The 140103-nt window shown below is 41.5% G+C and overlaps 1 protein-coding gene across 1 annotated transcript; it reads left to right on the top strand.

The window, feature by feature from the left end:
- Nucleotides 1–18561: 18561 nt before the first annotated feature.
- HSD17B4 (hydroxysteroid 17-beta dehydrogenase 4) lies at nt 18562–104414 on the top strand. Its single transcript, XM_039244950.1, has 24 exons — nt 18562–18754; nt 23387–23440; nt 32092–32199; nt 34101–34160; nt 35591–35612; nt 35714–35760; nt 38637–38721; nt 40287–40474; nt 49564–49655; nt 53081–53105; nt 54954–55082; nt 58458–58561; nt 60004–60240; nt 63207–63258; nt 65188–65259; nt 68033–68136; nt 70954–71019; nt 79972–80041; nt 81069–81175; nt 82291–82377; nt 86838–86924; nt 87898–88036; nt 97141–97268; nt 102889–104414. The coding sequence occupies exons 1-24, from the start codon at nt 18697–18699 to the stop codon at nt 102976–102978; spliced, it is 2211 nt and encodes a 736-aa protein (XP_039100881.1). The 5' UTR covers nt 18562–18696; the 3' UTR covers nt 102979–104414.
- The last annotated feature ends 35689 nt before the right edge of the window (nt 104415–140103 follow it).

Genomic DNA, 140103 nt, shown 5'->3' with positions numbered 1-140103 from the left:
TGTCCCCACATTTTTCTGCACTCCCAATTCTTTCTCTCAAAATAAAAAAATTAGGGGTGCCTGAGTGGCTTAGTCGGTTGAGCGTCTGACTTTGGCTCAGGACATGATCTCAGGGTTGGTGAGTATGAGCCCTGCATTGGGCTCTGTGCCAAACACTTGCTTAGAGCATGGAACCTGCTTCAGATTCTGTGTCTCCTTTTCTCTCTACCTCTCCCCTGCTCATGTACTGTCTCACTCTGTCTTTCAAAAATAAATAAATGTAAAATAAAATAAAATATAAATTAATTAATTAAAGTCTGTCCTTAAGTATTATGAGAAAACCTTCAAATTATGGTTTATCATATTTAAGCATTTGTGATTAATTCTCTCTCTGTCCCTCCCTCCTTTCCAAAAAGAAATAAACAAACAAATATCTAAGTTATTTTGGAAGGCTTCAGTGTCCTCAGGTGAAGGAAACAAGCTTTGTTGCTGAAGTTTGGGAAAGTGGTTTCATTTCTTTGAGCCAGCGTTTCCTCATCTGTAAAGTGGGTATATCCTACCTCAAATAATCATTTAAGGCACATAAAACACTCAGAACAGAATGTCTGGTACATCTTCAATAAATAGAAGGTATCCCTGTTAATAATACTCTGAAATTTTCCTTTTTGGACTGTGTGATAGATCATATTATATCCCTGAGCCAACATTAAGAGTCAAAATAATGTAAACTAAAGAATGAAATCTTGCCATTTGCAACGACAGACAGAGCTAGAGAGTAAAATGCTAAAGGAAATAAGTCTGTCAGAGAAAGACAATCCCCATATGATTTCACTCGTATGTGGAATTTAAGAAACAAACAAACAAAGGAAAAAAAAAGAGATAGAAATACAAATCAAGAAAGACTCTTGAGAACAAACTGACAGTTACCAGAGGGGAAATGGGTGGGGGGAGGGGATAATAGGTGGCGGGAACTGATGAGGGCACTTGTTGTAACGAGCATGGGGTGATGTATGGAAGTGTTGAATTACTATATTGTATACTTGAAACTAATATAGCACTGTATGTTAATTGACTGGAATTAAATATAAACTGTTTTTAAGGCATAAAAATCAATAATAGCCAAAAAATCCAGAATTTTGCCATTCAGCCTGTCAGGTCACAAAAATGTGAAACAGTAATGTAGGATTCTGATCTAATCTGAGTTGTTAAAGGCAGAATTTTATAACAAGAAATAAGTGATAATATGAAATATTTAAAAAATAGATTTGTAGTGGTAAACATACATGTTTTTAGTCTAATTTGCTAAATCTTCTGATGTGGGGCTCAATTTCTACTTTTTTATGCAACTCTCAACATAATTGAAGAGAATTGGGTCAATCAGAGATTAACTTGAATATTAAACAAAAAGCAAAAGTTTTGTAACTGATACATAAGTGTCAGCATGTGTATATACACAGAAAATATCTGCACACATGAAACAAACACACAGAAAACATAGATTGTGTAACTGTAAATTTACCAAAAGCCATTGCATTGCACACTTAAGACAGGTGAAATTTTTGGTTACGTAAATTATGCATCAATAAAACTGTTAAAAGAAAGAAAAATGAAAACTTTCAACCAAAAAAAAGTTTACGTATATGAGTCACAAAGACAAACATGTTAAATTTTAAAAATAATACCAATAAAAATAATAATTGTCAAAAAATAATGTAAACTAGAAGCATACACTGTATAGAAAGAGGATATTAGGTACCTAAAGCATTCTTTAGGCTGCCTGAGATTTGCTTGCTAGCTCTTTCAGGTTGGTAGCAAAGGGTTGTTTTCCTATTTTCATTGAAGGACCAGGTTACCTTGTCAATTTGTCAATGACAGTCCTTTTCCTGATGGCAGTGAGAGTTCACCCCAAGCTTTATCCCCTGAGTATTTAAAACAACAACAACAACAAAAGAAAAAAACACAGCACAAAAGCCGAATTCAAGCTAATTTAATACTGAGGTCCTGGCTAAACTCAGGGCGCCATCTTGTTTTCCATTACAACCTGAGAAGGTATCAATTCTTTTTTGTTGTTGTTAGATGTTTTTATTTATTTTTGAGAGAGAGCAAGGGAGGGGCAGAGAGACAGAGAGAGAATCCCAAGCACTGACAGTAGAGAGCCTGACTTAGGACTCAAACTCACAAACCATGAGATCATAACCTGAGCTGATACCAAGAGTGAGACACTTGAACAAGTGAGCCAAAGTCGGAGAGATGGTATGAATTCTCATCATCATTTTACAGGGAAGAAAAGTCAGAAAGAAAGGATGGTTGAGGGACACATAGCTGGTAAGTTAAGGAGCTGGGAAGATAGCCCAGGCTGCCTGTTTTAGCCATTGCACACAGGATGCCTTTGCCCATGCACTGTTTTTTTTTTTTTAAATAAGAGTTCAATTATCTATTTATTTGTTTATTATTATTTTAAAATTTAAATCCAGGTAGCATATAGTAATGATTTCAGGAATAGAATTCATCGATTCATCACTTGCATATAACACCCAGTGGTCATTCTAGCAAGTGCCCTCCTTAATGCCCCTTACCCATTTAGCCCATCCCCTCACCCAACACCCCACCAGCAACCCTCAGCTTGTTCTCTGTATTTAAGAGTCTCTTACGTTTGTCTCCCTCTCTGTGTTTATCTTATTTTTGCTTCCCTCCCCCTATGTTCATCTATTCTGTTTCTTAAATTCCACATATGAGTGAAATCCTATGATACTTGCCTTTTCCAGAGTGGCTGCACCAGTTTGCATTCCCACCAGCAGTGCAAAAGGGTTCCTCTCACTCTCTTTCTGTCTCTTTCTCTGCACCCTTGCCAACATCTGTTGTTGCCTGAGTTGTGTTTTTTTTTTTTTTAATTTTTAAATGTTTTATTTATTTTCGAGAGAGAGATAGTTACAGTGTGAGCAGGGGAGGGTCAGAGAGAGTCAAAGAATCTGAAGACAGGCTCCAGGCTCTGACCTAGCTGTCAGCACAGAGCCCGACACAAGGCTTGAACCCACGAACCGTGAGATCATGACCTGAGCCGAAGTTGGATGCTTAACCGACTGAGCCACCCAGGCGCCCCAAGCCCGAGTTGTTAATTTTAGCCATTCTGAACCAGTGTGAGGTGGTATCTCAGTGTGGTTTTGATTTGTAGTTCCCTGAAGATGAGTGACGTTGAGCATCGTTTCATCTGTCTGTTGGCCATCTAGATGTCCTCTTTGGAGAAGTGTCTATTCATGTCTTTTGCCCATTTCTTCACTCGATTATTTATTTTTTGGGTGTTGAGTTTGATAAGTTCTTTATAGATTTTGGATATTAACCCTTTATCTAATGCATCATTTGCAAATATCTTCTTCCATTCTGCTGGTTGCCTTTTAGTGTTGCTGATTGTTTCCTTTGCTGTGCAGAAGCTTTTTTATCTTGATGAGGTCCCAGTAGTTCATATTTGCTTTTATTTCCCCTGCTTCTGGAGATCTGGCAAGTAACAAGCTGCTGTGCCCAAGGCCAAGGAGTTTGTTGCCTGTTTTCTCCTCTAGAATTTTGATGACTTCCTGTCTTACATTTAGGTCCTTCATCCATTTTGAGTTTGTGTTTGGTGTAAGAAAGTGGTCCATGTTCATCCTTCTGCAGCCCATGCACTATTGAGACCAGCAGAATGGTGTCCTGACCTTCCAGTTCCTGAGCCCACATTTGTTCACTGCAGGTCAGAGATCTAGTTCTCAGGAGTCACTGTCCTCAGGATCGTCCCAAAGGCTGATAGTGAGATTTTCCAGTGGCAAGTTACAGATGTTGAGGCAGAATTGAATCACTCTGAGGAAAAAGGACGTCTTCCTGGGAAAAATTGTTATATCTTCTTGTTGCTCTGAAAATTTGGAAAAGATGTCTCCTTGTGGAAGGACAATCACTCCTTCCTAATAACCACTCAATAATTGGTTTGATATCATGTGGTTAATATGGGAACCAGACGTGGGTAAAATTATCTGCTCTTTAAAAAAAAAATTTAACGCTGGTGTTTTTTGAGAGGCAGAGAGAGACAGAGCACAAGCAGGGGCAGGGCAGAGAGAGAGGGAGACACAGAATCCGAAGCAGGCTCCAATCTCTGAGCTGGCAGCACAGAGCCCAATGCAGAGCCTTGAACTCATGAACTGTGATAACATGACCTGAGCTAAAGTCAGACACTTAACCAACTGAGCCATCCAAGTGCCCCTAAAATTATTTTTTAACTTTAGTGCTAAAAGGGAGAAATAGAGATGTACCGGAAAGAAGTGCATTGTTTAATGTGCATTTTGTATAGATAATGTGCCTTGTGCTAAGATGAATTTAAAACAGTGGTAATAGATGCTTTCTACAACCCTGACCATGATGGTTCCTCTCTGAGGTCTTTGTCATTGCTGTCAGAAGTTGTCATTAGCTTAGCTTGTTTCCCTGAGGTGTGTGTGTGTGAGCACACGTAAGTGTGTGTAAGTTGGTGACGAGAGAAATTAACCAAAGATATGAGCAGATACGGAAACGTAGTTAACGATCCTTGTCACATAGCAGTGACCAATATGTTAATAGTCAGGGCCACCATATTGCACAACCCCAACAATTCCATTTGCACTTTCTTCAGACTGCCAATGGAAGGCAAATGGGCCCATCCTGGAGATGATGAAGAAGAAAGGGTGAAAAGGGGTTGAGATGGACATGTGTTGTTTCTTGGCTGCTCATTCATTCTCTTTCTAATACTTTCCACCTGTAACTGGGAACCTACACTTCTCCTATTATCAATGCATGTGGCGTTCATTTCACCCCAACCCTAAAAGTGGCATGTGACCCACTTCTGACCCATCAGTTTCATATTCCCCTAGTTGCACAGATAGATAATGATGAGCTCCCCACCCCCCTCCCCGGGGTTTTCACATTTCTTTGCTGAGGCTTCTGAGATAGACCTTGACATGGTGACTCTCAGCCTGGGTATAAGACTGGTCTACTTCTCAGAAGTTCCTGAGCTTGCAGAGCCTGATTCTGAAATCATACTGATTTGAGCAGATCTAATGCTAGGCCAGAACCCTGACACAAAGGCAGGAATATAAGTTTGTGGTGAATTGGAGGCATAGATTTCCCTATAATAAATAAGCATGGTATTCCAGGGAACCATGTTAATGGCAGAAGGGTGTTAGGAGAGGCGTTTGGGGAATTGCATCATGATATGTTCTGGATCTGAAATCTGTTGGAGGATTCCAAGATTAAAGATGCAGTGTGTCCCCCAAGTTGTGATAAGCTCCCCTCCAGCTTTTGAGATTGATATAGTACGGGGCCTTGGCTGTATTCTGAATCCTTTAGTTCAATGTTTTCACACCAAAAGATCGAGCCATTGCTCTTTCTCTAGGCATCTGGAGTCATCTCCAGTTTTTAAGACATCTTGGTTATTGGTTTTTCCATCTCTCATCTTTTCTCCCACCACTACCAGAGTATTTCCCTCTGACAGTGTCTAAGCTTACATTTTTTTAAAAAAAATATAACACTTTGAACTCTTTGGAGGACAGTTATGATAGAAATACCTAGGAAAAGGGGGTACCTGGGTGGCTCAGTCGGTTAAGCATCTGATTCCTGGTTTCAGCTCAGGTCACAATCTCATGGTTTCGTGCTTTGGAGCCCTGCATCAGGCTCTGCGCTGAGGGCATGGAACCTGCTTGGGATTCTCTCTCTCTCTCTCTCTCTCTCTCTCTCTCCCCCCTTCCCTAACTCTTTCTCTGCCCCTCCCCCACTTCCGCTCACTCTCTTTCTCAAAATAAATAAATAAACTTAAAAAAAAAAAAGAAATACTTAGTGAATGAACTCTTGTAGCAGACTTTTGGTAATTTATTATTTGTTTATTTTTTTTATCATAGCTTGGAAACCTGTTCTGTTGACACTGTGTGCATTAGTAAGCATCAGCCAGACTCAAGGAATCATATTTCTATTGTCACAGCCATTAATTATCTACCATGGTGTTTACTCCTCCCTGGATTTTTGCCTGACTTTCTGCCTGCAGCATCTGACTAACTCATTTGAGGGAAAACTATCTTACTCAGCTCTACTCATTATTCTTTTTCCAGGCTGGGCAAATAATCGGGGAAAAAAATCCCAAAACACCCTGTATGGTAAGGTGCAATAAACCACCACCATTTATGGATCTCAGAGCTTTAGAATTTCCCCAGGCAAAAGGACTCAAGAACAATCGTGGCTCATAATTGGGGATTTCTATTTATGTCATTCCGAGAAAGGTGTGTTTCCCAGGCTCTAATCTGACCTTTCTCTGCTCACAGAGTACTTACTGAAAGACTCTGAAAGTTACTCATTGGTCTCCATACTACCTAGTTGTGTTAGTGCCGTGATGAATTAATTCAAGGACTACTTAAATCACTGACCGTAGCAAGTGTTCTCATAAACCAAGCATTTGGGCTCTGGTAGCAAATCAGAGACCAGAGACAGGCACTGGAGGGTGCAGTCAGCATAGACACAGCAACCCAGCTCTGTGTGAATCAGCGCTGGGTGGCATTCCCTCAGGAAAGTCATCAGCAAGAGAAAGAAGCTGCTCCCAGCGATATATTCCTCATCTTTACAGAGATCTGGAGATATTGGCCCCGCCTTGGCCAGAAGAAGGTCTCTGGGTTATTAGAAAGGGAAAGAATAAGGAGGAAATAGAAACAGGAAAAGTTCTTTTTTTTTAATCCAGAAAGGCAGAGCCTAGCCTTAAGAACAATGAATGAGACGCTTCTGTGGCTCTGTGCCCCCTCTGGTGGCGATGTGGTTCCACTGCTTTCCAAGCCTGGTGGAAGCTCATGTTCCTGCCTGAGGGAGAAATCACCAAGTTGTTTAACATGAGGACAGACTGACATATTTAGGTTGGACGTAACAATCCACTAAGGCAGATAGCAGAGGATCTATGCTACATTTGGGAACATTTCTCAGAGAGTTAAGGAATTCCGCCATTAAAAGTTGTAAATAAGTGTTCTCTCTCTCTTTCCCAAAATAGATAAATAAAACTTAAAAAAAAAAAAATCAGTGGCACCTGGGTGGCTCAGTTGGTTAAGCTTCTGACTCTTGTTTTCAGCTGAGGTCATAATATCACAGTTTCATGGGTTTGAGCCCTCCTTGGGAATTCTCTCTGTCTCCCTCTCTCTGCCCTTCTCCTGCTCATGCTCTTCCTTTCTCTCTCGAAATAAATAAGTAAAAGTTTAAAAAAACCCAAAACACTTGTAAATAAGTATGTCAACTCACTGTTTCCACCAAGAGATGATTTTATACGTTTTCCACTGAATGTTGGGCTAGTATGAAGAGTTTAGGATCTCTAAGAGGAGGAAAGAAAGCACCAGGTTTTCACCCTTGGGTTTCAGCTGAAGGTGAAGAATGGTAATTTTCACAAGAAAAAGTAAGGGGTGCCTGTGTGGCTCAGTCTGTCAGGCATTGGACTTCTGCTCAGGTCATGACCTCCTGGTTTGTGAGTTTGAGCTCCGCATTGGGCTCTGTGCTAGTAGCTCAGAGCCTAGAGCCTGCTTCAGATTCTCTGTCTTCCTCTCTGTCTGTCCCTTCCACGTTTGTGCTCTCTCTCTCTCTTGCTCTCAAAAATAAATAAGAATTAAAAAAAGTAAAATAGTAGGATTTGAAATTATATAAACATTCCAGTGATATTCCAATAATATTTGAAATTATATAAACATTCCAATGATATTCCAATAATATATACAGTGATCCTGGAATTATTTTGTTTATGGGATTTTCTATCGTCTATGGTATACTCTGCAGCACAGACAGGGGTGGAACAATGGCACACTTTAGTGGGAGATCTCTTTTTTGAAAACCTGAAGCAATGGGGCGTCTCGATGGCCTAATTGGTTAAGTGTCTGACTTCGGCTCAGGTCATGATCTTGTGGTTTGCGGGTTCAAGCCCCCCATCAGGCTCTGTGCTGACAGGTAGCTCAGAGCCTGGAGCCTGCTTCAGATTCTGTGTCTCTTTTTTTCTCTGCCCCTCCTCACTCACACTCTGTCTCACTCTCTCTCAAAAATAAATAAATGTAAACAAACAAACAAACAAAACCTGAAGAGAATGGTCAACTGTGCCCCCGAAGTAGATTCTGTTTTTCTAGGAAAATGAGCTTGCAGGAAATTTTAAAGGGTTTAAGCATAATTCTCAATTGGGCCAGGTGCATTCATTCTGTTGCTCATTAGTCTCTGGTCCTTGGGTAAATTGTGTTACATCAAAATAAGCATAGAATCTTTCCAGACATCGATCCTAGAAAAGGCAGTTCTTTAAGTGGCTTGGCTGCTCAGGCACTGTCAAGGTAGCTGTAAACATTTGTCTCCCCACTGTGTGGTAGACAACCTCTATGGTTTCGAGGATCCTCCCGTCTGGGGTGCTCACACCTTTGTGGAATCTCTCCCCTGTGAGGGTGTGGTCTGGATTTACTGGCCTACTTCCAATGCACGGCATGCCATGGAAGTAATGGGATGTGACTTCCAAGATTAGGTTACAAAAACACTACGATTTGCCAAAACGTGGAAGCAACCAAGATGTCCTTCAGTAGGTGACTGGGAAGACAGTCTGCGGTAAATCCAAGCAATGGAATACTGTGCAACACTAAAAGGAAGTGACCTATCAAGTTAGGAGGAAATGTCAATGCATAATACTAAGTGAAAGAAGCCAATCTGAAAAGTCTATATGTCGTATGATTTCTACTCTATGGCATTCTGGAAAAGACAAAATAGCAGAGTCATTAAAAAGATCAGTGGTTGTCAGGAGCTAGGGAGAGGGAGGGATGAATAGGCAGAGCACGGAGGAGTTTTAAGGCAGCGAAACTACTTTTATGTGATACTACAATGGTGAATACATGCATGACATTTTATTTGTCAAAAACAATAAAATGTATAAAACTAAGAGTGAACCACAATGCAAACTATGGACTTTGGGTGATAACGATGTGACAATGTCGTCTCATCAGTTGTAACACAGGTACCACCCTGATGAGGGATGTCAGTAGTGTGGGAGTGTGTGTGTGTGTCTGTGTGCGTCTGTGTGTTTCTGTGTCTGTGTGTGTGTATAGGTAGAGGGTATATGAAAACTCTGTACTCTTTACTCACTGTTGCTCTAAACCTAAAACTGCTCTAAAAGTCTATTTTAAAAAAGGAAAAGACTATGGTTTCTGCCTTGGGTGCCTTCTCTTGCTCTCTCATTTGCCCACTCTGGGGCAAGCCAGTTGCTATGTTGGGAATACCTTTATGGAGAGGCCGATGTTGCAGAGAACTGATGTCTCCAGCCGATAGCCAGCAAAGACCTGAGGTCTGCCAGTGGCCGTAAGGGTGAGCTCACAGTGGATCCTTCCTCACATGCGCCTTGAGGTGATTACAGCCACAGTGGACACTTTGATGAGAGACATTATGAGAGACTCTGAGTTAAAGGTACCCAGCTACACCATGCCCAGATTTTGAAACCCCATAAATAATAATAATAATAACAATAATAATTGAGATTAAGTATCTAGGTTTTACAGTAACTTGTTATATAGCAGTGGGTAACTAATATACCTTTTAAGCCCCCTTGTAGAGGCAAATGTTGAAAAAATTCTTTAATAACAAGAAGTAGATGAGAAGGACTCATAGGTCATACCAGGAATGCCAGCCACGGTTAAATATAAATATATCTAACTGCTTAGGAGTATACAGTTAGAATCACTGTGTTGTTCTAGAATAAAATATCAATCCTTCCTCATAAAATATAGGAAATTAATTTTTACTGTCACTGATGATCTACTAGACCCTTAAATGATCTCTTTTAGGAGGAGATGAGGGTAGTTAAATAATTTATCCAAGGCTACAGAGATAGAAGGGAAAGGAGATAGGATGAAAAGTGAGGTGTCTCTTTCCTATAAAAGTAACATGTATCAGTCTTTCCAGAACCTTCCTTTGGATTTTTTCACTCTATATCGTCCACTAATCCATGACAAAGAGTTTGGGCTTGCCTGTAGTCCACAATAATAGTGGGATAGTTTATGCATATTTTTCTCAGTAACCAATAAAACAAGCAGGAAAAATGTCAGTAAGGGTATACAAGACTTGAATAATGTGATGTGCAAACTTGACCTTATGGCCATATATAGAACCCTGAGCCCTGAATTGCAAAGTACACATTCTTTTTTTTTAATGTTTTTAAGTTTATTTATTTATTACGTTTATTTATTTGTTTCTGAAAGGGAGAGAGAGAGAGTGCGGGAGGGGCAGAGAGAGAGGGAGATAGAGAATCCCAAGTAGGTTCTGTGCTGTTAGTGAGCCTGATGCAGGGCGGAAACCCAGGAAACTGAGAGATCATGACCTGAGCCACAACCAAGAGTTGGATGCATAAATGACTGAGCCAACCAGGTGTCCCTGCAAAATATACAGTCTTAAGAACATACAGTGGGTCCTAAAGCCAACCCCAGTATATTGAAATGGATTGAAATCAGAGTATGTTCTCCGATAATAATGCATTAAGCTCAAAATCAACAGTAACAGGATTACTAGAAAATCCCTTTATGTTTGATATTAAGAAACATACTTGTAAATGGGCATGTAGGTGGCTTAGTCGGTTAAGTGTCTGACTTTGGCTCAGATCATGATCTCATGGCTTGTGAGTTCGAGGCCTGCATCGGGCTCTGTGTTGACAGCTTAGAGTTTGGAGCCTGTTTCAGATTCTGTGTCTCCTTCTCTCTCTGTCCTCCTCTGCTTGCACGCCCTCTCTCTCTCTCAAATAGAAATAAACATTAAATTACAAAAATTAAAAAAAAAAAGAAACATGCTACCTGTAAATAAATAACTACGGTATCAAAAAGAAATAATAATCAAATTAGAAAACATTTTAGGCTGGAAAACCTCAAAGTTTTTGAGGAGTCTGCAGTAGGAGGAAAAGAAACAAGATGGTGGATTGTAATGAGTAACCATGGAGTCTAAGCAAGACAAAAAGGAAAACAGGAAGAGGCTGTCAGCTTTGAGAGCATCACAGGAGTCACGCCCTGGAGGTCATGATGATAGGGAAGAATTCGACAATGGGAACACCTGAGCTGGAAAGGTAGAATGTTTGGACATATTTTTAATAGGTGTTAAGAGGTAATGAACATGTGCAGGATTTAACGATGGGAGAAAATGCCAGCAGTTGATTGGATAGAAAAAGTCACTGGAGGTGAGAGCATTAATAACCAACTAGGAGGTGCTGGACAGATTGTGCCCGTTTCTTTTTTTTTTTTTTTTTAATTAATGTCTTATTTATTTCTGAGAGAGAAAGAGAGAGGCAACGTGAGCAGGGGGAGGGTCAGAGAGAGAGGGAGACACAGAATCCGAAGCAGGCTCTGGGCTCTGAGCTAGCTGTCAGCACAGAGCCCGATGTGGGGCTCGAACCCATGAACCGTGAAATCATGACCTAGTAGAAGTTGGACGCTTAACCAACTAAGCCAACCAGACGCCCCTGTGTCCCTGTTTCTGAAGGCTCCGAGTGGAGTGGAAGAAGGTGAGGTGAACAGTAAGGAAGCCGGAAATAAACTGTGTGATGAATGAGGGTTTTTGAACAGAAAGTTGGATGGTTGAAAGCCTTGAGCTACGAAAGTAGGTGGTAAATCCTAAGTGATTTAAGTGTCCATAGAGCAGGTGTAAGGAGATAAGACAGGGTTACTCCCAGAGCACATTTCATCAGGTGCATTCTATAAAGCAATAGGGAAATAGCAGTAGCTCACCATATACTGAACAGGGTTTTCAACTTTTAATCCAATGCACAGGAGTAGAGGCTGCTTCCCACTGGGAGGAATCTGCCAAGGTCTTATCCCTATTTGGGTTTGCTCAGGCTCTCAGTGCCGCCTCGCTTACCATGCCTCTTCTTCGTATTCTCAACTTCTCCCTACAATGATCTGTTCACTGAGCAGTACACATGATGGCTTATGGTTTCTCTAAAGGAGATGCACATCCTGGAACTCAGGATTGTGTCTAAAGTAGGCTTCACCAGCAGCACAAATACTGTGTTTCTTTAGCATCATGCATCGGCTTGGAACTGAGTGGGTTTTAAGCTACAATTCAGTTTAAGCTACATTCCTTAATCCTACAATTAAGGATTTTTGGAGCTTAAATTGTTCTCATTTTATTTATTTAAAATTTAAAAAAAATATTTATTTATCTTTGAGAGAGAGAGAGAGAAAGTGAGAGAGACACAGAATTGGAAGCAGGGTCCAGGTCCTGAGCTTTCAGCACAGAGGCTGACGTGGGGCTTGAAAGAGCAAACCGCGAGATCATGACCTGAGCTGAAGTCGGGTACTCAACCAACTGAACCACCCAGGTGCCCCAAATGCTTTAACTTTTATACACTAGATGCTTCCACCTTATCTTGTGCATCTTATACTAGAATGTATGGGACTCCTTCAAGACCTGGAGAGTAAGATTGAGCCCACTGCAATCCCTTCACGTGTCTTACTATTCCAAAGAGCACAGGATACATAAGATCCATGTAACAGCAGCCACACTCTCATGTTATTATAAAAACACCAGCGGCAGTTACCACAGGCAAAAATAACACTTCCAGGTCCCAGCATGATCCAGACCTGGATTGCAGTCACCTGCCAATTGATTTAGGATTATCTGGGGAATGGAGAAAAGACAAGAGCTTCTTGTTCGAGCTTGTCAGCTTACTGGTCATATTGTGTAAGTTAGGCGGGGTCTGTGAACCCAAACCCAATTGGGAAAGTCTTACATAAGGAGGTGAATTGTGTTTCACACGCTTCTCTTGCAGACACCTCGCAGAACCCAAGGTTTTCTCCCCCGTCTAGCCCCCACCATCAACATCACGACGGTGTTTCAGAGATCCAGGGAAGGCATGGCTCACATAAACTTTCCTGCTCTGAAAGATGCGCAACCATTTCCTACCTGCAAATATCTTCTTACCACATCAAGTCCAACCTGGGTCATCTACCCCAGGTTAAGAAACAAGAAAAAGGAGGTGGGAAAAAAAACACAAAAAATCCATGAGATTCCTACTTAGTAACCTGAGCTTGAGAAAAAAGCCTCTGAAGTCTGAAGTGCCCCATGGTCTCCTAATAGCCAGGGGTCTGAAGTTCATGCAAAGTACCGCTACGCTAGGGTCCCCCAGAGAGCTCCTGGTGACTCAGAAATTTGCATCTCCATCCAAGACTTGACTCTGACTTATGCAGTCTAAGTTCCTGGAAAGCCTGTGCTGATTCCCAAGTGAATCTATTTTCTTATTAACTCAGCTACTGTGTTGCGAACGAAATGACACAAAGACAGGACACACGCAAAGGACAGACACAGACACAACTCCGGCCGGAGGAACAGTTCTATGCAAGCCCCTCTTGCGGTTTATTTTATACCACGGTAACTGGATACAAACTGAAACCTACAAGATGCATTCCTTTACCAATTAAGGGCAAGTAGCCAAACACATTTCAAGGACAGGGGGGAGCAAAGGGAGGAAGCGACCACAACATGTTTACTAAGAGGCCTGCCCACAACTCCAGCCTTCTTCTTACTTCTAAGGAGGGCATGTTCCCTTGTTTGCGAGCGGACCATTAAACCTGCCTCCTGGCAGAGCATCCTATTTGCAGGCATGCTTTGCCCAGGCAGGGAGCCCACGCTTTCTTGTGGTCACTGTCGGGCTCCCACATACTGAGGCTTCCAAGTGCTAAGTCAGCCTGCACAGTGACAATCTCAAACTAGCTGCAGCTCAGGGACACCTTAAACCAGCTATGGTGAATACAGACGTTTTTAGCTCTCCTTGATTTGTTTTACCTCCAGATGGTGGTTCTTATCTGTGCAGTGTGGACCTCTCCCTATTTCACATTCCAAGCCCTGTAAGCACAGGATTAGAAAAGGGAAGCCCACAGGAGAAAAGGAAAGAAACGGATCACAAAAAAGTGTATGTTTGGCCCAATGTCCAATGCCAGGCAAGCCTTGGCTGGCTGCTCTACGACTCAATGATCATCTGGACCAAGCTGTCATATTGGGAAAGAAAGGGCAGGACGGAGATGACTGAGCTTCTTACCAGCCAGGAAGCAGTTTTGCCTGGCTTGCTGATCTGCACAAAAGAAGAGAGGAAACACAAGAAGGTCCACTGGGTAGGATGTGGATGGGAAATGGGGTTTAGTTATTGCCTGTAGAGTATGGTATCCTCACTGGTGGTAAATGTGGTTCAACACCCATGGCTCCTTGGCCATTCGGTCGGAATAGCCATTCCTCCTTCTTTGGGGAATCCATATTAAGTGGGGCCATATGAAGGAGGGGCTAGATATGTCCTCTTGTTCATTGTTGTTGAAAGTATTCTCCAACAATGGGAAGTGGGTTCAGTCTGGCAGCATAAAGAATACCTTTCACTGCACTATCATATCCCTTTATACTCTACCAGCTCTCTATATCCTGTTAGGACTAAGCCATAAAGCCTGTTAGCGTCTCTCTCAGAAGAGTAACCCCTTAGCAAAGAACATTTATACGATGGGAGCAGAGAGGACAAACTTAGGGGAATTTTGACCAGCAGGAAAGATTAAATAGAATTCTCACAGGGAAAAGGATGGAAAAAGATTAGGAAGGTAGCTGCTAAGGGAGTGTGGTTGGCCTGGGTTCTTCCGGGACCCGGCACCCCTTCTTCCCTCCCTGGGACTTGAGTTTGAAGAAATGAGACAGTGAAAAGGATAATTTTGACTCTGAGTCGTCACTGCCATGCAAGTGACCTTGAATTATCAAAGGGTAACTGCAGCAGCATGGCAGTGGTCTTGTGTGTTTATGGAATGAGCAGGCATTAGTCTCACTCCTGTCTCTTTTGGCTCCTGGCTGGTACAGAAGAGATAGATACATATATATTTCTGGTTTGTTTTAAAATTCTATTTGAATAATTTTTGCATTTGCCTGTATATGTTTATAGGTCTGGACTTAACCAGAAGTTGCCAAAACAGTTCATAGAGTGAAAAAGAACACACAGCAGATTCCAGGAATATCTAAGCCCATGCACTTTATCAGTAGCTGGACGGAAAGCAAAGGCCAGCGTGTCTTTAAGGTCTGTTTACCTTTGCCTCTACCAAACCTTTCCTCTCTGTTAAGGTGGCATTTAGGCTAGAAGGAAGAGGGCAAAATCCTGAAAGGTGGCATTTACCCAAACAGATGGAGTTGTCTTTAACTGGCAAGTTCAAGAGTCCTTTTTTGCCTCCCCTCCCACAAGAATGAGGACTTGAGAGTAAGGTAAGAACACTAGAGAATAATTTACATTTCTGTAGCAGCACTCTGGCCATGTATGAAGTTACACACTTCACTCTGCTTCCAAGCTTCTTTGTCCTTATATCCGCATTGGCTCTCATTCATGTTCAAAGTATATTTATTGAGCACTCACTGAAGACTAGTTGGTGTTTGGTCATCCCTGTTGGCTATGTTCTGGGCCAGGCCAGGGCCCAGTTGTTTGTCTGGGACCTGGAGGACTGTTTCCCCAGCAATGGCCTGGAAATCTACTTCTGCTCCTGTCACAAGCCTTTGGCTGAAAGCACTTCAACGTACGTAACAACTTGGGCGCTTGGGTGGCTCAGTTGGTTGAGCATGATTTCAGCTCAGGTCATGATCTTACTGTTCATTAGTTTGAACCCAAGTGGGGCTCTGTGCTGACAGCTCTGAGCCTGTAGCCTGCTTCAGATCCTGTGTCTCCCTGTCTCTTTGACCACCCCCTGCTCACACTGTCTCTCTCTCTCAAAAAATAAAAAAATAGGGGCGCCTGGGTGGCTTAGTCGGTTAAGCGTCCGACTTTCGTTTAGGTCATGATCTCGCGGTTCGCTGAGTTCGAGCCCCGCGTCGGGCTCTGTGCTGACTGCCAGCTCGGAGCCTGGAGCCTGTTTCAGAGTCTGTGACTCCCTCTCTCTCTGACCCTCCCCTGCTCACGCTGTCTCTCTCTCTCTCCTAGAAATAAATAAAAATATTAAAAAAAAAATAAACTAGCTTATGGGTTCAATCCCTGCATCAGGCTGTGCGCTCTGGAGTCGGCTTCGATTCTGTGTCTCCCTCTCTCTGCCTCTCCTTTGCTCGTGTTCTGTCTGTCTCTCTCTCAAAAATAAACAAACATTTTAAAAAAAGTTACAATTTGGTTGATTTTGCACTTACACTTCTGGAAGTAGGAATAATGAATACAGCTTTTTTTTTTCTTCTAAAAGAAGAACGGAATTATTGGATTAAGCAAGAGATTACAACACTAGGTAGAAACAAATGTCCAGCCATTGCGATCTGGACCTTAAACAAGGGGAGCTTGGTAAAGGGGCCAGTGCTTTCCTGCGGGTTCCAGCTTGAGCACTTTTGCCTGTACTCAGTCGCTGTAATTCCATCCATCTTGGGTAGGGAGTAGAGACGGGGAGGCCAATATTTGCTGAGCTGTCACACAGGCTTACTCTTTAACTTAGGATTCCATTGGCCTTGCCCCGGGCTCACTTGTACAGCGTGATCCTCCAGGCCTTCTTCGTGATCAATAAGCAAAGTTTGCCATTGGCCTGGAACCGAGGAGAGCGTCTGGCAGAGGACCCTTTGGGGCGAGCGGAGGGTGGCCGAGGCGCCTGCCAGGAACCGAGAAGTGAGCTCCGCCTCTAGGCGGCGCGTTCCCATTGGTTGGAGGCGGTGACTGGGCGGGGCGAGGGCCCGCAGGAAGCGCTGGAGGAAAGACTTCTTTAACGCCCAGCCTTGACTTTGTGTCCAGAGCTCTCTGGGCTGGCCTTCCGGGCTTTCAGTGAGCACTAGAATTCAGGGGTCAAACGTCATAAGGCAAATGTAGACAAATGACTAAGACAGCTGCTGATTTAGGCTTGAGTTCAATGGGTACCAAACTTTGAGTGCTCTAGAATGCTTTTTGGGATTTTGGGGAATGTTTCCCAAATGCCGTTTGCCCCAAATCGAAGCTGTGTTCCCTTCAAAAGCTGCTCTCCCCCCCCCACTATTCCTTATTTTGATGAATGGCGCACCATAACCTAGATTCTCAAGCCAGAAATATCGGGGTTCAATCGTTCCTCACACTCATATTTAACTAATCACAAAGAGTTGACCCCATTTCCAAACATGTCTCTGGCTTTTCCCTTTCCAACATTTCCTCTGCCTCACTTTGAATCTCCAAAATTTTTCCCAGTAGGTGACTGCCCCCCTTCTTCACTTCCAATCCTCAATAATGAGGCAGAGTGGGCTTTTCCATGATGTTAATATGTAGTCTGGAGTGATCCTGCTTAAAACCATTTGCAGTAAATTAAACTATCTAAACACGATCTGACCGACTGGTTATTTCTGCAGCTTTACACCCCTTCTCCGCATCTAGCTCGTGTTTCCATTCTCCGTCAAGTTCTTTGTTTGCAGAGCTCAATCTTTAAGGGCCTTTTTGCTTCATCTCTTTTGGAAATTTCCCCTTTTCCCCAGCAGGTATAGGGGCCTTTTATTTTGACACTGTTAGCAGACCTGTATGGATTTGTCACGTTTTACTATTCTGTACTGTTATGAAAGGCTCCTTTCATAACTTTGAAAACCTCTGGAAGTCCTTACCGTTCATCTGTAAACTTGTGTCTGTCGCTGGAAGATACTGAATGCTTGCTAAATGAATGAATCACACTATATGATCTTTCACTTAAAAATTTTTTAATGTTTACTTACTTTTGAGACAGACAGACAGACAGACACACACACACACACACACACACACACAGATTGAGGGGGGGAGGCTGTCAGAAGGAGAAGGGGAGAGAGAGGGAGACACAGAATCCGAAGCAGGCTCCAGACTCTGAGGTGTCAGCACAGAGCCCGATACGGGGCACCAACTCAGGAGCAGTGGGATCATGACCTGGGGCCACAGTTGGCAGCCCAACCCACTATGCCCTCTTTTTTTTTTTTTTTTTAATGTTTTATTTATTTCTGAGAGCGTGCCGGCGGGGGAGGAGCAGAAAGAGAGGAAGACAGGATCAGAAGCTGGCTCTGCCCTGACAGCAGCGAGCCTGATGTGGGGCTAGTACTCACAAACCTTGAGATCTTGACTTGAGTCAAAGTCCGATACTTAACCATCTGAGCAACCCAGGCGCCACCATATGACCTTTCTTAATACACAAAAGCAAAGATCATTTAGGAACACTTGTTAAAAGGTTTTTGGTTTTGCTTTTTTTTTTTTTTTGTCTCCCGAGTTTCTTCTTTGGGAGGTCACTGTGAGGGTACAGGACTCTCCGTTTTTGACAGTTCTCGGATGATTTTCATGCATGAAGTTCAAAGATTACATTCTAAGAAATCTTTACCCATTGGTAAAGGGTGACTTTCTTAGGGGCTATGTCTGAAAGCTATTTGAGGCTAGGGCCTTTGTCCAGAAAACAGTTTTGAGTGAATGACAAAACGACGAGAGCATGGATGTAAGTCTGGTGTCGTGTGACATTTTGCTACACAGGTCCGAGGAGATCCCGTTACCTCTAGCAGCAAAAGTGGCCTTTTCAAGCCAAACCGCTGGAGCAGGCTCTCGCAGTCACGTGAGGCATGCCGGACTACATTTCCCAGAGTGCCAAGGGATTCCCGCGCAGGCGCACTTGGAAAACTGCGGCGTCCCTCTCCTTCCCTGAAACCCGCAGGTCTCTCCCCTCCCGCCCTCGCCACTCCCCCTCCCCTCCGAGCCTCGCAGTCTGAGCTGCAGCATTTCGGCTTGTTTTGGTGTGTGTGCGTGTGTCGCTGCAGGCCGGACTCATGGCCTCGCCGCTGCGATTCGACGGGCGGGTGGTACTGGTCACCGGCGCGGGGGGAGGTGAGCACGCGAAGGCCGGAGGGCGGGCTCCCATCTAGTTCTCGCGTCCTGAGCCCCCCTTTTCGCCTCAGGATACCCGCGCAGCCGCAACTGCATTCCCGACGTCGGGGCGTCGGGCAGTGGTGGGGCGGCGGAGTACAGGCGGCTTGGAGAATCCCTGGACCTGGTGGTCCCGGAGGGAGGACGGGTAACGGCTGTTCTCGGGGCGCCGACACTGCCGAGAGGGCCAGCACTGAGTGGGGAGCAGAAACACGTAGTCACACTGCCGCGTGTGGCCCGCTTCCCCGCCCCATCTTCTTGGGGGCCTCTTCCCAAGGCCCCGGGTCTTGCAAGACGGAGGCCGGGCTGGGCTACGGCTTGCAGAACCGGGGTAAAACATTCCTAATGACCCTCGATCGCGACCTATCCTGCCAGGAGACTCTTAGGCATGTTGTCAAGTGTTTTAAAGGTTGCCGAAAAGCCGGTCGCGGCAGGAACCCCTCCACACTCCCCAGGATTAGAGACGGCAGCCCCTTGCCTTTGACAAGTCATCAGTGTTTCTTTTCCCAGTCGGTCGTTTTAGGGTTCTTGAGAAGTTCTTCTTTGGAGAAAGTCTCCTCGTTGAAGTTTAAGTTTGCATGCTTATCAAGCCTCACATGTCTACGGGAGTGAGGCAGGTGTTAGTGTAGGAGTGCAGGGGGGACCAGCTGGTGAGCAGAGACATTTCTGAAGTAGAACAGATCTTCCTGTATTTCAGGAGAAACAAAATGGAGATTGGTTATGTGAAATAACCCTATTCTTGCAGAAGAAACGAAAACCACTCATACCCATACGGATACTTGGCAGTGTGATTTTACACTGTTTCCCACTAGTGATCAACCTCTATAACCACCACGTGTAGGGATCTTGGCCTTCAGTGCCTTTGATTCCCCACTGGTGGTACCTTACATCTAGAATAGACCTAATGTGGAATTAATTTAAATTGTGTATTGTAACAGCAGTGGAATTCTTCCAGTTAGTTCATTTGTATCTTTCTTTACATTCCATCGATAGAATGGATTCTGATGCTGCGTTTTGGAAAGTGCTTTTAAGATTAATTGGTGGCCAAGTTTCTATTACTAGCTGTATTCATTCAAAAATGGTCATATGACCTTGGGAAAACATTTGGTTTACACTTTGCTTTTGATGGAAATAATTAAGTGATGCACTCATTGTTTTAATGAGCCTCTTTTGACAGTGACTGGTTCACAGCATGAAATACATTTTGCACCAAGATTCAGTGCACATATACATCATTTATATTTGAAACAAGTTCCTGACATGGCACATAGTAAATGAAGTGCATTCTAAGAGTTTCTATTCTATTTCATTAAGTAAATAGAGATTATGAAACCTACTAAATTGATTTTGTGAATCATTAATGAGTTGTGACTAGACAATTATGGACTTAGTACCTCCTGTTTATAAACTGGTTTGTTTTTAAAGAGACTTGCAGGATTTCCCTTGCCTGGATTATGATAGAATCCTTAGCTATTGCCGATAGGAGAGAGGAATACAGTTTTGTAGTCAAGTTACAGATCACCATTGAGGAAGGGAGACAGAGCAGCTGTTCTCGAACAGCAACTGTCATCATTCTGGAAGGGAGATAGAGATCAAATTCCAGTCCTGTCACTGAGACTATTGTCCTTGGGTCTTGGGGTTTTCTCGTTTAGAAATCAAACCTTTAGAATTGAGGCATTGCTGAACATCCCTGGAAGAGATGTCCATGGATGGCTCCTGGGCCTGTGTATGAGAATTTGTCTGACTTCATCCCACTATTCTGTAGATAAAGAGGAATATATGTTCCCTATTCACGTGTTGTTGTTTAGCTTGAAATATAGATTAATGTATTTCAGGAGCAACAAAATGAAGATTTGTTATGTGAAATAACCTGAAAGAGTGGTGTAGAATTGTCCAGGCTTTATGTAGACAGTTTTGGTGGTACAGCAGAGGAATCACAGGGTATCACGGCTGTTTTATTAGCAGACTGAAGTGGTTATTGGGGCTGTAACTGTTGAGAGTGGAAGATTTGCACTGAGGAAGAAGGGAGTCTGGCCATTTTGAATTCAAGATGGTTGTGAGATTAGCAGATGTTGGATTTGGAGATAGTGAGAAGGGTGTGAGCAGGTGGAGATCTTGAAGTCGGGGAGAGAGATTTTGAAGTCATTTGAATTCCTTAGATTGGTAAAGCTAGAAAGTGAAATAGTCTAGGAAGCTATACTCAGCGCCTCTCTTAGAGTGAAGAGGAGTGGAAGCCATCAAAGAGAACACTGCACAAGCAGTTTGAGTTGAGAATCAACTGAGATTTGACAATGCTAAAGAAATTAAGGTCAAAAAAAAAAAAAAGAAAGAAAGAGATGGAGGGGAGAGGGTGGTTGGCAATGTATTTAGGTTTGAGGGAGATATAAGATAAGATTTAGGAGATTAGGACAAAGTGGAGGCTCTTGGATTTAACTTTTTGTGCATTTGGCCCTTAACGCCAAGTTGTGGGGAACGCAGAAGAGTGACATATTCAATCTGAGCCATCAAGAACTTTCTAGTTTAAGTGAGGGAGGCAGACTAATGGATATGAAGTAGTTAAATGATGTTTACTTAAGCACACATGTTAAAATGTAGAAGGACCCTTACCAGTCTGCTCATGGGCTAGTGGTGTTGAAGGAAAAAGAAAGGAGCTGTCATTTTTTACTTTCTATGCAGATTTGTGTATAGTTTGTATGGGCCTTTGTGATAAAAGTACATCACTTACAATGTCTTTGAGAGAGCTGTAAAACTTGATTTTAAGTTGAGATAATTTCTGATTAGGTCACTCTGCTAGAGATCTACCCCATTCCTTTGATCTAATGATTTTCTACTCTGTTACCCAGTAATTTTGCCTTCTGGTCACAAGCCCGTGATTTCTTTAAACACTATGTTTAGAACAAGTGGTCCAGCCTTGCTCGGATAAAATATGAGAAGACTTGAGTTATTGTATTGGCTGAGGGCTCTTATTCATTCAGAGCAGATTAACTTCTAAAAAAATTTTTTAAAAAGAGGCACCTGTGTGGTTCCGTTGGTTGAGCGCCCCTTCTTGATTTTGACTCATGTCATGATCCCAGGGTTGTGGGATCGAGCCCTATGTCAGGTTCTGCACTGAGCATGGAGTCTGCTTGGGATTCATTTTCTTCCTCTCTCTCCCTCTGCTCTTCCTGCTCTCTCTCTCTCTCTCTCTCTCTTTCTCTAAAATAAAAATAGTGAATTAACTTCTAAAATGAATTATTTGGTGATATCTTTCAGTTTTGGAAAACTTTATATTTTGGGTTCTTTGTATATTTCTTGATCCATTTAAATGAAATTTAAGCTGCTAATTACATTTACCAATCAATTTACTTAAAAAAACTATACATGTTAAACTAATTTAAACAATACAAAAGCAAGCCTTCCTCTCTTGGTTGCTAGTCACAAACTTCTGTTTCCCCAGAAGTAACCTCTAACTGCGCATTTCTTCTCTATTCTTCCTGAGATGTTCTATGCCTATTAAACTCATTTAAGCATAAGTATATATATATTTATATAAGTGTACATATATTTGGATGACAAGTTTATGCCTCATACCTTGGAGTCAGAATTAAATATTTTTTGTGTTTGGTGATTGTGTAGGGTTTGGTGTAGGATATAGAAATCCTAGATATTTGGAGCAGGAAAGGATTTCACACAGGCAGTGAGTCTTAGGCACTTCCTCTTGGGTTGACGTGCAGAACAATACGGAACTGGTTCTTTAGGGGAACTAGTACCCCTGCAACTGCTTCTGGAACTGCTGCAGCCCAACCAGCACTGGATACCAAGGGTCTATAGAATGGAAGCTGCTATCAGAGCTTAGGGAGCTAGATTGATAAGTTGCCACTATACCCACTGTTTGTTTCTTTGTTTTCTTTCTTTCTTTCTTTCTTTCTTTCTTTCTTTCTTTCTTTCTTTCTTTCTTTCTTCCTTCCTTCCTTCCTTCCTTCCTTCCTTCCTTCCTTCCTTCCTTCCTTCCTTCCTGTCTTTCTTTCTTATTTATTTTGAGAGAGAGAGAGTGAGCAGGGGAGGGGCGGAGAGAGAGGGAGAAGAAGAATCCCAAGCTGACTCCACACTGTCAGCAGAGAGCTTGATGCGGGGTTCCATTCCACACACCATGAGATCATAACCTTAGCTGAAATCATGAGTCAGAGGCTCAACTGACTGGGCCACCCAGATGCCCCACTCACTGTTTCTTAATATTTGGGAAGCTTCCAGAAATCAGCTTCTTAACCAACAACAACAGCCAGAAGTCACAGTAAGGTACCTTCTGCTTCCTTTCCACCTTCCAGATAGGCAAATACATTTAATGTTGGTGCTCACACCCAGCATCCTAGCAGCTAGGTAGGGGGGTAGGAAATGGTAGGCAGAATAGATAGAACGTACAGTTTGAAGCTTTTGGACCTCTACAGGTTGAAGAAGGTGAGGTAGGTGTTGAGAGTACCAACGAAGACCCTACCATTGTAATATAATATGAGCGGTTTGTCAGTAAACTTTAAAATGGTTGATTTGAGTGGACCAAAAAAATTATGCTAATGTTTACTGTTTGCTCGACTTTCTGATTATTTTGTTTTTCATTAGGACTGGGCCGAGCCTATGCCCTGGCGTTTGCAGAAAGAGGTGCATCAGTTGTTGGTAAGTTTTTTTCTTTTTAATGAGTAGATGGCGTTTACGGTAGAGTCTCCACAAGTGAGCCAGCTTTGCCTTTACATCAAATAATTTTCCAAAGTCACATTTCACCCCTTGTTAATTTCTTCTGCCAGCAAAAATTGTCCTCCTTGAGAATGATTTTATAACTTACTTTTTTTTTAAATAGTTTATTGCCAAGTTGGTTTCCATAAACCACCCAGTGCTCATCCCCACAAATGCCCTCCTCCATGCCCATCACCCCCTTTCCCCTCCCCCCACTCCATCTGCCCTCAGTTTGTTCTCGGCATTCAAGAGTCTCTCGTGGTTTGCCTCCTTCCCTCTCCCCCCCATTTCTCCTCTTCTTCCCCACGGTCCTCCGTTAAGTTCCTCCTAATCCTTCTATACGTGCAAACATATGGTAGCTGTCCTTCTCTGCCTGACTTATTTCGCTCAGCATAACACCCTCAAGGTCCATCCACGTTGCTATACATGGCCAGATTTCATTCTTTCTCATTGCCATGTAGTATTCCATCATATAGATAAACCACATCTTCTTGATCCATTTGTCCGTTGATGGACACTTAGGCTCTTTCCATGTTTTGGCTATTGTTGAGAGTGCTGCTATGAACATTGGGGTATATGTGCCCCTATGCATCAGCACCCTTGTGTCCCTTGGGTAAATTCCTAGCAGTGCTATTGCTGGGTCATAGGGGAGTTCTATTTATAACTTACTTTTTAAAGTAGACTAGCTTCACAGATTTTTCCCCTGAGCAGAACTGACGAAGAAGGTCAGGCACTTACTGTATACAAGGAAGTTCTTGAATTTGGTAAATTACCGAGCTGTGATTTATTGAGCTAGAAGGCTGGTTTGAGGTGAATCCCCGTAAATATAAGTGTATTGATGACAATAAGAAATAAGTGTATTTTGAGAACTAGAAGTTTGGAGTCAGAGAATCCGAAATATGTGGTGGTGGTGGTGGTGGTGTTGTTTTAAACCTCTTTCATCAAAACTTTTCACATGAAGCTTTTTATAAAAGTTTCACTTGGAGAGGCAGTTGCATGAGTTTTATTAAGGCTCATCAGTTAGAAGATGCTGTAGTGAAGAATCCTGAAGGCGGGAGGTCTTAGTAATTTAAAGGTTTTGCACTGACGCAACATGGTGTGCACAGAGGAGTGGGTTTGTCTGCAGCCAAACCTTTGTGGGGAATAAATGAACACTCCTTCATTGTGCGCAGTGCAAGGGAGGTGGGTAAGGCAGAAGATACAGCCCAGTATTTATTAGTATCTTTGCTGGGATAAAATTGTTCACCCACGATGACTTTCTAATGCCCGTTTTTCTCCCTCTTACTAAGGAATACAGAGAGACAGATTGTCTCCAATTTGTTTATGGAGACATGTATAACAAAAGGGTAAGCAAGCAGCCTGGGTTTCTACAGAAGACCCAAACAGGACATTTGATTATACTCTCCTCCCTCACTGTGGACGTGTAGCTTTTGTTTTGGTTTTAAAAAAATTTTTTAATGTCTATTCATTTTTGAGAAAGATTGCAAGCAGGGGAGGGACAGAGAGAGAGAGGGAGACACAGGCTCCACGCTCTGAGCTGTCAGCAAAGAGCCCGAGGGGAACCCAAGCCCTTGAACCGTGAGATCAAGATTGAGCTGAAGTTGGACACTTAACGAAGCCAACCAGGTTCCCCTATGTAGCTTATCTTTACAGAAGGGACACAGAGTCTTTGGATGTTCCTTGATTAAGGTCATGTGCAGTGTCAATTAATCCCATCTACTTCTGGTGGTAAGGACACGTTTCGTTATTGTGGGATATTGAGGTATTTAGCCAGAGGGTATGTAGTTCCAGCCCTCTTTGCCAGATTTTCCCAAGATATTTCATGTTGTTACTGTTAATCTTTTTTTTTTTATCCTATTGCTATCCATTTCTTAATATTTTCAACTTTGAGCTTTTCACGCATTGACATTTCTTACTCACTTCTGTAAGTATAAGGCCCTCGTTTTGTCTTCTCTATCTCCTGAAGGACCTAGAATATTTCCTTGTGCAAAGAAGGTACTTTGTTCTTTGGGGCCTTTTTTGTTATTTGACATAGACTCGTTCTGGAGGAAATGGGGAGGTGGGCCAGGTGGGTCTTTGAGACTGGTTGAATACACTCCTGCTTGTTGTCATGATTACGTATCACCTTAGTTTATAAACCTGATCTGTAGAAAAATTTACAGCAATGCGTGTTTGTGGGTCGGGTTTCATAGATTTTTGTGTTACCACTGAACCATGAGATCATGACCTGAGCCGAAGTCGGGCGCTTAACTGCCTGAGCCACCCAGGCGTCCTTCTTTCAGCTTTTGAAAACTCAGATGCCCTGCTACCAGGTTGCATCACACACACTAATGTTCCTCCTTTGTTAATGTTTGTTCTGCTAGTGTATATTTTACATGAGTAAGAAAAAGTGGAGGAATAAACCTAGGACACCATGACAGCAGAGTGTTTTATTTGTGGGACAGTGATTCCTCCGATAATTTTATGACAAGCTCAGAGTCCAGTAAGAAGTGAGAACAAAGGGATAGAAGTGCTTGTTTCTCATATAAGTCAACATATGTCAGGTTATCTGGGTTAACAAACACATCTCAGTGACGTAAAATAATAAAGGATTATTTCATGTTTTTGGGAGTGTTAGCTTCTGGTAGGCTGTGTCTCTGCTCTAAGTGTCTTCCTTTTTTTTTTTTTTTTTTAAATTTTATAGTTTATTTGTTTTTGAGACCGAGAGAGACAGAGAATGAGTGGAGGAGGAGCAGAAAGAGAGGGAGACACAGAATCTGAAACAGGCTCCAGGCTTTGAGCTGTTGGCCCAGAGCTTGATGCGGGGCTTGAACCCACGAACTGTGAGGTCAGGTCCTGAGCTGAAGTCGGACGCTTAACCGACTGAGCCACCCAGGCGCCCCTCTAAGTGTCTTCCTAATTTCAGGATTCCAGTTAAAGGAGCAGATCTGTCTGGGACATTGCTGGTCTTGGGATGGATGAAAAATATACATGGATTGACTTGGTGGCTCTTAAATCCACTTCCACTCAAATTTCATTGACCAAAGGAAATCACTTGGCCAAGCATCACTTAAGATAGTCTCTAACTTTATATTAATATGATTGCTATTTTTTTTTAAATAAAGGTGTTTCTTTTTTAAGTTTATTTATTTCAAGAGAGAGAGCGAAAATGGGAGGGGCAGAGAGAGAGGGAGAGAGAGAGAATCCCAAGCAGGCTCTGCACTGTCAGCACAGAGCCCGAGGTGGGGCTCCATCTCATGAACTATGAGATCATGATCTGAGCTGAAATCAAGAGTCGGATGCTTAACTGACTGAACCAACCACCCAAGCGCCCCCTGATTACTGTGTTTTATATTCCATAATAAAAAGCCTTAGGGGAGGTTTCAATCTGGGTGTAAGGACTGCTCAGCCTTTGGCTACTAGTTATAATGTTGCGGACGAAATGACACAGAGGACAAGACACACACAAAAGACAGACACAGACACAACTCCGGCCGGAGGAACAATTCTACGCAAGCCCCTCTTGCGGTTTATTTTATACCCCGGTAACTGGATACAAACTGAAACCTACAAGATGCATTCCTTTACCAATTAAGGGCAAGTAGCCAAACACATTTCAAGGACAGGGGGGAGCAAAGGGAGGAAGTGACCACAACATGTTTACTAAGAGGCCTGCTCACAATTCCAGCCTCCTCCTTATTTCTAAGGAGGGCATGTTCCCTGGTATGCGAGCAGACCATTAAACTTGGATATTGTGTGCAGGCCTCCTGGCAGAGCATCCTGTTTGCAGGCATGCTTTGCCCAGGCAGGGAGCCCCGTGTGCAGACACATGCCGGCGTCCCTAACCACGCTTTCCTGTGGTCACTGTCGGGCTCCCACATATAACAAAGAATGTTTGGTTTTCTGTAAATTACAGCTTGCAGGAAAGTGAGCTGCCTTTGTAGTTTAGGTCACGTTTCCAATCCTGGCCATGCTGCCTGATCATGTGACCTCTCTCGCTATTGGTAGCCACTTTGTCTCGCTTCCAGGATTATGGTAGGGGTTCGGTGGCATCAATGGTTAGAGGCCTCTGTGATGGGAAAGAAAGGTGCCCGGAGTCAGGGCTGCCTGCCACGTGCTGGCCCTGTGCTCAGGACTTGGATATATGGCACAACTCGAGGGCATCCCCACCTCTGTATCTAAAACATGTCTCTCTTCTAGATTCTTTAGAGCCAAGGGCCGGCCTTACGTACTGATGCCTTCTCTTCACGGGTGAGCATAGTGCTTCACTTAGTAATCACCCAAGACCTAGGTGTTGATGAAGGGGGTGAGTTATGTGACACACGGGGATCACAAGAAAGCACATGTGGTTCCAGCTTATAATAAATGAGCTACGTATGCAATGCTCACGTCTTCCCCAGATGCGACTGTCACTAACCCAGGTTACGGGCGGCAGCCTTTAAAGATAGCTTTAGAAGAGCTTTTAGCCATTTATCAGTTTAAAACCCCAGTTTTGAGATACTAACAAGAATCCATACAAGCCGTAGCATCATCTGGGCTCGTTTGTTCATCCAGCAGTTATTATTGGGTGCTTGTTCGGTAGCAAGCACCTCTCTGGGAGCCGAGGGCGTGGAGTGGGGACTAAAACTGACAGGAGCCCTGCTTTCACAGAGCTGACATTCCAGGGGTGGGCGGTGGAGAGACAGACCGTGAACGCATGTGGAAATATAGCAGGTCTCAGGTAATGACAGGTGCTGTGGAGAGACAACTGCAGTGCATGGGCTGGAGGAGAGCTCTGAGGAGACACCTGCAGGCAGGGGACCAGATCGGGGGGCCCAGGAGCCTGTGGCAGGGGGCACAGCTGGTGCCTCAGTCTCTAGGCGGGAGCGGGCTCAGTGTGTTCAGGGTCAGCAGAGGGCCTGTGCAGCAAAGTCCTCACGGGGGATCGGAACCGAGGGATAAGGGCAGACAGTTCACAGGAGGCCAGGCTGCATGAGACCGTTTAGTTCTGAGTCAGGACTGGATCCCTCCGCTTGCTGTGTGGAGAATGATTGCAGAGGAGCAAGCATGGAAGTGGGGCCCGAGGATGGGCTCGCCAGGGCTTTTATACTCTTCACTCTCCTTGGACGTTCTTGTGATTATCCGTGAAAAAAGAGAGGGGGTGGGTAAGGAGTGGAGACAGAGAGACCTGCCAAGACATTGCAGTGATCTCTGTAAGACATGGTGGTGATTTAAATAAGTCACAGGCGTGTAGGTGGTACAAAGCGGTTAAGTTCCGGGCATATTTTCAAGGTCGATAAGGCAGGATTTGCTGACTTGCCTGCGTGGGTTGCAAGGGAGGGCAGAGGATAGAGACAGGAGGCCCCGAAGGAGGGCCAGATGGGCAGAGACGAGGGGCTCCTGGCAGACCTTCAGACAGAGATAGTAAGTAGGCAGTGGGGTGCATGACTCTCGAGTGGGGGACGAGTGGGAGCTGTGTGCTTCTGGAGCTTCTCAGTTTGTAGATGGTATTTGAAGCCAGGAGACTGGATCACATTACCAGGTAGTGAGTGTGGGTGAGAAAGAGAAGAGGTCCGAGGACTGAACTCTGGATGATCAGTTTCCCACGTTTCGTTTTTTCTCCCAGTAAACATACCTTTGATGCCATCTTGTTGTTGAAACAGGAGAATCAGTTACAGGAGCCTAACTTAAGGTGCCCCTATCTACGCTACCTCCGCATTTTGTTCTCCTTCAAATATCTAGATACATTGATGGCCATCTGGAGAAGATTCCTGATGAAATAGGGAGACTGTAGCTTTCAAACAACCAGTGAAAATAGTATGGCAACTCCGTGTTGCTCTGTTTTCATTTAGCGGAAAAACATGATAAAAGAAACTTGTTCACAGCATTGGAGGGACGGAGTGGCACTGTCAGTGCGTCCATGCTTTAGTCTGGGTTTTGCCCCTTCATGCAGCCTGGGAGCCTGGGGCAGGTTACCTAACTTGTCTCAACTTTCCTTATCTGTGAACATTGGAACTACTGTTCCCACCACCTTCCTTGTAAGGTCCGTGGAGATCAGATGAAGCAGTGAACACAGTGGCTCTCTGCAAATGCAGAGTTCATGTCTGCCAGTGTAAGGTAGCAGTGGTATTTTATAAACTTATGTATTGTTATTCCCTACCCACACATTTGAGTGGAAACAGTGTCACATAGTATGAATACATGTTTCTTTGCATAATACACTTGCAAAAAAATCTTTTCACATTGTTTCTAATCCCAGCCTTTCAGCGTGTAACCAGAAGTGTGCTTTTCCAGTTCAGGGCGTAGCCATGTGGTTTAGGTCTGGTGATGGTGGCGTGACCAGTGGGGTCAGTTTGAATTTAGTGCACGCTCCTATGAAGACATGTCTCGAGTAAATCTGTCCCCATGCTGTTTCACTGCACGTGATTGACCTCAGTTTATCCAGGCTTCAGCGCTTTACCTGTTTGGTTGTACTTTGAACAGTTTCCACTTGAGGGTGGTGTTCTATTGCACAATAGAGTGATTCTTCCTTTACTTAAATATTGTTTGTCAGTTTGCTTTTGAACTTTCCCTTATGTAGTTAAAAAGGCTCTTAAAAGACTGTTAGCTGCAGGTCTTAAAATCTTGATTTTTTTTTTTACTCGTTGTTTCCTATGATTGGAATAGTTGCACGGAAATGGACATTTAATAGGAATTGAGTCTTGACGGTCTTTTCTTCATCTCTTTCCATTACTTTGTGTCTCCATACCGGTTTTTATTTGTGGTAAGACAATAAGATCATATTGTTAGAAAAATATATCCCAGGCCACATTTTGAGAAACCCATTTCCCTAAAAAAGTTACATGAAACTTTTACAGTTACACCTGACTTAGTGGATTTTCAATACATATAGATCTTGGCTTTTTCATCTCTCTTTTGTTTTTTAAAAATATTTATTTATTTTGGAAAGAGCCCAAGCAAAGGAGGGACAAAGAGAGAGGGGGACAAAGGATCCAAAGCAGGCTCTGTGCTAACAGCATGTGAACTGTGACATCATGACCTGAGCCACAGTCAGGTGCTCAACTGGCTGAGCCGCTCAGTTGTCCGACTTCAGCTTGGCATTGATTTTTTCTCTGCCTCATTCTTTGTCTCTTAACCACCCAAACCCACCAGCCTTGACCCTCATCCAAAGGAAAAAATAAAAAGCCATTCAAAACAAAAAGCCTTTTTTTTTGCATATGTTGTCACCGTCAATTTGGTAATGCTAAAAAAACTTTAAATTTTAGTATATGCTACCATGGCGTTTATTAATTAGTAAAGTTTTTAATCCAAAAATGTTCATCTTGCAATATAAATTATTTCTTTGTCCCAAATGTTTATGTTAAAGTGTGTTTTTCAAGTTCTTTGGTCTTTATCTTTTCATTAGGTTTTGTATACTATTATATAAATTTTACTTTAAATTATTACATAAACTAACTTTGCTATTTGTCCCCATTGCTTAGTTCTGTTGCCCTCTATACAGTTGTTGCTAAAATCTATGCAGGGCGCCTGGGTGGCCCAGTCTGTTAAGTGTCAAACTTCAGCCCAGGTCATGATCTCAGGGTTCATGAGTTCGAGCCCCATGTCGGGCTCTGTGCTGACAGCTCAGAGCCTGGAACCTGCTTCAGATTCTTTATCTCCCTCACTCTCTGCCCCAAACCCGCTCTGTCACTGTCTCTGTCTCTCTCTTTCAAAAATACATAAACATTAATAAAATTTAAAAAAAAGATTGCCTAGTCATCATTAAAAAAAAAAAAGAAATAAAATGTGTGCATTACTGCAATCATCCCATACTTAACTTTCAGTAGATGAGAAAGTCTTTGCGGTCAGGCACCAGTTTTATATATCTTTGTTCCTCTCTGTAGATTTCCTTGCTAATAGTAACAGATTAATGTTTATATCTATATGACTGGATATAGGGAGATGCTATGTAGTGAACATGGTCACTTGTTAAACATGGAATAATGGAGTCATGGTATCAATCAGCAACTGAATGCATGAGTTCTGTATATAGTTTCTGGTCTCTCTTAATAAATAATCTCTATTTCCTTTATTGTAGACCTGGATACAATATGTTTTATGAATGCTTTTCTTCTTTTTGCTGAAATTGGGTTGAGTCACGTTCTTTTTTTTTCACAAAAGGAAAACCATTGCAGAGTTGAACACTTCATGACATGAGCCTGTGTTTAAATATGTTTTCTGCTTCATATCTATATCTAAAAACAAAGACATGTTTGAAAGTGCATAGCTCATGGTGTGTTTGTGTGTTTATTTATTAAAGTATATTTATTTATTTTGAGAGAACGTATACATGTGAGCATGGAAGGGGCAGAGGGTGAGGGAAAGAAAATCCCAAGCAGACTCCACGCCGTCAGCTTAGAGCCCTAGTTAGAGCCCAAACTCGTGAACTATGAGTTTACAGCCTGAACTGAAATCAGGAGTTGGATGCTTAACTGACTGAGCCACCCAGGTGCCCATCATGGCATGTTTAATGAGATGGGAATACTGAAGGAGGGAATTGAGGAGGTGACTGAAGAAATACATTTCATTGTAGGATTTTATTTCCAATTCATATTTGGATCGTCTAGAAATGAATTCTGTGTGTTTTTGCCTTGCAGTGAATGACTTAGGAGGGGACTTCAGAGGACTTGGTAAAGGGTCCTCTGCTGCTGATAAGGTTGTTGAAGAAATAAGAAGTAAAGGTGGGAAAGCCGTGGCCAACTATGGTATGATATTTGCAAGAACTGTATTCTTTCTTTTATTCTCCTTCAACTAATGCTTTTGCTCCCATTAATAATCATTGAGCAAATATCTCAGCATTCCAGTGTGATTAGGAGACTAGTTTTTTTCCCTGAGCCAGCCAAATCTGTTTGGGTATCTAACTTAATATAACATATGAGGTTTTCAAAAACCTTTGATATAGATTGTTTCATGAGTCTAACTTTTAGCATATTGCTTATGTAGTATTTTTATTAATAAGCACATGATAAAATCAGTAAGTTATTAATGATGTGGATATGAATATGCTCTTATTCTCGGAAGACCTATTTTAGCTAAAAGGTTTTATGTATTTTTACAGAGTAACGTGAGATTCTTCTTTTAAAAATTGTTTTAGGACAGGTTGTGAAGTAATATAGCTTGGGAAGTGAAATGCCCCCTTCCTGTACCCAACCACGGTGTTCCATTTTTCATAAGCAGTCATCGCTGTATGTAACTTTCTTCCCTTTATAAAAACTTAAGAGTCAAAGTTAGGTATTAAAATGAAGCCACCAGGAAAACAGTATTTGATATATTGATTGTAATAGTATCCGTAAGGAACCTTCTCAAATAGAAGCACGTACTTACTGACTTTTCTGCAAATTAGATTGTTTTTATTGGCCAGGGATAAAATTAGATTGCCAGTGCCTTCATTTTGAAATTTTAAAGGACAGGAAATAAGAAATGATTGTTTTGAGCATTCCAGGGAATAATGAGACAGACATCCTAACATCATTTCACACTGAGGAGCTAGAAATATGTTTTCAACATATAGAATCACTTTTATAAAGGTAATAATTCCACACCCCCCCACCTCTCCCCACTTTTGTGATGCGACCTGTATCACCCAAGATTCAGTAAGGAAAACAGAAGCCCCTCTAGGTTTCCAAGTGTGAAGGGTTTTATTACAAAGAATTAGAGGCTTGCATCGCCTTTGAAGGACTGGGTAAGTGCATGTCCGGGAAAGTGGGTGACCTTGTCAGCCTGTAGCACATGGGTCTCACGGTTCACCCAGCTGTGCCTGTGAGCTTTCACCTGTACTCTGCTCATGAGATTGACTGGCATCTGCAGGCTTCTCCTACTTTTCCATCCTTTGATGGGTATGTCTTTCTGGCAGATCTAACACAGGACTGTATGAGTCTCAGGGAAGGGAATATATTTCCCGGCTCCTCCCAGTGATTGCAGAGAGAATAGAGAAAGGCAGTATAGAGAAAGGTGGTGTTGAGTTGACACCTGACCATGTGACACACAACTGTGGGCCTATGAGCTCTTCCCCTGGGCCAATGAGCAGAAGATAAGAAAGCCACACTATTTTGTTGGGCTTTACTTTTTGTATTTAATGTTGCAGCGTCTCCATATGTAGTTAATATAGCACTGAACATGATTTTTCAAATTAAACGCATACCTTCTTTCCTCCCTCCTCACATCTAATATATGTCTTTAAGGGGAAGTATCCGTGTGGCTTTTTAAAATTAAATACAAATTAAACAAGATTAAGTACTCAGTTTGCCTGTCATACCAGCCACATTTCAAGGTTAGTAGTTAGTGGCTCCTGTCTTAGTACAGAAATAGGACATTTCCCTCCTCACAGAAAGTTGTATTAGACAGTGCTATTTTAAATAGTGGTTGCCAAATTTCTTATTCTCCCTTTTTTTTTTTTTTTTGGTTTTTTAAAGAATTGTCATAGGGGTTACATTTCTTTTGTAAAATTAGATCATATATATTTTGATATGTATGTAATACACATTTATTTTTGTGGAAATGAATTCTGTTGAGAAGAGTATCTGTCCTGGGCTCTGATCCACAGAATTTAGGAGTCATTTGTGAGGGATATTACTGATGTTTTGCACCTAATTTTCCCTTCCCCCAGATTCAGTAGAAGCGGGAGAGAAAGTTGTGAAGACAGCACTGGACACTTTTGGAAGAATAGGTGATGTTTCTTTCTGTTTATGGTCTTGACTGAGCACTTTCTACCTTCCTGATAAAGTGTTCTTGATTTTACTTTGGTTTATTAAAAAAAACTCCCCCTTTTAAAAAAAAGTTTTTTTAACATTTATTCATTTTTGAAAGACAAAGGATACAGAGTGTCAGCAGGGGAGGGGCAGAGAGAGAGAGGGAGACATGGAATCTGAAGCAGGCTCCAGGCTCCGAGCTGTCAGCACAGAGCCCGATGTGGAGCTCAAACTCTTGAACCATGAGATCATTACCTGAGCCAAAGTCAGACCCTTAACGGACTGAGCCACCCAGGCGTCCCAGAACTCCTTTCTTTATGACTAAGTTTTTAGTTTTGTTTTACAAACTAATTATTTTACATACCCCACCTTATTCTCACAAAGGGCTTGGAGGTGGCATTTTTTTAAATGCAAAAATGTGTCGAGTTTGTTTTATATTTTTCTGGATTTCAAAAATGTTTAAAAAATTAGCATTTTCTAGGTTGCTTATTTATAATAATTTAATTATACCCCAGATATGTCTATAAAATATTTTGGCAATAGAGAACCCAGTGGAATTTTTGGATAATTATGATTTGGATTGAAGTGATTTAATGTTTTGCAAATTAGTTAAGGTGAATTATATGTAGTAGAAATCTATTTTTAAGAAGCACTTTGAATGTATTGTTTAGTTTATCACTCTACATCATCTTCTTCGTTTAGTTACACACATTCTTAGTAAAGGTTATTAGTTACTTGAGGGAAATGTTACCGCTGGGAAGCCCAATGTGTTTACAATCTGGAAAACATTAATTTTTGTAACTTGAATGTGCTCCCTCCACTTTAATTTTTGGCTAGGATGTTTGTTTTTCTAGTTATGTTTCGTGAAACTTTTATGGGACTTGTTCACATATAATTTGACAAACGGATAGAGTCCACAGAGGTGTGAAGTTGCAGGGTGAAAACAGCCACAAGAACCTTAAAAGAAATGGTTCCTTTTTTCTATTTTTTTTTTGACTTTTGAGTGGCAAAAACAAATCTTTTAAAATTTATTTTCTGAGTGAATTCTGAGGTTAATTAAGGGATGGCTTGTGGTTACCAGTGAATGCTAAGAACCGTAAGGCTTGGACAAGAGCTAATTCTACAAATAAGCTAACAGAGTTTTGGCAGAAGGTGGAGGTGGGAAAATGTACATACGTACGTTGAGAGAAAAGGCACTGATAAGGATGCTATACTTGTGCATCAGGTTTTTTGTTTTATTTTGTTTTTACTTTAGGTATTAAAGATTGTTCTGATAGCACTCTTTTCCAATGGTGGGGGACCCCAGTTTTGAAAGATATATGAATTGAAAGCCAATGCAAATTAACACGCTTGCTTTTGTATTTGTGACTTGGATTTAAAAATTAATTTTTTTTTTTTTATGTTATAGATGTTGTGGTCAACAATGCTGGGTGAGTATTTCTTTTTTCATTCTACATAAAATGTGCATGTGAAATCTTTTTTCCAAGTAGATATTTCTTGCCTGTAACCCATATAATATCATTGTTTTTAGAATTCTGAGGGACTGTTCTTTTGCTAGAATAAGTGATGAAGACTGGGGTAAGTTGTTTGTAACATATGTCTCTGTGAGACCTAACCTGTCCATTTAGCATTATAATATTTGAGGAATTTGTATATTTAAGGGAAAACCTACTTCTGCCTACTTTTGCTCCTTTCAATGTAGATGATGAATCTGATGAATAAACTTGACAGCTGAAAATGACAACATCATTTGGAAGTAGCCTGTTTTCTTTTAACATTTGATAAATCAGAAATAAATCAACTGATAAATCAGTTGAAAGAAGTTACCTGAAAGGATTTTGTGCCTTTCAAATCATTGTCCCCTTTTTCTTCTTGAGAAGATGCTAGCATTTCCCAGCTGGATTAACTTTTTTTTTTTAGTTTATTTATTTTTGAGAGAGAGAGAGGAGGGAAGTGGCAGAGAGAGAGAGAGAGAGAGAGAATCCCAAGCAGGCTCCATGTTGTCAGCATAGAGCCCAGTGTGGGGCTCAAACCCACAAACCGAGAGATCATGACCTGATCTGAAATCAAGAGTTGGGGGCTTAACTGACTGAGCCACCTAGGCACCCCTCAGCTGTGTTAACTCTTTGTAACAGTCTTTACCCTGCATACCTGCTTGTGTGATTCTTATTTTAAGAGCCAGAGCAGGATATAGAAGGGGGTCTGAGGCACTGAACATGTTGGAGATCTGAGAACTAGGGAGGGAAAATGCTCAGTGTAATTTCGAAGTTTCTAATGAGTAGGAATGCCACAGCAAGATTGAGCTTATTTATTTTTAAATATACATTTATTTATTTTGATGATGAGGTAGAGGGTGAGCGGGGGAAGGGCAGAGTGAGAGATAGAGAGAGAAAGAGAAAGAGAGAGGGAGACAGAGAATCCGAAGTGTGCAGAGCCCGATGTGGTGCTAGAATTCACTAGCTGTGAGATCATGACGTCAGCTGAAGTCAGATGCTTCACCGACTGAGCCACCCAAGAACCCCAGAAAGGCTGACTTTAGATAACAAACAAGTCACAGTTGCTCCCCACGTCTGCTCTTCATGCCTCTACTTTCATTGGCCATGGGAAGGAAAGTAAACTATGGTGGCTGAGGCCGTGGGAGGTGTGGTAACTGAGGTGAATCATCACATCACCGTCCATAGTGCATGCTTCTGGGGAAAATGGCCAGGGGTTCTTTTGGAAGAATCAAAGTATCTTTGTGATTTAGAGTTAACCAAAGAAGGGCTTTTAATTTCTTCTTTCTGTTTTAACAAACTGGGACAAGAAAAGAAGCCTGAGAAAGTTAGGATTTGATGGCAAAGGGGGATTACCTTGTCGATTTCCTTTCCGCTGCAGTGGGGCCAGGCCACTTCCCTCTCTGCTGTTATCCCAAGCTCAGCACTCCTCACCCCCGAGTCCCCTTCCCTTTCGTCTTTGTCTTTCCTTTCTTAAGTTCCTCCCTTTTCATTATTACCTTATTCTTCTAATAGACACGTGAAAACCTTTGTTGACACTTCAGATCAGAACGAAAAATAAGCTACAGTGGGTAGAACCTTGATAATTAAGAGAACAAAATTAAATCTACAGTTGTTTGTCTATCTGAACCATTCCCCAACTTGTCTGTTCATTGGATTGACATCTCCAAAAGCAGATGGGCTTCTCTCTGTCCACCCTGTGTCCTCCCTCTCTTCCTCCATTTTCTTACCTGCTCTGTCCCAACTCATTTGCAGTTTGGCCTGGTAGAAATAGGGAAATAGGGAGCAGTGTTTTCTCAACAGTGAACTGTGTAGTTTATAATTATGCTTTTTTAAAAACTTTATTTCATTAAATTTTCATTATTAAAGTATAGTTGACATACAATGTTATATCTTTTTCAAATGCATAGCATAGTGATTCAGCAGTTGTATACATTACACTTTAATGTTTGTGATGAATCCCAATTATATTTGTAAAATTCTTGAATATTTGAAGTAGTGGATTTTCTTTTTAATTTTTTTAAATGTTTATTTATTTTTGAGACAGAGAGAGAGCAAGTGCCAGCAGGGCAGGGGCAGAGAGAGAGGGAGACAGAATCTGAAGCAGGCTCCAGGCTTCAGGCTGTCAGCACAGAGCCCAATGCAGGGCTTGAACCCATGGACTGTGAGATCATGACCTGAGCCAGAGTCAGACACTTAACTGACTGAGCCACCCAGGTGTTCCAGTGGATTTTTTTTTAAGTTTATTTATTTTGATTGAGAGAGACAAACTGTGAATGGGGGAGGGGCAGAGAGAGAGAAGAGAGTGAGAATCCCAAGCAAGCCCTACACCAGCAGCTCGGAGCTTGATGAGGGGCTTGAACCCATGAGCTGTGAGATCATGACCTGAACCAAAATCTGATGCTTAACTGACTGAGCCACCCAGGCTCTGTAGTAGTGGATTTTTAAATTAAATTATTTTTAAGTTAAAGAAGGCATCGTGTTCAGATGTACTCAGGGATTATAATAATTTTATCATGAATTATAAGGAGTGTACTAACGAATGAGTGTGAACTATTGATTGTTTACATAATTGGGACAAAAGCAAAAATGGGTACTCAGGGAGTAGTGTGACAGTAGTTGATTTTGAATGCTTGGTTTAAGGGTACCTAGGTGGTTCAGTTGGTTGAGTGTCCAACTCTTGATTTCAGCTCAGGTCACGGTCCCATGGTCGTGGGATCAAGCCCTGCATTGGGTTCTGCACTGAGCATGGAGCCTTCTTAAGGTTCTCTCTCCCTCTGGCCCTCCTCTGCTCATGCTTGCTTGCTCTCTCTCTCTCAAAATAAATAAACGAACTTGAAAAAGTAAAATGAATGTTTAGTATAAAGTGAATGTATAAATAAATCATTGCTTATGTTGATTCTGAGTCATGCCTATCTAATTTTTAACAAAATGTATAATAAAAGTAATTTGTTGTTTTAGATATAATCCACAGAGTCCATATGCGAGGCTCATTCCAAGTGACCCGGGCAGCTTGGCCTCATATGAAGAAGCAGAAGTTTGGGAGGTAGAGTTGAACATGGCTGTTGGGGGACTAGAGACGTGGTGTGTGGGTCCTTGTGTCCAGGGAAAGATAAGTGCTTTGACGTTGACGAAGTTACCTTCAGATCTACGTAGGCTTTTTTTTGTTTTTTAAATTTTCTTTTAAGTTTATTTTGAGACAGAGATTGCACAAGGTGGCTAGGGACAGAGAGAGAGAGAAGGAGAGCGAGAGAATCCCAAGTAGGCTCCGCGCTCTCAGTGCAGAGCCCGACGTGGGGCTCGAACTCACAAACTGTGAGATCATGACCTGAACTGAAGCCAAGAGTTGGATGCTTTAGCAACTGAGCCACCCAGGCACCCCTCCCAGCCTTTTGGATGTAGGGTTGGCATATATCCTCTCATTCAATTGGAGGTCATTTAGCTACAGATTAGCCGAGCTGGCCAACTTTACATTTCTTTTCACCTCCTACTTTTCATTAATAATGGATTTCCTGCTGTTCTCTGATATTTGAGCAGTACAAACATGGAGGATTCAGCTGTACTTTATATGTTAACCAAAGGATTATTTTGTGTCTGCTGACCAAGTGGGGGGAGGTGAGTGTCATGTCCAGTTCTCTGAAACTGGTTGGACAGGTGTTGCTGGCCTTTAGGAATGGTTTGGGAGCTGTAGGACTCGGTGGCTACATCTGTGCCAGTGCCTTGGAACGAGGCGAGCTCGGAGGTGGCTCGGTGCCCTCTGACACGGTTCCTCCTCTTTACCCTGGGTTCACACACATTGGCTAGCAGTAAATTGTGACCCCTGCTCTGGGAGCATTCTAGTTTCTCCTGACCCTCACAGTTTCTGAAAATAAATGATATGAATTGTTTTTCTTGGTCGACCAAATAGAGTGAGTGAGATTGGGTCCCATTTTGGAGATGGTGTTGTTTTAATACGAGGCATTTAATATGATCCACGAAGAGAGGGGCAGTGTAACGAGGGTTAAAGAATTAGCACTGGTGTTTCTGATACTTCTTACCATAACATTAACTCCTATATTGCCACTTTATTTTGTTTATAAATATTTCGTGTTGTTCTCAGTCGATAACGAATATATGTTCTCACACTTGAATTTGTTTGGTCCTGATTGGCGATTCTTTTTAAAACAAGTCAAATTCTGTAGTTAAATTTTGTGAGATTACTTATATTATTACTATTGTTTAACATGTATGAATCATGATTGTAAGAACCTAATGACAGTATACAGAATTGCTTTTTATTTAAAAAAATTTTTTTAACATTTTATTTATTATTGAGAGACAGAGGCAGAGCATGAGCAGGGGATGTGCGGAGAGAGGGGGAGACACAGAATCCAAAGCAGGCTCCAGGCTCCCAGCTGTCAGTGCAGAGCACGACGCGGGGCTCGAACTCACGAATAGTGAGATCATGACCTGCACTGAAGTCAAACACTTAACTGACTGAGCCACCCAGGCGCCCCCAGAGTTGCTTTGGCAGGTGTAATAGTACAGTAAAAGAAAAAAAAAAAAGGTTTGGAATTTGCAGTGTTATCAAAACATAGGAAAGAGATTTTGAGAGATGGATTTTCCTTTTAGGATTATTATGACTTCCTCAGCTTCGGGAATATACGGCAACTTTGGCCAGGCCAATTACAGTGCTGCGAAACTGGGTCTTTTGGGCCTTTCAAACACTATTGCACTTGAAGGCAAGGAAAGCAACATTCATTGTAACACCATTGCCCCTACGGCCGGGTCTCGGATGACCCAGACAGTTTTGTCTGAAGGTAAGTAGCTTAGGTTTTCCAGTGTTTGTAGCTACAAGTCTGTGTGGAGTAAGCTTTGCAGAAGTATTTCATTTTCTGAATACTTAACTGTTATTTATCTTACAGTTTCAAAAGGCGTTAGACATAATTTGTATTCATCATAGGAAATTTAGAAAAGCATACAGGGAAAAAAATGTAAAATGACCCCTAGTTTTACCACGCAGAGATGAACTTTCATTCTTTTTCTCTGTATATTTACACATAAATGCATATATATCTTTGCTTTGTTGTTGTTGCTTTTTACAGGAGTTGCTAATAGCATTCTGTTTCGTAGTAATGATTATGTTTGAATACTAATAGGCTGTATTTTTTAGAATATGTTTCGTAGTAATGATTATGTTTGAATACTAATAGGCTGTATTTTTTAGAATAGTTTGAGGTTTCTGAAAAACTGGGCAGATAATGAAGATACTTTCCATGCAGTTTTTCCTAATACGTGTTAACACCTTGCACTAGTACGCTACCTCTGTTATGACAGATGAACTGATATTGATCCGCTGTTGTTAACTCACGGTCATCGTTTCCACTCTGGCTCTTTGGTTGTATAGTTGTATGGGTTTTCACAAACGCATAATGTTCTATATCCACTGTTATATGCAGAATTCTACTCTATAAAATAGTTGCACTGCCCTGAAAGTCTCCTGTGCTTCACCTCTTCATCTTCCCCTCTCCTTCCCGAATGTCTGGGAGGACTGAAGTTCGTTTCTTTTTGTCAGTGAATAACATTTCTTGATGTGGAGGGACCACAATTTATTAATTCCCCTATTGAGGAACATCTTAGTTGCTTCCAGCTTTTGGCAATTTGAATAAGAGCTGCTGTAAACATTCATGTGCAGTTAAAAAAAAATTTTTTTTAAATGTTTATTTATTTTTGGGGCGCCTGGGTGGCTTAGTCGGTTAAGCGTCCGACTTTCGCTTAGGTCATGATCTCGCGGTTCGTGGGTTCGAGCCCCGCATCGGGCTCTGTGCTGACTGCCAGCTCAGAGCCTGGAGCCTGTTTCAGTCTGTGACTCTCTCTCTGACCCTCCCCTGCTCACGCTGTCTCTCTCTCTCTCTCCTAGAAATAAATAAAACATTAAAAAAAAATTAAAAAAAAACATTTATTTTTGAGAGAGAGAGAGAGACAGAGCATGAACAGGGGAGGGGCAGAGAGAAAGACACACACACACACACACACACACACACACACGCACACACACAGAATCTGAAGGAGGCTCCAGGCTCTGAGCTGTCAGCACAGAGCCCGATGTGGAGTTTGAACCCATGAACTGTGAAATCACGACCTGAGCCAAAATTGGACGCTTAACCAACTGAACCGCCCAGGTACCCCCGCCACCCCCCCCCCATTTTTTAAGTTTCTTCAGTTTGAGAGAGAGAGACAATGAGAGTGTGTGTGCAAGAGTGGGCGAGGGGCAGAGAGAGAAGGAGAGAAAGAATTCCAAGCAAGCTCTGTGTTGTTAGCACAGAGCCCAGGCCAGGGCTTGATCCCACGAACTATGAAACTGTGATCCCATGAACTGTGAATCTGTGAACTGAGCTGAATCAAGAGTCGGACGCTTAACTCACTGAGCCACCCAGGCGCCCCCATGTGCAGGCTTTTGTGTGAACTAAGTTTTCAACTTGTTTGGGTAAATACCAAGGGGTGTAGTTGCTGGATTGTATGTTAAGACTATTTAGCTTTGTAAGAAATTTCCACACTGCCTTCCAGAAGGGGTGTGTCATGCTGTATGCCCACTAGCAGTAAAGGAGAGTTCTCATTGCTCCACATCTTTGCCAGCATGTACTGTTTTCAGTCTTCTGCATTTTAGTCCTTCTCATGGGTCTGTAGTGGTATCTCCTGTTTTAATTTGCAGTTCCCTAATGATGTGTGATGTGCATTTTTTCCTATGCTTATTTGCCTTTTATCTGTCCACTCCTGTGATGTGTCTGTTCACATCTTTTGCTCATTTTTAAATTGGGCTTTTGCTCATTTTTAAATTGGGTGGTTTGTTTTCTTACTGTTGAGTTTTTAGCATTCTTGGTGTATTTTGGAAACAAGTTCTGTTCACATACATATTTTGCAAATTTTTTTCCCCTACTCTATAGCTTTTATTTTTTTTCCCTTAATCTTTTTCTCTTTTGAGGGAGGATTTCACTGATAATGGGGTCTTGGGTTGGTAGTTTTTTTTCTTTCTACACTTAACTACTTCACTCCACCTTCCTCATGCTTCTTACGTGGTTTCCGATTCGGAAAAGAGGTCTGCTGTAATCCTTTCCTTATACATCTGTAGGCAAGGTGTTTTTTCCCCCTCTGTTTTCTTCCCAGATGTTTCTCTTTGTTTCTCTGAAGTTTGAATATAATATGCTTAGGTGGAGATTTTTTGGCAATGTACTGCTTGATAGCCTCTCAATTTTTGGATCTGTGGTTTGGTGTCTGTCATTAATTTTGGAAAACTTTTAGCCACTATTGCTTTAAATATTTTTTCTATTTCTCTCTTCTCCTTCTGGCGTTCCCCTATGGCGCGTTCTCTCTTTTGCAGCTATCTCACAGTTCTTGGATATTCTGTTCCTTTTTTTAAAATTTTTTTTATAGTTTATTTATTTTTGAGACAGAGACAGAGCATGAGTGGGGGAAGGGCAGAGATTGGGGGAGACACAGAATCCGAAACAGGCTCCAGGGTCTGAGCTGTCAGCACAGAGCCTGATGTGGGGCTCAAACCTACCAACCGTGAGATCTGACCTGAGCCGAACTCAGATGCTTAACTGACTGAGCCACCCAGGCGCCCCTATTCTGTTCCTTTTTTAAAATTCTTTTTTCTTTTCGCATTTTAGTTTGGGAAGTTTCTATTGACATATATTTAAGTTCACTGATTTTTCATTTCTGTTATATTGCTTTTGTTTTCTAACATTTCCTTTTGATTTTTTCTTAGAGTTTCACCTTTCTGCTTATTGTAGCTGTATCTATTGCATGCTGTCTGCTTTTTCCATTACAACTCATAGTGTATTAATTATCGTTATTTTATTTATTTTTTTAAAATATTTTTATTTATTTCTAGGAGAGAGAGAGAGAGAGACAGCATGAGCAGGGAGGGCGAGAGAGAGAGGGAGACACAGACTCTGAAACAGGCTCCAGGCTCTGAGCTGGCAGTCAGCATAGAGCCCGATGCGGGGCTCAAACCCACGAACCGCGAGATCATGACCTAAGTGAAAGTCGGACGCTTATCCAACTAAGCCACCCAGGCGCCCCTCGTTATTTTATTTATTCATTTATTTTAAAGATTTTTTTAAAAGTTTATATATTTTGAGAGAGAGAGCACACTCATGTGCATGAGTGCTTTAGGAGCAGAGAGAGAAGGGAACAGAGAATCACAAGCAGGCTCTGACCTGTCCGCACACAGCCTAAGGTGGGACTCGAACCATGAACTACAAGGTCATGACCTGAGCGGAAACCAAAAGTCAGACACTTTACTGACTGAACCACCCAGGCACCCCTAATTATAGTTATTTTAAATTCCCAGTCTGATCATTCTAAAATCTTTATTTTATTTGAATCTAGGTCCGATACATTATCTCTTCAGCCTGTACTTGCCTTTCAGCATGCCTTGAAAGTTTTGTTGAAAGCAGAACATGGTGCATTGGGGTAGTAGAAAGTGAGATAATTAGGTCTTTAGTTGAGGTTTTTTAAGTTTACGTGGTTAGGAGGTGGTAGGCCATGTTCATTGTGTGCTGGAACTATCTGTCAGAGGCTTTTTCCTCTGTGCCCTTGTTTCTGTGCTCCCTGTCATTTTTGGGTTTTACTAAACACCATTTGTTAAATAGAGTGTGTCTTGGAGCTTTGTCACTTATAATCCACTCTTGTTATACTGGAGTCCTGTTGATGTGGCTGTAAGTTATGAGGAAGGGAAATGTTCTTATGATTAAATCTCCTTTTTTTTTTTTTTTAATGAGTCAGAGTCATGGGTTGTGACTTGCAGAAGAGTTTCTTAGCCGTTTTTTCCCCCCTCCCCTTAATTGAGATAGGAAGACTAAAGAGGCCCCAGCCTTCTAAATGCCCTTCCCCTAGGTCACATGCAGCTCTGATAGTCTCCTGTGAGGGGAGCCCTTTGTTAAGGAAAGCACCGTGCTCTGGGTATATTTCAAAATGATTTTTTTTGGTCACCTTCTTCCTTTTTTTCCCCTGTAATATTCCAAAGTAAGTTTTTATATTTCACCTAATAAGTTCTTGGAAGTGTATCTCTAACAGATAAGGATATTAAAACCACAATGCTATCATCACACCAAACAAAATAATTCTTTAACATCACCTTATACCAAATTAATATTAAAATTTACTGACTGTCTTTTAGACAGTTTAAAAAAAAAGGTTTTTTGAGTCGGCTTACTCCACAGGGACCCAGATAAAGTCCACAGGTATTTTGTTACTATAGGTCTTGTTTTATTCAATACAAGCATTTGTTCTTTAAAAAAAGCCATTTATTTGTTGAAGAAACTAGTGCAATTTATTTGTCCTATAAATTAGTACTCATTCTTGGTTTGGGTTGTCTTTGCCCTTTTGTGGAAAATCAGGTGACCGGATAAGGGTGGGTCAGTTTCTGAATTCTGTGTTCTTTCCACTGATCTGTGCGCCTGTCCTTTTATCAATGCCATGAAGTTTTGATTCCTTTAGGTTTTTGTTTGTTTGTTTGTTTGTTTTTGAGAGAGAGAGTACAAGAGGGGGAGGAGCAAAGGGAGAGGGAGAGAGTCTCTTAACCAGGCTCAGCCTGACGTGGGGCTTGATCTCTCACAAACCTTGAGATCATGACCTGAGCCCAAATTAGGAGTTGAACACTTAACCATCTGAGCCACCCAGGTGCCCCTTGATCTTGAGCTCAGGTAATAAGAGTCTTCCAGCTTTGTTCTTTGAAAATGTAAAATTTTAGTGTATGATAAGAGAGCCTATTTTTATACTTATTTGTATAATTGATAGACTACTTAACTAGTGGACATGACAACCTTGTGGGTTTTTTTTTTAATGTTTTTTATTTCTGAGAGAGAAAGAGGCGAGAGCGAGCGCATAAGCAGAGGAGGATCAGAGTGAGAGGGAGATACAGAATCTGAAGCAGGCTCCAGGCTCTGAGCTGTCAGCACAGAGGCTGACGTGGGGCTTGAACCCATGAACTGTGAGATCATGACCTGATCTGAAGTCACACGCTTAACTGACTGAGCCACTCAGGCGTTCCCCCCCCCCCCCGCCCCGCCTTGTGGTTTTTAATACTTCTGTTTTTTTTAACATATTTCTGAAAGGAAATCTTCATAATATTTTATTTAAAAATTTTTTTTAATGTTTATTTTTGAGAGAGACAGAACATGCATGGGGGAGGGACAGAGAGAGAGGGAGACACTGATTCCGAAGCAGGCTCCAAGCCCTGAGCTGTCAGCACAGAGCCCGATGTGGGGCTTGAACTCTTGAACTGTGAGATCATGACCTGAGCCGAAGTCAGATGCTTTAACCAACTGAGCCACCCAGGTGCCCTGAGATCTTCATAATATTTTAAAAGTTGCTTCTTTGAAGTGACTCAAAGCAGTTGATGAGTGAAATTATTTTATTTTATTTATTTTATTTTTTTATTAAAAAAAATTTTTTTTAATGTTTTATTTATTTCTAGGAGAGAGAGAGAGACAGCGTGAGCAGGGGAGGGTCAGAGAGAGAGGGAATGACAGACTCTGGAACAGGCTCCAGGCTCTGAGCTGGCAGTCAGCACAGAGCCCGACGCGGGGCTCAAACCCACGAACCGCGAGATCATGACCTAAGCGAAAGTCGGACGCTTAACCGACTAAGCCACCCAGGCGCCCCGAGTGAAATTATTTTAAAATTAGCTTCTTCATGGAATGTAAATTATTTATTTGTAGTACCCTTTACTTTTCACATTTGAGCTAGAATCCATCTTAGAACTTGGGATTTGTAATTCTAAATATATACTTGCTAGCCTTTGCTAAAGCTGTGCCTAACCAATTCACTTTAATTAGAATAACTGTTTGGACCAGGAATTTAATTTTTTTTTCCTTTGTCTTGTCAGCAAGACCATTTTTAAATTTTTATTTATTTATTTATTTATTTATTTATTTATTTATTTATTTTAGAGAGAGAGAGACAGAGTGTGAGTTGGAAGGGACAGAGAGAGAAGGAGACACAGAATCAGAATCAGGCTCCAGGCCCTGAGCTGGCAGCACAGAGCCCGATGTGGAGCTCAATCTCACGAACAGTGAGACCATGACCTGAACTGAAATCAAGAGTCAGACGCTTAACTGACTGAGCCACCTAGGTGCCCCAAGACCATTTTGAAAAGTCCCTTATTTTAAAAACTCTTTGTTTAGAGAACATTTTAAAATCTCCTCATATTTATATCATGGGAAAGAACCAAATGATATGAAGGACAGATACCATCATCTTTTCCTTTTAGGTAGGCCACTTCATATATGTATGCAAAACAATGTAGGTTACTGGTAAGAAGAAAAGCATAGAAATATAATGAATAGTCATGAACTTGCTGCTCAAACCCAGAATTGGAGCATTACCAATAACTTGCATTCTCATTTTGTATCCTCTATTCTACTCTTCTGTTTCATGCCATGAGATAAACACTATTTAGAATTTTGTGTTTATCATTCTTTTGCTAGATTTCTACCCTAGTCATTTTTTTATTTTGCCATTGGTTCTACACTTTTTGGGAAGCAGTAAATTTTCAAGAAATACTGAGAACTTTAGGTTTTAATGTGTTTTTTGTTGTGAATGTTGCTTCCATTTATTTGAACAGGTCTCTGCCTCTAGGGATGTTAGGTAAATGTGTAAAGTAGTATTCTTTATTCCCACTGTATTCTAGTAAAAGAAGTTGGGAAAGTAAGATCTACTTTAGACAGCTGACTTGATCTTTCTGGACCTGTTTTTAAAGTGAGAGAAATTGTTGATCATTTTTAAAAGAATGTTCAGTTCAGATTTATAGATCATTTTTAAAAGACCTTTCAGATTCTAAATTTTTGCTATTTTTTATTTTGATTTTTGTTACCGTTTTACAGTTGGAGGAATGCTGAAAATTTACTTTGCCCCAGAGTTTTTCTTTTCTTCCTCCTGAATATCCACTTACAAGCTATCAAAAGGAATTATTTGCTAAAGAACCTGATGCTATAAGGAATGTGTGGAGACATTTGCAGTTTCATTTCCCAATTTGAAATATGTGTGATAAATCAAAAGTAATGTATGTAACTTACATGGTTTTTACGAGATAAAAGAATCATCATTATGTAGGCATACATAACTTTTCAAGCTATGTTAGTTATTGTAGTGTAATAAATTATTGCAAGGTTTAATGGATTAAGACAACAGACATTTATTATCTCTGGCAATTTCTGGGGCCAGGAATCTAGAGTGGCTTAGCACAGAAGCTGTGGGTCTCTAATAACGTCTTACTGAAGGTGAAGACATTTGCTGGGGCTCCGGTAACATGAAAGCTTGGCTGGGTTGGGGGCTCCATCTCCAAGCTGATAACACATACATGACAGTTGGCAAGAGGCCTTCATTCTTTCCGAGCTGTTTCCCAGAGGCCTCAGTGTTGCAATGTGTGGGCTTCTCCACAGGACTCCCCTCGATAAGGTAACCGGTTTCCCCAGAGCTAATAATTTGAAAAGAGAGAAACGGCCACCAAGGCAGAAGTTGCATCATCTTTCATAATCCAATTTTAGAAGTGATACAACATCACTTTTCTCTTATCTTACTGGTCACACAGACCAGTTCTGGTACATTGTGGGAGGGGCTGCAAAAAGGGATGAATAAGAGGAGATGGGGATCACTGTGGCCATCTTAAAGACTAGCTGTCATGCAGCCCCCAAGCTAGGGCATTTTAAACTTGCATCCAGTTTTGAAAGAAGTTCTGGTGTGCATAACATGCTGTCAAGCAATATCGTATACTAGAGAGAGATGATTGGTAAAAGGAAGAGTCAAGTGATGGGGCATACGGCATTGTTTTATTTTAAGAAATTGTCGTAGCCACCCCGGCCTTCAGCAGCCACCACCCATTTACATCGAGGGAAGACCCTCATCTAGCTAAAACATTACAACTCTCTGGAAACTCAGATGATGATTAGCATGTGTTAGCAATAAAGTGTTTTATTTTTTTATTATTTTTTAAATATTTATTTTTACAGTGAGAGAGTACATGCAGGGGAGGGGTAGAGAGAGAGAGGGAGAGAATCCCAAGTAGGCTCCATGCTCAGCATGGACCTCGATGCGGAGCTCAGCCTCACAAACCGTGAGATCATGATCTGAGCTGAAATCAAGAGTTGGATTCTTAACCGACTGGGTGGCCACTCAGGTGACCCAGTATTTTAAAATTAAAATATGTACAGTGTTTTTTTAGGCATAATGGTAATGTACATTTTTACTGACGACAGGGTAACATGAACATAGCTTTGATATGTACTGGGGAGCCAGAAGATTCATATGACTAGCTTTATTGGGATATTTGCTTTACTGTGATGGTCTGGAGCCAAACCCACAACATCTCCAAGGTGTGCCAGTTCCTTTCTACTCTGTTAAGTTGCTCAGAGAAAGTGGGCAGTGGGAAAATATTTCTTACACTTTGTTACTCATCAGGGATGGTTGCAAGCTTCATTTCACATCATTATCTTACTGCCATTACAATAATCAAGGCTGTTTTGTATTTTTCTAGCTTCTGGTTAAATTGCTGGGAGAGCCAAATGGTTTTGGAGACAAATGATTACTTCTGTTCCTCATGTTATATACAGTTTTGCTCACCAGTTATTGCCTAGGTAGCTTTAACTTGCTTCTCCTGAATGGTATGTTGCCCCTCTTGGAAAGCTGTATCTGTTGACTACACCTTCAAAATTGGAAGAGATGAAACAGCTCTTTCAAAAGCTTTGAATGTTAGACCGATTAATTTTGTAGATCTGATTCTGTTCCTCCTTTTAAAAAGTCTCTGAGTTACCAAGATTTATAAGTAAGGAGTTTTCAGAAGGCAAAATCGTTGGTTGAATATGTATATATTCTTGTCATAAACATTTTTGGGGATGTGTTTTAGATCTCATGGAAGCTTTGAAGCCTGAATACGTGGCACCCCTGGTCCTTTGGCTTTGCCATGAGAGCTGTGAGGAAAACGGTGGTTTGTTTGAGGTATTCTGCACCTTCCTGCTTTCTCTCAAAGCAATGTTCGTGTGATTAAACATAACAAAAATGATTTAAACAATAATATTTTCCAGTTATTCACATTGGGAAAGATCTGCATCATTTGATACCACTTGTGTATTTTTCTTTAATGATTATTTACTTATTTTGAGAGAGAGAGATAGACAGACAGACAGAGCCAGAGAGAATGTGAATAGGGGAGAGGCAGATAGAGGGAGAGAGAATCCCAAACAGGCTCTGTGGTGTCAGCACAGAGCCTGACACAGGGCTCGATCTCACAAACCATAAGGTCATGACCTGAGCCAAAGTCAAGAGTCGGATACTTAATGGACTGAGCCACCCAGGCGCCCCTCACTTTTGTATTTTTTAAATATTATAGTTGACTAAGGAACAAGTGTTGACCAATGTTCCTTTTTGAGAAAGTAACAGCAACTTGATAAATTCTGTTTCTCTGTGTTTCTTTATTTTTAATATTCTTACCAAATGAAAATGTGGCTGAATGTTAAAGTAGGAGGATGGGGCTAACGGGTTAGAGTCAGCCAGGCTGGGGTTTGAATTCTCTATTCTGACAGATGTTGGCCCGCTGCAATATTGTACAAATTAATGTACCCTAGCATCACTTTTCTTGGGTTTTTGTCATGATCATGGGAAACCCTATTTTTAAACTCTTAGCAGTGGATCCAGTACATAACAGTTACCCTTCAACTGTAACTATTATGTCATTGTAGCAGAAATTTAGCCTGGGTGGGCTAGGTCAGTAAATATAACCTATTATTTATTTTATTTATTGTTTTTTAAAAAATTTGTAATGTTGATTCATTTTTAGAGAGAGAAACAGACAGAGCATGAGCGGGGAAGGGGCAGAGAGAGAGAAGAGACAGAATCCAAAGCAGGCTCCAGGCTCTGAACTGTCAGCATAGAAGCCAATGCGGGGCTCAAACCCACAAACTGTGAGATCATGACCTGAGCCAAAGGTGGAGGCTTTTCCGACTGAGCCACCCAGGCGCCCCACCTATTATTTATTTTAATTTTTAAAAATAAGCATTCCTATTTTTCCATGTTGTAGAGCTTTAAATGTTTATCGTAAAAATAAGCACGCAGAATCCAAACTTCCCGTGAGATCCAGTTTTCACTTCATAATCAAAGTCCTTTTAGATCCCTTTATGCCAATTTATGCGTTTTTGTTTCCTCATTTGCATGTGATCTCTTTCTTTCCCCTAGTACTGTTATATTTTAGATTCCCTGCCCCACCTTTATTTGTTTCTCTGTGGTAATAATGAACTGTTATATGAAGAATACTATGACCTCCAAAAATCTTTCTTGGTAGCACAATTACCTGGCTTAGTTGGAAGTGAATGCTATATTAACCAGATACATTTGAATAAAAAGTTGATAAAATAAAAAATACGCATATCTAAGCAGAGATGTACACCTCCACTTTTTTAATCACAGACATTGAATTCAGATTGTGGAAAATTAGGAGTGAAAATAACTTTTTAAGAACTTTACAGATTTAATAATATCAAACCATCTTGGTTTCAGAATTTGGCCTGCCTGTCTTTTATGTCATTAAGGAATTTTTATTATTAATTCTATAGATAAAAATCCTATTTGATTTTATAGAAGATTTCAAATATACAGGAAAGTCTAGAGAAGAAAATAAAAACCATCCATATTACCTTTATCTGGAGATAACTACTATTAATATTTTTTCTCTATTTTTCCAGTCTTTTATTAGACATGCATCTTTTTAAAACATTTTTTAATGCTTATTTTTGAGGGGGAGAGAGAGACATAGAGCATGCACGGGGGAGGGGCAGAGAAGGAGACAGAATCCAAAACAGGCTCCAGGCTCTAAGCTGTCAGCAATGAGCCCAACGTGGGGCTTGAACCCACGAACCATGAGATCAAGACCTTAGCTAAAGTCCGACACTTAACCAACCGAGCCCCCAGGCGTCCCTAAATGTGTATCATATATGAATAATCTCTTTTCTTAGATAGACATTTTATATGTACAGTGAAACCCATAGAGACAGTAAGGTCATGTTATAGGTACAGTTTTATATGTTGTTCTTTATGTTGTGAACATTTTTAGTGAGGAACATTTGGTATGTGTGATTGATAAAACATAGTGAGAAACATCTATAATATCCAAGCTTAAACCTTGGAAATAAATTTTGCCAAGTTCTGAGACCCACCTAGAGGGTAAGATAGGGATTCTTTGGCTCGTTCAGAGTCCCTGTGTCCAGCACCTGGAGGAGCTCACAGCCTCTTGCGCCACTGCCCACATACGGTAGAATGCGGTATCTGTGTAGTCTGTTACCAGAACCACTGCTGACTTATCTACCCTGCCAGCATCGGGGCCAACTGGTCTGTTGTAAAAGTTATGGGCATATTCACAGGGAGGCATAGCGTGATAAAAAGCCACGCCCTTGACCCGGAGCCACTAACGTGTGCTATCTGATGATACATATTCTCTTGTCCCATGCTTGTGGAATTCTAACACTTGTAGTTGTGGTGCTTGAAGATTTTTTTTTTCCTAACATCACACTTTTTCTGGGGATTCCCTTGTGTGACCTCTAGAAAAGAATTGATCTTTCAATTAATATATTTGGGCATTTGCCTTCTCTCTATATTTTATTAAAACGACTATATGTAGTTGTTTAAGTCACCCCTAATTTTGTTTCTTTCCTTTTATGTTTTTATTCACCATTTTTTTCTAGAAGGATGTGTTATTTCATGCCTGTGTTGTGTGGGGCAATCGTACTGTTTTACATTATTTAACCTTTATGGTTATCTCATGAAGAATATTATTATCCTTATTTTACATAGGGGAAAACTTGGATTTAGGGTTCAAATAATTTGTTGAGGGTCACACAACTAATCATTAGAAGAATGAGTATAAAGCCTTAAAGCCTTAGGGTTTTTTTTTTTAAGTTTTTTTTTTTTTTTATGTTTACTTATATTTGAGAGAGACAGAACATGAGCAGAGAAGGGGCAGAGAGAGAGGGAGACACAGAGTCTAAAACAGGCTCCAGGCTCTGAGCTGTCAGCACAGAGCCCAATGCGAGGCTCAAACTCATGAACAGTGAAATCATGACCTGAGCTGAAGTCGGACACTTAAACGACTGAGCCACCCAGGTGGCCCTAAAGCCTTAGTTTCTGACATAAGTCATGCTTTTCCTCCGTAAGCATTCTCCACCACTTTATGTTGTTTTGTATTTCTGCTCTGATGTCATGAATAAAGCAAAATCATGGAGGCCCACAGACTTTTGTAGAACTGTATTATTTTCACCCATTGTCATGTAGCCTTCTAATACTCTTAGTATGATAGCTGCCTGTTTTTCTAATTTAAAAAGTTCTCTTTGTGATTCACTTTTGATGGTATAACTGTTTTCCCCTCTTTTTGGTAGGTTGGAGGAGGATGGATTGGAAAATGTAAGTCTCTTCTAGTTTTTGATTTGCCATACATTGTTTCTATATTTTTAACCTTGCACATCCAACTGGAGCTGGGTAAAGGTCTTGCCAAATGGCTGCCTGTCGGAGCTCGTGCACGCATCTTCAAACTCAAACATGGTTATACCAACAGGCATTCTAAAATGTGGAAGCCATCCTGAAGGCCTTTGGCATTTTCAAGAAACTGCTGAGGGCTTTTTCCCTGTTGGCAGTCCTTACTCAAGCATTGTCTGGCCTGTGCATAACTGCCTCTTTCTCCAGACAGCACAGTCTGTTTGTCCTCCTATGTCTGGCATCCCACATGATTTTTTTCAGTAAGGTTTATTTATTTTTGAGAGACAGATAAAGAGAGCATGCACACGTGTGCGAGTTGGGGAGTGGCAGAGAGAGAGAGGGAAAGAGAGAATCCCAAGCAGGCTCCACACCATCAGCATGAAGCCCGGTGCTGTGGCTTGAACTCCGGAACCACAGGATCATGACCTGAATCGAAATCAGGAGTTGGACAGACCCATGTGCCCCCACGTGATTGTTCTTGCTGTTCCTGCAGAGAAATGAGTGAGAGAGGGGGCTGTTTTGAAAAGATGGGAAGAGTCCTGGCCTAGACAGCACAGCAGGCAAATTCTCCAATTCTCTCGTTTGATTCTTTTCTTCCTTGGGGCCATGAGAGACATCGGGAGGTGACGGTCAGGACTCACAGCAGATGGTCAAGACTCACAGCGGACTACTTGCCGAGACAGAAATTGCAACTGATGTCTGGCAGTTATTGCCCTCTGGTCCAATAGTAAACTCATTTGGCTTCCACCGTCTCTTTCCCCAGCTCCCCAGTCTTGGGAATTCCACACTGGATAGTTGCTTCATGACATTTAAAAAAACTGAAAAATTCCAGTATCTCAAATCAGAGTTTTCAGTTGGCTGCTGGTATCCGAATTAATGGAATTATCTAAAAGGGTGTCAATACTGGAGGGCATTGATAGAGGATAGAGTATCAGTGTTTTTATCATTAATGACTATTCTCTTTGGTTATTACGGTACTGTATATTACTCAAGCGTTGTTCAGAATAAGTGTCTCAGGATATCCATTTAAGAAAGGAAATCAATTGTTGCAGTAAAACTTTTTTCTGAGACTTGACCAATAAGAAAACTCTAGAAGCATGTATTTCTGTCACTCCCTGAGACAAAGCTTCAATTTAATAATCACCAAAATCTGACCAATATGTTTAAATAAGGTTACTAGTGCTTATTTTATTCCTTGGGCTTTTTGAAAGGCAACAAACAGTCTAAAAATTCTCACAGAACTTCTCCAGCATTAATGATTTTCATGAATCTTCCCTATTCAAGTTGACTTCCTGTGGAGAAGAGCAAGAGCAAAGGGAGGCATGGGGGATTATCTGGGGTTATGTGACATTTTAAGTTGGTTATCCCTCACTTTGCTGTTTAACAAAGATCTCAAAACATATTACCTGAGTGATCTTTGGTCATGAAGTCAGTCTTTTGGTGTGATTACATAGAATTAAATTTTTTCTGATTCAGCATTACGGTCTTCCTTTAGTGCTATCTGACATGGTCAGAGGAGAGCTGTTTTCCTTCAGCTTTAACCGTATTTTTTAAAAAAATTCACATTATCTTCATGGGTTTGTTATCTCAAGAAAAGCACCTTTAAAAGGCTTATAGTACAGCTCTTCAGATGTGAGAATCTTTTTATTCCCCCCTGAATTCCCTTTCTCTTAACATTACAAAAAAAAACCCAAATTCAGGGGCTCAGATAAGTTTTATGTCCTGTGTCCTTTGTAAACTCTGTGCTTAGTGTCTTTGTTTCGTTTCTGTGACCAGTACGCTGGGAGCGGACCCTTGGAGCCATTGTAAGGCAGAAGAATCAGCCCATGACCCCTGAGGCGGTGAAGGCCAATTGGAAGAAGATCTGTGACTTTGAGAGTGCCAGCAAGCCCCAGAGAATTCAAGGTAGAGACCCAGCTCCCTTCACTCCTGGCTGGGAAGCCAGAGGCAACAGAGCATTCTCTCCTCTTACGGACCTGCCTTCTGGTTTTTTGTTTTTTTTTTTAATAGTTTATTGTCAAGTTGGTTTCCATATAACACCCAGTGCTCATCCCCATAAGTGCCCTCCTCCATGCCCATCACCCCCATCTGCCCTCAGTTTGTTCTTGGCATTCAAGAGTCTCTCATGGTTTGCCTCCCTCCCTCTCCTCCACTATTTTTCCCCTTCTTCTCCCCATTGGTTCTCTGTTAAGTTCCTCCTAATCCTCCTATACATGCAAACATATGGTATTTGTCCTTCTCTCCCTGACTTATTTCACTCAGCATAACACCCTCAAGGTCCATCCATGTTGCTCACATGGCCAGATTTCATTCTTTCTCATTGCCATGTAGTATTCCATGGTATAGATAAACCACATCTTCTTGATCCATTCGTCCGTTGATGGACACTTAGGCTCTTTCCATGTTTTGGCTATTGTTGAGAGTGCTGCTATGAACATTGGGGTTCATGTGCTCCTATGCATCAGCACTCCTGTATCCCTTGGGTCAATTGCTAGCAGTGCTATTCCTGGGTCATAGGGGAGTTCTGTTGTTAATTTTTTGAGGAACCTCCACACTGTTTTCCAGAGGGGCTGCACCAGTTTACATTCCCACCAACAGTGTAGGAGGGGGCCCATTTCTCCACATCCTTGCCAGCTTCTAGAGTCCTCTGATTTGCTCATTTTAGCCAGTCTTACTGGCGAGAGGTGGAATCTCAGTGTGGTTTTGATTTTTATTTCCCTGATGACTTGCCTTCTGTTTTTAACTAGTGCCTGGTTTCTGTTCCATGAGCTATTAGAACTCATGATATAAGATATGTATGTCAACCCCCACTGCCAGTTTGTCTGCTGTGTTTTGTAATCCTGTGTTTGGGGTGCACGTCCGGGTGGGGGATGGTATGAGCTCTTCACCCTTTTGTGCTCTGTGCATCTACTCCCTGCCTGACGGTTCATTTCAGAGTCTTCTCTCATCTAACCAGACACTGCTTACCTCAGCTGATTTTTCTCCATTTCCCAAAAAGTTCATGTAGGCCAGTTTTATTTAGTCTTAGTTCTTTTCTGTCCAGTGAGTAGATTTCGTGTTGTTTTAGCCCTTCGTCTTTGCTGCTATGTTTCTGCCCTTCTCCGATCCCCCTTCCTGGGGCCCCTGGGTGGTTCAGTCAGTTAAGCGTCTAGTTCTTGATTTCAGCTCAGGTCATGATCTCACGGTTTTGGGGGTTCCAGCCCCATGTCAGCGGAGAGCTTGAGATTCTCCCTCTCTCTCTGCCCCTCCCCTGCTATCACTCTATTTAAGTGAGAAATAAAAAATGCCCCTTCCAGGGCAGCTGGGTGGCTCAGTCGGTTAAGCATCGGACTTCAGCTCAGGTCATGATCTCACAGTTCTTGGGTTCGAGCGCTGCGTCGGGCTCTGTGCTGTCAGATTCTGTGTCTCCTTCTCTCTCTGACCCTCCCTTGCTCACACTGTTTCTCTCTCTCCCAGAAAAAACAAAACAAACAAAAAAACATTAAAAAAAAAAAAAAGCCCCTTCCTGCCTATATTACCTCTCCTGACCTCAGTGCTTCTCTAGAAATTTAAACTCAGGCCCTGGATGTTCAACCAAACCTCCCCAGATATTTTAGGCTCCACTGATCTCTCTTTTAGCTGGACTCTGACCATAGCATCTGCTCAGAGCTGCTTTTGTGTCGTAAATCTGTGGTTTCTTAACTGAACAGGAAGTTCCTTTGGTGGCAGAGACTGTGTCTTGTAGGTGCTTGTTTTGTATTTGGTGCTCGGTGGGTGCTCAACTCAGGATTCGGCAAATGCTTGTTACCTGGAATTATCCAGTCATCTGTGATTTGCCACAGGAATAGACAACCAGTAAAAGACACATTGTTTTTTCTAGTGTAACTCATATCTGCATATACTATATGAAGTTTATTTTTATTTATTTTTTTAAGTATATGAAGTTTATAGGATTTTTCTGGGAAAGATAATGATTCAGGGATATTTGGTAGACAAACCTTTTTTTTTTCTCTCTTAGTAATTTTATATTCAGTGTTTAGTAGGAGACTATATCTTAAAAAATGACTATTCTTGTATTTTTTCCTTCTTTAATGACACTTTCCTGCCCGCTGGTACCCTCATTGAAATATTCATTATGCTCTCTCTCAACCAGATGATAACATGATTGTTGTTTCATTAATGGTAGCATTTTCTGTATTCCATATTTTTCTGCTTGTGATAAATTCAGCCTGTGAATAATAGTTACCCATCATGGAAAATAAATGAAAGAAAAAAAAGAAATACATTAAAAACTTTCCTCTGATGTCCAAGTTGGACATGAGAAGCTAACTGAATTACATAATTCTAAATGAAAATCTACATTGGAAGTAGAGTTAGAAGAAACATGTCACATTTTCTGTAGAACTGTTCTCGGGTTACCGATGACAGAACTAAATCCCAGAAAAATACCATAACTGGCCCAAGCCTCCTCAGTGTTTGAGCCGCATTAACTCAGGTTGCCTGTGTCTCTGTGTGTCCTTTCAGCACGTAGCAAGGTGACGTTCAGTTAAAAGTCTCCCTCTGGCCGCATTCTTAGTGGGGCGGTGAGGGGAGGATTCAGAAGCAAGAAGCTGGCTGATATCCCTGGTCACATCAGTCTGTGGTTTGCTTATAGATTTTGTCCAAGGTTAGAAGGAGGCCTGTACCTCTAAGGTTTGTTAGGTTCCAGAATGTTTGGAATCTTCTGGCATATTTGGAAGCCCCGGGAGTCTCCTTTATTAACCTTTTAGACCCCAGAACAGCAGCTTCTGAACCCTGTTTTCAGTCTATGTTCATAATGATGGTTTACTCTGGAAGAATTTTTAGTACCGACTTCAGAGCTATCACTTGAAACGTGGCGGGGATTGGGGGATAATCTTGGCCTTGTTCCATCCTGAAGGAGGGGCGATGATGGGGAGAGAAGGGAAGTTTGTTTTTCCTTCACCAAAACTTGCATGTCTCTGGATAAGGATCTCACTTTACAGAGTTGTAAAGTCGATCAAAGACTGCAAAGCTCATGGCCTCCGGGGAATCAAAACCCAGGAAGAGAATGTTGGAATCCCTTGTTTTCCATTGAAAACACCCAGTGATCTTTGGTCTATTTCAGAGTCTTTCATAATTTCTTCCTGTAATAGTCTGACCTCCTATATTCAGTTCATGAGTGCCTGTGAAGGTCCTTTGGCAGGCTTGCTCACTGTTAGAGGAATGATTATCTAGCATGTTGTTGGATTTCTTAGTCACGTCTGTAACAGAAGCATCTTTGCTGTTATTATTATTTTCTAGAATCTGTTGGCAGTATAATTGAAGCTGTAAATAAAATCGATTCAGGTGGAGGAGTTTCAACAAATGATACGAGTCATGCAGCATCAGGAGGAGTATCAACATTTGTAAGTAGGAGAGAAAAGCCTAAACGCTGTGCCTTTTCTTAAGCTTCTCTGTTTTCTTTTTTTTCTTTGTCTTTTCTTTCATACAGAAATATTATTTTCCAAGCTATTAGTTCATTGTTAAATAGGAAAGATAAGTGACAAGAGTTTTCTTAAAATATGTACTAAATATTTAGAGAATTTGAATGAACATGGGGCTAAGATGTAGCCTTATATAACTTTTACTTTCCTTTCTTTAGTATAATTGTACAAGTGTCTTTTCTTTCTTTTGGAGTATTGTTGGTAATCCTCCTGTAGTTACTGTTTTTTCTAACTTTTTAGAAAAGGATATCTATTTAAGTGTCTCTTTTGAGTCTTGTTTTTTTAGGGAAAGCACTGATAGATTGTATTTTGGAACTGTTTCGACATCACTGCAAATAAAGGTCCTCCCACCATGTCAGAAATTCTGATAGAATGGTAGTTATAGCTCATGTGAAGTTTGTTGATTTACTGTCTCCTGTACTTAGGCTTTAACAAAAAATCGTAGCGCATAAATAGAAAAAAGACATTTGACGCATTCAATTTTGGTGTTTCGTGACTCAGGGCAGACATAGTGATAAAGTTAAAAATCTAATTTTAACCCTGAGAATTTGATCGGGTTATCAATATGATTTTACCCTAGAATAGGCATTGGCAAACTTTTCTGGGAAAGGGCCAGATAGCAAATGTTTTTGACTTTGTGGACTACATACTATTCCTGGTCACATATTCTTCCTGTTTTTCTTTTTTTTTAACCACTGTTTAAAAATATAAAAACCATTCTTAGCTTTCAGCCCTTGTTTGACTCCTGTTTCAGAATGAACGTGGTTGACTATTGGACATCATTCCTTTTTAACTTATTATCTACTTCACACATTAGCGGCACACATCCTCACTAAGTAGAAAAATACAATATCGAGTTAGATGAGAGACATTCCTAGTGAGGAACCTAAGGTAAAAAAATCTCATTAAAACCATTCTGAGGCCATTTGCTTATCTGTTTACATTCAGTTTATACAGTAGCTCCTATGGGGCAATTCACTATCTCTATTTATGACCTATTCATTATTATTATTATTTTTTGTATTTTTGAGTTTGTAATACTTGCTGAAATAATAGGTCTTGTCACCATCAGAGACATGAAATTTGAAAATGAGACATACAATTAGTAAGAAGCAAATTATAAAAAAAGTCCTTATCTGTAAATGAAGTTCTTTCCTACACATTTTCTAATTGTATTCTATTAAAATAAAGTCTAATGAAACAATTATGACACTCCATGAAACTCACGAACATGACATTCTATTCACCTGTCTTCAAAAGCAAAAACCAGGTACATAAGCAGTTAATAGGTTTGGAAAAGTTAAAATGCTAAGGATTTGACAAAAATATTAGTGAAAAAATAATTTTCTTTCTCTGTCTCATAGACTAGAGTCATTGGCTATAAATTCCCTCCATTTTCTTCTACTTACACGGAGCTGGAAGCTATTATGTATGCCCTTGGTGTGGGGGCATCAGTGAAGGAGCCAAAAGATATGAAATTTATATATGAAGGAAGCTCTGATTTCTGCTGCTTGCCTACGTTTGGAGTTATTATAGCTCAGAAACCTGTAGTAGGTGGCGGATTAGGAGATATTTCTGAGCTTCCGGTCAGCTTGGAAAAGGTATGTATAATAAGAAACCTTTATTTTGCTTTTCTTTGGTTTCTTCAAATATGATTGATAAATCTCACATTGTGTGCGTATTAATAAAATAGCTTGTGGTGGTTGGCTCAGGAATAAAGATTTAGCATTTCTTTTGATTTTCCTTTTTAAGTACACAAGAGAAGAGACTTAGGTGAAAGGGCAAGAAGAAAGAAGAAAACAGCAGTTAGGTCCAGTCTCACGACCCTGACATGATGGCCTTCATCCTCTCTCTACCATTTACTTGCTGTTTGACCAAGGGTACAGAACTTCCCAAAGCTTGGTTTCCTTATCTATAAGACAGATGTGATAACTCTTGCTTGATGATAGTGGTGAAGGAACAAGCCAGGTAATGAGCTGGGAAGAGTATCTGAGACAGCTAGAACAAGTGTAAAAGGCCCTGAGGCAGGTGCATACTTGGCTTATTTTTAGAGCAGGTAGAGGGCCAGTCTAGCTGCAGGATGAACCAGAGGGGCCGTGGTAGAAGAAGAGGGCCCTGTAGTCATTATGAGGACTTTGGCTTATGCTCTGAGTAACTAACATGGGAGGCTGCTGTAGTGCTTTTAACTGAAGAGTGACATGACCCGGCTGTGTTCACTCACAGGCTCATTTTTGCTGCTGTGTGGAGAATAGATTATATGGGAGCCAAGCAGAAGCAGGCAAACCAGTTAGGAGTCTGTTATGGTAATTTAAACAAAAGGCTGGATGTGAGTCAAAGGAAAGAGGAGTCATAAATGATATTTTTGTTTTTTGTGTTTTTTTGTAACTGGGATGAAATATATGCATATATGTCTCTATACATTATTTGTAATCAATCATATAATGTATTTAGTATGTATAATAGTTACATAGAACATAGTAAGATAGGTATATACAATTACTTTAAGGTGGGGATGGTCAGGAGTTGGCTTTGGACAGATTTGAGATTCTCTTATACAGTCAAGTGGAGACGAAAAATGGGCAGTTGAATATTTGAGTCTTGAGTTTGAGGGGAGAGGCCTCACTAGGGTTCTTAGACTTTAAGTGATATTTGAAGACCCAAGACTAGATGAAATCACGTAACGTGTGAGCGTAAGTAGAGAAGAGACTGGGCTCAGGGACCCTACAAGTGTTGAGAGGTTGAAGACATGAGGAAGAATTGGCAAGGGAGATCGAGAAGGAAAGGCTGGTGAAGTGTGAGCTCTGCCGAATACCAGGAGAATGTGGTATTTTAGAAGCAAAATGAACAAATTGTTTCAAGAAGGAAGGAGTGAACACCTGTGAGAACACCTTTGAGGTGAGGCATGTTTCATTTCTTGGAGTCAAGGTTCAGGTAATGAGTTCAGGGATAGCTGTTGAATCCTAGATCTCTGAGCCAATTTCTGTGCCTTTGGTGATTCGAGGACCCATTGACTGGAGGATCGATTAGCCCATTGCTGCTCTGCATCTGTGAGAACTTTATGTATCTGATGAATTGGGAGGGAGGCAAGAGATATGGACCAGGCATTTTGTTGTTCTAGTAACTGTCCCATGGTATTTGCTGCATACAGTTCTGTTTGGATACATGAAGTGCAAACAGTTAAAGCAGATGTTTCAGAATTCTGCACTGTTCTTGTTCAGAGTCAGGAGTTGGAAAATATGGTGTTCAAGATCTGTGGCCAGAAATAATGGCCCTTTGAATTGAAATCCCTGTCTTCCCAGCCTCGAGTTTCCAGGCCATTAGATACAGTGGGCCATCCTCCATTTGTCCCATTTTTTCCCCCTTCTGGGTCCTGAGGAACATAGAATTAAAGGTGTCCCATAGCAGTGGGGTGTGGTCATTTGAATATGTGGGTCAGGTTTTGTTTTTTCTGTCCTGTTATTTTCCTACAAATATTGGTGTATTCTTGCTTCCATACATTGAGGTCAAATGGCCCTCGGGTTGCACAATGTCCTTAGTATCTACTGATAGATAATTTATAAGATGTGTCTGTGTCTATATCTGTATCTATAGAAAACTTGTAAGACTACACTCAGGAGATATTGACAATGATAGTGCTTTTACTTTGAACATGGTTTTAATACTCTAATGTTTTAGTTGAGTTGTTTGTATTTGGTATATGTGATTTGAAATTCATTTAAAACTTATTTTGTTTTATTTTATTTTTAAATACTTTATTTTTGAGAGAAAGACAGAGACAGATACAGAGCAAGAGCAGGGAAGGGACAGAGATAGAGGGAGACACAGAATCTGAAGCAGGCTCCAGGCTCTGAGCTTTTGGCACAGCGGGGCCCAAACCCACTAACCGTGAGATCATGACCAGAGCCGAAGTTGGAGGCTTAACTGACTGAGCCACCGAGGCGCCCCAACATTTTTTTAACTTGAGAGAGAGAGAGAGACAGAGACAGAGAGAGAAGGAGAACGTGTGTGAGTGAGGGAGAGGGGTGGAGAGAGAGAGAACCTTAAATCTTAAGCAGGCTCCTTGATCAGCACAGAGCTCAATGCAGGGCTCGATCCCATGACTCTGGGATCATGATCTGAACCAAAATCAAGAGTTGGGGTGCTTAACCGACTGAGCCACCCAGGTGCCCCCAATTTATCCATTTTGATTCAACAGATATATGTTAAATACCCACTATGTTCCAGGCACAGTGATAAGCACTGGAAATATAGCCTAGTTTAGTGTTTGCATCAGCAAGTGATCCATAATTAACAGTCAGTAGGGATTTTTGAATGTCAAGAAAGAACACATAGATATCTTTTCTGCTCCTAAAGATCTGACAGTCTTTAAATTGGGAGGCTGATTATTTCTGAATAAGATTGATTATGATTATGATTAAGAAGTAGAAGCCAAACTGAGACCCATAATTAGGGGGAGTAGTGATGTGAGCGTGTGGCCAGTGAAATATCACTTGTGATTAGCAATATTCACAGCAGAGCTTGTGGAACAGGAAAGTCTGCTAATAAAATTTTGTTCACCCTAACATAGGTTCTCCACGGGGAGCATTACTTGGAGTTATATAAACCACTTCCCAGATCAGGTGAGTTCTTGATACACAGATTCCTTAGTCATACCCTGATTTTGTTTCCTGACTGATCTTCCAAACTGTGTCATTGTGTTAAACTGGCCTAGAGTGACTTAAATAAGTCATTTCACAAGGCCTGGATGTGATTGATGGGAAGCATAACCTGTTTCAGTGACCTTAAGCTTTGTCCTTTAATAGTGTTATTTAATAAATTATTTCAGAATACTAATAATGTATCTCCAATGAGGTATGTGTCCTTAACAACTGAAAAGGAGTCTCTGCTGTGATTGTGTGTTCTAAACTGAGTAATTGTATATAAGCAGCTATGATTCCTATGAATGATGGTTTTTGGTTCCTTTCTCAGGTATTTATGTCGGTAGCAATTTTCATAAAGCAAACCACAGTAAAAGAGAATTTTTTGTAATTAACTTTTCCTGTTTTGGAGTAAGTAAAATCAAGTCTGCCTTAATAATGAATTTTCTTTTTTTCAGGAATATCCTACTTGTTCAGTAAAACTGCTTTTCTTATTCTTCCACTATAATTTGATACATTTGTTTCAGCGCTCTAATGTCAGCATACCGTCTAATTAAATACTGACCAAATAAGGTGGTAAAATACAAAAAACATGCCTCTTTATCATTTCACCTTATGTAACGTGAAAGTCAGCAGGTGGCTAGAATAGAATCCTCCATTCCTGTTTTCCCAAGTCTTTTTATTTGACTAAAAAATTTATGAGATCATTATTGTTTAAAGCCAAATAACCTTATTTCAGTGTCACAGCGGACGTTTTCACACAGCTGTTTTTATCTGAAGCCTTCATCACACATCCGCTAGTTTCCTGCCATGTGCAAGGAAGGCAGAGTTTTCAGTCCTAGATATGTTTTCTAACCTGGCTACCTACTGACCCAGCCTGTTATCACGTCATAGGACGTTACCTGTTATTTTAAATAAAACGCGGTGTCTGGATCCCCACCGTGGAGGTTTTGTGTGCACGCATGCGCCGTGTGAGCACGCATGCGCCATGCGCACGCGGTGTGGTGGCGGCGCCGGCGGCCATGGCGGAGGCCTGCAGGCGCCCTCTCTGTGGCCTGTGCTAGCCAGCCTACCATGGGCTCCCTTGGGAACCAGGGTTATAAAGGAAGTAGGAGTGTATAAGGGAGATTCCTGCCCTTAGGGATTTTAAATACGAAGAGAGAGACGCAGGGATGTACCCCAAAACGATTACACCTGGAAAGTGATATGAATAGGTGTGGAAACTGTTTTTCTTAATTTCTCGTACCCCCTTAGCCTCAAATTACGTTTCTCATGAATTATTTTTCTTCAGTAGCTTCTGCACGTTTTCTTTAAGGACTTTTAAAGCTGCCTCTCTAATAAATATGAACATTTCAAAATTTGAGATACTTATGATTTGGAACCTCTTTAGACTGCAGAAAACTAAGGTATGACTGCTATTTATAATCTTCCCATAAAACCCAGCAGGTGATGAGACGCAGGACCATAAGCATCAGGAGACTGATGTCAGCGTCTCTGTGTCTCTCATTGATTTTGTCAGCTTCAGTGTTACTGTCAGAGGCTGAGTGACCCCTCCTGGGTGTAAAAAAAGAAGCATTAGACAGAGAACATGAAACCTAAAAGCATTGTTTTGTGTGCATTGTGAACTAGACCATGATCTAGTTCAGGATATGCTGGTCTCCAGATTTTCTGGGTTTTAAAAGTTTGATCTTCATTATGTGTCTAGGTGATGTTTCAAATGTAGTGACTAAGGTATTCTCTTTCCTTTTAATGTTGAATGACTCAGCAGTACCTTGAAAACTATTTCAAAGCATAATTTTGTAGTTTTGCTGAACTTACAGTGGAAATTTTGTTAAATCTCTCAGGTCTTAATATAATGACCTTATGTTCTTTTTAAAACAGAAGATTGATTAATTTTGCTGTTCATTTCAGGAACCCTAAAATGTGAAGCTGTTGTTGCTGATGTCCTAGATAAAGGATCTGGTTTAGTACTTCTTGTGGATAGTAAGTCACTTTCAATTATTACAATACTATTGTTAGATCTACAGGTCTTGTGTTTGTAACATGATGCTTCACCATAGAAACTGATCAGTAAGTTCACATTCATCTTTCACTTTGTGAGACAGCAAGATAAAGATTAGCGTTCTAAAACTTTATAAGCTCTTAGAAAATAAGTGAGTATTGGGAGAAGGAGCAAGTTGGCGTAGAGGTGGGAAGAGTGGGTCATTTTAGGGGATTTGAGACCACATGACCAGAGCACAGAGCTGCAGACTGGAGCTGGTGGAGAGAACATAGTGGTGCCTGGAGTTCAAACTTGGCAGGAAGCAACACATTGACAGCCATCACTGGATAATTGGGCTGTATTGTAGATACTTAGGTTTTTGTTAGCTCTTTGGAACTTGGAACATATTTGACCTCTCAATCATTTTCATAAATGGTGGCTAAGTACCTAATGTTGTGCATTCAAGCCTGTTGAACCCAAATGTGGTTTAATCACCACAGCTATATTTTATTTGCTGTGGGAGGGAAAAAGATTACAGTAGTTTAATAAAGGTTGACATACTAGTAATTAGACATCAGCTCAAGATACATTGCTTAAAATTTATGTATTCTCAAGTTTAAGAAGAAATAGATCTTGGGGCGCCTGGGTGGCTCAGTCGGTTAAGCATCTGACTCTTGATTTCAGCTCAGGTCATGATCTCATGGTTTGTGAGATTGAGCCCCACATCAAGCTCTGCGCTGACAGCATGGAGCCTGCTTGGGATTCTCTCTCTGCCCCTCCTCTGCTCCTGCTCTCTCTCTCTCAAAATAAATAAATTAACAAAAAAAAATCTTTAAGAAAAAGGAGAAATAGATATCTAGCGTCAAAAATTTTGGAAATAGAGTGGGAAGTTTAGTATTTTCTGATAGTTGGAATGTAGGCTTCATCATCTTTGTTCTAAATATATAGAAGTTATATGTATATATACTGTATATGCTACTTGGGAACTTGCTTTATTTTTACTACATAATATGTTGAGGACATTTTTGATGCTCTTAAATATTCTCCTACTACATTGTTTGTGTTAGCTCACAATATTTCATAGTATGTCTTTTCTTTTCCTCTTGCTGTCTTTCTTGTATTCCTCTTCCTCCTCCTCCCTCGTCTATTTTAGATTTTTGTGTTTTCTTGTCATTCCAGAAGTTGGTCGAGATTTGACTGAACCTATCATAGTTTTCTTTTTTTTTCTTTTTTTATTGTTACTATTTTTAAGTTTATTTATTTTGAGAGAGAGAGAGTGAGAGTGGGGGGAGGGGCAGATAGAGAGAGGGAGAGAGAGAGAGAATCCCAAGCAGGCTCCACGCTGTCAGTGTAGAGCCTGACATGGGGCTCAGTCCCACGAACTGTGAGATCGTGACCCAAGCCGAAACTTAGAGTCAGGTGCTTGATTGACTGAGCCACCCAGGTGCTCCTCTCCCAGTTTTCTTTTACTCTTCTCCCCGAGCTATGGAACGTGTGACATACCACAGAATGAAGTTTCTGCAGTAACCTTAGCTTTCATTTTTATTATTTTCTCTTGACCTGCTTCATTTATTTAACTATAGCTTGGTATTGGGTAATACTGTATTAGAATTTGTAGACAAATTGCAAATGAAATCAGATGTCCAGTTTCATGTTTAATATAGATAAAAATCTTATTTTAAATACAGATTGCCATGACCTTCCTTATTTTTTGTTATAATTAGATTTTTTCTTTAATACGCAGTTCAAAGTCATATTTCTAATTTTCTAGAGCTGGAGATAAAGATAGTACACTCTAACTAGGAAGTTAGTAGCAAGAGGGACAGCTGTCCTACATTCATTCATTATTTGCTTACTTACTCACTAATTCATATCATTTATCATTACTCATTAACTTAATAAATATTGGTTAGGTGCCTTTTCTCTCCCAGGTACTATTCTGATTGCTGGGAATATGATGGTGAGCAACTCACCCATGATTCTGTCCTCCTGAAGCTTATGCCTTGATCCTCACTTATTTCTTTTTTTGTATTTTAGGTTCTTTTTTTTAAGTATTTAAAAAATTTTTTTTAATTAATTTATTTTGAGAGAGAGAGTGAGAGCAGGGGAGGGGCAGAGAGAGGGAGAGAGGGCAAATTCTAAGCAGGCTCCATACTGTCAGCCCAGAGCCTGACTGTGGGGCTCGAACTCATGACTGTGAGATCGTGACCTGAGCCAAAATCAGGAGTCAGATGCTGAACCGACTGAGCCGCCCAGGCGCCTGCCCCCCCCCCTTCTCTCTCTTTCTCTCTCTCTCTCTCTCTCTCTCTTTCTCAGTATTTATTTATTTATTTTGAGAGAGAGAGAGTGCAAGCAGGGGAGGGGTGTCTGAGCCATGCAGACGCCCCTCCAGGCTCTTTTTGAGTCCTTTGGCAGAATGTGTGAACGTTTGAGAGTGTGGATACCTGCACTGTATAGTGGGGTTTTGTGAAATGTTTGAGATGCGAGAGTTGAGATAGGATAGGCAGTTGGGGAGGCTTAAGAAGAGGTGAAAGAAACGGCTATTTCATAGTCAAGGAAGGGTATGTGAAGGTCCTGTGCACTCTGCCTTCTAGACACCGGTAATGAAGGAATTAAAATGATGCTTTTAAACTAAACAGACTCTAACTTATCAGACCTTCTAGTGACTAGATCTTGTCTTTGAAACTTTTAAAGGAATTGCTGATCATGTCTTGGTTAACTGGTCATGTCTTTTGATAATAACTTCCTTTAATTTTTCTTTGATTTGCTTTTCAGTCTATTCTTACTTTGAGAAGGAACTTGTATGCTATAATCAGTTTTCTGTCTTCTTCGTTGACGGTGGAGGCTTTGGTGGAAAACGGACGTCAGGCAAAGTCAAGGTAAGCTATGGCTTTAGAAGCAAAATAATAGGGGTACATAAGTATCCGGGTGTATGTTTTGAACTTCTCATATTACCATATGTGTGATTTAACAGAGTAGATCCTCAGTAATTCACGCTTCTTTGAATCAGAGTATCCTTGAATTAACTGGAAGTGCTACTTATGTTTGAATATTTTAATATATAACACATGGTATATAGATAAGTTTGGCTGACATAAGTATAATGTACCTGAGATAATTATGGGAATGTTTTTACCTTCTTCTACAAACTTTGCATCACCCAGAAATCTTTAGGAAAGCCCAACACATGCGAGTAATCCTTGTGTAAGAAAAAAATCTTCATTCATTAAATGACTTAAGACGATTGTGTTAAGACAATTCTAGTTACTCTTTAGTTTTCAAATTCTGTCTAAAAACACTTTTTTCTAAAAATATGTTTTAACTTGAATGTTACTTTTAATTTAACTTGGCCTTTACTTCTGATTTATTTGAGGTAATGAGATTATAATGTAGCAAATATTCTGGATAAGTGAAGTACGCTTAAAGCAGTATTGAGAAACTGCTTCTGGAATGATGGTGTGAGGAGTCCCCTGGACCCTCTCCCCAGTGAGTCCGTCATAACACCTGACTGAAAACATAAGTCATAACATAACAGGTCTAAGTTAAAACAAAAAGAAAAACATTTAAAGTGGGAATTGTCCTAGGGGCACATAGTAAATTAGGAAGTATTTATTCAAGAAAGTCTTTATCTTGATAAGAACACTGAGATTCTGTGGCATCAGAAGCCACAGTCTTCTCCTTTCTCCCTGGTCACCCCGCTCAGCATAATGGCAGCTCCAGTCTAGGCATGTGCAGCCCAAGCACAGGATCCCTTGTCCTTGCTCCCAGAAAAGGGCCAGGCTGGCTTCCCAGCAGGAGCAGCTCACCGAATTTTCTTACCCCCGCCCCCTGGCTTGTGTTGTTGAAGCTCTGTTCCAGATTGAAGTGGCTAAGAGTTACAGCATTCTCATTCTCTACCCAGCCTCCATGTGCTCCACCCATAGTGGGCTGAGAAGACTCAGGGACCTAATCCCTTTTGCTCCAACTTGCCCACAGGGTGAGGGAAGCTGAGGAGGCCAGAAGCTATTACACCCGCCCAGCCCAACTCCTTGTAGAGTGAGTGGGCCACCATCTTCGTCCCTACGTTTCCTGCAGTGGAGTAGAGGTTATGCCCAGGGGCTGAGGCAGGCTGTAATAACAGAGATCTCTGAAGCTCTTCCCAAGGAAATGGACTCATCTTGGAATAGAGTATTTGGAAATTCAAAGGTAAGGGTGCCCACAGATGCTAGGTTGTAAATAAACAACCTCGAGGAGCCTAGTAGCTCCATGAGAACAATAAGCTAACAACTAGCCCACCAGAAGTTCTCTAGAGAGAACCATGGAAAGAGAGAGCTAAGAAGAGCCTGCATCGGATCATAACAAAGACTGGCCTGACCTTAACTGGATTGGACTGTAGAGTGATTTATGCCCCAGGGCATTATTGAAAGTAATAGAGCAGTCACCTGGCAGTCAGTTGAGCCTAATAGTTGGTTATGATACCACCTGAGGCAGACACTTGAGCAGAGAGGTCCTGGGAGGCAGTCTCTGAGAATGCTGGTAAACCCACGGTCCTCATCCCAGGGTAGCTGACTCTGTTCTTGCCCAAGGCTCTAGCTCTGAGGAGCAACACCAGAAGCTGCTCACTATTGCAGAAACAGACGTAGCTGAAATAATGTAGCCAAGGCACCACACAAACAAACAAATCAATAGTAACCACAAGCCTGCTAGGGGATAGGAGGTCAGTATCCAGAGTTGCTGTAATAGGTTATCTAAAATGTCCAGTCATCAACAAAAAATTATAAGACATGCAAGAAACAGGAGCACATGACCCATAGACAGTAAAATAAAACCAGAACAAAACAGGCAATAGTAACTGCTTTTGAGAGGACTTCATAGACAAAGACTTCAAAGCAGCTCTTGTAAGTGTGTTCACAGAACCAAAGGAAAGCATGCTTAAAGAGGTACCATGGCAGACAGTCATCAAGTAGAGAAAATCAATAAACAGAAATTATGTAGAAGAACCAAATAGAAGTTTTTGGAGCTGAAAGTACAACAAGGGAAATGAAGAATTTTCTAGAGCACTCAGTAGTAGATTTGAACTGGCAAAAGAAAGAATCAAAAAGTTTGAAGATCTTTCTCTCTGTCTGTCTTTCTATTTATCTATCTATCTCCAGAAACAAAAAAGATGAAAAGAAAAAGAATGAGAAGTCTTAGTGAAATGTGGAATACCTTAAGTATAACAATATGCATGTAATGGGAGCACCAGAAGGAGAGGGGAGAGAGAGAGAGAGAGAAAATAATACAAAGGAGTGATGGTTTTGCTGAAGAACATTAATCTACACATCCAAGAATCTCAACCAATTCCAAATAGGATATAGATGGAAAGAGACCCACACCCTTAGTAAAAAGTACATTTAAAGATTAAATCAATATAGGTGGGAATTGTTTGTCTATTTCTTATAGTTATTATCACCTTTTTTACTGGGAAAAGAGTCTTTATCTCTTTCTCTTTGGCGGCTCAGAGACTGGATCTGGTTGTATAATTCCTTTCGTTAAACAGGCTCATTTCAGGGAAATCACAGCATAGATGAGATTTCAAATGTTATCTCCTGAACAGAAATATTTTAAAAACTGGTTTATCTAACTTGCAGATTTTGTTGTTCATCAAATACCAGCTTGAGTAAAGAGAGTACCAGTTACTTTGTTAGTGTTTAGCCTATGATGTTTTTTGATTTCAGGAAGCTGTAGCTGTGCCTGACAGGCCTCCTGATGCTGTGCTTACAGATACCACCTCACTTAATCAGGTAAGATTGTGTCTTTGAAAAGCGATGAAGCCACCTGACCGCTGGCTCTTGAATGTGTAACTCTTGATATCCTGTAGTTTTGTGAATCTAAACATAGAGGCTTTGTCCTTGAACGTCACAGAGATTAATGGCATATTTCCATAGTTGGAATCCGGTCTTTCTACATTTTTGCTCATCACATTTCTTCACCATTTCTTTTTCTTTTTTTTTTTTTTTTTAAATTTTTTAATGTTTTATTTATTTCTAGGAGAGAGAGACAGCGTGAGCAGGGGAGGGTCAGAGAGAGAGGGAGTCACAGANTTTTTAATGTTTTATTTATTTCTAGGAGAGAGAGACAGCGTGAGCAGGGGAGGGTCAGAGAGAGAGGGAGTCACAGACTGAAACAGGCTCCAGGCTCTGAGCTGGCAGTCAGCACAGAGCCCGACGCGGGGCTCGAACCCACGAGCCGTGAGATCATGACCTAAGTGAAAGTCGGACGCTTAACCGACTAAGCCACCCAGGCGCCCTCTTCACCATTTCTTAAAAGAAAATTTAGAATGACTTTTCACGTGTCATTTCAGGAAGCACCCTTCTTTGCTGGCCACTGCCTAACTTAGTAGTGAAGAATTTCATTCCAGCCCTAGTGAGCAGGTTGAGAAGAATTAAAAGGTCACCTTTTCCTCTTTCAGGAAAGAAAGTTGAACTACATTACTTGGGAACAGATTTAAAAAAAAAATTTTTTTTTAATGTTTATTTTAGAGAGAGAGAGAGAAAGCGAGTGAGTGGGGGAGGAGTGGGGGGAGTACTGAGAATCCGAAGCAGGCTCCTGGCTCTGAGCTGTCAGCACAGAGCCCGACAGGCTCGAACTCACAGACGGTGAGATCATGACCTGAGCCAAAGTCGGGTACTTAACTGACCAAGCCACCTAGGTGCCCTGGAAACACATTATTTTATGCCAGCTTTAGTGGACAAGCAAAATAAAGCATCTTAGGAGGGGTAGATGATTTAATGTCTTTTTCTGGGCATAAATGATTTGTTTTCTGATGGAGGAGATAAAATGTCCTATCAGTTGACAAATTCTGTGAGCATGCAGAATCTTTCTTATTTAAGAAACAAAAGGTAACCATAAAGATGAGAAAAGCCACTTTGTGTTTGAGAGTCCCCAGAGATTGTTCCCAGGGTGGCCAGAGGACTAACCACGCAGGTACAGAACGAAAACACAAAGCTCTGAAGATATGCTGTGAGGTATCTCTTGTAATGACAGCAAATTATTTATAAAGTTTACATCATTTTTGATGCTAACTTTGATATGCTTGATATGAGAAGTTCCACAGGATTTCTGTTTGCCAGCAAATACAGATATAATTTCATGAGCCAGAAAGCATTAAGATTTGTACATATTTAATTATATTTTTTTCCTGGGCTTGTATAACCAGGTGACAGAGAGAAGAACACTTTTATCCAGAGATGAATTTTTGCCTCTTTAAATGTTTTGCCCATCCCCATTTCTTATCAGTTTGTTAAGAATGCACTCATATTTGTGTTTAATTAAAGTTTCATAGTAAAATTAATTTTATTAAGGCACTAGAAAGAACAGAAAAGGGCTTCATGGTTTCATGGTTCAGAAAACCCAGCTGTGCTCCCTTATTATGCTGGGGTTACCAAAATGATGAAAGGTACCTGCTGTAGATAAGAGAAGCTGAATAGTTTGCAAAGCTTGAATTTCTACACACAACAAGTAGAGAGATTTTTTCCCCTTTTTTTTCAGAGAAGTAGGACTTTTCGTTCATTTTCAGTGGAGTTCTCCTTTGCTGTGTGACAAAGGGCAGTTTTTAAGTTAACAAATATTTTTTGTATACGTAACGGGCACCTGTCATTTGACAGAGCATTTTGGTCTCATGGAGTCATTTGAAAATCTCATGAAAGCACCTTCTGTTTCTTCAAAAGCCATCTTTCACTAAACTTTGCATAAACTCCAGGGACTTTATGGACTGTTTTAAACTGAATCTGTGCTATAAGAGATACAGATCAAGTGGGAAAACTGTGATCAAGAAGCTGAAAGACACTCAGATACTCAGGATATAAGTGTCAGAATAACTAGGGTACCTCTTCCATGCCGTGAGTGATTAAACACATGCTTTGAATTGCTGAATAAGTGCTGTGGACATTCACAGAAGGGATACCCGCAAGGGAATGGTGTTCAGCAGGCTTTGGTAGGAAAGATGGAACTTAGCTGAACCAAAATGGCGTATAGATAGTCTCTCTTTACCAGAGACGTAGGGCTTGCAGTTTGGCTGGAAAGAGGGTAAGACGTAACGAAAGCTGACTGTAAGAGAAGAGCAGAGCATGGTGGTGTACAAGGAGTAAAAACTGGAGCAGCCACACGACAGAGAAGTGGGAGATGGTCGTGGATGGGTAGATCTTGCAGGAGGAGTGGAAGTAAGGAAAAAATTACACCATTATAGCGTCAGCTGTATCCTAGGCTTTAAATTAAGTCAGTAACTTTTCAATCACTAAGGAAGCTGGCAACCCTATTTTTAGCCCTATCGGTATCACTTCTGGGATAATCTGTTTATCATGTCCTTGGGGGAATTTCTTCATCTTCAAACTGGTATGAAGTAATAAGTGTCCTTTAGAGTCTTTTACAATTAGTAAATAGAAAATTCATTTTTGTAATCTAGAAATGCTAAAGAATAAATAGTATTAGATGTTAGGCTTTACAGTTGGGGGAGGAATGAAAACAAGTGTCTGTAGTTTCCCAGATAGTTACTAAGCCACTTATTAACAGGATTTTAGCTACTCTCATTTTTTAAAAATTATTTATTTATTTATTTATTTATTTATTTATTTATTTTGAGAGAGAGAGAGAGAGGAAGTGGGGAAGGGGCAGAGAGAAGGAGAGACAGAATCCTGGCGCCGAGCTCAAACTCACAGTGAGATCATAACCTAAGCCAAGATCAAGAGTTGGATGCTCAACTAATTGAGCCATCCAGGTGCCCCAGTACTGTCCTTATTAAATAAAGTTAGTTTTTGACATATTTGTAATTAATTAGTATACTATCCTTTAAAATATTTTTTATTAAATTACAAGGTGTATTATAAGTACTACTTTTTTTTTTTTTTTAATGTCTTTCCGGGTTGACTGGGTGTTCCTTCTGCCTTTGCTTATGTAGCTGTTCTCAGATGGTGGCTGGGCAGGGCCAGGAGGCCCAAGACACCATCTTTCCTAAGTTTAGGGGCTTCTTGCTGACTTTCAGCTGGAGTGCCTCTAACTTTCTCCACAAAGCTTCTTCATGTGGTATCTCCTCTCGCAGGGCCTTTCTGTATGGCCCTCAAGGGGACTGATATGTGTTTAGATTTCTGGAGCTCTTTTCTGTGTAGCTTTCTCCTCTTCAGTACGTACACATTCTAGCTGCATAGTCTCCTGGAACTCTGAGCTTTCTCTCTTTAACTCAGGGAGACATTTTTGCTGTGTTTGTGTTTCCTTTCTTGCACTGCAGTCTGAAAAGTGCTGTCAGAGAGCTGTGGCTGTCTTGTTTGTGTCTCTTCTATCAAGAGTCCTAATCTCAAACTGCTTACTGTGTAACATCTAAGAACAGTGCCTTCCTATTGACCTTAACTTTTTTTTTTCCTAGTTGTTGGCAATAGAAAAGTACTCTCTCATGGCCAGAAGTGTGGATCATAAACCTTTTCATATGCCCTTGGTATCTCATTTTCTCACTTATTACCATACGGTTTTTCAGTATTTATTGTTGTCTTGTTTTTTTTACTTGTTTCCTGTATTAAAGTTAAAGAGCCTATTTTATTTTCTTGTTTCTCTCTCCCTTTTTTTCATCTTTTGAGATGCATTAATTTTACTTTTTCAGAGCATTTAGCATTTATGTATTCTTCATCTACTCTGTTCCCCATCTTTGTTTTTGTCATAGATTTGAAACCGATTGTATCTTTCTTTTTTGCCAAACCTTCCCCCATCACCTCCTGTTTGGATAAAGCCCCTCCTGTGGTAGGTGCCCCAAGAAGGGCTCATGTATATAGTGTTCCTTTGGTTCTTGCTTATTTAAAACTGCTTTTCTATACCTTGCATATTTGAAGAACAACTTGGCTGGATATAAGATCTTGAGTTTCTCAAAAATGATGTTCCACTGACCTTGCTTTGCGTGTGGCTTTTGAGCATTGTGAGGCCAGTCCAATTATCTTTCTCCGAGTTACTTGGTCTTTATTCTTGAGGCTCTCAGGATTTTTCTTTATCTGTTTTCTTTACCTTTAAAGTCAAATAGTTTTACTAGGTTATGTCTCAATGTTGCCCATTCCTGGTTAATGACCCCATGTTGCTGGTAGACCTTTTTAATAGGTATATTTATATAGTCTTTTATTTTTAGAAAGTTTTCTAGGATTATAATTAAAATTTTTTTTAAAAAATTTTAAATTTATTTTTGAGAGAGAGAGAGAGAGACAGAGCACAAGCAGAGGGAGGGGCAGAGACAGAGGGAGACACAGAATCTGAAGCAGGCTCTAGGCTCTGAGCTGTCAGCACAGAGCCTGACGTGGAGCTCAAGCCCACGAACCATGAGATCATTACCTGAGCCCAAGTAAGCCACTCAAGCACTCCTAGGATTGTAATTGTAAATAGTAGTTCTCATTCCTTGTTTTGTTTTTCTTCTTCAAGTACTTCAATTATATATGCATTGGATCTTTTTTCTTCCTTGAGCCACTTTATCTCTGACCTTTTTTGCTTCTTTCTTGGTCTCATTTCTTTCATTTCCTTTTCTTTTTTTTAAGTTTATTTATTTATTTTGAAAGAGAGAGAGAACAAGGAGCAGGGGAGGGGCAGAGGGAGAGGGAGAGAGAAAATCCCAAGCAGGCTCCATACTGTCAGTGCAGAACATGATGCAGGGCTCGATCTCATGAACCATGAGATCATGCTCTTAGCTGAAATTAAGAGTTGGACAGTTAACCGACTGAGCCACTCAGGTGCTCCATCTTAGTCTCATATTTGTTCTCTTGGGTTTTTTTTTTTATAATCTCTATTTCTTCTATACCCCTTATTAAATTTGTATTTGAATATGTTTTCCTTTAGGCATCTTACAATTTAGTCTTCATTTCTGATAGGATTTCCCCCTTCCTTTTGTTTCCGGAGTTTAATTGTATCTTATTTCATTCTTTCATGTTTGTTGTCCCTTGATGTTTTTCTTAGTTTTTGAATTTTAAATTCATGGTGTTTGTTTCATGTCCCCAAAAGCTTGAATGTTATGTTAGTTTTCTTCTCTTTGGTAGTTGTTTTGTTTGGGGAGATTTCATTTGTGATAATGTTTTGGTTCTTATTTCCTCTTTTAGTCTTATAGTAGCTTCATAGAGATGGAGATTACCCACTTGTCTGCAGTTTGAGGGGAAGATTGGTAGTTTGTGATGGTTTACAGGATTCTGTTATTAAGGAATTCAAGATTGCCCTCTTCTGTCAGTATGGCGAAGGGCATTTTCTTTGAGAGATGGCTTTTTTGGAGCAGGACATGGTTGGAAACTGTTTTACTGAAAACATTTTATTTGTTCTTTCTGTTGATCTGTGTGCTATTTTCTGGAGCCTGTGAGGATTTGGGAAGCACAAATTCCTGATCTCTTTTATTTAGCATTTAATTTAACTTAAAGATACAATTTTTAAAAATAAAATTAAGAACTAATTTACTCATATGTAGAAGATACTCCCACTCACATATAATACACAAGTAAGACGATTTATAGCTATTTTTCTTAGTTGTGTGTGTGCATATTTGCAAGTCTTAGTGATTTTTTAGCGAGACAGAAGTGAAATAAAACAAGCTTTTAGCTTTCCTTCTGAACTTTAAAATATGAATGTCCCTCAAAATATTCAGAAAGTAAGCCTTGAACACAAGGGTTCCTTATTGTTTGGAAAATGGTTATTTTGCTTTATGATTGAATTTAGTCAAACATGCAATTACTTGACGTTAGTCATGTCTCATGATGGCTCTTTTTTTGTCTTTGCTTTCTCTGCCATCTATAGGAGGCAGTGCTGTCATTGAAAGAGTATGAAAATTCTCAGGGCAGCTGGGTGGCTCATTCGGTTAAGTGTCCTAATTTGACTCAGGTCATGATCTCATGGTTTGTGGGTTCAAGCCCGGTACCAGGCTCTGTGCTGACAGCTCAGAGCCTGGAGCCTGCTTTGGATTCTGTGTCTCCCTCTTTCTCTGCCCCTCTCCTGCTCGTTCTTGCTCTCTCACTCTTGCTCTTTCTCTCACTCTCTCTCAAGAATAAATAAACATTAAAATAAAAGAAGAAAAAAAGAAAAGGTAGAAAAGTTAATAAATGTGGAGTGCTTGGGGAGCCTGAGTGGCTTAGTCAGTTAAGCGTCGACTTCAGCTCAGGTCATGATCTCACAGTTCGTGGGTTCGAGCCCCACATTGGACTCTGCTGACAGCTCAGAGTCTGGAACCTGCTTCAGATTCCGTGTTTCCCTCTCTCTCTGCCCCTCTCCAAATCACGCTCTGTCTCTCTCAAAAATAAGCATTAAAAAAAAAAAGAATATGAAAATTCTCACATTCCTTTAATGGGATTTCTTTAGGAGAATTTTTTTTCCCATTTATAGGAATGATATCTCTGGCATAGGACTACTGGTACTAATCTGAAAACTTGGCCGTCCTACTCTTGTACAAATGCAGTCGGGGACTGACACTGGCCTCCTGGAGCTGTCTCAGGTGACCTCAAGGAGACTTCAAAAGCAGCAAGAGCCAGAGAACTGATTAAACAGAGACATGAAAGCAGTATTTTTAAACAATCAGATATATAGAAACCTAATGTATTTTAAGTTTATTTGTTTTGAGAGAGACAGAGACAGTGAGCGGGAGAGGGGCAGAGAGAGACAGAGACACAGAATCCTAAGCCGACTCCACACCCAGTGGGACTCGAACTCATGAACTGCGAGATCATGATCTGAGCCCAAATCAGGAGTCAGTCACTTAATTGACTGAGCCACCCAGGTGCCCCGAAACCTAACGTATTAAGATGATCTAAGGGTCTGTCTTGTGTCTCTGTGGAATCAGAAAACATTAATTTTTACATTCATAAAACATATACCTTGTGACATTCAAGTATTTGGAGAACTAACTGCTTGCAAGCACACGTTCCCCTCCCCCTGGAGCTAACATGCTGCAGAGGGGACTCAGGGCAAACGGAAAGACTCTTTTCCAGGTTGGAGTCCTCAGTAAAGCAACAAATAAAGCTGCTTTGAGGTCAGCTTTCTTCCAGTCGACATACTATTGCTCATACCTTTTAAAATAATAACAATAGCTCACATTTATTGAGGTATTAATATTTATTATGGGTAATGCTTTCTAAAAGGTTTATCAAGTGAGCAAATTGAAGCTCGGGGTGGTAGGGAAACTTGCTCATTAAAGGAATAGCTGGATTTGAACCCAGCTGGTATCAAAGCCATGATCTATCTATCATGTGTTGGACAATTTGCCCTTCAGACTCTGAAAATGTATCTTTGTTTTCATTTGTATGCAACATAGTGATATATATTTGGCTAATATTTTTATCGTTTGTAAAGAGCTTTTTAAATATTATCATTTAATCCTCCAACATATTATGCAAAATCTTCCAAGTCACCACTGTAAGATAATTGTTGATTTGATTTACTTATTTTTAGAAGGTAATATAAAAGGGATAATATTGAGCAATTGAGGAAATGAATAATTTAGGCAACTATTATATGGGGTGATGGAGAAGAGAAAGAGCTTATTAAAATTGTACAAAGCATATTAAAAAAGAAAGGACATTTTCCTATGCATTATAGAAAACGTTTTCTATAAATAAAATCTACTTAAAAGGAATAATAATTAAAAACAATAAAAACCCAGTAATTAAGAAAGTCAGATATGCTGACATGATTAGTCTTTATGCAACACTTCCATAGTCTTGGAAAGCTTAACATCGCAATCGATGAGAGTGGGCAGAAGTATTGAGGCAGATACAAGGGGATCAAAATTAAATACAAAATTAGATATATTAAATGCTTACTTTTAGCCATTTTGTGACTCTCTCCCCTTCTGAAAAGTACTCTCTAGTTTGAACAATAAATAAGTGAAGTGCAAGGCTCTCTGGTAACTTTTTTCCTATTGTTATCTGTATCTTTCTGCTCATCTTGCCTCATCTACGTGAAGAAGTGATATGAAAATCTGGGCCAAGCAGAAATGTAATCTTCATGGCAGCCTGTCAGTCTCTCTTCTTGCATGATGAGCTAGTGCTCAGGATTTAGGGTACCAGGGGGATGGACGTTTCTGTTAATCTTTGATGTTTATGTGTCTAGTATTGGTTTATGGCTTCAATTGAAAGCACCCCATTAATTGACCTGAATTATGCTTGGTTAGAAGAGGCTGTAAACATCTACCTTATCTTCATTATGGGTTTTTTTTTTAATGTTTATTTGAGAGAGAGAGAGAGAGAGAGAGATTGAGCACGAGTCAGGGAGGAGCAGAAAGAGGGGGAGACACAGAATCCAAAGCAGGCTCCAGGCTCTTAGCTGTCTGCACAGAGCCTGATGTGGGACATGAACTTGTGAACCTTGAGAGCATGACCATGGCCTAAACCAAAGTCAGATACTTAACTGACTTAGCCACCCAGGGGCCCCTTCATTGTGTTTTAATGAGAGTAGATTGACGGATTCCTTTCTGTGACTTGCTCCTTAGGCAGAGGTAACCGTGGTTTTACCCAGGTGTATTTCTTGGCCCCTTCCCATTACCTGCTAGGTTCCCTCCTCCCCAGGTAATTATAGGGGCAGGTGTTATAAAAAGCATTTGATTTACAGTTCATCTGTGTTAGAGATAGTTATTATTTAAGTAGAGCTTCAATTAGGTATATTATGATACATTTCTTATATAAAAACTGAACATATTTCCTGTTTTTCTTTTAACATTCAGAAAGCACTGAGTGTTATTTATTTTTATAATTCTTTCTCTGCAGGCTGCCTTGTACCGCCTCAGTGGCGACTGGAATCCCTTACACATTGATCCTAACTTCTCTGGTCTTGCTGGTGAGTTGCTCATAATATGTACCAATGAAAACTACTAGTTCCAACGTCTAAATAACACTTAGAGACACTGCTACTTAGGACAGGTAATTTGAGTAGTATTTAAAAAATTTTTTGAATGTTTATTTTTTAGAGAGGGGGGTGGGGCAGAGAGCGAGGGAGACAACAGAATCTGAATTAGGCTCCAGGCTCCAGGCTCCGATCTCACAGCACAGAGCCTGATGTGGGCCTCAGACTCATGAACCACAAGATCATGACTTGAGCCCAAGTCGGACCCTTAACCGACTGAGCCACCCAGGCTCCCCAGTAGTATTTTAAAAATAGACTTTTCCTAATGTATTTATGCTAAGGGTAGGAAAGTAGGAAGTAGTGTTCAGGAGGTGGGGTGCTTAGAATTCATAATTCAGATTGTGGAGGAAGGAAGCTCCTGGTGCAGGGTTAGGATCTTCTCATGTAGGTGGGTGTCTGAGTTATCCTGCCAGGCAAGGACATTGGAGGAGACAGCAAGGAACTGAGAGATTAGGAAAGGATCATCTTCATACCTGGATGTTGAAATCAACATGGACGATTTCATTGTTGCGACCACAGCCAAACACAACAATTCTTTGTGTTCCCACATCTCTCACATTCCTTTCTTGTTTCTTCTCTGTTTGTTTCATAGTTTTCTCCCTGGAAGTATTATTTATGAAATATTTTCCATGTTTCTTAAAATAGGTGGTATTAATTCATCCTAGTGGCATTTGAAGATGTATGTTTGAAATCCTGAATTAACTATCTTTGGCTTTTATATGTATATAGAGAGAGAGAGTGCGTGTGGAGGAGGGGCAAGGAGAGAGAGAATCCCAAGCTGCTTGCCAGAGCAGAGTCTGATGTGGGGTTTGAACCCATGAAACTGTGAGATCATGATGTGAGCTGACACCAAGAGTCAGTTGCTGCACTGACTGAACCACCCAGGCGCCCCTCTCTTTGGCTTTTAAGTTGGAATTGGGTCTGTATGTAACTAAATTCTCTCTCTCTCTCTTTTTTTTAGGTTTTGACAGGCCCATATTACATGGATTATGTACATTTGGATTTTCTGCCAGGCACGTTTTACAGCAGTTTGCAGATAATGATGTGTCAAGATTCAAGGCAATTAAGGTATACGTGTACTATTGCAGAATTTGAACATTAGTTCCCTTTTTTATATTTAGAAAAGAAAAGGAGTTTCAGTGACTTCATTTGAAATAGGTACTGTAGTGAAGCAATATACATTTTTATTATTTCATTGAGTTGGCAGTCAGCCCGTGTTCTTATCGTAGCTATAAATACCTCTTACCCATGCACCATGAAGGATATCGTATGCACTTATAATTTCAACAGATTAATTGGATTGTTTCATAAATTAATTAGGAGCACACGTGCATATGTCAGTATGTACGCATTAACAAAAACTTGAGATTTAGTTTAAAATTTTTTTTTCTTGACCCTTTCGTAAATTGCCTTAATTTAATTGAAAAATGTCAAGCGGCTGCATTTGAACTCCTTAACATCCACCTATGTCAACATGACAGCTGCATATTGATTTTAGTTTTTCTACTTTCAAGTTGGTTTCATGTCTTCATCCATGATGAATTACCAAAAAAGCGCTATCTCTGCACACAGTATCTTTGCAGAGGTTGAGTCTAAAGACAGACACTAAAAACAAGTTTAAGACTGTGTCAAATGGCTCCAAATGCTTTTCTCAGTTTGTGTTCCTTGCAGCAGTGAAAATGTATTTTCTGATGTGTTGCCTTTAATAACACAGATTATTTTCATGCTTTTCATTTTATTATAACTACTCTTACTAGCTAAATATACACAGAGCAAATGGCATAGAAAATTATGAAACGAGAAGTGGGATTATTTAATTCAGGAAGCCACCCCAGGCCTCAGTCCCCAGATACAGTTAGTACCACTTTCACCTGCATCGTTTAAGGTGTTCTGGGGCAACCTGCGTAACTATCCTTACCACGATTATGCTTCTGTTTCTTGATTTATCAAGATTAAACACTGTTGATGGATTCTGTGCTTCGAAAGATAAAGAATGAGTTTATAAGGACTGTCTCATTTCTGTAATTTTATCATACTACCATTTTTGTCCTTGTAAGAAATATATTTAAACCTCAGTTTTCTTCCTTTTTTTGTTTTCCAACCTCCACTGGAATTTCTTTGCCCACAAGTAGAAAGGTTTCATTTTAAAACATTGTTAACCCCCAAACTCATTTCTTTTAAAGGTTCGGTTTTCAAAGCCAGTATTTCCAGGACAGACTCTAAAAACCGAGATGTGGAAGGAAGGAAATAGAATCCATTTCCAAACCAAGGTATGAGTACTATAGTCATAGGTGCCTTATTGTCTGGTTCACCATGTCCTGTAATTGTATTCTGTTTTACAGAGTTCTTTTGGTTAGTGTTGTGGGTATGATAGAAAACCTAGAAAGTTTTCTTTTAATCAATGGGAACTTCAAAAAAATTTATTTATTTTGAGAAAGAGAATTTTCACACATGCATGCACATTAGTAGGATAGGGGCAGACAAAGATAGAGGGAGACAGAGAATCCCAAGCAGCCTCCATGCTCAGGGAGAGCCTGATGCGGGGCTTGATCTTGTGACTGTGAGATCATGACCTGACCTGAAATCAAGAGTTGGATGCTTACCCAACCAAGCCGCTTGGGTGTCCTAATCAGTGGTAACTTTTTATTGAAAAGAAGCTGCCTATGGGCCTTGTTTTTTATTTTGTTTTATTTTTTACTAAATTGGTGCCTGCCTCTGTAGGGGAGGCACAGCTGTTCTGAAAATGCAGCCTATTGTATCTTTTTGGCCCAACCAATCAACTTGTTGTCAAAATATAATCTTCAGAATATTAAAGGTATGACTCTCACACAGATATAAAATGAAAATACGATGGGCACCTGGGTGGCTCAGTCACTTAAGCATCTGACTTTGGCTCAAGTCATGATCTCACAGTTCATGAGTTTGAGCCCTACATTGAGCTCTGTGCTGACAGCTCAGAGCCTGGAACCTGATTCAGATTCTGGGTCTCCCTCTCTCTCTGTCCTGCTTCCACTCATATTCTGTTTCTCTTGTAAAAATAAGCATTAAAAGATTATTTTAAAAATGAAAATACGACAAATCTATTTAATCGTTTAATGAGGGAGCAGGCAAGATGATAAAACTGGTCCAAAAGAGAATTGGAGCAATTATATTTATGTGGCCCAAGGGGACCCACTCTAAAATAATTTTGCTGAATTAGTGACAAAACTAGTTAATGTCCTATAGGACAGTAAAACCAGACTCTTTATGGGCATGTTTTCTACTGGACATCCGGTCACACAAAAATCCACAAATTGTGGATGGAACTAGAGGGCATTTTGCTAAGTGAAATAAGCCCGTCAGAGAAAGACAAATACCATATAATTTCACTCATATGTGAAATTTAAAAAACAAAACAGATGAACACAGGGGAAGGGAAGGAAAAATAAGATAAAAACAGGGAGACAAAACGTAAGAGACTTTTAAATATGGACAACAAACCAGGGATGGCTGGAGGGGAGGTGGGTGGGGGGGATGGGCTAAATGAGTGCTGGGCATTAAGGGCATTAAGGAGGGCACTTGTCCTAATGAGCACTGGGTGTTCTGCATAAGAAAGGAATCACTAAGTTCTACTCCTGAAACCATTATTACACTATATGTTAACTAACTTGGATTTAAATTAAAAAAAAAAATCCACACATTAACACCTTAGGTCACAGAACCTTGGACCTAATGAATAGTAAGCGACAAGACACAAAGTATGTCTCTAAGAGTTAAGTAATGTTTGGGTGAGGCTGTTAGCAGTGTTCTGGTAAAATACTAAAAGGACATGTGATGATTCCTTTATGTTTGAGATTTTTAAAGCTAATTTTTGTTAATACAGTTGACCAAGCTGGTACTTTTTGGCCTGATCATTTTGTACCACGCAGGTGGTTTTTGTTGGGCAGTGTAGACACCCCCATGAATAATAACAGTAGCTACTAAACACCTCTGAGCAGGCTGTACTGTTATCTCTAATATACCTAAGAACTCTATATTTGATGAAAGAAAATCTGGATTCAGGTGTCTTTTTGTAAAAATTCTTTTGAACATTTATTCATTTTTGAGAGAGAGCATGAGTGGGAGAGGGACAGAGAGAAAGGGAGACAAAGGATCCAAAGCAGGCTCCACACTGCCAGCACAGAGCCTGAGTGAGGCTGGAACCCACGAACCATGAGATCATGACCCGAGCTGAAGTTGGTTAGTTAACTGACTGAGCCACCGAGGTGCCCTGGGTTCGGGTCTCTTAAGTACTTGCTGATGGTCACGCGTAAAGTGGTGGAGCTGGGGTACAAACCCAGGTCTTCTGGCTCAAAGCCTACCTCCCGGGGCCCTAGTTCTTCTTACTGTGTCACAACTTGTTTCATAACTAACTCTGCAGCACTCTTCTTGATGTGGTTGCCCTGCTCCTCTGAGTCCTCCGGCTTGCAGGACCACCTGCTGCTTCCTTTGTGTACACGCATCACTCCCCATCACTCCCTTGGCTTTCTGGCTTTTCAGGCTCCTTTCAATCTCTTACCTTGCCCTTGGAGGCAGCAGCCCGCACCTTACTGCTCACTCCTGTTTCCTGCCCACACAGACTCACATGTGGCCTTTCTTGGAAGTCCTCCTGCAGTTAATGTTTGTGCCACATACTCTAGAGCCTTTCTAGTTTCTCATTATTTTGATTAAGTTTGATTTTTTGAGTAAGGTGAGAAAATATGAAAGTGCTAAGGTCCATTAATACATTACAGTTTTCTGTTTTCTCCAGTTCTAGTAATGAACAGCACAGAAATAATTTCCATGGAATGAAAGGGCTAGGAAATAATGTAATGTCAGAATATAATACCTCCTTGCCATTTTGGTGAAACTGAAGCATATCTTATCTTTTCACTATATTTGCTCTTTCCCCTCAGTGATTAGAGACACTCTTTACTGTTAGCTATATATAGGAATTCTCCCTCCCTTCCTTCCTTCCCTCCCCTCCTTTCCAGCCTTCCCTCCTTCCCTCCTTCCTTCCTTCCTTCCTGCCTGCCTGCCTGCCTGCCTGCTTTCCCCTCCTCCCCTCCTTTCTAACCTCCCCTCCTTCCTCCCTTCCTCCCCATTCCTTCCTTCCTTCCTTTTTTTCTTCTTTCCTTCCTTCTTTCCTTCTTTCCCGCCATCCCTTCCCTCTTCCCCTCCTTTCCACCTTCCTTCCTCCCTTCCTCCCTTCCTTCCTTCCTTCCTTCCTTCATGTTGTATTTTAAAAAACATTTTAAGCTAATATTCCAAAATGACGTGCTTCCCGCCATCCCTTCCCTCTTCCCCTCCTTTCCACCTTCCTTCCTCCCTTCCTCCCTTCCTCCCTTCCTTCCTTCCTTCATGTTGTATTTTAAAAAACATTTTAAGCTAATATTCCAAAATGACGTGCTTGGCTTGGTCACAAGAAGGTAATTTACTAAAGTGTATTTTGTTCATAAATTGTCTCTTTCCATGCTTTGCACTGTATATAATTAGAACAAAGTGAACAAATTCTTTGAAAAATCTTTTTTCTCAAGTACAATGGCAAGTAGTCAAAGGAGAATTATTTTTTTAAATGTTTTATATATTTATTATTTTAAGAGAGAGTGCACAAGCAGGGAAATGACAGAGAGAGAGAGGGAGAGAGGATCCCGGGCAGGCTCCACACAGTCAGCACAGAGCCTGGTGTGGGGCTCAAACTCACAAACCATGAGATCATGACCTGAATTGAAATTAGGAGTTGGACGCTTAACCGACTGAGCCACCCAGGTGCCCTGAGAATGATCTTCTTAAGTGTTAAAAATCAACATTAATGAATGCCACCTTAATTGTTAGACATTATCCTGTATATCTGTAGCAATATCACATTTTTATGAAAGAGTAGCTATTGGAATAATTTTAGATGAAGTATTACAAATTAAAATTTGAGTTCCTTGAATAAATATTTTGATGAAAGTCTATTTAAGGGTTTTGATTATGCTATGTACCCTTCCTATTTGAAAGAAGAACTTGGATTATTACTTTAAAAAGACCACTACCGTCTGTTCCTAGCCAGTTTTATTCAATTAATAGAACAAACACACTTCTGAGTACTGGTACCTCATGGATATTGTGCTGTGCCTTGTACTGTTTATACGAATTCAGCAATTCTCACCCTGGCTCCCTAGTAGACACACTTACGTTTAAGAAAGAAATCTCCAGGGGCCCCTGGGTGGCTCATTTGGTTAAGCATCCAACTTCGGCTCAGGTCATGATCTCCTGGTCTGTGAGTTCAAGTCCCGTGTCGGGTTCTGTGCTGACAGCTCAGAGCCTGGAGCCTGCTTTGAATTCTGTGTCTCCGACTTTCTCTGCCCCTCTCTTGCTTGCACTCTCTCTCTCTCAAAAGTAAATAAACATTAAAAATTAAAAAAAAAAAATCTCCAAATACGAATGCCAGGGGTCCACCCCAGACTATTTAAATTAGAATTTTTGGAGATGGGAGCTTGGTCACAGGTGTTCTTTAAAAGGGCGTCAGTTGATTCTATAGTTGGGTTAATAACAGTGGTATGAAAACAGTAAGACTTATTTATTCATCTTGATATTTAATTTATAAAGCTTATTTAATCTGGATTATTTTTTTTCTTATTAGGAAAAACTTTAATTTTAAATGACTTTATACTGCTTTACAATGATACTGTGTTTTCATTGGAATCATCAGAGTGAACTGGTTTTTTTCCTTCTCTCTCTTTGTAAGGTCCACGAAACTGGAGACATCGTCATTTCACAGGCATATGTGGATCTTGTGCCAGCATCTGATATTTCAGCTAAGAAGCCCTCTGAGGTAGGTGGTGGAAACCGGTATCCAAGTCATTTCCTGAGTTACGCATTTCAGTTAAGATTACCTCTAGAAAGTTCAGGCCGCTTTAGAAAATTAAGAGCTGTGAAAGGTTCTTAATTCTTGAAGGATTTTAATTCAGAATGGCTTCAAGTAAAAGGAATATTTTGACAACTTAGGAATTTTTAAAACTTTTTAAAGGGAGACACTGGGGTGCCTTTCAAGAGAAAATACTTCATTTTTTAGTTTTAGAGTAACTAAATCAGTTGCTTAATGAGAAATCTTAAGCTAACAATATTTTGGAGAAAACCAGATGAAAAAGTTAAATATCCTACACCGGTTCTTGATTTACAGATCTGTGTAAAGTTTTGTGCGCAAATATGAAAACAATAGCATGTGTTATTTATTAAAATGCTGTGTTACTCTCTTAACATGCTGAGGCTTTTAATGCAAATGTTTATATTCTTGTTCTTGAGAATATTAACTTTGTAATCTTGAGGTTCTCAGACTCAGGATCTTTAATGGTCTCTCATGAACTATATCACATGAATGACTGAGGATTAAAATCCCTTAAGAAGAATCTAAGATCAAAAACTTGAGGTGTTAAAGCTACAAGGAAAATCATATAACTTAATCCCATGTTACCAAGAAAGATGAGACTGCAGAGGTTAGACTGACTTGTCCAGTATCTCCCTGCTGAAGTTAGTTAGGATGTAGGTTGTCTAGTTCCTAGTGTGCTTTTAAAATACTATTTCTGAATTCTGAGAAGAGTAAAATCCTCATTAAGAGGACTAAGGTCCTGGGTGATGTGAATAAATGTAAAGGAAGTGTCAAAGAACGCTGGTGTGCAAAAAACTGATTTGCTTTATTTTTATGCAGATTTAAAAAATAAGAACTTTATTGCCCATACATTTTGCAATCTTTTTCCCCGTGTGTCATTTTACAAAACTTTTAAAATTTAATGTTCTCTTTTTGCTAGGGTGAGAAGCTTCAGAGTACCCTGGTGTTTGAGGAAATAGGACGCCGCCTTGGGGATATTGGGCGTGACGTGGCGAAGAAAGTGGGTGCCATATTTGAGTGGCACATCACTAAGGGGGGAGACGTTGCAGCCAAGTGGAGTAAGTTCTCTCCCTGACTTTGTCGTACTCTGAGGTGACTCTTAGCACACGGACATAGAGTGTCTGTGCTGTAATTAGAGCCTGTCTCTTTGAAGGTATGTAAGGTAAACCCTACCTTTTCATGGGAAATAATGGGTTTCACAGCACTCGAACCCATGCGTATTTTTCAGAGATGCAAAGAATCCATTAAAATGAAAATATCTGTTTTAAAGTTATTATCATTGTAGTGACTGAAATGAGTACTTGTAAACAGCCATGTTAGCTCTGTGCTTCTTTCGTCTTTAAATCACCCTTAAACAGAAAGTAAATTTATAGGTCAAATGAACTATTTTTAAGTCTTTATATTTTGACACATTTAAAATTGTTTTCCTCATCCCAGCACATTAATAGTTTGGATTTCACCTTCATTATCAGATTGCTGTTTAAGACTGACTACTTTAGTGCCTTGAAAATCAGTTTGTTTTATTCTTCCCTACAACTTAAGATTGCTATAAATTCTCACTTAGAGCAGAAAATTAAAATATATCTCTAAATCAGATGAAACTTTTTGAAAAAGTCTTTGGTTACGTATTCCTAGAAGAACATTTTGAAGTTTTGTTGCACTGATCTTGGATTGATATTAACAACCTTGTTAATACAGCAATTGTTGTTCCTTTTAAGCAGTGTATGCCTATGACATAAATTTTGATATATAAAGGCATAAAGAAAAAAATAATGATCTATATAATGCTACTGCCTTCCGTTAACATTTTGATGCTTGTTCTTCTGGGAGTCATTGTGCTTCTAGGAAGTTAATTCAAAAGGGCTCTGGGGGATAAAGAAAGGAAGGCAAACATGTAATAGGTATTCAGTCCCCCGAATTTCAGTATCTTATTTTTGTCTAGATAACTTCATAGATCAACACTGTGTGCAGGTGTTATCACTCGCCTTTCTTTCTTTTTTCTGCCCTTCCTATTTTCTTTCTGTCTCTCCATGATGGAAGTCAGCTTTTCCCCTAGGGGTGGACATCTGTTGGAAGTTGAGTTACAAGACAAAGCACAGGATCTTTGAAGAGACTGGCAGAGGAGAGGAATGAGATCTGTAAAGAATGAGGGAAGGTGCTCGAACCATGGGTCTCAAAGCTTGCACCCTAGAGCCCTGCAGAGATTCGTAAAGTAGACAAGTGGGTCACTCCTGGCAAGCTGTCATGTTGGCAACTCAGATTTGCCCCTTGTCTTGGTGGTACCGTCCTCGTGGATAGTGTTGGCAAATGTGCTTCCCTTTACAAATGACCTTAATTAACTTAGGAGAAGGGTTTTCCTTACATTTCCACTGGAAAAATGGGAGTATTGGAATCCTATTAATAACTACTTAATATTAATGCCCGGCAGCTTTCGCCTGCTTTCTCATCTCTTCCACAGTCCTTAGTAAGGCTCACGTCACACTGGGATCGTAAAGCTTTCCCTAAAAGCCTTCACCATTCCCTTTGGTTGGCTGCCTGTTACTGGACCTGCTTCTCTGCCGTGTTGTGACTGTCCTTCTGGTTGATGCTTTCTCCCGGCCTCCGTGTCACCGACAACATCACCATGGCTGGCGGCAGTAAAAGCGGCCTAGGCTCCAGGCGTATGGTGTCTTAGGACATGATTCCATGTTGGCATCTGTCTTTTTCGTCTTGGCGCTTAATGCCATGAAATGGATGATTGAATGCTTTGATTTAGGGAGTTCCTAATGTGTTTTTTTTCACAAGCAGTTTTAAAAATGTTTTCTTAAACACCTTGTTACTAAATAGTTTGTATGTTAAATTGCTCTTCACTGTCCCAGCCTTGTTCGTGTCTGGTCATGGCGAACAGACTGAAGGTCCTCACTGCTCCTGAGCTGAGCGTGGGTGTCCCTGGAGGGACAGTCACCAGTGACTGACCTTGTACGAGTCTCAGAACCCAGGGGTTTGGGCCTAGTGCCCTGGGAGGTGCATTCCACCCTGCAGATATTGGACTGTGCTCTTTCCCCCAGCCTCCCCCATCCTGCCATCCAGACGCCATTACTGATACCACCCACTCATCTGTAGTTAGAGGCAGGGAGAGTAAGAGTTGTTTGAAACTAGATTCATCTGAGTCGCGGGAGAACTAGCTGAGTTCTGGTGTTGACGCAGGGTCAGGCTTGGTTTTTGGCTGTTCACACGGAGCCATAACTGTGTCTTTAAGGTGAGGCTCCTGTGAGGCCTGTCGTGCGTGGTCACACAGGAGCAGGGGGTCAAGGGCCGGCATGGCCTCTGCCTTGCTGGGCCAAGATGGCCTCAGAGAGGCGCCCGTCCCTTCCTTTCTCACTGGCTGAGAGCGTAGAACAGAGAGATGAGGGCCCTGGATCTGCATAAAGAGCCAGAATCAAGGCCTTGGTGAGGAACTTCGGGAAGCATATCTTGAATACTCACTTGCACCTTCTTATTTCTGCTTCTGGAGACAATGTTTTGATTACAAAGTATTGTTTTAGAGTTACTAAAATGTTATGATCCATACACAGTGCTTCCTTATGTAGATAGAAATGGAGAGAAGCCTACTCTTCTTATTTCACTGTTAATGTTATAATAGTATGTAATGTGTAATAATGTATAATATTATATATCAGATAATAACTATATAGTAATGTATAAAATATTATGTGAAACATATAATCCTATAACAATATCAAGGACACAGCGGTCTTGTTATCTGTGCCTTTTTATGACTAATGCGGTTGAAAGCCTTGCTGTCTGTGAACACCTTTTCCTCATACTCTGTGCCTTTGGGTATTTTACCCTTTTGAATAAAGGATCTCCTTTGGCTTTTTACTTCCCGAGGGAGTCTTTGATTAGGTTGCACAGGTATAGATGCACATCAGGTAGAGAAAGAAATCTCTGACTTTCCTTTGACCAAGCTGTTATTTGTCACAGTCTCTTACTGGGCTATGGTCGTTCGTAATTAGATATCTCCTCCCATCTGACCTTGGGTGTGAGCCTGAGAAAGAGCTGCAGATTAATTTTTTATTTCTGGCTTCTAATACAACCTATAACACAGTAGGCTCTCTCCGTGGATGTTGACTAAGTGCTGAAGGCCATGTAGAGTGTGTAGTCTTAGACAAATCACATACCTGCTTTTCTTTTCCTTAAAGTTCTGAAATTGGTACCTTCTGTCTTTTAAAACAATAACATGTTGTGTGCATATTTTCTAGTTAGTATGAGTGAAATCTTCAGGGACAGCGTGATCCCCCTGAAACCTTTTGTAAGTAAGCAATATAGCTTATAACATCTATGACTGTTAATTTATTTTATTCTTTTTTTATATCTTTATTTTGAGAGAGAGACAGAGCATGAGTGGAGAAGGGGCAGAGAGAAAGGGAAACACAGAATCCAAAGCAGGCTCCAGGCTCTGAGCTGTCAGCACAGAGCCCAGTGCGGGGCTTGAACTCACAGACCTGAGATCATTACCTGAGCCAAAGTTGGACACTTAACTGATTGAGCCACCCAGGTGCCCCATGACTGTTAACTTCTTCTTCTTCTTCTTCTTTTAAATTTCTGGGAGAGAGAGAGGCACTGTGAGCAGGAGAGGGTCAGAGAGAGAAGGAGACACAGAATCAGAAGCAGGCTTCAGTCTCTGAGCTAGATGTCAGCCCAGCCCGATGTGGGGCTCGAACCCATGAACCATGAGATCATGATCTGAGCCGAAGTCGGATGCTTAACCGACTGAGCCACCCAGGCGCCCTGACTGTTAACTTCTAAAGCCAGTCAAAAGTTGTTCTAGTAAACCCTTTGGATCCCATTCAGTTGTTCTGAGCAATAGGAAAAATTCAGAGGAAATGAAAGATGACAGGAAGGCATAGAAGAAAGTAAAGAATTGGAGGCTTTACCTGAAAATTAAAACACAGCTTCTTCTGTCTGCCTCTCCAGAGACCAAAAAGTCTAAAAATGGAAACATTTTTTTCCTCCTAGCTCATTGATGCCAGAACCTGACTGGAACTTATACGATACAAATAATTGTCCCCATCTCACCCCCCGTGAATGAGTTGAGTACAGAAATCGTGTATCTGTTTACAGAATGTTGCATCATGGAAGCTCTTCCATGAGATATAATACATGTTTTATGCACTGTGTTTCCTTTCTGAAATCTGGAAAGTTCTGAATTCTAAAACACGTTTTGCCTGGAGGAGTTCAGATAAGGAGTCGGGACCTATTCCCATCCATAAATAATTCTGAACAGAATTGATAAGAGACGTGAACGAGGTTTCACAGAACAGGAGGATTGGCTCATTCAAGTAGTAATTGAGGGTTTGCCATGGGCGAGGTTCCCTGCTAGGTAGCAGGTCACCAGTTTGAAACGACGGGCTCTGCACTGTTAGAGGCGGCACACAGGAACATTTGAATACCGAGGTTGGAGACACCAGGGCTTTTGCACTGCAGATGAAAGGGAAGGAGGACCTAAATGAAGATCATGGCAGGAATGGAGAGAGGAACGCATGTGTGGATTATTGTATTGCTAACAAGAATTGACTGGTTTGGCTACTGATAATGTCTGAAAAGCAAGAGGAAAGGGAAAGAGTCCAAACGGATGCCAGAGTTTGGAGCCTGTGTGGCTGGGGTTGTTGACTCCATTGCCAGATGTGTGAAACATGGGCCAGGGGAGGGGTTTAGGGAGAAGGGGATAAGCCATGGTGCTTGCCTGTAGCGGACTGAGATGTGGACTCGGGGGTAGGAACCATGGGCCTGGAACATGGGGTAAATAAAGGCACAGCCGAGGCAGAGACTTGGAAATGACGCTCACAAAAATGGTAGGTGGGACTCTGAGTATTAGCTTTGCTTCTGCAGTTCATGGCACGCAGGAAGAAGATGGACAGAGATTCTTGTTATTCCAGCAAGACTGTCTGCTGTTCAGCTAAGGGCTCCAGCATTTCTATTTGTCTCTAAGTAAAGTGAGCATCTTAGACTGTGACCTGGGAATCTTAATGATGAAACTTGTTGTAACTCTAGGTGTGAATATTAACCCCATTTCCAAATAAGAATCTATCTGTTGTTTGATTGTATTCAGTAGATGTAGCTGAACTGTTGATAAAGACAGATTGATTTTCTTGTAGTAATGATACAGTGTTGCTGAGTAAAAAATATGTTCTGTTTTTCTTCTGATGATAGGTTTAAGCTGGTTGGCAGTTGAACAATTTGGTTGTTTTTCCCCTAAAGGAAATTTTGTTTCTTTTCACATATTTGTATTTGTTTCTATTATAGGAACATAATTGGAATTGGCATTAGTATAGCAAGATTGTAGAAATACTATGCATTATTGTTTGCATACTGCTGCTTAGATAATGAAATTATTTGAGATTAAAAAATATATACTGAAATTAGTTGTGTGGGGCTAAGCCTACCTAATTGGACTAAATCCAGGCATCCATTATGCACTACGTAACAGTGTCTGGACAGAGATGTTCTTTAAATATTAGAGGTCATTTATTTTGGACCTTAGAAATTTGCCAGAATGTGGAAGAATATATACAGATTTGGCAACTGGCATTCTTTTAAGATCAGAATGTATTCATCCTCAATGGTACTGTTTGATCATTAGGACCAGGGTCCTAATAGCTCCAGGGTCAGTGTTCGTCTTCCAGCAGACCAACCAGTTCACCCTTGAGGGTTTCTCAGCTGGGGTATAAACTCAGTCGTAAGGATGCCGGTTCCACCCTTTGGACTGGGATCCAAAAGCATCTCATGGGTTTATAGAAGAAACTTGGAAAGATGACCTTTGGAAAGAACTGTGGTGTCCAGACAGGGGTGGGGGCCTATGTGTTGGAGTGGTGTCTGCTTCAGGTTACTCTTGATTCCCTTTGCACCGGTGACCACATCCCCTCTTCCAGCACGGCCCCTGACCACTTGCCCGCACTCACATACACACACAGAATCACTTAAGTTGTTAATGACTTTCCTCTTGCTATGGGTGCTATTCATCTTAATAACATCTTTTTGTACTTTTTTATTTTGAAATGATTTCAGATTTACAGAAAAGTTGTAGGAATAGTACAGAGCACTGTCTCTGTCCTTAACCCAGTTTCTCCAAATTATGATTTTATTCCATATTCTTTACTATTTTTATCATACATATTATCATTTTTCTAAAGCATTTGAGAGTATTTGGAACTTACAGTGTCCTTTATTCCCCCAGATGATCCAGTAGCGTTCCCTAAAAACAAAGACTCTCTCTTATCTATTCATAGAACCACTATCAATAGTGAGAAATTAACATTGATGCAGTATTATTTAGTCAACAGACCTTATTATTTCACCAATTGTCCCACTAATGTTTTTTATAGCAAAAGAATAATAATAGGAAGAAAAATAACAACAATAATAGAAATGAAGAAAGAAAAAGAAAGAGCTTCCCAGGGTCAAGTTGGGATCAGATACTGCATTTCGTCATGAGGTCTCTTGAGTTTGTTCATCTGGATGAGTTCCTAAGTCTGTTCTTGTTTTTTGTGGCCTTGACATATTTGAAGAGTAGAGCCCAGATATTTTATAGAATGTTCCTCAGTTTATGTTTATTTGATGTTTCCCATGATTATTAGCTTGAATTGGAGTTTTTGGCAGGAGCAGCACAAAAGTATTGTGTCCTTCATGGTGTGATTTAAAACAAATCTTTGTTTTTAACCTAAGTTTTCATTTTGTTGTTGTTACTATTTTTTAATAGAGGTGCTTCTTCACTGTGCTCTTCTAATCATACATTAATAAATCGTTTCTAAGTACTTTGTATTCAGGGAAGTGTAGGGGACACAGACATGACAAGAGTTTCTCGTCCCAGCAAAACATTCATGATCTTCAGGGAAGGAGGCATCAGTAAAAACAACTGCCTTCTCCTTTGTGATTTGTGAGGTACATACACCCTAAGGTCTTGAGAGATCTTCAAGTTTCTGAACGCCATGTTCTCTCACCCCCATTAAATGCTGTCAAGTACAACCGAAATTTTCATGGACTTTTCCAGAGCCTTAATGATCATATGAATACAGAGCTAACGTCATTCATAAAGCTTTTAAAATAATTTCTACCAGTAAAAGAAAAAATATATAGTCTATTTCTTCCTTTCAGTAAGATTAACCATGACCTTACCAGTGTCTGTAAACCCAAGGTGATGGTGGTGGATAAGGAGTCTCCTGCACGAGCCGTGTTGTAGACCATGACCTGAGCCACCTTGGAGTTGGACGTTCCAGTCCTTTACCCTCACTTCGGTGTTCTTGCTAAGAACCTTCCCTTTCCGAGCCCTCTTTTCTTTCATCAGTCGTAGTTACTAGCTTTCCGCAGAAGAGAGTCGTGTTGCTTTGCATGAGTCATGGGTGTGAAGCCACACGTAGACCCAGGGGGAGTGAGGGGGCAGGTGAACAGATAAGAACCTTTGTTAGTTCAGAGCCTTCCTCCTTCACCTGGGCATTAGAATGTGTGCAGCTCACTTCATTCCTGAGCAGGACTGGTGTGGGCTTTAGACTTACTTGTGAAGAATTAAATTCATGGAGGTTATTTGTTGAACGCCAGAGGTTTGCTTTTTAGAGTTTAGAGTTTGTCTCCTACCCTTTCCTTCCCCACCCTTCCTGACTCCCTCCCTCTCTTTTTCTGTCTTTCTTTTTTTTTTTTTTTTTTTTTTTTTTTTTTTTTTTTTTTTTTNTTTTATTTATTTATAGGAGAGAGAGAGAGAGAGACAGCGGAGCAGGGGAGGGTCAGAGAGAGAGGGAGTCACAGACTGAAACAGGCTCCAGGCTCTGAGCTGGCAGTCAGCACAGAGCCCGACGCGGGGCTCGAACCCACGAACCGCGAGATCATGACCTAAGCGAAAGTCGGACGCTTAACCGACTAAGCCACCCAGGCGCCCCTTTCTGTCTTTCTTTTTAACGCTACAAGAGCAAAAACGAAAACACATGTGTCATAGTTAAGTGCCAGTAAGAACAGAGCCTTTGCTCTTCACACGTGTCTTCTAGTACCTTGCATTTGTCTGACACTCATAGTAGGAACTCAGCAGTGAGGTGAGTGAATGAGGTGTACAAAGCAAAAACATCCCCTTCTCCTTCCCCTCCTTCCTCCCCAAGGTCACCATTATCGTCTTGTTTTACCTTAGTTGGCCAAATTCGGTACTCTCAAGAATTGGAGTGATAGCATTTTCCCTCTGGAGCAAGTCTTGCGCTAAGCAGGATGCAGTTAAGCACTCTGGGTTTTCCTCGTGCACATGTAGGTTGGCCCTAAGCTGGGAGTTCTCTGCACACTTGTAGGGACAGGGATGCGATTATAGCTCCTTCACTGTAGCAAGAGAAAGCGCCTTCCAGAGGCTGACACTGGAGAAGGGGATGATGGTCTCAGTCACACGTGAGGTAGTTGAAGCTTCCTAAATTGTGGCTTTGGCATTCAGCTCTATAAATGTCTTAGAGAACATTGAAGGAAATTTTTCATAGTTTTCCCAGTTACTCAGCCTGTTCTGGGATACTTAATACTTCCGTCAGAAACAGTTAAGGTAAAAGAAGTTACATTAAAAAAAATTTTTAATGTTTATTTATTTTTGAGAGAGAGAGACACAGAGCGTGAGCAGGGGAGGGTCAGAGAGAGCAGGAGACACAGAATGTGAAGCAGGCTCCAGGCTCCGAGCTGTCAGCACAGAGCCTGATGCAGGGCTCGAACCCCTGAACCACAAGATCATGACCTGAGCCGAAGTCAGATGCTTAACTGACTGAGCCACCCAGGTGCCCCCAGCATGCACCTATTTTAAAATTAAGCTTTCTTCTTTTGTTGACTGTAGAGTCTGTATTTGAACCTAAAGGCCTTACCCATATAACCTCCAACAACTTAGCTTCCTTATATCTTACTCTACATTAATTCACATTTAAAATGTCTGTGTTGTATATACTTCTTCATTGAAGTGAAACTAGTATTGATTTTACTGTTGTGAAGAACTTCTTTATAAAAAAGACATCTTGAAAAATAAAGAAATTTTCTAAATGACAGAGAACGTGTAATGTAGAAAGCGCCACGATAACTTGGAAACTATAAAAATGTTTGCATTTTGTTTACTTTGTTTTACTCTCCTGTTGTGAAGAAAAAAAAATAATACACATTACCCTCTTCCTATCTTTGACAGCTATTGACCTAAAAAGTGGTTCTGGAAAAGTTTATCAAGGCCCCGCAGAAGGCTCTGCGGATACGACCTTCATACTTTCAGATGAAGATTTCATGGAGGTGGTCCTGGGCAAGCTTGACCCTCAGAAGGTAATGTTCCTAACAAGTCCATTCATCATCATTGCTTCCTATTTGACAATTGCACTTTTCAGCTGACTCCCAAATGCTGATTTATAAGACACGTTCCTTAGATCTTTGAAGAAGACACAGTTGATATCAATATCTGGGTTGACAGATCATATATATTTTTAATGGAGTTCCAAATAACACCTTTTAAAACTGAATTTGGGGGTGAAATTCAACTTCAGCATAGACTAAAACAATATAAACCCACATCTAGACCTTTAAATATATTCTATCATTAATTTACAGGTGAAAAACCATACATTAGTAGATATTTTTGAAATTAGAAATTCATTCCTAATGTGGAAGATTATTAAGTTGTCTTAATCATCATTGAAAACTGCAAATAGAAGGATAGGATGTAACAGTTAGTGTCTGTCTTACTTAAGGTGAACCATTTAGAGGCCTTTCCATGGAAGATAATGGTTACAACAAGACTGCCCTCTCTGACCACTATTAATTAATATTGTTCTGAGACTTTTAGCCAATCCACATACACACAAAATTAAAGAGACTGATGTAACAATAAGAACAGAGAAGAACCTGTTACTTTCAAACCATTGTTGCATAGGTAGAAATCCCAAGAGAATCAACTACCGTTTCTTAGAATTGAAGGGCTTCAGGCAAGCAATTGAATGTTCAGTAATTATTAAAAAGTAGCTTTCACACAACAGCAAACCCAACCTACTGAAAATAAAAGTCGTTTATAACCACAACCCAAGCTATAAAATCCAGTGACTTCCCTAACAAGGAAAGCCTATGAGCACAGCTGTGCAAGTTTACAAGGGGCAGAGTAATTTGAATACCTGTGAAAGTGCACTTTCCCTGGGTAGAAAAGTTCTTTAAAAAGAACTGTACAGTAATTAGTGTAGCGTTAAAAATATAATCTTTGATGTCAGATAGGTCAGAGTTTCAATCCAGGCTGTCACTTATTCTCTAAATCTCCGTGTTCTCCATGATAAAGTCAATTGAATCATTGTAATAATCCCAAATGGTAGTCATAACTAAATCTGATAATGTATATGAAGAGCACAGTCTACTTCTTCGCACCAAGTGTCCTCAGTTGATTCCTTCCCAGAAATTTATTCAGCACTTACTCTGATTAGGGTACTAAGTGTGACTCAACGAGACAGCGCCCCCTACTGTTTGAGCTTAGTTCTAGAGGGGAAGGGAAAAGAAATCTAATTTCAGGTATGAAGAAAAATAAGGCACAATGATGGGTCATAGCACTGGTAACAAACTTTTTGGTAAAGGGTCACCTAGTGAACATTCTAGGCTTTGTGGTCCAAATGGTCTCCACTGCACCCCCCTCACTTCTGCCTGTGTAGAGTCAGAGTAGCCACAGACAATGTGGAAGCGAATGAATGGGGCTGTGTTCCAACTGTGAAACTGTATTTGCAGAAACGAGTTTGGCCCTCAGGCTGTAGTGCCGGCCCCTGGATTAGATGGTGACACGCTGGGGGAACTGAGATGGGGTTGTCCACAAAGGCCCGACAGCGCTGGCCAAAGTGAGTGCTCATGGATGAGCCACGAGGCCAAGAACACTCAGTGTTGAGGCAGGAGTAGCCGGGCTTTATTGGAGCACTTTAACTAGTGCTGCTGGAGGAGGCTGGTGAAGAGCATCAGGAGTGGGGAGGAGGGAGAGTGGGAGAGCAAGGAAGGGCTGGTTTGCACAGGGCCTTAGAGGTCTTGGCAAAGAATCTAGATCTTGAGTGTGATAGGAAGCCATTGAGTGGTGGCATGAGTGTGCAAAGTCATTCTGGCCACTGAGTGGAAAATTGACTCCAGGGCAGAGAGTGGGTCGATAAGAGTTCTTTTTTAGACATGTTACATTTGAGATGCCCTTATATAAAGATTTAATGTAGGATCAGGGCAACGTTTTTGTAATTGCCAGGACGACAAGACCCTTGGGGGTGTGTGTGTCGTTTAGTGGATAGCACAGGGCAGTGGCATAGAAAATGGTGGTGCTTTCCTCACGCCACGTGCCTAAGTCACCAGCAGATGGAATGGGAGGAAGTATAAAAAAATAAAAGCAGAAACAAAAACTTGATGAAAACCTAGGTATTCATTATTCTTAATGATAATCCTTTGAGAAATTCTAATTAATATCAGAGTTTTTCTGAAGCCATTTGGCTCTGTTACCTTCTCCCCGACCTCAGTGCTACTATCAGTCGTCAGCCATCACTGGCCACATCTCCTCTTATACAGTCTTCCTCTCTCTGCCACCTACTCTTGTCAACTGTGGTGGCTTCCTTCATGATTCGTAAAAATGGCTTCTCAAACTAGTGATTCTTTGTTCATTGCTTTTCTGATTGTCTTTTACTCCATTCCAAGTCCACTTTAGCCCTTCTTAGCATCCAACTGAGCTAACCACCAACTTCTCAAAATAATATCATCCCTCAGCTTTCATGACACCATATTCTCTGGTTTTGCTTTCTCTACCTTTGGTGCTTCTCAGGGCTCATTTCAGGGCTCTTCTCTAAGTAACAGTCTTTCCCCAAATGAGCTCATCCATTCTATGTTATTTAAAGCCTTGGATGTATAGACAACTCACAGATAAATGTCTGACTTAGTTGTCTTTTCTGAGTTCCCTAGTGCCGTCAGCATCGCTCTGCCTGACCTCTCTGATGGGAGGTCTCATGGGCATCTCTCACTGACTGCATCTAAGATAGAACTCCTGAGTTCATTTTCTCCCCCAATCTCCTCCATCTCGGTAAATGGCACCACTGCCTATCTGCCCAAGTCAGTATGCTTGATAATGTAAGGATTATCTCGGCATCCTTCTATATATACCTCTGTATTCTGTTTGTCCTCAGTTCTGCCTGATCTTTGTAACATTCATTCTCTTCATTGTTGGAGACACCACCACGATCCAAGCCTCCAGCATCTCTGCTGGCTTACTCCCTTGGCTTCCTGGCTGGTCCTCCTGCTTCCAGCCTTGCCTCTCCACCAGTCTGTTCTCCACACAGGGTCCAGGGGAACCCTTTAAAAATGTAAATTAGATTATTGGTCACCCCATCTGAAAACCTCTCTAAGATTTCCATTTGCACTTGGATGACATCCAAACTACAGGACAGTATCTCACATGGCGAGTTTCTTGCTCGTCTTTCTTGCTTCAGCCCACAGCGCTTGTTTCCTCCCATTTCTTCCCATCACCCTTTACTCCTTCGGTGTCTATGCCGTTACCTTTTCTGGAACTTTACTCCCAAGCTTTTTGCATCAGTGGCTTCAATTCATCCAAAGCAGTCCCTTTCTGTTAGAAAGGATGTGAGATAGCATCCTGCTCTCTCCTTCCTAGTGTTTATAACGGGTTTTAGTTACTTGCTTACATTTTATTTTTTGACTTCCCCACTATAACATTAGCTCCCTGGGAACAGAGGAAGATACCTATTTCCTGCCCAGACTATCACCTAGCATACTGTGGGCCATGACCAATACTTGAGCAGATTAAAACAAGGATAAAAACAAGGAACAGAAGCTCACCAGCAGCACTTTAGTCCATGGGGAAACCAAAAATGCCAGCATGCTGGACTCCATGAGGTTCTCCCATAAACCTGGGGGAACTAATAAAGACAACAATGATACACAGTGTAGTGGTACCAGTAACCTCTGCAACATTCTGGAAAGCACCAAATAGAAATAAGCACGCAAAAGACATGAACCAGTAGTCAATAAAGAAATAGAAATGACTAACATACATAAGAAAAACTATTAACTTTTTCCAGGAGCCACAAAATGCAAATTAGCGGATGTCATTTTGCCTCAAATGAACAGTACCGTCAAAGTTGGGATGAGAGAATTCAGGTAGCTGGAGCGAATATAAATTTGGTGTAGCCTTTCTGGAAAGCACTGGAGGAGGGCTTCAGACTTTGTTCCTTCGTGGCAATTTTTTGCCTCGCACTCCTAGGCTCAGAGAAATACCTGACTGTCCAGTTTATTAAGTGATTAGGTCCAAGCAAGAGTTGTGTTTGACTGATGTCACTGTATTTCCCTCGGAAATGTTAAATGTTCCGTACTATGCCTGTGATTTGCCGTGAAGCCGTGCCGCACAGTTTGGAAATTGGTGATGGGGAAGCGTGGTCATGTCATGATTAAGTAATTGTTCTTCTAGGAATCTATCCTAAGGAAATAGAGGGAACCAACGCCAATACACAAAATTCTTCCACTCTGTGACACTGTTCACTTTGGTTTTGGCGTATCTCTTGCAGGGAGTTAGGGGTTCTGATCTTCGGTGGCCAGTTCGTCTCAGAGCTGGGACGCAGCAGGCCCTTTTCTGTACTGATGCCTCTGCCACACTTGTGGAGCACAGCGCCACTCACTGCCCTCCAAAGCCGTCTTACCTTTAAAATCCCAGGCTCCCATTTGGACACCTTGCACTTGATCTTGATGGTGAATGAGTTCCCCTTTACTGCTTTCTGGGTTAAAAAGTTGACGTATCTTTGCTTTCCCTCCAGTTGATGAGGGTTTTGCTTCCAAGATTAAGTCACTGTTGGTTGATAAGCCAGAGGCTGTGTTGAGGAAGAACACGTGTGAGTACACAGCCTAGCCCCACTTCTCACTGGCGCTGCCCCTTTAGCCGGGTATTATAGCTCTCTGGACTGAAGTTTTCTCCTCTGTCGACCGGCAGTAAACAGGCCCACTGCAAGGCGATGGCTTGCCTTCTCAAGTGAGACTATATTTCTAGGGCTGCTTTGTAATGGTAAGAGTACATGGATATCACAGTATTTTCCATCCATCTAAAAACCTAGGGACTTCTTGTTCCCTTCATATTCCATATACTGTATTTTCCCAGTGAGCTATATGACCTGTGATGTGTGTATTCTCTTACTGGCAGGAAGTTGACGACGAGGTTGAACTTGAGGAACATGGACAAGTCTCAGTCAGGTCAGACACACAGGTGACTGTACTACCTGGTGTTTGAACTCACCAGCCTTCACTTGGTCACAATGATGAGTTTGATAGGCCACATGTCACACGCTAAGCTAAGCGCTTGACACACTATCTCATTTAGCTCAGCGACAAAGCTGCATTATTTAGGGACTGTTGTCATGCCCCAGCGGATGAGGAGGCCTGAGCTCTCAGAGAGGTTAACTAATTGCTCTTGCTTGTCCTGGGTTTTAACCCAGCCCTTCTGATGCTACAGCACAGGGTCGATTCACTGCTGTCTTACACGGACTTATTTTGTCCGTACGTGGCTTTCTCTTTCAAGAAGGGTAAGAAATATGTCTATTGTCAGGACTATAGCAAAGCCCTTTCTTCATAGGGTCTCAAATTCACATTTAAGAACATAGACCGACATCCAAGTGTGGGTTGAGACACAGAACTCCCAGATCTGTCAATTCAAATACAATATTCTGTGGTTTTCCAAAATACACAAGGAGTCTTTTTTTTTTCTTAGGTATCTAGGAATTTGGGGGCCATCCATAATCATTAAAGTATCATTGCTAGGTGAACGCTGCCTTTGTCGTCCAGAGTTATTATCTCAATTGTATTCAGTCTGAACAGTGATCTTTTAAGAAAAGAAATGAAATGCAACGTGATAAAATCTGACACCCTCCCCCCACCCCTACCCCGCTCTCCTTTCCAGGCATTCTTTAGTGGCAGACTGAAGGTCAGAGGGAACATCTTGCTGACCCAGAAGCTTCAAATGATTCTCAAAGACTATGCCAAGCTGTGAAGGACATACCACCTTGTTAATAAGAATAGAGAATTCCAATATTCTCTTCACCCAGATATGCAGAAGTGATCACAGTTAAGATACAGGGGACTTTGCTTAACATTTTCAGATTTTAGATAACTTTTCAGATTTTAATTTTTTACTAACTTTTCATGTTATCATTATTTTTACAATGAACTCTGAGCTAGCATGTAATTATCTTTGTGTTCTTAGAGCTCTATCTTCATAATAAAAAAATTTTCACCCACATCTTCAGAACTGCGATAGCATTTATAAGTAGAAAGGAAAATTAAATGAGGAAAGCCACTTTCATGTCTTTTGGACTTTCCCTAATTTCTGTTCTCTAATGTATCGATAACCCAGTTTTAACATGAATTGTCACATGTATTCACTTATTCTTCATACTTTGCTATGATGGTGTTCTACTTTAAAGCAGGAAAACGGTCTTTATGTTCGCAAATAGTTTTCCTTCTTCTTGCCTCAGTTTTGTTGAAATTTCTTAATTTTCACGTGATGCCTGTAAGTCTACCACACATAAGAATTTTCTTATTTAATCAGTAATCTCAAATCAGAAATAGGTCACAGGCAAGTACTGTCACACTAGTCTTTTCCCCACCGTGTAGCCCGGATGACGTGTGCTAAGGAGTTGGCCACAGAGGCGACCAGCAAGTGGGATGCCGAGGTCGGAGATGGAGTGCATTCCAATCGTGGACCCCAGCCGGGAACATCTGTGCGTAGGGGCCTCTTACAGGCAGCGTTCCCTGGCCACCGGACTTTGACATGGAGATCTACGGGCAGGAAATGTATTTGGGCGTGTTGTTGGGATCAACGCCTCGGTGGGGAGTGGTAAACGGAGGAGGCAGAGAGAGAACAGAGGAGGCTGTGGTGCCCTTCAGCATTGCCCTGCACTAACTAGTCACCAGTTACAGCCTACCCTGCGGAAGGACCATGGCCCAGGGCCGAGGAGTGTGCTCACAGTCCCCTGATTTGCTCAGTCACTGGGGGACCGGCTTCAGTCCCAAATAGGGCTTCTGGGACCGTGGACTGGCACGTTGCTTCAGGAGAGAAGACCGAAGAAACTAGAGCTCAGGGATCAAGGGGAACAGGCTCAGAAACATGGAATTGGAATATTTAGCCCAGTGGGGGAACGCGGAGGTGCACCTCAGTATCGCTGACTAAATGAATGAGCAGGGTGCCTAGAAGACCTAGAAGAGAAGTTTACGTATTGGGCATTTACACCTCAGTCTCATGATCTCTGTATGTTATCCTAAAATTAACTATAATTCAGAGTGATTTATTGTTATACCAATTGAATTTGTCATTAAAGTGGCAGCCTTTTAACGTTGGTCTTTTGTTGTGGTAGCTGTTGCTCCTGAACTCGGAAGAGCTTGGTGTCCTCCACATGGAAACAGCATATTAAAAGTAATCAAATGCCACACACTGTTGAGATTGTTGAATATAGACCCTAGGTCTTTACAGCGTGTTAAGAAAGAGATGTTTTAATGATCTTAACTAATCTTCCTCTGTCAGTCTCAAGGGTCAGAGAGCTGCTGGTATCCAGATTTAGTGCCGCCTTCTTTGTCTTCATGCTCGTTAACATTTTCTGTAATCTTAATATTGTTGAATGAACTATCCCCCTTAATTCCTTATTTCCCTTTTATCCTCCATTAAGAAATGTATTAACTTATTAATGAACCCAAAGGGTTAGTCTCCCTGTCTTTTCCTTGTCTCTTTTATAATTTCTTCTTTCTACCTATCTTTGTAGGATCAGGTTCGAGGTTTCAGGCCTGCCCACTCTTTGGAAGACATTTTCTTCCCTGGAGCCAGTGCCTTTGAACCTGTATTGTAGCTGTGCTCCCTCCATATTCCCACAGTCCCACCCACAGTTATAAGTCATTACTAGGTCCTCTGTTGTCATTGTGTATGAACGCTCAAGATAAACACATCATCTTCCCGTCCTCTCCTAAATGTGCGTGTATTCTTGTTGCCTTGGTTAAGAACATCACCTTTTAGAGGCAACTGGTTGGCCCATTTGGGGAAGGGTCAGACTCTTGATTTTGGCTCAGGTCGGGATTTTGTGGTTGTTGAGAGCCCGGCATTGGAGTCTGCACTGACTAGGGATCCTGCTTGGGATTCTCTCTCTCCCCCCCTCTCTCTGCCCCTCTCCTGTTTGCACTCTCTCTTTCTCTCAAATAAATAAAACAGTAAAAATAAATAAATAAATAAATAAAAAAGAACACCACCTTTTAGAGAATACTCCAGGGTTTTCCAGCTGCCACTACCCAAGTATGACTTACTGGTGTTCTAGCTGGGCTCCAGTTTTTCAGCACCCACCCTCCTCCACCAGAGGGGCCTTACTAGTACACACACCTGAATAAATATGTGACTTCCCAGCTCAGAAACCTGACAGGGTTCCTGTGTGGCCATCTCTCCACCAGACTCCGGTATGGTTCCATGTTGCATCAGTTGGGATTCCTGCAGTGGCCAGGAATAAAACTAGTTCAAGTTGGCGTAACACAACTTGCCAGTGTAACCAAGAAAACATCCAGAAGAGTAGGACTGTCTTTGAAGGGGCATGATTGTGATCCTGCCCCAATTCCTTGCCTTCTCTCCCTGCTTTATCCACAAGCTCCGTGTGGTACCCTCCCTGGTAACCCCAGCTCATTCCTATTTGGTCACAAGAAGGCCACCACCAGGTGCAGCCTCACAGTCCCATCCTGCATCAACCGGCCGAATAAAGAGCCCTGGGTTCTCAGAACCCCAGCGAAAGCTTCATCTGCTCTCACTTGAGTCAGAAGCCAATCCTCCATTCACCTCTTTAGAGATGTTGGCTATGCCGATTGGGCTGCATCTACCAGGGCCCAAATGTATAGCTAAGGGTAGTGTGTTGGGAGGTCCTTAAGACGCCCTTGGTTTTGATGATTTGATGGAAGGACTTGAGGGACTCAGCATATAGCCATACTCAAGACTACAGTTTATTATATCGAAAAGATAAAGCAAAAGCAGGAAAAGAAAAAGGCTGCATTGAGTGAAGTCCAGAGGAAATCAGGTAAAAGCTTTCAAGGCTTTTTTCCCCCAGGGAGTCACACAAGACACACTTAATCCCCCAGCATCAAGTCGTGAGAACGTGTGTAAAATGTCTGTCAAGACTCAGTGTCCAGGGTTTTCACTGGGAGGCTCATCACACAGGCCTCTCTTGCCAGACCACATAGCAAAATTTTGGATTCATAGAAGGGAAGCAGGTATATGTAGCATAAACCCCATAGTACAGTGTGGGTACAGAGAGCCACTCTGCGGCAACCCTCCTGAAACCTAAGTTTCCAAATGCCAGCCCAGGACCAGCCTTGCAGGCAAACCTTTCTGAGGATAGCTGTCTCAGAGCTGCTCTGCTAACTCTTCTCCATCCATGAGGTCAGTTCCCCCTGAACCTCATGGTCTGAGAGCTCATCAGGTGTGATATCTGAGGAAATTGAGAATACTGGGAACACAAATCACATGCTCCCTCTGCAAAGCCTCCTTAGCTCTCCCAACTTGCTTTTTTTTTTTTTTTTTAACCTCACCACCTGGTAAACTCCTCTATATTCTTAAGCTTTCCAAGTGTGCACCTTTGTGAAACTGTTCTTACTAAATACTGCTAGAACAATCTCTGACTTCTCACAGAAGTTGGTATATCTATTTTATTTTTTAAAAAATTTTAATGGTTGTTTTTGAGAGAGAGAAGCAGAGCACAAGCTAGGGAGGGGCAGAGAGAGGGGGAGACACAGAATCCAAAGCAGGCTCCAGGCTCTGAGCTGTCAGCACAGAGCCCGACGGGGGGCTCAAACCCACAAACAGAGAGATTATGACCTGAGCCGAAGTCGGACACTCAACCAATTGAGCCACCCAGGTGCCCCGGATATATCTATTTTAAAGGAAACAATCTGTGAAAGTGGATTTTTACAGTGGAGGGAAATAGATTTGAGTAATAATCTAATAATCGTGTCCCAACATAAAGTTTACCCTTTATTAGGTCAACAAATAGAGCAGCAAAATTAAATGATAACCTAATTGCACTGAGAAATCCTGAAGTTGAGAGACCTCAAAACCCGAAAGGGACAGAAAGTGATTTTCTGAAGAGCAGAACTTTTTAATTCAGTGTGGACTAAGGTATTTAAGAGGGGAGAGGAAAGAAAAAAACAAACAAACCAAGCAACTGTTTAAAAACCCATAAATAGGCCAAAAAGAAAAATTGCAGGCCTTGGCTAAAAAGAAAGTAGATTTATTTTACATGAATATTTAGTATATTGGCTCAAAATTGCCTAGTAAGTGATCTCTAGACATTGGGGCTAACGTCGCTTAAAAGTGGAAAAAGATAACCTGAGGGGGTGAAATGTCGAGACACTCCAGTTCAAAATGTACCCATGTAAGAGTGAGCTATTTATAGCCTTGTCCCAAAACTAATTTTTTAACGTTTGTTTATTTTTGAGAAGGAGCACACACACGTGGGGGAGGAGCAGAGAGGGAGGGAGACACAGAATCTGAAGCAGACTCCAGGCTCTGAGCTGTCAGCACAGAGCCCAACACAGGGCTCGAACTCATGAACTGAGAGATCATGCCCTGAGCCGAAGTCAGATACTCAGCCGACTGAGCCACCGAAGGACCCTCTGAACCTGTGTTTAAGAAGTTGTCCGCATAAATTGTCGCCAGCTGATGAGAAGATCCAACTAGACAAGTAGAGCTGTGTGTTGCTGGGGAAATTTCCTGCAGGTAACATGGAAGAAGATGTAAAACTGAACCAGAGAAACAGACTAGAAAGTTATCACATCAAGGGAGTGTCCTTTGAAAGGAGGTTGGACAGCTCGGCTCTGTATTCTGTAATGTCTTTTGATGTTACAGGTATGTCAGTCGGTAACAACAATGGGTTAAATGAAGTCTCAGCAAACACTTTCTTTCAAGGACCAGATAGTAAATAGTTTAGGCTTTTCAGGCCACATCTGTAGAATCTTTTTTTTTTTTTAACAGCTTTGTGAAAAAGGTACAAACTTGTACAAAAACAACCGGCACGGGGGGCCGTGGGGGTGTTTAGGTTTGGCCTGTAGGATGAGACCTGGGGATAGATATTGAGTGCTGGTTAAGAAAACAGTACTTTGGGCACCTGGGTGCCTCGGTCAGTTGGGCATCCGACTTCGGCTCAGGTCATGATCTTGCAGTTCGTGAATTCGAGACCCATGTTGGGCTCTGTGCTGACATGGCTCAGAGCCTAGAGCCTGCTTTGGATTCTGTGTCTCTCTACGCCCCTTCTCCACTGGCACTCTGTCTCTCAAAAATAAAAACATTTCAAAAAACAGTACTTAAGGGACACCTGGGTGGCTAGGTTGGTTAAGCTTCCAACTCTTGGTTTTGGTTCAGGTCACAATCTCATGGCTTGTGGGTTTGAGCACCGCCTTGGGCTCCTGCTGGGATTCTCCCTCTTTTCTCTCTCTCTCTCTCTCTTTCTGTCAAAATAAATGAATAATAACAAAAAAGAAAACAGCATTTAAGACTATCATCCTTACTTGCTGTAAACCATTAAGAAAGTAGGCAAGACCCTCTCCCTCCTGCACACCCAGGCAGTTAAAACTGCCTGGCACACGCAGTTACCAGCTCTCAGCCGCCCGAGCCACCAGCACCTGCTCGGTTTGCCAAACCAGCAACTCAGGGATCCCCCTGATCTTCCCTTTTCGGCCTCCGTCAACATTCATGAACCGCCGCTGTTTACACAGGGCTGTTGTAAACATTGCACTGCCTTGGAATTGTTTTCTTAGGTTTAAACTTTCAGGAGTGGAATTTCTTACTGAGTCAGATGGTAAGAGTGGCTTTACAGCCGACAGGTTCCCGTATGCTTGTCTCACTTGGGGGGTGAGGCGAGGAGGGCAAGTGTCAGTGTGTCCGTAATGGTGAGTTTTGTCATAAAAAAAAACAAACAAAACGAAGTGATGGCCTTACACAAAGTCAGTGCCTCCTGACTGCAGCAAGGCTTTCATGGCTAGCGTTACTATGTTTTGTATGGCCATGCAAGAAAAAGGAATGGAAGCAATAAGCCTTAGATGCCTGGTTCAAATGCGGTGGTTGTGGGAGTAAATCAGACAAGAGGTACACGCCCTGTGTTGGGAGGCAGTTGATGGGCCAGGAGGAACGGGCCTCTGTTTCTGATATGAAGTAGTTCATGATCTGAACATAACAGTCTTGTTCACCCAGTGTATCATAAGAAAATGAGTGGTGTTGTGTGTTTGAGTTGAATCTTTGACTTAAGATTTTTTTTAAGTTTTTTTATTTATTTTGAGACAGAGAGGAAGAGAGAGAGCGAGCATGAGCAGGGGAGGGGCAGAGAGACACAGAATCCCAAGCAGGCTCTCTTCTGTCAGCACAGAGTCCGATGTGGGGCTCGATCTCATGAGTCATGTGATCATGACCTGAGTCGAAATCAAGAGTCAGACACTTAACTGACTGAGCCACCCATGCGTCTCTGACCTTTTTAAATAATCAACTGAAGCTGAGCCCAATGACAGCCAAGCCTCAATCCAAAGTGAGCCACCACTGTTTCCCATGCCCCAAGGGAGGACACATGGACATAAGTGTGCTTTACCTTTGAGCTCTGATTGGGAGATTAGAGATTGGGGTGTAGGAACCACTGCCTTCTTGGGCCCACTGTCCCCTAAAAAAATAGACCTCCCTTCTTTTTCTGCCTAATTCAGAGTACTCAGTTTTATTGGCCTGTGGAGGTAAGGACACTCTAGAACAAATCATTCCCCCTTAGTCTTCACCCTGCAGCTTAACTTGGAAGCAATGTCAGAAATATGGTCTTTGCTACCTGTGACCATATTGATTTCCAGAGAACAATTTTCAAGACCATGAATGGATGCTCAGTCAAGAAGTATTCATTGGACTCCTAATGTGTACTGGGCATTGGAGATTCCGAAGTGAGCAAGGAAGAGAGAATATCTGACATTACACAGCTGGTTCTATTGAATGAGTAGATGCAATTTTATTGTTATGTCTTAAGATATTATCATTTAAAGAAATTCCTATTCTTGAGCACATGTTCCATGGCTTATCAGGTTTGAATTCAATTGCATTAAAAAAATTTTTTTTAATGTTTATTTTTGAGAGAGAGAGAGACAGAGCACAAACAGGGGAGAGGGGCAGAGAGAGAGGGAGACAAAGAGTCTGAAGCAGGCTCTAACTCACAAACCATGAGACCATGACTGAGCCAAAATCGGATGCTTAACCCACTGAGCCACCCACGCACCCCGAATTGCATTTTTAAAATTAATTGGAGAATAAATATTTGCCTATGAGTTGTTTAAGAAATACATATTAGGACACCTGGCTGGCTCAGTTGGTGGAGTGTGTGACTCTTGATTTTGGGGTTGTAAGTTTGAGCCCCACATTGGGTGTAGAGATAATTTAAAAACTAATAATGTAATCTCAAAGAAAAAAGGAAATATGAAGGTGTGTGGGTGGCTCAGTTGGTCAAGCATCCAACTCTTGGTTTCAGCTTAGGTCACTAACTCACAGTTTGTGAGTTCAAGCTTACAGAGCAGAGCCTGCTTGGGATTCTCTCTGCTTCTCTCTCTCCTTTTTTCCTCTCAAAAATAAATAAACTTTAAAAAAGAGAAATACGTATTTTTCCTACATGTGAATTGTTAACTTCTAACTCCTTAGAGTTGACAATTAAAAAACCCAATTTGGGGGTGCCTGGGTGGCTTAGTCGGTTAAGCGTCCGACTTTCACTTGGGTCATGATCTCGCAGTTCATGGGTTCGAGCCCCGTGTCGGGCTCTGTGCTGACTGCCAGCTCAGAGCCTGGAGCCTGTTTTAGAGTCTGTGACTCCCTCTCTCTCTGACCCTCCCCTGCTCACGCTGTCTCTCTCTCTCTCTCTCTCCTAGAAATAAATAAATAAATAAAAACATTTAAAAAAAATAAAATTTAAGCTGAATGGAGCTCTGAGGAGTGCTGATTCTAAAACACCAGCAGGACTTTTACTTTACAGCTTTGGAATTATAGAACATTCTCTAAAGATGAAACAGGAGAAGGCTGGGTATTGTAGAATTACTTGGACCAGAGAAGCCCCTTTATCTTGGGTATGTTTTATTTCTGACTTTCCTTGCAGGGTTGAAAACGTGTCCCTAGCTTATCCCCCTGTGGCTCCCCAATGTTTCAAAGTTCTGTCCCCTACGTGACTTTGTACAATACCTCAGGGATTCCTCTCTTCTGGGTCATCACACCTCCTCTAACACCCATACAAATCTCATTTGTCTTTTTCTGATCAACTCTTACAGTCAACAGTCAGGTTTTCTCTTGAATTTAATTAGGTTTATAACTCTATTATCAAGGCAAATGCTTAGAGATGTGATACGTGGTCTGTTAATTTCAAGTTCTATAGGTCATCTTTGCCTTCTTTGTATACCTTGAAAGGGCAATTATTACCATTATAAACATATTGCCCCGCTGTGGGAGTTAATAACTTTACCATTCAGCCATTCTGTAAAAATCACGAGTTTAAAATCTCCAAATTAAGTAAATTAAAACGTTTAGTTCATTTTCATTTCATAAATTCAGTGACATTTAATTTAAGCACATATTCCATAATTAGACTACAACAACAAAAATTGCTCAGTCTCGTATTCTTTGTAAAGGCATTGGATTTTCTAAACTTGTGTTCATTTTGTTTCAACTCCCCAGAAAATCAGTTCAAGACACAGAAAAGCAAATGAAAATTTGAGTTCTTTTTTTAAAAATTTTTTGAAAAGTTTATTTATTTTGAGGGAGAGCAAGTGCAAGCAGGGGAGAGGTAGAGAGAGGGGAGAGGGCAAATCAGAAGCAGCCTCAGCGCACTGTCAGTCTGATGTGGGGCTCCATCTCATGAATTGTAAGAACATGACCTGAGCTGAAATCAAGAATCCACCGCTTAACCAACTGAGTCACTCAGGTGCTCAAAACTTTAGAAGTTTTGATAATCCAATCGGCTTGTTTTCACACTTCATTTCACTTTTCTATGTCAAAGAATGAGTTTTATCATGATACTTTATCCTCAGAAGAACATTCATTTGTCATTGGAGTTACCGGACCTAATAACGTATTGACATAGTTGACTGGTATAGTTGAAATAAATGAACTAGTAATAGCTGCCTGGTTTTGTGAGCCACCTTGCACACTCAGGCTCATTGTTATTCCCATTCTGACATGAAATAAACCAGCCCAGCGATAAGGAGGAGAATGGCCACCCTTGGCTGAGAACTACAGTCCATTTACTGCTAGAGTGAGCTGTGAGATCTGGGCATGCCATTCCCCAGACTTGTTCCCTAGCTGTAAAGAGCTTGGACTAGGTCATTGCCAGAAGGTCGTCTAGTTTCAAGATTTTTAGAACCCTATGAGCATTAACTTTACAACATTGCTTTGAAATCACATATTTCACTTCATCGAGTAAGAATCATACATATGTCCAGTTCAAAGCCGGTGATGTAAAGCGGAAAATGGCACAGTCAAGCTGTTAGCGGGCTTGATAGGTGAAGGGGGTCAGCCCCAAGTTTTCCAGCACAATCCGTCACCTCTCATTAATAATTAAATCCAGAGTTCCCACCCTGCTTACAGTGAGAAACCCAGTGTCCCCACCAATGTGCCCAAGTATTCTTGGGAGGTTCTAATGGCTTTTCCAATCACCTTTTCATATGACTTTCTGATTCCATTGGATCATCATCTCTCATCTCACCCAACTCAGCCATTCCTTTCTGCACTTAAACTAAATGCGGAGTGCCATTCACTTTTGTTGATGTTTTCTCCACACACACTCAAGGTAATTATGTGTCCTGGCTCAATACTGAAGCACTTGAACAAACACAGAGGGCTTACCTTACAGCTTAGCGCAGCTGGTTACCCATGGCATATACTAGACACTCTGGCTCTTAGAAGTGCCTTGGCCATTCCCACTGTTGAAAAGTTCCAAATGGGCTGCTTCCTCTCACATCTGCCCTGCTCGCCTTTCATGCCCCCATGGAAACTCCATGCTCTCCCCCTTTATCATATCTGATGGTTTGGCTCATTTCTCCACCAGGCCATTGGAGGGTTTCTTTTCACAGATAACAAGGATTCCATTGTATATGCCTCACTACATACATTTCTTTCCCTGAGAGGATTCAGCATCCAGCTTACATGTATTATCTCCTTCTGGGCCACATTGGATGGCAAGGTAGGGAGAGACATGTGTAGGAGACCTGAGTACCCGTGAGGAAGAGGATGCCAGGAAAGATACCAGAGTCTAAGTTGTCTACCATGTGCAGCACCCAAGCAAGAATTTTACAAGCCCCATCCCAGCCAGTCATCACAAGGAACCTGTGAGGTAGATGATATGATCACCCCCATTACAAATAGGAGGAAACAGGTTTGGGGAGGCTAAATCACTTGCTCACCATCATATTGCTGTCAAGTGGCAGATCTGGGACTTGGATACAAGTAGCCTTCCTTCTTTTTCTTGGTAAAATGCTGCCTTATCCATTATACTGGTGCCCCCACCCCCGCCATTTTTGCATTTTCTTTCTGTGAGTTATGTGCAATTTTCATCATATTTTTTCCCCCAAAGAGGAAACTTTGCCAAAGTCACAGTCTTAGGATGTAATGATGCTGGGAGTTAAGCTCAGCTCACTCAGCTCCTAAGTCTGCATGGCACGTTGCCTTGATGGGCTTTCCATTTAAAATATTCATGTATCCATACTCATACTCGGGTTTGACAGGCAGAATTTTTTGTAACAATTGCACTGAAAATTTGCAGACTTTATAACAAACATCACAGAGCTGAAGCGTATGGACACTTATTTTAAAATTTTACAGTGAGAACAATAGAAAAAGAGGAAGAATACATTAAAGAAGATTAAAGATAATGCTTTCAAATAGCAAAGACACCATTCAAAAAAAAAAAAAGACACCCACTTGGGGTTTTGAGGTACTAGTATTGTTCTGATTTTGGAATTCCAAACCCATGTATTCCAGTAAAAATATCTTACCATGTAACTTCCACTTGACAAAAATGCACAAACTGGCAACTATGAAAAACTGCATTGTCATTTATGTTCATTGTTGTGACAAAAACACCAATAATTTCTTTGTCCTTTGAAATGAGTGTGCCCACAGAAACATTTTGCACATAAAAGTGACAGAGAGGGTGGGGCACCAAGGTGGCTCAATCAGTTAAGCATCTGACTCTTGGTTTCTTTCAGCTCAGGTCATGATCTCATGGTTGGTGAGGTCGAGCCCTGCATTGGGCTTTGCTCTGACAGCACAGAGCCTGCTTGGGATTCTCTCTCTCCCTCTCTCTGTCTCTCTTTCTCAAAATACATAAACACACTTTTAAAAAAGTGACAAATAGGGTGACAGGGATATTGAGTGTTTTATTGAAATACTTTTTTTAACTTTTAAAAATGTTTATTCATTTCAGAGAGAGAGAGAGAATGTGAGCAGAGGAGGGGCAGAGAGAGAGGGGGACAGAGGATCTGAAGCAGGCTTCATGCTGACAGCAGACAGCCTGATGTGAGGCTTGAACTCATGAACTGTGAGACTGTGACCTGAGCCGAAGTCGGATTGAGCCACCCAGGTGCCCCTTGAGTGGTTTTTAGTGAGTAGCCTAATGGAGAAATTAAGAGAATTTATAATCAATAGAATCAATAGTCATATCTATCAATATCCATCCCACTGAATGCTTGAATCCCCCCCTTTTTTTTTTTAATATTTTTATTTATTTCTAGGAGAGAGAGAGAGAGACAGCTTGAGCAGGGGAGGGTCAGAGAGAGAGGGAGACACAGACTCCTAAACAGGCTCCAGGCTCTGAGCTGGCAGTCAGCACAGAGCCCGAAGCGGGGCTCGAACCCACGAGCCGTGAGATCATGACCTAAGCGAAAGTCGGACGCTTAACCGACTAAGCCACCCAGGTGCCCCTCTTGAATCCCCTTTTTAATGTACCTGGTGAGTAGTTGTGCAACATTCCTTTGCTTGGTTACCCCTAGTGATGGAGGATTCTGTTCTTCCTATGGCAGGGGATGGACTTCCCGTTCCATGGGGAAATGCACCAAGCTAAGTGTTATAAAGTTCTGTGCAGTTATGAAATATGCTTCCTGGTTAATCTCTTGATTTGGGTGTTTGCTTAAAGAAGCAGGCACGATTAAGTTTTTCCTGTTCTGTAGAGTTGGTTCAGATCCTTTTAATGTTTTCTTTTTATTTATTTATTTTTACATAAGTGTTTTTTTACCCTAATGTTTGTTTGTTTGTTTGTTTGTTTGTTTGTTTTTGAGAGTGAGAGAGAGAGCAAACAGGGGAAGGACAGAGAGAGAGGGAGACAGGGGATCTGAAGCAGGCTCTGTGCTGACAGCAGAGAGCCCAATGTGGGACTTGAATTCATGAATTAAGAGATGACCTGAGCCAAAGTTGGACACTTTACCCACTGGGCCACCCAGGCGCCCCTCAAATCCTTTTTAAATGGGAGGGAGTGTGGTCTAATGGGGAAAAAAAATTACTAGACTCAGAGTCAAGAGGCCAGATTTGGCATTAGGAGGCTGGCCTCCACTTCACACAGGTGTGGGTCTGAAGGCTGGTCATGTGATGCCTGTGGATCCTTTATCTTGCCTATAAAGGCAAGGGAGGAGGGGCTTTAGGAATGAGAAGCCAAGATATTAGCCCATTTCACACTCCGGATAACTTTCCTGCACGTCTTTCTTTTCTCCTCCTCTTTTCTCTTCTAGTTTTGTTTTTACTTGCTTTCTACAGGAATGGATGAGTAGTTTGATGGTGTTACTAGCTAATGAAAAGAAGAGCACATTACCGTATTTATAGATTAGGGCATTAATATCCAGAGGTTTAAATGGGACAGCTTAGGTAGGTCTTCGTGACTGCTACTTAATTTCCTCAGGAATACCTAAGTGGGGAGCTACAATACATCTTTGTGTAGTGGCTTTGGTTTTCATTAAATTTAATTAAGCCTCCCAGAAGCTTTCAATTTAGGGCACCCTCAAAATGCAGGTGGCTTCTATGAAGTATAATTATATTCTCTTTATAGCTGCCGTGGAATGGGAAAGCGGGGCTGTCAGACCTAAAATCTGTAACAGGCTCTGCAGTGTTTTCGTTTCAGAGAGTCCATTTCCCAGCACAGCCTGCCTGCCTTCTCACCGTCCTCTCTTCCTCCCTCCTCTTGTGCAGAAGGCTTAGGGTTACCGTGAACTTAACAAAACCCGCCCAGTTCCACTTACAACCTCACTAAAAAGTCAAGGTCGACACTACAAGGAGATTTTGTCAGAAGGGCTCTAAGCCCAGCTCTTGGTCCCTGGGGCAGGTTGGGGTCCTTGAGTTCACTAGAGTCTGTGTCCAAAGAGCTCAGTGGCCACCAGTGCCGCAGAAGAGGCAACAAAGGTTTGAGCTGCTTTCCTGGCAAACACCAAAGCCAGAGAATGGCTTCCTCACCTTCTGTGGGACCCTTTTGCCTTCGAACTGAAGGTACCCTTTTATACCTGGATTGATTGATTGATTGATTGACTGATAATGTTTTTTAATTTATTTTTGAGAGCAAGAGCAAGGGAGGGACAGAGAGAGAGAGAGAATGAAAATCACAAGCAGTCTCAGTGGTATCAGGGCAGAGCCTGACATGGGCTCAAACCCACGAACCCTTAGATCATGACCTGAGCTGAAACCAAGAGTTGGACACTTAACCGACAGAGCCACCTAGGCGCCCCTATTCCTGGATTTAGAAAGGACCATGCACATTTGTCATACAGGTAGTGCAGCAGCATGGCAGAAAGCCTTCTGATGTAACCGTCAGTATCCCCCAAATGACACACTGAGTCACAGAAAGAATTTGCTCAAGGCCAGTTTTCTGTACTCTCAGCTATGTGAGGTCCTGCAAACTGAGGTACATTTAGGGACGGGTAGGGAGGATTAGGAGTTCTTTTTTTTTTTTTTAATGTTTATTTACTTTTGAAAGAGAGAGAGAGACAGAGCATGAGTAGGGGAGAGGCAGAGAAAGAGGGAGACACAGAATCCAAAACAGGCTCCAGGCTCCAAGCCTCCAGCACAGAGCCCGATGTGGGGCTCAAACCCATGACCCATGAGATCGTGACCTGAGCTGAAATCAGATGCTTAACTGTGTGAGCACCCAGGCGCCCCGGGATGAGGAGTTCTTACACAGTACACAAAACCTGCCCTTTCGACTCCATCACGTTCAGAGGAAGCGAGCTCCTTCTCAGAGATGCCAGAACAGGGGCGCTGTGTGAACTTCTGCTGGTTTGGGATCAGCATTTTCTCCACCTAGCTGCAAGCATAAGGTATCATTGCAAAGGTAATGAAAAAATGTAGGAGTTTGATGAAGGCCAAAGTGTTTTGGTTCTCTGGATAGAAACCACCATTCCCTGGGTCTGAACACAGATGATCTAGGTCATTTCGATTTTGTTGGAAGCAAACAATTTTCCAACTTTTAAGTTTGCAAGCAGATGCCATCCCTATTCATGTCCATTTTACTTGATTCCAACTGTACTCCCGTGAACATTTAGTGACACACATAATTGTTATTATGATCTGCGGTTACTGGGGATAACTGTCACACAGCTGAATAAATCGTTGCAATTAGTGTTAATTACCAAATGTTCCTAAGTTTTGTTTCTCTCCGACAGTTGTTTGGTATCTACAGCCAGCGTTACTATAACGGATTTTTCAATATAATCAGTTTTCCCGCTATCCGTGCAAAATAAAAACATGTCTCTTCTTCCAGGATTGAATATGAACTAGATGCCAGATAAGATCTAGGAATTTTATTAACGAATTTTATTGTGGTGTTCTGGTTGTGGAAAAGATATCATGGAGTATCTGGGTGGCTCAGTTGGTTAAGCCACTCTCGATTTTAGCTCAGGTTATGATCTCATGGTTCATAAGTTTGAGCCCTGCGTTGGGCTCTGTGCTGACAGCGCGGTCCCCTGCTCACACTTGCTCACTCTCTCTCAAAAATTAATAAACAATTAAAAGGAAATGTCCTTATGTTAGGGTCAACTATCAGGTTCCAGCCACAGCCCTCCTTCCAAAGGTGGCCATCACTGCTGGCTCACTCACACCCCCTTTTTAGGAAACTGCCCTGTTTACAGTTCTTGATATCCTTGATTATAGGCTATATCCTTTTTCATTACACTGACTTCTTTTTTATTATTTTATGTTTATCTTTGAAGGGGGGGAGAGAGTGAGAGAAAATGGGGTAGGGGCAGAGAGAGAGGGAGACAGAGGATCTGTGCTGTCTACAGAGCCTGATGTGGGTCTTGAACTCATGAACTGTGAGACTTCATGAGGTTTCATGACTTCATGACTTTAGCCAAAGTCAGACACTTAACCGACTGAGCCCCCTCGGCATCCCTCATTACCCTGACTTCTTGGACACAGTAGGTTGAGGCAAAAGGCTGTATTGTGGCCTCAGACGTAAGCTGTGTTTTCCATCCCTGTTTATAAGAAGCTGCTCATGGGGCGCTTGGGTGGCTCAGTCAGTTGAGTGTCCAACGTCAGCTCAGGTCATGATCTCATGGTTCATGGGTGTGGGCCGTGTCAGGCTCTGTCCTGACAGCTCGGACCCTGGAGCCTGCTTCGGATTCTGTGTCTCCTCTCTGTCCCTCCCCCACCCCTGTTTGTGCTCTGTCTCTCAGTAATAAATAATTGTAAAAAAAAAAAAATTAAAAAAATAAGCTGCTCATGTAGGGGAATCACTAGATATTTGTGTAACCCAATGAAAAGCATTGATAGAATGACCTACCACCTTCTGTCCAGTTTGAAAAGATGAATAAAGAATCTTGGGAAATGCTAGGGCTCCTCCCTAGTTTTTGTGATAACCAGAGACACCCCTGTGTGCTAATGGGCACACGATCCTGGCATCTGGTGTGGCACTGGGGTGTGTGGGAAAGGACAAGTCATGTTCTTTTTTTTTATGTTTCTTTCTTATTTTTAAATTATTTCTAATGTTTATTTTTGAGAGAGAGAGAGACAGACAGAACACTAGCAGGGGAGGGACAGAGAGAGGGAGACAGAATCGGAAGCAGGCTCCAGTCTCTGAGCTGTTAGCACAGAGCCCGATGCGGGGTTTGAACTCACAAGTCATGAGATCATGACTTGAGCTGAAGTCCTCCTCTTAACCCACTGAGTCACCCAGGTACCCCAATGTTTATTTATTTTGAGAGAGAGAGAGAGAGAGAACGCGCAAGTAGGGGAAGGGCAGAGAGAGAGGGCAACAGAAGATCTGAAAGGGGGCTCCATGCTGACAGTAGAGAGCCTGAATGGGGTAAGATCATGACCTGAGCCGAAGTGGGAAGCTCAACCAAATGATCCACCCAGGTGCCCCAAGGCGGGCTCTTTACATTCAGGCTGCTCTTGCGTGGCAGTTGGGATATTCGTGCTGAGGAACAGGAGCTGCAGTCCCTAAGGCTGTATTTACAGGGTGCCACTTTCTTCTGGCTCATGCCTCCCACCTACCATATCCCTTCTCTATTTCCAAGAAACAATTCTTAACCATTCCCTACAAATCTGCCCTCCACTACTTGCTGATGGCTAAAATAGCAGTAAGGAGAGAAGGAAGGCACTGAAATCTGTCCTCAGTGATAAAGTGCATAAAAGCAAACACCTGGCTGAGATGAAACATTGGAATTCATTTACCTTGAAGTATAATTCGTCAAAAAATTAAGTGGTGATATGAGAAGTTTTCTGATGAGAGGGAAGAAGGGAGGGGCAGGGATGGGGCCTGGCAGCAGAAGCTGCCACTAAGGGACTCACTCTGGCCTGTGGGTGGACCAACAAAGGGCCTTTCTTCCTTCTGTGGCTTCGCCTGCCTAAGGCAAGAAAGACCCTAAGGGAATGCTACCCTTGCTTTTGAAGCCTGGGGGCTCCCTGCTACATTTGCCAGAGGAGATGAATTTTGTTGCTCTGCAGAGTTAGGTTTTCTTTCTCCAAATGTGAGGGGAAAGAGGCCTCTGAGCTTCAGAGAAAATAAGCGTAAGGCAGGCGGCCATAACCAGAGAGCACCGAACATGGCTGACGTGTTCTCCACGGACTTAGGCGCCAGGGTGAGCACCTTGTTTTGGCTAGAAGAACAGTTGGTTTCTCCTCCTCTCTGATTCTGTGATGGGGGGCTGCATAACTGAATGGGGCCAAGTCTGTGTCCTAACACAAGGTTTTCTAATTCATGGTTTGAAATTCTTACTCCTTGCCATAAATGAATCGTAGTTGTTGATATGCCCTGGTATTGCCTTCAATCATTATGTTAGTTGTGAGAAGATAATCCGGAAGGGTTTCTTTCGGGGAGTGGTGATAGTGTTTGTTTTTGTTTTGTTTTGTTTTTTAGTGTTTATTTTTGAGAGGGAGACAGAGCGCAAGCAGGGGAAGGGCAGAAAGAGAGGGAGACACAGAATCGGAGGCAGGTTCCAGGTTATGAGCTGTCTGCACAGAGCCTGATGTGGGGCTTGAACTCGTAGAGTTCATGACCTGAGCCGAAGTTGGACCCTTAACCCTTAACCACCCAGGCACCCGTGGATTTTTTTTCCCCTGCTCTTAGGGAGTTCACAGTTTGTTTGTTTGTTTGTTTTTTTGTTTGTTTGTTTGTTTGTTTGTTTTGAGAGAGAGCAAGCAGGGAAGGGCAGAGAGAGAGAGAGAGAGAGGAAGAGAGAGAGAATCCCAAACAGGCTCTGCACTGTCAGCACAGAGCCTGATGCTAGACTCAGACTCATGAACTGTAAGATCATGACTTGAGCCAATATCAAGAGTCAGTTGCTTAACCGACTGAGCCACCTGGTGTTTGTCTTTAATAAAGATCATCCATGACTGCTCCCCAAACTACCTCAAGGTAATCAGTACACAATTTTGCTCCATGATGAAAATAACAGTGCCCTGTGCAGACCTCTTTTGTGCCAGGGACTCTAACTGAGCCTAAGCTATATTTTGAGTGCATCTGTAAATGGGTGGGACTGAACAGGAATTAATTAAGGGGACTGTCAGGGGGATGTGACTCCCAGCCACATTGCCCCCCTCTTCTAGCCTTATCCAGCCTTTATTGCAGCCATGAGCTCATTGGGGGCTGGTTTTGCCTTTCTGAATTGTTCACAAGCTGTTAAAGTATTTGTAATAGTGGAAGCTAATATCAGATACTTCTCTGCCCTATGGGTTTGGAGTCATTTGAAAACGAACAGGGACTTACAGAATTGCTAGTATACACTGAACCTTTAAAAGGCTCATGCTTTTAGAGGAATCCTGATCTGGTGAGCAATTTTCATCTGTTTCCAGAATATGGACTAAAGTTATTCTTCATTAGGCTTTATCAGAGTCAGAAGAGAGATAATAAATAAAGCCATGATACTGATCAAGGGTAACAGCAGTCCAATGTGAAGCAGAGGGAGTATGGAAATTTCTGGAAATCTAGGGAAAAAGTCCAGAATCTAGAAGGCCAGGGAATCTGCCAGAGTTAGCAAGTGATTTACAAAATCCACCATCTCTAGAAGTGGTCGTAGACCGCCAATGAGTTCTTGACAGCGTTAGCTGTTTTTTCAGTGTTTTCAATCTTTGAAATCGGTATGTGCTGAGAAATTTAGTGTCTTTCCAGAAAAGAGGTTAATGCCATGCGATTTATGCAGTGGTTTCCAAAATATGGTCATTGAGCAAGCAGCATCTGAATCATGCAGGTGCTTGTTGGAAATGCAAGTTCTTGGGGCTGGTCGGACCTCCTGACTCAGCAGTCTGTTTTAACAAGTTTCCAGGTGATTCTGTTGCATGCTCAGGTCACAGCATCACCCTGTCTACATGCCTTCAGTGGATCCCAGCCCTAGGAAGGTGGGCTTTCCAGAACTCCTGGGTGAGGTGATGGAGATCAGAGCTTGGTTTTCTAGCTCTTAGGTAGCAAATGAGTGCGTGGCCCATTGACCTGGGATGGCAAAAGTCAGCCACAAATCTAACCACAATGTTTTGTTTTTGTTTTTTTCTAAAAATCTGGAAGATATCTTGCCTCTTTTAGTATAAAATACTCCTGAGCCTAGAAGGGCAGGACTGACTTCATAAGGAAAAGGGGCAATCTGGGAAACACCAAGATATGTACCTGACTCATGCTTATTAAGTTGACAACATGAACATCATTGTGCCCCAAGGGGAACTTATGTGATGATATTAAATGAAAATGTATCCAAATGATAGCACATAAAAATTAAATATGGATGGATAGTTACCATGAAACTGTTGAATTTCAGTAAAAGGCAATTTTCATTTGTAGAAATTACATTTTTAACTCTATGGCAGCTCAGAGGCAACATCAGGAGACTATAGGCATCATGGGAGTTTTGCCCATGTAGCCTGGGATTGCTTATGTAATGGGTCCAAGGTGAGAATAAAATTGTATAAAGACGAAATGTGAAACATCTCTTGCCCATCATTATATTTGTGAAGTCCTTCAGATTAAGATCAATTCACTAGGTAATGCAAGGAATCCAGTTGGAATATGGAGTTTGATGACTGTTCTCCTTTGAAAATGTAACCAGAATGGATTAGTTGGCTACTGGATAGACATAAGTGTAATAGTGTTCTTTAGTGAAATAGCTTGAGGAAGAAGCAGCCATATTCGTACGAAGCACCAGAGGAAGCTTTTGGACCATGGAGTTACACCAACATGAAATGATCCAAAACTAAAAACAAATCATACCTCAAGCCAAACTCAAGACTTTTTGAAAATGAGAACCTTTATATGCATAATGGAGAAACCATATATGAAACTAAAAATATCACCTTGGGGATGCTTTACCTTTGGGATATGAGGCTCTTAATCTTCTCAAATTACACCTTGCCTTGCATGGGTATTATATGCTGAAGAAAACTAGAAAGTTCTTTTTGGCTGATTGGCTTCCCTCTCAGACTGTCCTGAAATGTGAAATTATTTTTTAGAAGGCTGGATATAATATCAGACACTGACTAACAAAAGAGTTTCTCAACTCCTCATATGTCTCCTCTATGACTGATTCTTCCCATTATATCTTACAGAAATAAATTGTGACTTAGATTTCCATGCGTCATTTTTGTAAACAATAGTCTATTAAATCTTTTAATAAAATATGTGCTGGCTGCGACGAGTTGTCTGGTAAAAAACAGAGTAATACATCTTCCTTGGAGCCCTGGTGAGGGTTCTTTTATGTTAATAGTGTTCTTTTTAACAAATGAAGCTTTGGGATAAAAGTCCATTCAGCAGCACCTATGAGAAATAAATGATAAGCAATAAGCCATCATCAGAAATGCAATCAGGAAACAGGGAAACAGGCTAGCTTTTAACTTAGAGCTGGTTTTTCACCTTGTAGAATGTAACCTGATCCTAGAAAGCTGGAGATAGATGTCTATATGTAGTTATTGAATTGGGCGAGAGTACCTCTTCCTATAGCAGGCCAGCCAAAGTCTTTATAATTTACAGTAAGGTAAGAACACCCTTATTATGTTTAAAAAGCTTTTTTTAATGTTTTATTTATTTTTGAGAGAGAGACAGATAGAGTACAAGCCGGGGGAGGGGCAGAGAAAGAGGGAGACACAGAATCCGAAGCAGGCTTCAGGCTCTGAGCTGTAAGCACAGAGCCCGAGGCAGAGCTCAAACCCAGGAACTGGGAGATCATGACCTGAGCTGAAGTCGGGCACTTAACTGACTGAGCCACCCAGGTGCCCCTCCTGCATGATGTTTAAACGGTGAGAATCTGTATAAGAGATTAAGATGTCGGAAAGCAGAATGTGAGAATAAACACGAAAAAGGACGGGGAAGAGGATCTCACAGTTTGTGGGTTTGAGCCCCGCATTTGGCTCTGTGCTGACAGCTCAGAGCCTGGAGCCTGCTTCAGATTCTGTGTCTCCCTCTCTCTTTGCCACTCCCCTGCTCATGCTCTGTCCCTTTCTGTCTCTTAAAAAATTAAAAAAAAAAACAAAAAAACATTAAACGATTTTAAAATAATAAGTAGGGATTTATTTCAGAAATCTTAGCAAAGACTCAAATATTTGGTGTTTGGATGGTCAAGTCTGGGCATTGCCAGAGCCCTGATGGGAAAATAGTTGATAAAGACCTGTGCAAGCTGACCTTGCTCTTCCTAATTTGCTGCTCCAAACTTTGCTCCTCTCTATGACTGAGGCTAATGGATTACAGTTTCAGGAGACAGTTTCCTCTTGATGCTGCTGCCCTCTGAGTATAGTTAAAATCTTAGGCAAGAAATTGTTCCAAGGTGGTAGATGAAATCTAGTAACCAAAGTATATGAGGCTCTTATGACTCAGCAATAGACCAATTACCCAATTTAAAAATAGGCAAAGAGTTTGAATTTTTTTTTGAGAGAGAGAGAGAGCATAAGTGGAAGAGATGGGCAGAGGGAGAGAGAGAGAATCCCAAGTAGGCTTCCTGCCCAGCATGGAGCCTGATACAGGGGTCAATCTTACAACTCAGGGATCATGCCCTGAGCTGTAGGGAAATACAAATCAAAACTACATCGAGATACCTTTTCATATCCACTAGAGTGTGAAGAAATTGAAACCCTTATTCACTTGATGAGAATGTAAAATGGTGTAGCCCCTGTGGAAAAGTGTGTCAATTCCTCAAAAAGACTTATCATATGAACCCAACTGTTTGACTCCTAAGTATCTACTCAGAAGAACCAAAAACATATGTCCACATATAAACTTGTACTAATGCCCATAGCAGCATTTCATAATAGCCCAAGGTAGAAACGCGAATGTCCATCAACTAATGAATGGTTGAATAAACTGTGGTATACCTATGCAATGAAATATTATTCTACTACCAAAGGAAGAGGCACCGGTAGATGCTAAAACATGGACAGGACTTGAAAACATAACACTAGAAAATACCAGGGCACCTGGGTGGCCCAGTCAGTTAAACGTCTGACTCTTGATTTCTATTTGGGTCATGATGTCACAGTTCGTGAGTTTGAGCCCCACGTTGGGATTCTGCTTGGGGTTCTCTCTCTCCCTTTCTCTCTCTGCCCCTCTGTCACTCATGCTTGTGTGTTCTCTCTCTCTCAAAAGTAAATAAATAAAAACTTTTTAAAAATGGCAACATAAAAAAAAAGAAAACATAATACCAAGTGAAGGAAGACAGACCTAAAAGGCCACACCCTGCATGATTTATATGAACTATTCAGGGTGTTAGCAAATCCATAGAGACAGAAAGCAGATCAGTGGTTTCCAGGGGCAAGATGTAGGTGCTCTAGTTGGGGTCATGAAATGTTCTAGAAACAGATAATGGTAAGAGTTGCACATTCTCATGCCTACATTAAAAAACCACTGAAATGCATACTTTATTTTTATTATTTTTAAAATTTTATTTATTTATATTGAGAATGAGAAAGGGGCAGAAAGAGAGGGAGAGAGACAGTCTCTCCCGATGCAGGGCTTGAACTCATGAACCAGGAGATCATGACCTGTGCTGAAATCAAGAGTCTGATGCTTAACTGACTGAGCCACCTAGACACCCCTGAATTGCATACTTCAAAGGGTAAGTTTTACAGTGTATGAATTATACATCAATAAAGAAAAACATTTATACCTCAATAAAAAATAGATTAACAAAATCAAAGGCCCTTTCTTTGAGTAGATACATAAGATTGACAAAGTTTTAATCAAAAGTGATGGGAAGAAAGAAGATAAAATTAAATATGATACAGAACAAGAATGGCCATATAAGATACATCAGGAATCTGTCCTAGGAAGATTACCTTAGCATCTCACAATAACATGAACTTGACACACTGAGCTTGGTGATGTAACCTGGCCTTGTTCTCAAATGGCTGTGGGCTCAAGTTTCTCAAGTTTTATCTTTTCTGGGGCCATCGTGTGGGAGTGAAACTGGGGCTGGGGCAGATGCGGGCAACCAATGAAGTGGCCCAAAAGGGAGCAGGCATCTCTTTAGCCCAAATCTGCAGCATTGGGCAACCAGAGAAATTTCTGGAATTGCAGCCAGTGACCTGAAAGTTTTGGCCAGCCTTGGGTATGTTCTGCTAAGTATAAGCCCGAGCAGATAATTACCACTAGATGGCATTACACTGCAGCGAGCTGGCTAAGTGTGAACTTTGTCACTTTGCCAATCCTGTTCCCTGGCTATCCAGGCTTGCCCCGGACATCGGGTTCACTTCGCAATTCAACAGCTCTTCGCTTACACAATGGACTTCTTTTGTTAGTTTGCACTCTACTTATCCAATTATAGGCTTTTCTCTCCTCTAGGCAGAGGAACTTAAAAGAAATGGATATGTTCCTTGAAAAGTACAAAATGGCAGAGCTAACACAAATATAGAACACCATCAATATTAAATAAACATTGCAGGAAGCTTCCCTCCCTGGAACCCCAGGTTCAGATTGTTTTACAGGTAAATTCTACCACACTTTCGAGAAACAGTTCATACCTAACTCCACCTAGATGTTCCAGAGAGTAAAAACTGCTCAGCTCATTTTATGGATCTATAGTGAATAAGGTTCATACTGTTGGGGGGGAGGGAGCACACCCCCCCCTGCAGGGGGTGGCGATGTGGGGCTTCCTTAGTACCAGTTGGACTCTTGGAGCCTGGGTGCTGTCCACCATGCCCAAAAATGTGCCACAACAGTGCCAGTCCTTCCTTTGTCCCTTCTCTCTGTCTGGCTCTCCAGAAGACCAGAGCTCTGTATACTCCGGATTGGAGGCCTCAAGGGGTAAGCGGGTACAACTGATGAACAAGGGGAGTGCTCCTCTGAAGGTGAGGCTGGGTAATGAAAAGAGGTATCTGGAGCCTGGGGACCACCAAATATCAGAACTGGAAGGGACCACAGAGATCACAGTTTCCAAAATATCGCACCATCGCTTCTGTCTGACCAGGCTGTGTGAATGTCCTCCTCCCTAGGTGAGGTTGTAACTACCTGTTAGCCACTCCCTCCTAGGACAGCTGGGACAGAAAGTCCTTCCTGGGATGGAGCTGAAATCTGCCTCTCTGGGGACTAACCGGAGAACATGATTTGGTTGAGGCAATAACCTGGGAAGGTGAACAGGAAGCAGCTGGGAAAAAACAGAGACTTCAGGTCTGCAGACCTGGGTCTTACAGACCCAGTGCTAAGTCTGTGCTGGCTTTCACACACCTGGGACTTGAAGAAGATGCAAACAGATCAAGGACATGAGGGTTCTTGAGCAGAGAAGCCAATGGTGGCTGGGTTTGCTGGGTTCGCAGTTTGCATTCACCTGCAGTCGTTTGAGAGCACAAGGTATGCATGTGCTGGGAAAATCCCATATTAACTAGAGGCTTCTCTATTACATAGTGGTCTCCCCTTAGCCACGGTTTTATGTTCTGTGGTTTCAATTACTCATGGTCAACAACTGGAAGCAATGATCCTTCTTTGTTTTTTTTAAATACATATTTTAAGTGTTTAGGTGTTTAAGTGTTTATTTATTTTTGAGAAAGGGAGAGACAGTGTGAGCAGGGAAAGGTGACACAGAATCCAAAGCAGGCATCAGGCTCTGAGCTCTCAGCACAGAGCCTGATGTGGGGCTGGAACTCAGGAACTGAGAGATTATGACCTGAGCCAAAGTTGGACCTTTAACCCACTGAGCCACCCAGGTGCCCCAGATGATCCTCCTTCTGACAGCACTACGCATAGCCTAATGCACAAAGCCCGTGTCCTTCACCTCGATTCATTTCACCGCACAGGCATGGTATCATCTCACATGTTCCAAAGAAGAAGGTTGAGAAGAGTACAATAAAATATTTTGAGAGCGTGAGACCACATTCACGTAACTTTTATTGTAGTATGTTGTTATAATTGTTCTATTTTATGATTAGATGTTGTTGTTAATCTCTTACTGTGCGTAATCTATACATTAAACTTTATCATAGCTGTGTATGTAGAGGAAAAATCATAGCCCATAGAGGATTCTGTTCTGTCTGTGGTTTGCTGGCACCTACGTGGAGTCTTGGAACACGTTCTTCATCAGTTCGAGTGAACTGCTGTCCTGATATCATTTCTCTATCAGGCCATCGAGACAAATTCCTCCAAGGAAGATTGTATCCAGGAATTAACGTATTCAATTTTATGCAGACGTTCTATGGAGACAAGTTTAAAATGTAAGTAAGGACGTAGAAGATGATCTGAGTAAACAATGAGACGTTTCACAAGCTGACTTAGTAACATGGACATGGTGATTCTTCATAAATTATCTGCCATTTCAATTCAATCCCAGTAAAAATTCCATTTGGATTTTGTTTTTGGATCAGCTTTATAGGCTTTACTCTGAAATTTATACAGAATAATGAAAGTCCACAAATAGCGAGCCAGTCTCTTTTTCAAAAATTCTGGTTAACAGATCACATGAAGTCTACCCTTGTAGTAATTTCAAAATTTTTTTTCTCATGTTTATTTACTTATTTTGAGAGACAGGGAGAGAGAGAGAGAGAGAGACAGAGAGAGAATCCCAAGTGCAGAGCCTGACATGGGGTTCAATCCCATGTACTATGAGATCATGACCTGAACCGAAATCCAGAGCTGGACACTTAACCGACTGAGCCACCCACGTGCCTGATACCCTTGTAACAATTTTCAAGTGTGCAGTGAAGTACCGTTAACTATGTGCACAACGTTGTACAGCAGATGTCCGGAAGTTTTTCAAGTAGGCCAATCTTGAAAGGGAAGAGTAAGTGTAACATTCCCTGGGCAGATATTAAGACAGACTCCAGAGCCATAGTAATTAAACCAGGGTAGTACTAGTATAAGGACAGACCAGCAGATCAGTGCAATAGGATAAACAGCTTAAAATAGCCTCGTACAATGATTGGAAAGGGATGTAATATGAAGGTGGATTCATTCAACGGGGGAAAGGAAGGGCCTTGTAGTAGAAGCTACTGAAAAACCAGGCTCATTCTATGGAGAAAAAGAAGACTGATCTTGTCATAACACCACACACAATAGTACCTTCCAGACGAATTAAAAATTAAATAGGAGAGCTGAACTGATACAGTTGTTAAAAGAAAACGTAGGAAAATTTGTTGGGACCTTAAGGCAGGGAAGGATTTATTCAGCAAAACTTCAGATATAAAATCCATACCAAAACAAGTTGATTTCAGGACATTGGGGAAATGTTATTACAAAGATTAGAATGTTAACAGACTATAAATAAAGTGGCAAATGTCCACAAGGAATTGATATCTAGAACACCAAGAACTCCCACAAATTAACAAGAAAAAGATACCAACTCTAATGGAAAATGGAAAAGTATTATAAGAAAGAAAAATTTGCAGAATACCTATGCAATTCTACAAGGATATACGCAAAGAAAAGAATATAGACTGTTGTCTTTGAAGAGGAAGAGAAATAAGTGTGGGATTCAAAAACGTATACATATGAGGGGCACCTGGGTGGCTTAGTCGGTTAAGCGTCCGACTTTCGCTTAGGTCATGATCTCGCGGTTCGTGGGTTCGAGCCCCGCGTCAGGCACTGTGCTGACTGCCGGCTCAAAGCCTGGAGCCTGTTTCAGTCTGTGACTCCCTCTCTCTCTGACCCTCCCCTGCTCGCTCTCTCTCTCTCTCTCTCTCCTAGAAATAAATAAAACATTAAAAAAAACATATACATATGAATAAACAAAAAAAAAAGGGTTCACGAGTAAATAAGTAAGTGAGGAGGCTTTTCGGATTAGTGAACTGAGTCTCACCAAGTGAGAAGCATGATGACCTGAGTCGTCTTCAAAGGAGACTCAGAAAAAAGAGAGGTGCAGATACCTGTCTCCCTTAAGCTTCAAGCCCACTCCACCTGCCTGTTTTTATTCCTTGAAATCACGTGAACACCTTCCCTTTAGATCATCAGGTAACCTCAGAGGCTGTCTCGATGATTAATGGAAGGAATGGATATAGGGTGTCGGAGACCGGCTTTGGCTGGGTCCAGGGGTCCCTGAAGAATGGATGGTGTCAGAGAGGGAAGGATGAGAGAGGCCCAAGAGTTTTTCTGGTCACCAGGCAGGCATCTCTGCTCTGACTGGGGCTCAACTTTATTTTATAATTAAGTGTTTGGGGGATGGCACAGAAGTGGCATTTGCCTTAGACAATGATTTCTAATGACAAACTTCTTTGATATGTAAGAATTTCCCAGAACATAGATTTGTAGAAGACTCCTGCATAATCTTTATCAATAGTGATTGAGGCAGGGGATTTAGATGCTTTGTCCTATGGGGAAAGGAAAGTATCTTTAGCATATAAGACAATGTTTTTAGCATAATAAGGGTGAAGTTGCTTCTTTGTGAGCAGGGGTCAATAGCTTATTTAAGGAGTATTAAGAGAAACAGGTCTTTCAGGAAATACCTTTGCTCACACAACCACAAAAGAAGTTCCTCAATAGGTTCCTTCACAGGGAGCAATCAGCATATTCAAGGCCAGAATAAGTCACTCACAAATGCCTTGGGGGGGCAGTGCTCCAAGCAGAAACAATTGGGTGGGGGTGGATATCTGTCTTTAACTCTAAATTAGCCTCTTTGTCTCCGGGCCAGACTCAATGGTAACTCGCGTTCTTAGCCCCCTTTATTATGTAAGTCTTGGATCTGCAAGGCCCATAGGAAGAGCCTTTTGACAATCATCCACAGAGCTTTCATCTGAAGTTTCTTTTGAAAAGGCAGGAATATGCTTTTCCTTATGAGGAATCTGTGTGGGGAATATCGGTCTGATCTTGAATATTGTGAGGCCTGGTCAATACCCTCAGGCTCATTTCCAACATGAGCCTGTAGTTGCAGAAGTAGATTCCAGTTTTCGTTTCTCATGGCAGGAGCTGTGCAGACGCTGCCATCTCCTCGCTGTGACTGTCACCCAGCAAGGCCAGTGCGGCTCCCAGAATAGGGCACCTGGCACGGAGAATAAGCTCAAATGTGAGTTTCCTTTTGCCATTTTATTTATTTATTTTTATTATTTTAATTAAAAAAAATTTTTTTTAGGAAGAGAGCATGTGTGCGTGGGGGAGAGGAGCAGACGGAAGGAGAAAGAGACAGAAAATCTGATGCACGCTCCACGCAGAGACCAACGTGGGGCTCAATCCCAGGACTGTGAGATCCTGACCTGAGCCCAAATCACTAGTCGAATGCCCTGAGCCACCCAGGCGCCCTCCTTTTGCCATTTTAATGTTGTCTTTTTCAGCAAGTTTTCTGACAACAGTTCTTTATTGAAGGCCTTTAAAAATCGATCACCATCAGGTTCTTTCTCCTCTGTTTTTCTCCATCTCTTTTGAAAGATGGTCACTCTACTACAGGTATCTCTCCCAAGGGCCCCTCTTTCTAGGGATCACACGGCTGTGAACGTGGCCTGAGACAGCATGAACAGTTTGCACAGCCGCATCCCCCTGATAACTCATGTCGACGTCCTGGCCACCACCCTCCCCCCCCCACCCCCGCACTCCCCCACCCCCATTGCTGTGCTGAAAGTCCGACTCGGAACTCATGCTGCTGAAGCCCTTTCTCCCCCAGCCTCTCCTCTCACAGGTGTTTCTTTAAGTAAAAGGCACAATGCAGATACATGTTGGGTTTCATTTTGTGAAATTTGACTCGGAACTCAAAGAAGTTCCTCCAGGTTTGTACCTTTCCCGAATTCCGTATGTGTGTTGTGTGGATTTCCGTGGCCCTCCTGGGCAGAGTGAGCAAGGACAAATCGGTGGATGTTACAGAAAGGAAGGGTGAGCCTCACCATAAGGAAAACCTTTAAAAATCAGAAAAGTCTCAACATGGAATGAATTTCCATGGAAGGTCAAGGAATTTCTTGTCACAAGAGATATATCAGATGACACTGCTTGGTCAAAGTGTGGATGCTGGAGAGTCCAGGGACCGTGGACCCTCTTGTCATATTAGTATCATCTGGGGAGGTTTTGGTACCCTCCCCCCAGCGCTTGCCCCCTTTCCTCAGATATTCTTATGTAATTGGTTTGGCCTGGGAGTGGATGGCCTTTTTTTTTTTTTCTTTTTACCAAGCTCCCTGGGTGATTCTAACATGCCCCATAGCTGAGAGCATCTTTTAAAAAATGAGGGGCACCTGAGTGGCTAGTTGGTGAAGCGTCTGACTTTGACTCAGGTCATGATCTCATGGTTCGTGAGTTCAAGCCCCAGAGCCTGCTTGGGAGTCTCCCTCTCCCCCTCTTTCTGCCTCTGCTTCTCTTCTCTCTCTCTCTCTCTCTCTCTCAATAAATAAATAAAACTTAAAAAAAAAAGAAAGAGAATTTCAGGTTAGGGAATTTGGGTCTAACCACCACAAGTTCTTCCTTTCATCTCTGACGTGAAAGTATTTTAACTTCCTATTTGGTATAAAGATTGTGCTCAGGTGCTTTTTAGGCTGACCTGCTCTTCCTCACCTGTTTTCCTTCGTCTGGGCTATGTCCCGTGGCCACGTGGAGCAGTCTTTGTGGAAGGAAGGAGCTTGCCACTCCTGAGGCTGCTCTGACTCGGGCTGCTGGTATTTGCTCCCTTGGGGACAGATGGTGTGAAAGTGCCCCTTACCTTCCTACACTGGACATCACAGTACTCTCTCCGAAGGGATGATTTTCTGGGGAATCGGCTATGTAAATAGCAACAGGAGACTGAAGGAAACAGGCTTCACTGTGGAAAGGCCATCGACAGTAGTTGTTAAGTGTAAATTTTCTTTTTTGGGGATGCATATGTGGAACTGGTTTAGTAAATCCCGGATTCTTGTTATCTTAGGCAGTTGGAAAAGACATTACGGCAGGATGATAAGGACCTCCATCTCGGGGCACCTGTTAATCATCTGCGTCCCGCAAGGACAAAGATAAGTTTGAGAAAAGAAGGAGCATGGGGCAGAGAGGGTGAGAAATCAGCCGCAGAATCCCAGCTTGTAATGGGAGTTATCACCTTAAGTCCCCTCCGGAGAGTCTACCTCTTGTTCCTCTGCAGAGAACTTAGCCTGAAATTTCACTTCTCAGGTGCTCCTTTCCCTCTGTCCTTTTCAGACTCGCTGTCTGCTTTCTGTCTTTTCAGCTCTCCTGAAGGTAGGCTGGCTGTGCGGTGATACAGCGCCACTTTGTAAAGTTAATTCTTCTCTTTCCTCCTTTCAGGAAAAAGATCAGGGCTTAACATTATAACAGGGCTCTTTAAATACTGGCAGGGAGTAAGGGTCACTAAAATAAAATCAATTGCTTGAACGTGAGTAGTGCCAACTCTTGTTCCAAAACCTTAACCTTCTTATCATTAAAATGTTAAATGTAAATAAGATAGACCCTGATGTTACCTTGAATAAATGCCTTCCTTTAAAAAAACAAAAATCAAAACAAAACAAAACAAAACAAAACCCCAAACAGCCAAGGACGCCTGGGTGGCTCCGCCAGTTGAGCGTCTGACTTTGGCTCCGGTCATGATCTCATAGTTTGTGAGTTTGAGCCCTGCATGGGGCTCTGTGCTGACAGCTCAGAGCCTGGTGCCTGCTTCAGATTCTGTGTCTCCCTCTCTCTCTGCCCCTCCCCCACTTGCTCATGTGTGTGTGTGTGTGTGTGTGTGTGCGCGCGCGCGCGTGCGCGCGCGCGCACGCTCTCTCTCTCTCTCTCTCTCTCTCTCTCTCTCTCTCTCTCAAAAACAAAGATAACAAAAACCCACCCTAATTCTCAGGTAAAATTTCCCAGCTGGTTTCATGGGTTTATCTTCTCAACCTGATAAGTGACCATATTTACTCCTTCCTAAACTCTTGGGTGGAGTGTGATGAGGTGCATGAGAAAAAAATTTAAGGTGTGAAGAAAGTTCTGTTACTTCACTGGTGAGCTGTCCTGTTTTGCTAGGTTGGCTTTAGTGAGCCGCGGCCGAAAAGTGACGATCTCCACTTAGCCCCGCATTGCCCTCCTGGGGGCAATGTGACTGGGTCACGCATGGCTGGAGCTCTGGATGAGGAGGAGGGGAGGCTGAAGGATGGGAACAGGTGCTTCTTACTCATGGAATAAAACCCTGTCGTTCTAGGAGAGAGAAAAAGGCCAGTTTGTGTTAATATGGATCATTTTTAATTCACGTAATTTTATGAAGGGAGACATAAAAACGATGCTCACACAAAACAAGAAATGCTAGGCTTCATCTTTGTGCTCTTCAGCCCTTTTGGGTGGCGTGCAGTGGCCAGAAGCTTCTAGAGAACAAAACACAATAATGGTTGTCAGGTGGGTGGGAGTGTCAGCTTTCGCCTTGATCTAGTCAAAGGTTTTGCTTTAGAACTTTAGAAGTCTGGTCCCTGAAAGGGCTAGGGATGGATAAATGCTATGGCTCCAGAAAGTTCTTAGCATTTCTGGGCTCCCTTATGAATCATTTGCTTGACTGTAAGAACTAGGCATAAAGAATTTCCTAATCAAGAGTCTGTGCCCCATGGCCTGGTGGGCATTGACCATGTTGGCATGACCCGTGTGACAGATAAAACACCTCGCTTGAAGCTTCTGGAAGCCTTTCTTCACTAGAGGGTGCAGGCACCACCATTACCTGGAAACTCTTAAAACCAGGAGGAATTGTGGTGTCCAGAAAGAGGTCCTCAGACTAGCAAAGCTACCTACCCTCTGGGTCCCTGCTGTCTTAGCCTTTTGAAAAGGTCAATTTGAAAAATGGCCAAACACCTCAAGTAGCTCCTGGTGAATAGGTGGTGACAGCTGGGAACCGTGTTAGGGGATGTGATGGAAATGAATTTTAATAATTAGATACATTTGAAATACTTTGATTCAACTCAGATGATCCCAGAACTGTTTGATGGAGAAAGGCACGGTGAATGTGAATAATGCCTTGATGTGTATATGCCTGATATCCTTGGCATACATATGAATATCCATCTTTATATGTTGATCATTGAGCTTTTCTAAGTTTAAGCAGTCCCTCCACTTAGGTTTTTTATTTTCTTGTGATCTGCTACTGAAAAAAAATGTGGATGACCTCCTAATAATCTTGGAATAATCTGATTCTGAGTGCCTCCTGGAAGATCTCCTTGGGGCTGTTCCTCATGGCCCTTCCCTCTCCCCTACCCCGAGTTTTCCACATGGCTGGCCCACCCCCAGCATCTCAGCACTGTTGGATACCCTTGTTTCCAGCCAGCTTTGGCACTATCAGGGGATTCTGTTCCTCTTTTAGGAAATGTTACTGCTTTCCCCAAAGCTGTGCTGTATGACAATAGTGACCAGAGGGCAGGAGGGGAAATATTTTTCCCTTTGTTTTAGCTGAACGACGGATAGTCAGAACAAAATTTAAGTTCTACTGAGAAAGAAGAAAAGTGTGGATATTCCATGGGCAGCTAGTAGTTTCTGTCTCACTTCATTTTCATTTCTGGAAAATCTTGAGTTTGTGGAAGGAAAGTGCTTATTGATAATACAAACAGTAATCTGGCATAAGGAAGGCAGAGCTGATCTTCCACCCCTTGGTCTAGTTTGGGGAGAAGTTTGTATCCCTGGAAAGGAAATGAAAGAAAAAAAGATGAGGCTCTCTTAGTAACTACAGTCTCCTTGTGATTGGAATCTCTTGGTTTGAACCAATATCGCTGTTTAACAGATGAGGAAATTGCAGCTTAGACAGGTGCACTTTGCCACATTGCTTAGGGCTAAAAAGGACTGGACCTTTAAGGTTACTTGAAATACTTTAAGGAAAAAAAAATACTGTGATGGAAAACTCTCATCAGTTTGTGTGGTTGCTTTGAGAGATCTTGGGAGATAGTGAAACAATGTTTGCCTTTCAGACCTGATTGACCTCCAGGTCAAAAGACAATTTGATAACACCTGCTGACTACCTTCCATTTCCGATCCTCCCAACTTTGGCTTTTTTGTTTTTCTTTTTTAAAAATCTCCTATCAGTTTCTTTCTCTTTTCTTTGTCTTTTCTTTGTCTTTTCTTTTCTTTTTCTTTTTCTTTTCCTTTTCTTTTTCTTTTCCTTTCCTTTCCTTTTCTTTCCTTTTCTTTTCTTTCTTTCTCTTTCTTTCTTTCTTTCTTTCTTTCTTTCTCTTTCTTTCTTTTTCTTTCTTTTTCTTTCTTTCTCTTTCTTTCTCTTTCTTTCTTTATTTTCTTTCTTGCCCTATAAACGAGAGGGTTCAAGAGAAGACTGGGTAAGTCTCCTTCCAAATAATATTTGAAAGGCAAACAACCCATTTGGATGAAATGGAAAACCCATTTGGATGAAATCAGGTAGGTATCCAGTTAGTTCAGGATTTGCCTCAAGTGGACAAGCTGTTTTGGAAAAACATGTGGAAAAAAGCAGTAGGAACTATTTTGAAAAACCAGATCTCGACGTTTATAACAAAAAGTTTTATTCTTTCACTTTGGAAAAATACAGCTTTTCTAACTATGCTGCCATTAATAACACTTTGGAATTCCTCCTATCTGACTGATTTCAAAACCACTTCATAAGTCACACAAGAAATGTGTCATTACATCATATGGAGACACCCAGAACAAAATACCATTTCTTGGAAGGGCCATTTACCTTATTTTCCAGCTCTGGCTCTGAATGTCTTTGTCTATGCTCCAAATCAAATCTGCCCATAATTGCTGAAAATTTCTCACCACTGAGGAAATTTAAAAGTATATGTCACAAACTAAAGGCAAGTTTTAAAAAGGCTTTCCCAGATATTTTGAGTAATAGTGGTATTATCGGATTCAAGTCCTAGATTCCCAAGGTGCCTACTTGCAAAAAGGCCAACTCTTTATTTTGGCAGGTATGGAACCACCTACCCTGTGAATAGTTCAAATACGCATTCAGGCATCTCTCCTCACCACATCTAAGCAAAGGTTTTGGATGTTAAAAATTTGAATAGTGGTGACCCATGTCCCATTATTTTAAATGGGAAAGATTGTAAGGCATTTCCAATCCACTCAAAACCTCAGAACAGTTGGCTCCCCAAATCACTAAATGACTCTTACATACTTTGTACAACAAAGTGAAGTTTTCTGGAACCGAGCACCATTTCATATATCTTTCAAAGTTTTCACACATAGAAGGAAAAAAATTCCTAGCTTTGGCAGATGGGGACAATGCATGACCAAACGTCTGTCTTCTCCCTTCTCCCTTTTAAATTTTGGGCCTTTTTATCCTACTTAGACGTACCTACTTTCTTCATAAGCCTTTCTATCTTTCTACTCTTTGGGTAGACTTTTCCCTTAGTAAGGTGAGGGAGGTGATGGTGATAATACACAATATTTTTGATCAAAGAGTGTACAGGTCTGTCTGGAAAGCAGCCCAGAGGGGACTTTCCTATTACTATTTCATTTGAGAGAGAGAGAGAGAGAGAGAGAGTTGGATCAAGTGAGGGAGAAGGGCAGTGGAAGAAAGAAAGAGAATCCCAAGAAGGCTCATGCTTAGCCCAGAGCCTGATGTGGGATTGCAGGGGGTGGCGGGGACATGAAGGACTCATTCTCACAACCTTGGGATTATGACCCAAGCCAAAATCAACAGTATGAACCTCAATGGACTGGGCCATCCAGGAGCCCCATTAAAAGTAGATATTCGGATGCTAAGTGTTTAGCAAATGAAGAAACCTGTGTAAAGTAGCTTGTGTATCGACTTCTCTCATATGTGGTAGCCGATTACTAATTTATTAGCACATCAAACATTTAAAAAAATTTTTTTTAATGTTTTTGAAACAGAGAGAGACAGCACAAGCGGCACAGGGGCAGAGAGAGAGAGACAGATACAGGTTGGAAGCAGGCTCAGGCTCTGAGCTGTCAGCACAGAACCCTACTCGGGCTCGAATTCGTCAACCAAGAGATCATGACCTCAGCTGAAGTCAGACGCTCAACCGACTGAGCCACCCAAGCGCCCCTCATACATGTTTTATACTTCAGGGAAATCTCAGTATTTCTTTGAAATTCATGATTGAAGGTTTTGTTTTGGCATCTTGAAAGCATTACCTGAGTGGCATTTGCCATCTAATTCATCTAACTTTTGTTTTATTTTTGGATCCCTACTCTGTTTTTTGTGTTTTTATTTGTTTGTTTTGCTAGGCATGCTCTTTGTTGAATGAAGAGGATAGTTTCTCTGGAGGTCAGCTGTCCACCCTGTCTCCAAAGCTGACTTGTTACTTATCTTTAATTTAGAGTAATTCATTCTGTAAGTATTTCTCAGATTGGTATTTCTTGAAAATACATTCTGGGAATGTGGCTAAAAAAATGTTTCATTGTATAGTAAGTATGGAGACATGTGTCCTGTCCCTTCTTTAGAGATTCTCAATTTACGAGAACACACTAATGACTGAGAAGTCTTGTAGAGAAAACAAAAAGTTTTAATTAACTTTGTTCCAATAGCAAGTCTCATTTTTTAAAAAAATGAAACACTTATTAATATCCAGCAGAACACCAGTTTGAGAGATGTTCCATTAAATCAATTATTTATTTCTTATCACAGATGTAAAATGCTGCTCTGAACTTTGATGGAGTTAGAAATGTCATACAGTTACACAGCTTCATTTCCCAGCTGTTTAAAATATCCCAAAGACTGGGGTGCCTGGGTGGCTCAGTTGGTTAAGTGTCTGACTTCGGCTCAGGTCATGATCTCAGAGCCTGTGGTTTCAAGTCCTGTGTCAGGCTCTGGAGCCTGTGTCAGCTCAGAGCCTGGAGCCTGCTTCGGATTCTGTGTCTCCTTCTCTCTCTGCCTCTCCCCTGCTCGCTCTCTGTCTCTGTCTCTCAAAATAAAGGCATAAAAAAAATATCCCAAAGAAGCAAATTCTAATGCTAGACATCAGAATTTCACAAGGGCAAAATGCTGTAGAAGTTGGCAGGATATTATGCTCTAATAATTAAAAGGTTTTTCCATGTTAAGCACTGATCATTTTCAGAAGAGGCTAAGAAGCATTTGTTTTGAATTCTAATGGAAATTAAAGAATATAATTACAGTATGCCCCAAACGTATTTCAATTATGAATAATTTCTCCAGGAATATTATATACATGTAATATTCGATATGTTCCTTCAAAATCATATTTACCACTGTTGTGAAAAGGGAGAGATCTTCACAGTAATAATACCAGTGTTGTTTTACATTAAATGCAGCTAATTTTGAATTGGTAATTAGCAGAGTCAGATTAGTATACCAGGAGCAGAGAGGATGGAAACTTCTGGAAATGAAGACTAAAGACCGCCACAGGATCTGGTCTTCCCATCTGGGCTTTCTGTGCAGCATCACAATCCTCCGTCCCAATCCCAGCTCTTCCCCTTCCCCTTCCCTCTATGTTTCCCATGTATGTGCCTTTGCATATTGTTCGAAGCTTAACTTTTATCAGAGATACCGCCTCCTCCGTGAAGTCTTCTCCAGTGTCCTCCAAGTGCCCATTATTTCTCTGTGTCTCTGGACCTATCACACTGGAGGAGTTATGTCTGTGTTTTATTGTTTACACTCTGCCTTGATTATGATACTTGCTTTCTTGTCAACACCCTCTCATGCAACCCATGGCCCATCTTGAAACCTGTGTTTGTGTTTCTTATATTTGGTCAATGTGCAGCTGGTGTCCAATATTGATGAGTTGAATAGTGGGAAAAATCCTCCAAAGCCAGGTACTTCTTTTTTCTTTTTTTTTCTTTTTAATGCTTTTTGTTTTTGTTTTTTGTTTTGTTTGAGTGAGTGAGAGAGAGAGTGAGCAGGGAAGGGGCAGAGAGAGAGGGAGACACAGGGTCTGAAGCAGGCTCTAGGCTCTGAGCTGACAGCACAGAGCCCAATGACGGACTTGAATTCATGAACCAAGAGATCATGACCTGAATTGAAGTCTGACACTTAACCCACTGAGCCAGCCAGGCGCCCCCAAGTACTTCTTATAAGTATCCTTATACTGAGAATAATTGTTAAAACAAAATGGGTAGTTGAGGCCTGTCACGTTAGTGTTTCATGTTGGCCTTCTGCATTCAGGGTCTCACCAGGATGCCATTTTGTGGCAGCAGAATAGTTAACCAGCAGAATAGTTTTTAATATTTATGTTGTATGGCCTGCTTTTTAAAAAATATATATAATTTATTATCATATATAATTTATTATATATATATAATTCATATATATATATAATTTATTATCAAATCGGCTAACGTACAGTGTGCAGAGTGTGCTCTTGGTTTGGGGGTAGATTCCCGTGATTCATTGCTTACATACCACACCCAGTGCTCATCCCAACAAGTGTCCTCCT

The sequence above is a fragment of the Hyaena hyaena genome, unplaced genomic scaffold (assembly GCF_003009895.1).
Source record: "Hyaena hyaena isolate Hyena2069 unplaced genomic scaffold, ASM300989v1 scaffold_250, whole genome shotgun sequence".
NCBI lineage: Eukaryota > Metazoa > Chordata > Mammalia > Carnivora > Hyaenidae > Hyaena > Hyaena hyaena.
Note: the sequence above shows the minus strand (reverse complement) of the source record. Positions and strands in the feature narration are given on the sequence as shown.

Coding starts and splice junctions, on each gene's coding strand:
- HSD17B4 (XM_039244950.1), top strand. CDS start 18,697: ATGGCCTCGCCGCTGCGATTCGACGGGCGGGTGGTACTGGTCACCGGC. Junction 63,259..65,187: donor TAAACCACTTCCCAGATCAG/GTGAGTTCTTGA, acceptor TGTTCATTTCAG/GAACCCTAAAATGTGAAGCT. Junction 71,020..79,971: donor ATACCACCTCACTTAATCAG/GTAAGATTGTGT, acceptor CTTTCTCTGCAG/GCTGCCTTGTACCGCCTCAG.